The sequence below is a fragment of the Cryptomeria japonica genome, chromosome 3 (assembly GCF_030272615.1).
Source record: "Cryptomeria japonica chromosome 3, Sugi_1.0, whole genome shotgun sequence".
Taxonomy (NCBI): Eukaryota; Viridiplantae; Streptophyta; class Pinopsida; order Cupressales; family Cupressaceae; genus Cryptomeria; species Cryptomeria japonica.
The window spans coordinates 165352216-165496394 of record NC_081407.1 but is presented as its reverse complement, the minus strand read 5'-3'; positions in this window follow the sequence as shown (position 1 = coordinate 165496394).

Here is a 144179-nt window from a genome sequence, read left to right as displayed (position 1 = left end):
ATCTTTAACATCATTTCAATAGAAAATGATGGAGGAAAATATGAATATTCATGATATTTTTTGAGCCAATCTCTTGTGTTTGAAGAGGAAATAGCATGAGGTAGGATAAAGCAATAAAAGAAGCATAGAATATTCCAAATCTTATATCTAATTAATTATTAACATTGTACCTTAAAGGTAAAGGGATATTTCAATGTCTACATCAAGAACATCCTTTAACATCATCTCAATAGATGAGTATACTCATCCTCCTTCCTAAATTAATATCAAATTCTAAATCGTTTACTTTCATAACTAAAAAATAATTAATCTTGGATAGTTGTGGGACATGTAGGTGATAATTTAACTATTAGGCATTGCAAATATAGAAGCCTAGGTAGGGGATATGAGTCATTTTAAAAAAAATATCTTAGAGAAATGTGACCTCATGGAATCCCATGGATGTAGAATATTTGAATAAGGTTTTTAGAAATATATTTATAAAATTTTAATTAAATTCTAGACAATAGATCCTACTTACCTATCTTCAAATAATGATCTTCACAATAGGGATTAAATGACCAAAAATGTATGAATGAAAAGACTTTTTGTCAGATGTTGAAAATGGCAAAAGCCACACCCTATCACCACAACCTTTACAAAAGTTATACATAAAATTCAAAATTATCTACTTAATTTTATTTAAAACATTAGCCTTAGAATATTTGGGAAAAAAAATGTAGAATCAACTAATATTTAGTAATGATAAAAAGGAAAGAGTTATCAATATTTCCTCAAAGCCAATAAGTACCTGATGAGACAGGTCATGATTACAATCATAGGGCATTTTTTATATTTAATTCCCTCCAATTACAATAAGGACAACATTGTTATGACCCATCAAAGTAATAATTACTTGAAAAGTATTAAGAGAAGATCTTCACATATATGCCTCACATGAGAAAGGTCACCATGGTGGCCAATAATGATAGATGTACTTACTTCATGCTCTTGGATACTATTAACTTCAAAAGTTCTTGTGTGGTGGATTATCATCATAATAGGGACAACTAGAATCTAACTATTAAGTGCATGAAAGCCACAAGGAGGTGTGTCATTTTTGTGCATATAAATCCAAAAAACTAAATATCTTATCAAGAGCAAAAAAGGCTTTTCCATAACTACTAGAGGGGTCACAATGGTGTTTGAAGGCTTCAATAGTAAGGAATTTAATAATACTAGAGGATATATGAGCGAAACTAAAAAATAAAATAGCCCGATCCTTATAATTTTTTGAAATTATCTATGACCAATGAGTAACACTATTTGGTGCAGGCTAGAAGGAGCTTGGGAAGGATGTTGCGGAGGTGAAGGATCCAACTGAGCATGGGGTTCAAGGTTTTGTGCATATGTCAAATTCAAAGGACTATCATGTGGACCGTCACTTCTTGTTTCTTGAGATTCTTGTGGGAGGGTACTCCTATGATGGGATGAGACCTTCTCAGGTTCTTTTATCCTTTGAAAAAAGGATGTCGATGAGGTTTCAAATGGAAATGGGTCCTCTCCTTTCTCAATGGAAACAATTGGTAATAATTTCAAGAGTTGGAAGAAACTTTTTAATAGTGGCCAATTCATGCCCACAAACATGGCATCTATTGAGTACTCTGAGAATGAAATATGAATTAATATAAGAGACACCTCTCTAAAGAAAACCCTCACTAAAATGGAGAATTGCATGGTGGGAAAGTTTGTGGGTAGACATCCAAAGATAGCCTCAATCTGGGAGTGAACAGTCGCCATTAAGGGTAGTGTGTCAGTCTTTGCACTAGCTAAAAGAATGTTCTACTTCTAATAACAAATAGTTTTACTTATATAGCTAAGTTATATATGGACCACAACTTTTCCAATTGGAAGGGTCTACTAAATGTATGTTTTATACTTTGGGTCTAATTGCCCAAAAAAATAAAAAATAAAAAAACTTGATGTTTCAACAAATCCTACTCTTATAAATAATATTATTTTGAAATGTAAAAATACCCTTTTATAGAACTATAAGTGAATTTTCCAAAATATATATCTTTTAATATTTTAATTAGTTTTAATATTTTTTATTTTATTTTTATTGAAAGTAGGTCATCAACACTAAAATATAAGGTTCATTATCTTGTCAAGGAAAAATACTAAAATTTTGAAAAAAATATGATGCAGTAGAGAAAGGAATCTATGTCAAGGTGATATAATTATTTTCTAATTTGGATAAATAAATAAGAAAAAAGTTGGTTGGAATTGGAAAGAGTTATATTTTAGCACACACAACTTTTCAAATTTATTGAAAAATATATAATTATTAAAAATAGTAAAAAAAATATCAATGCACTAAAGTTTCAAGTTATCAATATACAAAAAAAAATTAATGAAAAAAAAAGTAAAATTTACTAAATAAAGTGTGGTGGCTTGTGTAACTTCAATTTCACCATTTCATCAGCAATTAAATTATAGTGTTTACTTTATAAAAAACTACATTCAAATAATTTTTTAAAATTTTGTTAAAATTACAAACATAAAATAGACAAAAGGATATAAATTTTATTCGTTTACATCATTTCCAAATTCAAAACAAATATTTCAATTTCTATTGATTTACTTTAAAAATTTGAATCAACATTGACCATTTCTTTTATAAAAGTGTGACATGGCTTTTTACTTTTATCCCTTTTTCAAAATCTATTACTATGAGTGTTGTAGGTACTTCAAGGGGCTTAGCCATTACGTGGAAACCCCATAAGATTTCTAGAACCCTACTATTTTAGGACAAAAACTATCAATGTGTGGACTTCAAGGATGGAATTTCTAAGGAGGAATGAAACTTTACAAAATTTTCTGCTCCTAATAATGTAGTGTTAAGGAGGGATTTATGGAACACTCTTCTCTCCTTCCAGTCATTCTTCTAGAACTGTAATACTTTATCTCTGGGGGACTTCAACACCCCATGTTCCCTTTGATGAAATTTGGGAGGGTGTTCTTGAATTTTTTGATAGTATGCAGGACCTCCATGAATTTTTGGCTAAAGGTAATTTATTTGATATAGAGTTGGAGGATAGGAATTACACTTGCTCCAATATTTGATTAGGTGCTAGCCATATTCAAGTGCACTTTTATTACTATGTAATCTCCTTCTTCTGGAATAATATTGACCATTGTCACCTTAATTCTCAGATTTGTTTTGGCTTGATGTATAAATTTTTTTAAAATATAAAATTTTGTAAATTTATTCTTTAAAAATTAATCCCAAACCTTTTGAGTGCAATAACCAATGATTGCTATGAAATATTGAGAAATTTCCTATAAAAATTATCTTCATAGGTCCACAAAGATTATAATGAACCAATTCCAACTTATTAGAGGCTCTCCAAGATTTTCTAAAATAAAAAATTTCTATACGTTGTTTCCTCATGACACAAGCTTCACAAAAAATACTTCTCTATAGTGATTGGTGGACTTGACCATATACTATATTTTGATCAAACATAATTTCCTTTAATGATTGAAGGTTAATATTGCTGATCCTTTCATGACATAGCTAATTTAGTGAGGCAATACTTTAAACTAAATCTTGAGAGGATTTTTTACAACCTAAGCTGGCCTAATGGTGAAGAACTTGTGCACTTGAAAGAGACATCACAAGTTCAAATCCCACAAGGGGGTAAGGTACGTACACCTCATCGTCTTTGGCCCATTACTGATCAAAAAAAAAATATCTTGAGAGGATTTTTTCCTTGAATAAAATAGGCCTCCTTTCATATATCCATCACATACTAATATTTCCTCATTATTTTGTACTTCACACATTCCTTTTTCAAAAATAACTTTCATATTATTCGCAATAATTTGACGAATAGAAACAAGGTTTTTCTTTTATCTTGAAACAAATAAAACATTATCAATACTTTCTTTACCTTGGGTGGGAACATCTAGAGAATCTTTTCCAACTCCTCCAACATTTAATTGTGAATTATCTCCCAATGCAATCATGTTTCTTGATTTCTTTACTATATTTGTCAAGTTATCGATACAACTAGTCATGTGGTGAGTAGATTGTGAATCAATAATCCAAACATCATTATTTTCAATATATTTAGACCCATCTATTGTAAATAATTTATGACTACCATCATCTTCAATTATTTGCATCAACTATCATACTCGTTTTCTTAATGTACTTCATATCTCTTCTTTTTTTTAAGAATTTCTCTTGAAAATGACTTGGACTATTGCAATAATAAAAAAACATTCCTTTCATTTGTTTATTATTATTCATAACAAAATGTCTTTGTTGAGACTTTTTCCCTTTGAACTTAGAGCTAAAAGCATTTGTTGATTCAACTTCATTATCTTTATTAAACATTTCCTTATGCTACAATAATAGACCTTCTAGATCATTGAATTATATGTTTGCCAATTTTCCACTTAATATAAGTGTAGTTTTTAAATTCTCAAATGAATTTGGAAAGCTATTAAGTAATACAGAGATAATATCTTTATCAGCTATAGTCTCCCTTGCATTAATAAAATGATTTAGAATACCCTTAATTTTTGTTAGATGCTCAGTTATCGATCCATCCATTCTTAGATTATATAATTGAGTTCTAAGCATGTGTTTTATACCATTATTCTGTTAAAAAATTGTAGTGATGTCTTCCCAAGCTTCTTTTGGTATAGTTGCATTCCACACATTTTCTATCAATGTAATCCCCCGCCAGGAACCCTAAAGGAAAACAACACAACTAGGCAACTAAAGGGTGAAATAAAATTTTTTTCTTGTAAAGACTAAGTGCACTAACTAAAACCATTGCACGTTTAATAACATAGTGGAAGTCTAACATATGTTTTCCTAAGGGTTACCAATGAAGATTAATTTGTAGATTATATTAACACCATAGTTAATCCATTTAATTAGATACATTGAAAACTTAAGTTTAAAACTACACATACATCCAAATTTCATAATAAAGAAATAAAAGTATTCTGATGTATTCACTTTCCATAAACCATTTAAACATAAGATCAAATAATAACATTCATTTCACTAACATAATATTACAATATCCATAAATACATGGCTTCCAATAATACCACTGATTACAAAGGTACAATATCAAGGTTACATAAAAGTCTGATACAATGACCACAAGGTCTCAACTGAACAATGATTTTGAACAAGAGTTGATACGTAAACCACGAACCAAGAAACACCAGTGAAGCCTTTCCTCACCTGAAGATACAATCCAGAACATCCGATGGGAAGTGTCAATACCACCTGACCATGTGATCCCAAAATGGAACCACCCCACCGTGCTAGGAGATAGTAGAAAACCCTCAAGCAAGAAAATTAATACACGTACAAAAGGACTACAAGACTTTGCAAACATCCACGTAACTCAACTCACAAAACACAAGTGACTCTAAGAAGAGAGTGTCATCACATAGCTTGATGGTTACCATGGTATAGCCTCCATAAGTCTCGGCCCCCATCCTGGGTTTCTCCTGGTAACCTCTCCTAAGCCTCCAGTTCCAACTAAGTCTCATGCAGACCCTACCAATCCTTTTGTGAAGACAAGGTGGTAAGTTTGCCATTCTAGGCCTTCTCTTAACATTATGAGCCATGTACAAGCACTCACCTATGCACGAGGTACACTTATCTTAATTAATATTTATCTCACTTCCCCTAATATATTATTATGTTATCACTTTTTAACTAACTTTCGACAGGTTATCCTGTCATCCACTTTGGGCACGGCTCCCGCTCGATAGCCACTCTCTCTCATCGAACACTAACAGGAAATGTCTCTCTCTATGAGAACTCTATCGCGAAATAAACAACCATAAACAATCTTGACAAAGCACAGGTGAAGGATACACAATCACTAAACAAAGATTGACCATTTCGATAACAACACACAATGGCTCATATCAAAAAGGTTATACAACAACACCTGGTCTAGGAGATATAGCAACATAAGACACAATGACAACAACACAACCAATTTTGCAATGAAATTTATCTTGACCGAGAATACCATTTACATAAGATCCTATTACAAACAATCTTTTCTCAACATAGCCAAAGCATGAATTACTTGCAAATAAAGATTTCCCAGAAAATAAGAAATACAACTATATTTAAATAAATCAATTTTGTCATTTGTCTAATAAAGTTAAATATATTCACATATGAATTAATCTCCTAATGTGTTTACAAACATAAATATGGGATCTTAATTTATAAGCTTTTTTCTGAAATAGCTAACTTTGAATTAATTATATATATAAACTAAAATCTTCAATTATAAATTTCTCACATTTATTTTTTTACCAAAACCTTATTTAAAATCCCAAAGCATAAAGAAATTATTTTAATAAAAAGTAATATAAAGTAAAGACAACTATATATATATATATATATATATATATATATATATATATATATATATATATATATATATATATATATATATATATATATATATATATATATATATATATATATATATATATATATATATATATATATAATATATACATATATATTAAAACAAATATATTATTATTTTATTTTATTAAACTTCTTTAAAAAGAAAATTATAAAAGAAAATTAAAATAAAATAAAATTAAAAAAAAAAATTCACTACCTAATTTGGCTACCCTAAGGTAGTGGTGCTACTATAGGCAGCCAACGCTACCCTTGGGTAGTGCTACTGCCCTATGGCAGCTGTCCTAAGGCAGCAACCACTACCTTTGGGTAATGTTGCTGTCCTATGGCAGTAGCCACTACCGAAAGTAGTGCGTTGTGGGTCGAGGCATTGCCTCCCCACATTTTAATAATTGATTTTATTTTCTTTTTAAATTAGAATTTTTTTTTAAAACATAAAATTACAGTTTTATTAAAACCATTACAGCAGCATAAAAAAAACTAAATACCCAATTCAATAAAATTCTTTTAGAATTTTATTTCAATTTTTTTAAAAATTAGATACTCCCATAAATTTAATTCAAAATTAAATTTATTCCTAAAGTGATCAACAATTTCCATAGAGATACCTTTATTGAAAAAAATAACTATTAGAACAAATCAAACAAGAGAGGATAATTTCTTGGGTAAATACCTTTTCTCATAAATCTTGCAATTTCCATGCATCATAAAATCTTGACAAATTTTCTATAATAATTTTTCCTAATTTTCCCAAAATTACATACTTCCCATAAATTAGAAATACACATCAGGCATGGATTTTAAAACAAAACTCAAATTCACCAGAAGAGGGTTTGTATTTGACAATAATTTTACACACACACATCAATCAGAGAAATTAGAAATATTTACTAAAGACCCACAACTAAGAATTCATCCAACCTTGTATAGCTTTCCCTAAAGAAATCTGTAGAAGAGCCCTAATCCTTTCAATAAACTTCCAATAAATTTCTTCACCTAAAATTCTTGACCTGTTCCTGTGTAACTAAAATAAAAACCTATTCCCCTATTTAAACTAAAATTCTAGGTTCAATAGTTTTTTCACAAAAAAACCTAAATTTAGAATAATAGTAATTTTATTTTCTTTTCTAAATTTATCACAAAAGATAAGCTAACATGCGATAATTAAAAATCATTTTTTTTTCTTTTCTTTTCTCATGCACATTAATTAATTTTCTAAATAAAGAATTAAAACAATATTTTAATTATAATTAATCCTTTTATTCATTTGTTTATTTAAAATTCCAAGAAATAATAAATACAATTAATCTAATTTATTTTTTCATTTAATTAAAAATATTTTTCTAATATCATACAGCTTGCAAATTAATTTAATAATTTCTTTTAATTAACTAAATTTATAATCTCAAAGCATAAATAATACAACTATGAGATAAATCCATAAACTTAATTAATTAATTATTTAAATCCACTAAAACACTCAAATTAAACAAAATTCAAGCAAATACTCATAAAAAGATCAAACGACAAAATACGAAGGCCGAACTAACTAGCAAGATGACCAATTGACGACACTCATACGAGTGTAACTGAGTAAAATTGGGTCAACTACTATCTCCTCCACTTCCATCAGAAAATATAAGGCACGCTTAGACCTGTGAAGCCAGGTGGAGACGATACCCCGTACCTACCCGGTACTTGTACCTGCATCACCGAACCACACATGCATATATATACAATATAGAAAACATGACATACACACCGATGAAGGAGGATCATGATCTTCCCTATCTCACATAAATGAGTGAAGGAAAATCATCCCCTTGCATCCAATACACTCGCAAACACACAACATATAATTACACATTGCAAAGATAAAGTAAAATGTCAGTTCATAGCAATAATCCATAAAATGCCATAAATCACAAGTATTGAAATACTACAAATAAATTATACATCTCATCTCCAGATAAAGCATAATGTCATAGAAATATGAATAATATATCATGGTAATGTATCCACTAAAAACAACCAATAATAAAATGTGAGTCTAATGAGTTCAAGCAAGTAGGGGTACTACATTCTCCACCCCAAAACTAGGCTTATTCCTAGAAGCCTAAAATAAATAAGAATACAACTCTCTCATCTTCGCTGCATCCTCCCAAGTCACCGAGGTCTCATCATTTGGGTCCCATAGGACCCTTACCTAGTCGATGGTACGACCCCTGAGGATCAAATCCCAACGCTGAAGAATGCGCATGGGCTTCATGGAAAGCTGCCCGTCCTTGACCTGCAAAGAGTTCCAATCAAGAACATGTGTCACATCAGGATGATAAGGTCGAAGAACTGAAACATGAAAGACATCATGGATGCGGGATAGACTCGGTGGCAAGGCAAGATGGTAGGCAATAGGTCCTATCCTCTCAAGGATCTCAAAAGGTCCAACAAACCAAGGTGCCAACTTAGAACCCTTTCCATAACAAATCAGACTCTTCCGTGGATGCACTCTCAAGAACACACGATCACTAATAGAAAACTGACGATCTACCCTATGAGCATCTGCATACTTCTTCTGTCTATCTTGTGTTGCTACTAAGTGCTCATGGATCTGATCTGGCTGATGCTCCATCTCCCGAAGAATATCCGGTCCTATAAGTACCCTGTCCTCTAGCCGATCCCAACTCAGAGGAATGCGGCAAGGATGACCATACAATTCCTAAAAGGGGGACATACCTATGGAGCTATGATATCCATTGTTATAAGAAAACTCCACTAGAGAGATATAATCCTCCCAGCGTGACTGTTGGTCCATCACATACATGCAAAGCATGTCCTCTAATACCTGATTCACTCTCTCTGTCTGATTGTCTATCTCTGGATGATAAGTTGAACTAAAGTTCAACTAAGTCCCCAAAGCATGTTGAAGTGAGGTTCACAATGCTGAATTAAAGACAAGATCTGTATCAGATATGATGTGGCTCGAAATTCCATGCAATCTCACTACTTCTTCTAATAAGACTCATGCCACCACTACTGCCGTATAGGAAGCTCGAATAGGAACAAAATGAGTAACCTTAGTCATTCTGTCAACTATGACCATGATGGCATCATGACGACATGAAGAAATAGGCAAACCAACAATGAAATCCATTGAAATGATATCCCATTTCCAATCTAGTACTAGATTAGGTTGTAAAAGCCCTGCTGGGTGTTGATGCTCTGCCTTCACTCACTGACACTCTAGACACTTCGACACAAAATCAGAAATGTCTCATTTCATACCCGCCCAATGATAAATTTTTCTAAGATCTGCGTGCATCTTCTTGACACCTGGATGTGCCGAATAAGGTGCACTATGGGCCTTAGTCATGATCAAAACACGAAGACCCTCCAAAGGAGGTACATAGATTTGTCCATGGTGACGAAGAAGTCCATCTGCCTCAAGGTTATACCCAAAAAATCTACCCTCTAAAGGCCTTTCGGACTATAGCACAGCTCCAACATCCTGATACCAAGTATCCTGAGGAAGAACTCCAAGAATTCTCTCCCTCAAGTCTACTCCAAGGGATAATGCTAAAACTTCATGCCACCTATGACTCAAAGCATCTACTACCATATTCTCTTTCCCCTGAATATAATGAACCTCAAAATCATATTCGCAGAAGAATTCCATCCATCTTCACTATCGAGCATTCAAGTTTGGCTGTGTGAATATATACTACAAACTGTGGTGATCACTATGCAGCTCAAACCGATGCCCTAATAGGAAATGCCGCCATCTAACCAAAGCATGAACTATAGCTGCCAACTCTAAATCATGAAATGGATAGTTCAACTCGTGGTTCTTGAGTTTGCGAGACTCATAAGCAACCACACATCCATCCTGCATAAGTACTGCACCTATACCTTCCAAAGAGGCATCTATGCATACCATAAAATCTCCAGATGGATCAGGAACTGCCAAAATTGGAGCACTGACAAGGAGTTCCTTTAAGGTCTTAAAAGTTTCTTCACACTGTTATGACCAAACAAACTTCTTCCCTTTTCTTTGAAGAGAAGTAATCGGGTGTCCTATCTGGGAAAAGCCTTCAATAAAGCGATGGCAATACCTGGCCAAACCCATAAAACTCCTAACTTCTGAAATGTTGGTCGATGCTAGCCAATCAAGAATGGCTTGGATCTTTGAAGGATCTACAGATATACCTTCTCCCAAAACCACATGACCAAGATAGTTCACCTCAGTCTGGAAGAAGTCACACTTTGCTAAATTGGCATAGAGTTGATTTTCCCTTAAGCATTACAGTACTTGACGTAAGTGTCCCTCATGCTCCTCCATAGATCTAGAATAAATAAAAATTTCATCCAAGAATACAATGATGAAACGATCAAGGTGGGTGCGAAAAACCCCATTCATTAAGCTCATAAAAACTGAAGGTGCATTCGTTAACCCCAATGGCACCACTATGAAATCATAGTGACCATATCGAGTACGAAACGCTGTCTTATGAATGTTTACATCCTGAATGCGTAACTGATGGTATCCAAACTTCAAATCAATCTTAGAGAACACCTTGGCTCCCTTAACCAGATCAAAAAGGTCATCTATATGAGGCAATGGATATCTATTCCGAATGGTTACCTTATTTAGCTGTCGATAATCAATGCATAACCGAAGAGAACCATCTTTCTTCTTAACGAAGATAATAGGCACACCCGAAGGGGAAACACTAGGATGAATGAATCCCTTGGCCAATAATTCTTCTATCTAAAATTTTAACTCACTTAACTCCTGAGTAGTCATCCGATATGTAGCTCTCGAAATAGGTTCTACACCAGGAACCAAATCGACATGAAAGTCTATGTCTCGCTTCGGAGGCATACCAAGAATATCTAATGGAAACACATCCACATACTCTCTAAGAATAGGATGACTATCAAAAGTGACTTCTTGACTCTCTAACTCATCCAATTCCTCAAGAGAAATTGCAAAAAGCTGACATCCTCTATGCATACACCGCTTAAGTTGCATAGCGGAGATCATACGCAAGGATATCAACATCTGTACTCCAACAATCTCCACTTCTTTTCCTAGGTCATCTAAACCCTCCATTGTCTTCTTCCGACAATCTACATGTGCACTATGAGATGATAGCCAATCCATCCCCAATACAACTCCATAAGAGCCCAAAGGAATAACACGAAGGTCAACTAAAGTAACTATGGTTCCTAATTTCAACTCACAACTAGGAATAAATGCATCTATAGAAACACAGACACCTATAGCCAACTCTACTTGCCACCTATCCGCCTTCTTAGCAGACGTAAGTCCGCACCACTCCACAATGGATGAAGAAATAAAAGAATCAGAAGCTCTAGAATCGAAAAGTATAGAGATAGGAGTTCCATGCAAAATACCTACTGCCTCAATGACTATACCATGATGATCAGCTTGGCGGTCATCTACTACTGCAAATACTCTATGGGATCTCCCTGCATCTCCTACTGTAGGTTCAGATGCTAGTGGCCTCTAACTACCTGTGTTGTGGACATTTTGAGGGCACTATGAAACTTTGTGACCAAACTGCCCACAAGAGAAGCAAGTTCCTCTATTACCTATCGGTCCACTAGATTGCTGGAAACTTCCCTGGCTAGGGGCATGAGATGCACTCTGTGAAGCCTACCCTGTAGGGCCCTATTTTCCCCTCTGCTAGTTCCTGCCCTTCTTATACTGAGAATTGCCACCTTGTTGGCCCTGGAACTATTTTGGTTTTGACTGTTGCTGCTATTGTTGCCCACTCTTAGTGGGTGCTTGAGGAGTTCTAAATGGTGCAACTGACTGGGACTGATTTCCCCTAGCTTTATTTCCACTGGTAGGTGCACTTCCTATCTACACACCTGTCTAACCACCAAGTGTACGACTAAGGTTCAACTCAACTAATCTGGCCTTTGCCATGGCTATCTCCATTGAAGCTAGCTTGAATACCCTCACACCTCCACTGATACGGTCATTCAAACCTCTCAGGAAATGTTGGACAAGAATAGCCTCGTCATTACCAATTCTAGCGTATTGTTTGAGCTCATAAAAACTATGCTCATACTGGTCTACTGTCATCCCATATTGACGCAAGGCATAAAACTCATCTGCTCTTGTCTGCCTCCACCAGGGTGAGAGAAATCGTGCCTTGAATCTCTCCAGAAATAGTTCCCATGTGATGGTGTTAATGCATAAACCAATCTTCTCCTCCTCTAATCTCCACCAGATTGAAGCAAATTTATTGAGACGCATAATAGCACATCTCGCCTTGGTGTTGCTGCTGTATGGAAACATAGCGAAACACTAGTCCAAGCCAATAAGCCAGGTCTCTCCCTCAAGACCAGTACCCATACCATCAAAGTAAGGAGGATTGGACCTCATCAAGTCCTTTATGTGACCCAAGGAAGGTGGATCTTGGACAGCTAGAATCTCCCCTCTCCTTGGTGATCTCTCTCTCTCTCTCTCTTTCTCTCTCCTTTGGAACCTGTTGAAACGGCTCCTCAACTGGAGCATGAATAGGCTATTCAAACTCAGGCCTTTGGCCTAACCTATCCAGAACCTCCTGAAACATCTGTCTCAGCTCTTCCCTTTCAAGAGCATGTTCTCCTGCATGTTGAGAGTTTTGATGAACAGATTGTTCCTACTCCTGATGAACTGACTGTTCTGGCTCAACACTCACATGAGTGGGTGGTGGTGAAGGACTATGATGGTCAGAACCATGACCCCATCCTCCACCTCTGCCTCCTTTGTGACCACCCATACGGCCACCTCCTCTAGCTTTCCTAGCCATGACCTAGTACCACAAAAGAGAAAATGATTCAGATCTATAGCAAGGATAAGACAAGAGAGATACAAACATTATGAACTAAGCAAGATGGTCAATGAAAGACACACTACAAACCCAGAGTATCCAGTGTTGAAACCTGGCTCTGATACCAAATGTAATCCCCCGCCAGGAACCCTAAAGGAAAACAACACAACTAGGCAACTAAAGGGTGAAATAATTTTTTTTTCTTTTAAAGACTAAGTGCACTAACTAAAACCATTGCATGTTTAATAACACAGTGGAAGTCTAACATATGTTTTCCTAAGGGTTACCAATGAAGATTAATTCGTAGGTTATATTAACACCATAATTAATCCATTTAATTAGATAAATTGAAAACTTAAGTTTAAAACAACACATACATCCAAATTTCATAATAAAGAAATAAAAGTATTCCAATTTATCCAATTTCCATAAACCATTTAAACATAAGATCAAAATAATAACATTCATTTCACTAACCCTTTATATCATACAATACCATTATACTTGTTGTTCTCAATGTATGAGTCTCTTGAAGCTCAGTCTATTTCAATAGACAACTATTTGCATAGGCTTCACATGAGAGGGGGTTTGTTCAAAATGGTTTTCATTTAATATACAAACTAGAACCAATATTAGACCATAATAAATGAAGTCTTGGATAGGCAAGCAATTATCTTCTCAATAAAAATCTCAAAAATGAACTTGCATGCATCTAAACTATCACATTTGAACTCAAAGTCCTAGTTCTAGTATGTGTGTGTATCCAAAGGATAAATTTGAAACACAACGGTAAGTCTTAAAGGAATAATGGGTTCTTAATAATTTTTCAAACATCTTCTTAGTTAATGGTTGGTGGAGCGAGGTGGAGCAATTCTCTCAAGTAATATTTCAGGATACCAAGAAATTTAAAGGCCCAATTTTTGCTAGGTGAGCAATGAAGATATCTATGGAAAAAGGAGACAAATGGAAATTCATGGAGGTTTAGAAGAAGCATTCAATATCATAAAACCTTATTCACTAGAAAGGCTCCTATGGCGTTTCCAAACAATGTTCCTATTTTTCCACTCTGACCCTTTGGGATTCAAGTGAATCCTCCTTTATTGAAGAAAATTTGGCCTCTAAACTTTTGGACAATCTCTAAAGAAAGAAATGATGTTTTAAATTTTCAATAGGAAATTTAGACATGGGATTTAAGGGAGAAAGTATTATTTACCTCCTCCTAGGATAAACAAGTCCTGGGGATTAGGAGAATACAAATTTCCAGTCACTTTTCCAAACAGCATGCACGTAACCCACAAGGAAGTTTAGGAGCTAGGAGAAGACTTTTAGGGAGTTGATCTAATATGGGTTTCCCTAGAAGAAAACAACCCTAGATTCCTTCAAGAAAGATTATGTGAGTTTGGAAGGCCCAAATTTCCAAATCAGGGGAAGCCTCTCTAACTTTTAGAAAATCCAACTGGTAGAAGTATCATCCTTGGATAGATGATAGGGGAAGGAAAATAGCTTAGAAGGTTAAGTTTTGAGTTCTCATCTGGATGTTGATCTGACATTGGAGAAATTTGCATGGGCTTTCACAGTAATAAGGAATTAAGAATAACTTTTCCATAAGAAGTCTTATCAATAGAGATTTTGGATTTTTAGAAGCGAACTTTAATATGTAAGTTCTAGAACATTTCTATTGATAAAAAAGACTATTTAATTGGGTATAAGAACATTGGTCTGAAGTAACAAATGTTTTCATTATTGTAATATTTGATTTGGAAGAATGGAGAGACTATTTTTTTTTAACAAAGTAATGTTTTGCAATAGTTCAGGTTTATATATAAAATATTGGCATCTAAATTTAATCCTAGTTCTACCACCATTAAATTTATCCCTATGTGGATCCAACTACATAACCTACCTCTATAATATAGGGAGATTGATATCCTTGAACCTATTGGAAATCGAGTGGGTATTTTCATTAAAAATGATTTTATCTTTCATGAAAATCTGAATCTCCTAGTTTATTTATGTTTGCTCATGGATACAACTAAGGATTTTCCTTCACCTTTGCCAATTCAATCCAAAAATAGGTGATGGAATAAAACAAATATAAGCCTAAATTGGTCTACTTCCCCATCTTTCCCTAACCTAGCACTAGTAGTTTGGCTCATCTAGATCTCGATCCTTTTATTCCCCATTTTCCTAAACAAGTTTTTTCATTTTTTGAAAGGATTGAAGTGATATATCTCTTTTAAAAAATTAAGATAAAAATCTTTATTCCAACATGTTCAGTGATGATCAAGAAGATGATTCCAAAGAGGGCATCCATTCAAAAGATGCTCTCACCCTCCAAGGCATTAAGAATTGGCAACTAGAATCACATATCATCAATGGTCAAGAGAGAGACTAATTTGACAAAGGGTATGAGTGAGTCTCAGATGGGTCAAATGGAGAGAAGTGCCTCAATGAAAGATATGGATTCATTTGTTAAAACCTTCTATGAGGAAGCCAAAGAGAGCCTCATCAAGGAATTGGTAGATCAAGTTTTAGGAAAAGACAAGGAAAATGAAGACTTTTCCAACACTTTCAAAATGGGAAATCTCTTTTAGAACAAAGAACAAATCTAATTTTTATTTCTCTTTCCTACCCAAGATAATAGATCCCAAATAGTAAAAGAAATATATCTAGGAATTCTATCTGAGGCTCCATTTTCCTTGGCTAAAAAAAAAGGTTGGGACAAGAAGGAAACTCTCTTTATTATTAATGTCTTAGATATATTAAGAGATGTCAAATTGTCAAGTTCGTACAATTTTAGAATGTGGAAAGATATATGGGCAAAAAATGGAGATGGTATCAAGAAGTGCTTATTAAGAAATTACATTGACATATCTATAAGTAATTAGAACTCAATTGATAGCTAGGGAGGAGTAAGTATGGTCCAAGGTCAGTTTGAGAATTTGATAATAAAATATATGATCAAAGACAAATGTAGGAATTTGGAGAAAAGAGGACAAATAACTTCAAGCTTTGAGGTGGTTTCATAGATTTCATCCATGTCAAAAGGAGTTCTTACCCTACAAGCCTCTAAGAATTGGAGATCAATATTATGTTTTCTTAGTGGTTAGGATAGAGAGTTAAATTTGACAAAGGAAATATGTGAACTTTGGATATGTGAGCTATGGATAGGTCCAATAGAGATCAGTGTCTCATTTAAATTCATGGAATCATTTGTCCAAACATGTTATGAGGAAGCCCAAGCTAGTCTCATAGAGGATTTGGCAGATCGAGATTTAGGAGAGGGAAAGGAAAATGAAATTCCTTCCATCTCTTTCAAATTTATAAAAAATGGAGACATGTTTTCAATTCCAACAAGGGAAAAGAAAGGTAGATTATTGGAGTTTAAATAGGCCAAATGAGAAGAAATTTGCTACAACAAATTGTCAAACAATAGCAATTCAAAGTCTCAAAATAGATAGGCAAAGATGTCTTAACCTCTTGGAAAAGAATAACTTGAAAGGCTCATATTTTGTACCAGTTAGGAAGCTTGACTCATTAACTTCACCTTATGATTTGATGGGAAAGAAAAAAAATAGTCAACAACTACTAATTTGAAGTTGGATGATATATGTCAAAATATTGGATGCAGGGAACACCTCTGTTCTCACATTGCATACCCTTCATACCATAGGAGGACTAGAAGTACAGGGGAAAATAAACCCTTTCATTGGAATTGGAAGCAATTTTTGCTTCTTGGGTATTTCAAATCCTCAACTTGAAGAGAATGAGAATTCTTGAAAGGAGGACCAAAAGATAATTTAAAAAATTCTAGATATAGATCAAATATATAAGGAGGAACTTGGAGTCATATGTTCAGAATCAATGAATGTAGAGGAAATTGAGAAAATTAAGGTAAGGGAGGTCTTGGGCCTCTGCGAAAATCACCCTAACAAGGAAGAACCAAATTGTGGGCAATCACTAGGAAAAAAGAGAGGTTGGAAATCTCTATCAGGTCTTATGAAATTGGATGGAAGAGCTAATGATCAAATTAAAATTATAACTTTGTGGAATTTTGGAAGGGGAAGGTCCTTCCCTTGGACAAATGAAGCTATTATCTTGGAAAGTTAGTGGAATGAATGCCCCTAACAAATAGTGTTTGGTTAAATATTGTATTAGATCTTCAAAAGTTGAAGTAGTCATGCTTCAAGGGACAAAAATATATTCAAAACAAATAGTAACATTCAAAAAGAAATTTGGCTTGTGGGAGGTTGAGCTAGTAGAAGTTGTGGGAGCTTCAGGGGGTCTAGCCATCTTCTAGAATCTAGGTTGAGTGACTTTTCATAAGTTCGCAAGAAAGAGTCAATTGCATGGGGGTTCTTTAAGAAATATTAATAGAGATATTAAATTTATAATACTGAATGTATATGGGTTGATTACCAATAATTAAAAATTGAAATTGTGGAGAGAGCTAGAGAATTTCCTTTAAAAGTTCCCTAACAAAAATATTTTTTTAAGAAGAGACTTCTATGCTATCCTATACCTATCAAAAACTAGTGTGGCATCCAAAAGGAATCTCAATCTCAAATGGATTTTAGGAATTGGGTAGTAAGGAACAATAAAATGGATATAGAAACCAACAATGGTATTTTTAGATAGAATAATCAAAGACTGGGTTTCAACTACATAGTGGAAAAATTAGACAGATTTTTCTTTAAAGAAGATCTCACCAAATTTCCCTTTGATTTTAAATCTTTTATCAAGCCTACTTCAGGGTCATATCATTTTCTGATTCATTTAGAAATCTTGGGGAGAAAAAACCTTTGAATTATCCTTTTTAAGTTTGAAAATGTTTGGATGAAGCATCAAAATTTTTTTGAGTTGATAGAAAGATGGTGGAAGGAAGAAAAATTTGAGGGCTCTAAACTATTTTGTTTTGTGTCCAAATTGAAATCAATAAAACAAAAATTATTAAAGTGGAATAGAGAAGATTTTTCCAACATTTTCTCAGCTAAGACTAAAGTAGAGGAGGAGTTGGATATTTTGAATGAAAAAGTAATAAGGTATGGAATGGATTAGAATAGATTTCTTATAAAAGGCCTTAATAATTATGAAGAAGTGTTGGCCAAGGAAGATATTTTTTGGAGACAGAAATCAAGAGAAGTATGGTTAGTAGAGGGAGATAAGAATTCAAATCTTTTTTCACAATAGCACCAATCAGAGAAGGACTCTCAATGGGATCTATAAACTAAAAGATGAATTTGGGAATATGAAGGAAGATCCTGACGAAATAGCTAGAGAATCAGTTTCTTTTTTAAACTGAGGACATAAACAACTAGGAAGGGTCTAATTGTCAGGATCATAATACATTTTTGAACAACATTCCAAGGTTGGTCACAAATGAACAAAATAAGATGTTGATAGATAAGTTATCAACTTTACAAATTGAAATAGCTCTCAAGAAGTTGCATCTAGACAAAGCATTACATTTGGATGGTTTTCTACCATCTTAGGAGAGGAAATGATAGATTCTCTAGAAGCAACACAGAATTTAGAAAGGTTTTTTAAGGGAGATTAACAATACCTTCATAGCTTTAATCCCAAAGAAAGAGAAATCTTTGAGTCTAGATGAATTTAGACCTACATCTCTATGTAATAGCATCTACAAAGTCCTAGCCAAAGCTTTAGCTAATAGGCTGAATAATATTCTTCCATTCATTATCTCAAAAGAGAAAACTGGATTTGTGCCAAGGAGATCAATATTTGATGGAGTAATAATAGCTCAAGAATCAATCCACTCTATATAGATTAACAAAAAAATAAGCATGATAATTAAGTTAGATATTAAGAAATCATATTATAAAGTTGATTGGAGGTTTTTATGTAAATGTTTAGAAGCTTTTGGGTTTTCAAGAGAACGGGTAAATCTGATTTTTTACAATGTCTCTAGTCCAAAGTTTTTAGTTTTAGTTAATAGATCTCTAGAAGGAGTTTTTGAAATTTCTAGAGGTATTTTACAAGGGGATTATATCTCTCCATTTATCTTTATTATAATAGCAGAGTCTTTAGGAGGGTCTTTGAGTAGACCCCAACAAGATGGAAATTTGAGAGGCATTCAGATTTCTAACGTGATTGAGACAGTTTCTCATCAACAATTTGTAGATGACACTATGCTCTTTGGATATGTTGATAGAAAGGAGGTGAAAAAAATTAGGAAAATTCTCAAAAAAAATTCAATAGCATTAGGACAACATGTAAATTAGTCCAAATCAGAGATATTTTTCTTCAATGTCAAGTATAGGATAGAGAGGGAGATATCAGCACTTTTGGGCTTTAATGAAGGGAAGCTACCTTGCTCATATTTAGGATTACCCTTAGATAAAGGATTGAGGACCACCAAAGTGTGGGATCCAATTGATGAAAAAATGGATATAAAAATGGAATCTTGGAAAATAAAAAGGCTTTCATGGGTAGGGGGAATTACTATGTTGAAGGTTGTTTAATCCATTCTTCCTATTTATTTAGTGGCATTCTTATCTTTGTCAATAGGAGAAAATTCAAAGTTCGTGAAGAAAATGAGAACCTTTTACTGATAGGAAATGGCCGAGAAGAAAAAGTTGGTGCTAATTTCCTAGGATAAGATTTGTATAAGGACTCTCACTTAAAATGGGTTATAATTATTAAAAGAAAATACTTAGAAGACGTTAGCTTGGAAGGTTTCTTTAGGACTCCAAATCCCCTGAAAGGATCAAGAGTTTGAAACTTTATGTTAAATTCTAGAGAACTAATTATAAAACAAATCTCTTTGGATTTGGGAGATGGTCAAAGGGCCCTTTTTTGGACAAAAATATGGGGAGGTTATCCTTCTATAGATAAAATGATTAATGCCAACAATATAAGAGCAGTATGTGAAATATATTGGGGAATGCATGTTAGGGATTACATTGAGTTTCATTGAAGGAATCCCTCTTTCGGATGAAAATGAAGAAAGTTTGAGGAACTTCCCATCAAAAGAGAAGATCTAACCCAACTTAAGGAGATATTGAAGAATAGATCACTCTCTTTTTAGAATGGAAAGGATATTCAAATTTGGAAAGGAACAAAATCAGGTATTTATAATTCCAAAGATGGATATAGATCAATAGTTGAGAAGAAATGCATTCAAAAGAGTAAGATTCTATTTCAATTATGCTAGGATAAAAAATGTTTTCCTAAAGAAAGAATTTTTACTTGGGAAACCCTTAAAGGAAGAAATTTAACTGCAAAATGGCTTAGGAAGATTGGATTTGTTGACCCATCCATTTGTGCTCTATGTGAATAGAGGAATAGATAGTTAACCATATTATATTAAGTTTCCTCTTTGCCTATAGATGTTGTCAATGTCTATGTGCAAGATTGGGATGGATAACAACTCTTCCTGATGATATTATGAGCATGTGTCAAGGTTGGCCCAAATTATTCTCTTCCTGTTTGTATGGTATTATTTAGATTTGCACCCCTTCTTTATTGATACATGGAAAGTATGGAAGCAAAGAAATTGAAGGATATTCCAAGATAAAAAGATGACTTGGGAGGCTCTACCTATTAATATTGAAGTTGCTATTGTGGAGATAGTTAATAGTAGATTATCAACCTATGAGTCAAAAGTTATCAAGTTCTCTAGCTAGGATCATAAGATGAGGGTTAGATGGTATTGGTTCAAGATTCATCGCTATGTTGGTAAGGGAGGTAAAACATCCAATCAAAAGAGAAGTCAATTTGTGTTTGGGTTGCTCCGAAAGAAGGTTGGTATAAGATGAACTTTGATGGATCATCTTAACATAACCCTGGAGCTTTAGGAGTAGGGTGTGCAGTTCACCCTTGGGAGGTAATTTTAGTTGCCAAACAAGCTAAGTCGTTAGAAATAGACACATACAATATAGCAGAACTCAAGGTTGTAGTAGAAGGGCTTTTAATTTGTAGAGAATTAGGTATCAAGAAGGTGGAATTTAAAGGGGATTATGCAAATTTAATTAACACTCTTAGAATAAAACCAACCCCAAATTGAAGGATGAATTCAATCCTAGGTAGGGCATTGGAGCTTCTAATTTTTTTTTAAGTTGTTACAATTAATCACATCTACAGAGAATCCAATCACCTTGTTGATCATTTGGCTAATTTAGAAGCTAATGGAATAGACAATTAAGAGATCAAAGGGTTTCAAAATAATCAAATCTAACTAGAAGATAAACATTATTTTTAGACTCCATGGCAAAGGATAGTAGATCATATTCTTTGAATGGGATTTAAGGTCAAATAAAATAATTATATCAGACTGAATTCAATAAATAAATTTTATTTGACATCGAGTTTAGATTTCAAAGAAAATAATAATAATATTAGTGTTGTTGGAATGTGTTTTTATCATTGATGTCAACATATTCCCGTGTTGTAGAGAATTGGCTTGTTGAAAACATTTATTTTAGGTGACTTGTTGTAGATGTACTAATGTGGATTATTGGGTTTTGAGATACTTACCTCTAGTTGATTCGATATGAGTTTCATTATTCCAAGAGGAGATTTGGTTGAGTTATGTGATCCGGTGTAGTGGCTAGTTTCTCTGTTGGTTTGATATTACAGAGCTGTGATTTTTTGATTGTATTACTCTGAAATGATATTATCTTGAGTTGTGGATTTTGGAGAGTGTTTGGGATGTTCATGTGTGGCTTCAGATCAGATGGTTCATGATTTGGAACTTCACAAGCGTATCTTTCAATTTGTTAGATGGTGTTCTTGATCTCTAGTTATGAAATAATGATGATTCTTATTATATGAGTTGTTGTGGTGATTGTGGTAGAATTTATGTTGCTTGTTGATGATGTTCTATGATTGTGATTGGTTTGTTGGTATTCTTCATGTTATACAATATATATGGTGGTTTAGTATGTTGCGGATGATATTGGCGAATAATTTGGTGGTGTTGCATATTTGAGTATTTGATTTGGGTCCATTCTATGTCCTTGCCGATATTTTATTGGTTTGGTTATTAAGTTATGTATCATATGGATTAATTTATTAAATAGGTCTTATGTGTTGATCCAACCTTCAGGTCAAGGTTGATGATTTGTATAAATAAGTGTTGTAATCATGTAGGTTGTGTGTCTACTATTATGTTTATGATCTTTCAATATATTGTATGTGTGAAAAAGCAAATTTATCTTTTGGTAATGTGGAAGAGCATAGAAGTGTTGTTGTGCAGACAATGTGCTTAATCGGAACTATAATTAGGCATTTGGAGATGCTATTCTTTTAGTTCATGTAATCCGGATTGTTATCAGATATTTGTAAGGCAATGACCTCTAGACAGTGTTCCTGGATGCATGTGCATTCCTCATTGTAATATTTACACATACTACTACAAAGCATCATCTTAGTATGGGTAGGTTCCCACCGTGATTTTCTGCTTAACTAGGTTTTCTACGTCAAAAATCTATGTGTTATATGAATTGTTGATGTGGTGATTATTTTTGTTATTGTTTTTCATGATCAAATATGAAGTTAAGGTTAACTAGTTTAAGTTTGGTGAAAATTGATTCACACCCCCCTCTCAGTTTTCCTGCATTGTTTCCCCAATAATTGGTATCAGAGCTAGATCCTCTAAGAGGATCTTGACTGCTTGGGGAGATCTGGGCTGGTAGTTGTTATTTTCAAGAAGGAGCGTCTGATATTTGATGGAAATAATTACTCTATATGGAAGAACTAGATGGAAGTCCACTTGAACTGTCTTGGAGAAGATTATTGGAAGATTAAAAAGAATGCATGCATTTCTCCTCTGAATAGTCTTTTTATTGCAGCTGAGATCAAGGATGTTGAATGTAACATAAGAGCTAAAGAAGCATTGATGAGTATCCTAGTTGATGCAAAGATGACTAATGTGATGGGATTCTAGGCTGTACATAAAATTTCAAAGAAACTTGAAACCCTGTATGAAGGAGACAAACATGTGAAAGTTGCTAAATTGCAGAACTTGAAAGGAAAGTATGAATTATTGAGAATGAGAGAAGATGAGAATATTACATCTTTTATGGATAAAGTGAATGATCTTGTGTTGAACATCAGATGTGTCGGTGGAGTTCTTGAAGAAGATGAGATTGTGGCTAAAGTGTTGAGATCTTTGCCTCCTACTTATAAACATAAAGTTGTTGCTATTGATGAGATCCAAACTGTGACAACTGTGACAAGAGATATGCTAGTTGGTAAGCTTGTTGCTTTATAATTAAGCTAACTTGGTGAATCACATGGTAAAACTAAGACTGCATTTTAAGCTACTATATTCGGGAAGCAAAAGTATGATATGGAGAGAGTTCAACTAGGGTGTCCAGATATGAAGGAGAAATGAGAGAGATGTAAGAATAGGAAAGAGAATTTGAAGAGATTGAAGCACTTATTTCCAGAAGATTGCCTAAGGGAGTTGGTAAGTATCAAGGGAAGTTACCTTTGAAATGTTTTTCTTCCAATAAGATTGGTCATTTTCCTTCTAGGTGTCCTGAAAGAGCACAAAAGGTGTCAAAGTATGATAAGCCTTACAAGCCTAACCAGAAGTTTAGATATAAGAAGAAATTCTATTATGTTGTCAATGAAGGTGTAACACATGAGGAGTCTGAGAAAGAGAACATCGAAGATGAATTTGTGTACATTGCTATCAAGGAATATCATCTAGTACTTGTTGATTCTACAAGTTGTATTGTTGAAGAGAAAGCTTTGGCTACTAAGGTTGATGAGAAAGATGAATGGGTTATTGACAGTGGTTGTTCACATCACATGGCAGGGGATAAAGGTAAATTTATGAATATGGAGAAGTATGATGGTGGTGCAGTGAGATTTGGAGACAATAAAGCTTGCGTAATCCATGGTAGAGGTTTTATTTGTCTTGATGGTAAGCATAATACTAATGATGTCTTATGTGTTGAAGGTTTGAAGCATAATATTTTGATTGTTGGACAAATGGTTGATAAGGGATATGATTTACAATTCAATAATGGGAAATGTAAGATTTTGAATAGCTATGGTATAGAGATTGCATTAGGTACTAAAACTAAAGGTAATATCTTTCATTTGAATACTGGTGAGAAATGTTATTTGATTGCTGAGATTGATGAGAGTTTGTTGTGGCATAGGAGAATATGTCATGTTAACTTTGATTGCATGATTAAGAATAGTTCTACTCAAGTTGTTAGAGATCTTCCTAAGATAGTGGAGATAAGTTGTTAGCACTGCTATATACACATTCAACCGGGTGCATATAAAATGTGATTCCAGTAAGACCCCTTATGAGCTATGGTTTGGTCATTTTCCTACAGTTAGATATTTTAGAATCTTTGGAAGCAAATATTATATCAAAAGAGACGAGGATATATGAGAATTTGATGCAAGATGCGATGAAGGAATTTTTTGGGTTATTCTACTAAGAGAAAATCCTACTGGTGTTACAACAAGAGACTGAGAAAGATAGTTGAAAGTGTGAATGTGAAGGTTGATGAGAATCATGAGAAACGAATTAGAGCATGTGGATATGAGTCTGATGATCAAGATGTTAATTCAAAGAAAGTGCAGAGTCTGAGTATGAAGTAGAATGATCTAGTAGATATAGTGAATGTAGATGTTGTTGTCAGTGAATAAATATTTTTAAGTTTGATAATGTCTCTAATGATGTTGGGTGGGGGAATTTGTCATATATATATATATCTGTGTGTGTGTGTGTAGGTATACATATGTGTATGCTTGTAACTTTAAGTGAACATAACATTTACGATTTACTAATACATATAGCAATTTGATTGAATTTTTTGAATTAAAACAGTGAATGGGTTTTTGCACGTATGTGTTAAGGCTTTTAATTAGGGTTGGATGGAAATTTTGAGGCTTGTGAGCTTCATTTTCCTCCTTTAACATGTGTTTTCTTCAAATCTGGTTTCTCAACTTTCTCATCATCAGATTTACATGTTGTCAAGTGCGTATTTTTAAAACTTTCACCATAATTTCACATGTTTGTTAAGCTTTCTAACCATATAAATATTTTTTAGATTTCAACAACATTAATATATTTTTGTTATTTATTTTACTTGTGTCCAAAGTTCTCAGAGACATATGTGTACCATTCTTTTAGTAACTTTTGAACTACTAGTCCAAATTTGAAATAAATTAGATATTATTGTTCTACACATGATTCTTTACACTTTTAAAAAATATTAAATTTTTAATTATTTTGGCATAAGATGTGCAATGTACACAAATAGACCAAATTTTTAGGATGCATCCACTTCAAAAAATAAAAACAATACTCAACAAAAAACTACAAAAAAATAGACAACTTCTATTACCGAAGGGTTTTTCAATATACTAAATACAACTATAACTTTATTGACATGTACACCTGATAGTATGTTATGTTTTGACGAAAAAAATAAGAACACTTTTGTGTCTGTAGAATATTTGACCCCTTAATCTTATCCATTTTAAAAAAAAATTAGTAGTTTTGATACTAGATTTAGAGTACTACAATTCTTGTTCTTTTGGTATCTTCAAATTTTGAGTGGATGAGTCTCAGATTGCTCCTCCAAATTCATGTTTAGCTACTTTTTAAAAAAATTGACCACTTATACCTCCCTTTTTGTTCACCATCTTGGTGAACTCACCCATATATTATCATTCATGTGGTTTACCTATTTTATTGCTGATTTATTATATTATTTTCATTTGTTTTATATCATTGATTAAAGAATTCATAAGCATTGCCATGCAATCATTTAAACTATATTTTAACCTATATTATAAACACATTTAAAGCATCACACTTTTTGTTTGCAAGATTTTTTTTTAACTAAAGTTCAAAGTCAAATCTATTTTGTAGTAATTTAGTGAGAAAGTAAATAATAAGTGATTTTGTAACTAACTAGATCAAGATGATAGTCTTTCAATATTAGGCCATAAATTTTCAACTAAATTTAATTTGTAATTTTTTTTATTAATTTTGTGAGAAGTTAATCTCTTCTCTTGCTTATCTTCTCCATGATGAATCATGTAGTGTGATTTAAAGTATTGGTAAAGAAAAATTGTCTACACAATATTATTAAAAAAAATTAAGATTAGAGAAATTAAGACAAAAATATTATATTTATGAAAATCTATGAACTTAGAAATTTGAAGAAAAAACAACCCTACATTTAATAATTCTATAAAATAAGATCAATGTATATCCTATGTGTTGAAATTATTATTTTTATATATCTATTATTATTTTATTTAGTAAAATACATTTCTATTTACTAAATTTTAATTATTAATATTATTTCATTTGAATAATTTTATACACTAAAATAAATAAATAAAATGTAGACATATTTTGTGAAGTTAGTATGTTATTTCTCCTAAATTTTTTTAAGATATTCACTCCATTTCTTACTATTATACTTTTCATTGTATTCAAAATAAAATTCATATGACAAAATTTACTATTATTTTTATAATATTAAAATATACATAATTATACATATTTTACTACTTGAAATGCAACGTGATATAAATTAAAATATTAAAAATTATTCTAACTCTAATTCCTATATATTATTCATTTTTAAAAAAATTAACATATTTGCTTCAATGTATTTAAAATAAATTTCATATGGCAAAATTTACTATTTTTTTAATAATATTAATATATATATAAATACAAATTTTACTACTTGAAATATAATGTAATATAAATTAAAATATAAAAAATATTCTAACTCAAATTCTTATCCATTATCCATTATTCATTGTAATTAATATATAAATAGATGTACACTTTTTAAAACTTAAAGTGATGCAATGAATATTTCAATTTTATTTTGAATACATTATTCATTGCAATTAATATATAAATAGATGTACACTTTTTAAAACTTAAAGTGATCAATGAATATTTCAATTTTATTTTGAATACATTGATTAGAGTTAATAATACAAGTAACTCAACGTGTAAAACCTTCTCCTTTTTTGGAAACTATAAATTCACTGGTTTTCTTTTACCTATGAATTCCCTCTCTTTTTTCTCTATCTTCAAAGGAGTCTTGAAACCTGGCTCTGATACCAAATGTAATCCCCTGCCAGGAACCCTAAAGGAAAACAACACAACTAGGCAACTTAAGGGTGAAATAATTTTTTTTTCTTTTAAAGACTAAGTGCACTAACTAAAACCATTGCACGTTTAATAACATAGTGGAAGTCTAACATATGTTTTCCTAAGGGTTACCATTGAAGATTAATTCGTAGGTTATATTAACACCATGATTTATCCATTTAATTAGATAAATTGAAAACTTAAGTTTAAAACAACACATACATCCAAATTTCATAATAAAGAAATAAAAGTATTCCAATGTATCCAATTTCCATAAACCATTTAAACATAAGATCAAAATAATAACATTCATTTCACTGACATAATATTACAATATCCATAAATACATGGCTTCCAATAATACCACTAATTACAAAGTTACAATAGCAAGGTTACATAAAAGTCTGATACACTGACAACAAGGTCTCAACTGAACAATGATCTTGAACAAGAGCTAGTACATAAACCATGAACCAAGAAACACAAGTGAAGCCTTTCCTCGCCTGAAGATACAATCCAAAACATCCGATGGGAAGTGGCACTACCACCTGACCATGTGATCCTGAAATGGAACCACGCCATCGTACTAGGATATAGTAGAAAACCCTCAAGCAAGCAAAGTAAGACAAGTACAGAAGGACTACAAGACTCTGCAAACATCCATGTAACTCAACTCACAAAACACAAGTGACTCTAAGAAGAGAGTGTCATTGCATAGCTTGATGGTTACCATGGTACAGCCTCCATAGGTCCTGTCCCCCATCCTAGGTTTCTCCTGGTAACCTCTCTCGAGCCTCTGATTCCAACTAAGTCTCATGCGGACCCTACCAATCCTTTCGTGAAGACAAGGTGGTAAGTTTGCCATTCTAGGCCTTCTCGTAACATTATGAGCCCTGTAGAAGCACTCACCTATGCATGAGGTACACTTATCTTAATTAATATTTATCTCACTTCCCCCCAATATATTATTATGTTATCACTTTTTAACTAACTTTCGACGGGTTATCTTGTCATCCACTTCAGGCATGGCCCCCGCTCAAAAGCCACTCTCCTCATAGAACACTAACAGGAAATGTCTCTCTCTACGAGAACTCTATGGAGAAATAGACAACCATAAACAATCTTGACAAAGAACAGGTGAAGGATACACAATCACTAACCAAAGATTGACCATTTGGATAACAACACACAATGGCTCATATCAAAAAGGTTATACAACAGCACCTAGTCTAGGAGATATAGCAACATAAGACACAATGACAACAACACAACCAATTTTGCAATGAAATTAGGCTTGATTAAGAATACCATTTATAGAAGATCGTATTACAAATGATCTTTTCTCAACACACCCGAAGCATGAATTACTTGCAAATAAAGATTTCCCAGAAAATAAGAAATACAACTATATTTAAGTAAATCAGTTTGATCATTTATCTAATAAAGTTAAATATATTTATATATGAATCAATCTCCTAATGTGTTTACAAACATAAGTATGGGATATTAATTTATAAACTTTTTTCTGAAATAACTAACTTTGAATTAATTATATATTTAACTAAAATCTCCAATTATAAATTTCTCACATTTATTTTACCAAAACCTTATTTAAAATCCCAAAGCATAAAGAAATTATTTTAATTAAAAGTAATATAAAGTAAAGACAACTATATATATATATATATATATATAGATTAAAACAAATATATATATATATATAGATTAAAACAAATATATATATATATTAAAACAAATATATATATATATTAAAACAAATATATTATTATTTTATTTTTTAAATTTCTTTAAAAACAAAATTTAAAAAGAAAATTAAAATAAAATAAAATTTTTAAAAAATAAATTCACTACCTAATTTGGCTACCCTAAGGTAGTGGTGCTACCATAGGCAGCCAACGCTATGCTTGGGTAGCGCTGCTGTCCTAAGGCAGCAGCCGCTACCTTTGGGTAGTGTTGTTGTCCTATGGTAGCAGCCACTACTGAAAGTAGTGTGGCGTGGGTTGAGGCATTGCCTCCCCACATTTCTATGATTAATTTTTTTTTTTTTAATTTTTTTTTTTAAAACATAAAATTACAGTTTTATTAAAACCATTACAGCATCGTAAAAAAAACTAAATACCCAATTCAATAAAATTCTTTTTAGAATTTTATTCCAATTTTTTTAAAAATTAGATACTCTCATAAATTTAATTCAAAATTAAATTTATTCCTAAAGTGATCAACAATTTCCACAGAGATACCTTTATTGAAAAAAAGAACTATTAGAACAAATCAAACAAGAGAGGATAATTTCTTAGGTAAATACCCTTTCTCATTAATCTTGCGATTTCCATGCATCATAAAATCTTGACAAATTTTCTATAATAGATTTTCCTAATTTTCCCAAAATTACATACTTCCCATAAATTAGAAATACACATCAGGCATGGATTTTAAAACAAAACTCAAATTCACTAGAAGAGGGTTTGTATTTGACAATGACTTTACACACACACATCAATCAGAGAAAAATAGAAATATTCACTAAAAACCCACAACTAAGAATTCATCCAACTTGGTATAGCTTTCCTGGAAGAAATCTATAGAAGAGCCCTAATCCTTTCAATAAACTTCTAATAAATTTCTTCACCTAAAATTCTTGACCTGTTCCTGTGTAACTAAAATAAAAACCTATTCCCCTATTTAAACTAAAATTCTAGGTTCAATAGCTTTTTCACAAAAAACCTAAATTTAGAATAATAGTAATTTTCTTTTCTTTTCTAAATTTATCACAAAAGATAAGCTAACATGCAATAATTAAAAATCATTTTTCTTTCTTTCTTTTCTCATGCACATTAATTAATTTTCTAAATAAAGAATTAAAACAATATTTTAATTCTAATTAATCCTTTTATTCATTTATTTATTATAATTCCAGGAAATAATAAATACAATTAATCTAATTTATTTTTCCATTTAAATAAAAATATATTTCTAATATCATGCAGCTTGCAAATTAATTTAATAATTTCTTTTAATTAACTAAATTTATAATCTCAAAGCATAAATAATACAACTATGAGATAAATCCATAAACTTAATTAATTAATTATTTAAATCCACTAAAACACTCAAATTAAACAAAATTCAAGCAAATACTCATAAAAAGATCAAACGATAAAATACGAAGGCTGAACTAACTAGCAAGATGACCAACTGACGACACTCATACTAGTGTAACTAAGTAAAATTGGGTCAACTACTATCTCCTCCACTTCCATCAGAAAATATAAGGCACGCTCAGACCTGTGAAGCCAGGTGGAGACGATACCCCATACCTACCCGGTACTTGTACTTGCATCACCAAACCACACATGCATATATATACAATATACAAAACACGGCATACACACCGATGAAGGAGAATCATGACGTTCCCTATCTCACCAAAATGAGTGAAGGAAAAGCATCCCCTTGCATCCAATACACTCACAAACACACAACATATAATTACACATTGCATAGATAAAGTAAAATACATAGCAATAATCCATAAGATGCCATAAATCACAAGTATTGAAATACTGCAAATAAATTATACATCTCATCTCCAGATAAAGCATAATGTCATAAAAATTGAATAATATATCATGGTAATGTATCCACTAAAAACAACCAATTATTAAATGTGAGTCTAATGAGTTCAAACAAGTAAGGGTACTACAATCAACCTACTCATAATAGACAAGTTTATCAAAGCCAATACTTAGTTTGATTTCTATTAAAATCTTCCTGTAGATGGACATTTGTGGGATGTCTTGTTTTAGTTCTATTTACAAATGGAGTGAGATCTACCAAAAGAAAAATATTTTTCATTTGTTGATGCCATTCTCCATAATTGTCAGCACTAATCAACATAATAGAAATGATACTCAAAAAGTTATTTGCCATTTTTAGTGATCTTTGTGATCAAAATATTTTTTTAAAATTTGTAATGATCTTTGAGATCAATGACGTTGTTTAACCTCTAAAAAATAAGCAATTATTTTTGTAATAATGCTGCAATGTCTTCCTTGAAAATAAAAGAAAATAAAATAAAATCAGAGTGACTTCTGCAATTTACATCGCAATTATTTTCTCTAAAATTCAGCAATGACTTTTGCAATCATGCTCTAACCTTCTTTGATACCAATTCTTAAAATTGGAGATTGAATAAATTCACTCTACATACAATAAGTGGATCATAAAGATCTTTAAATACATATAACTCATGAAAATATGCGTGTCTTGAATGAGACATGACTATAATTTAGTGTCATTAAATATAGTTATCTATGAAAATTAAGACAATATATTTCTTTTTTTCCAAAAGGGGTAAAAATTTATTAACCATAGAGAGACTTACAAAACTAGAAAGACCCACAACCTAGAAGAATTATATATTTTTATCCTCTATGTATTTTTATCCTCCACAACTAATTGTTCCAATATGTGAGCTAAATCGAATGACAAATCTTTCCTATCTACAATATACCAGTCATGTCCTCGATCTAATGCCCAAATCAAACATTTGTTAAAAATAATACAACTCAATTACGTTTGATTTTAATCCATTTGATGTTACATCTATAACAACTCATTTCAAACCACTATAAACCCAGAGTTTTGTGGTAAATAAAAAATGAGAAATTAACAAAATGGGTTCATGGAGAGACCTTCAAAAATGTAACAAGAACTAGTAGCATTAACAACACTAGACATAACTTGTTTCATTGATTAATCTTTTGAGGTTATTGTTAGAGATTTATTGGATTCTCATAGTCACACCAAAAAGTGTTTGGTTGAGAAGGATCAACATTCCCCCATGAAAATAGAAAAATGAACAATTAATAAAATGGGTTTGTGAAGAGACCTTGAAAAATGTAACACGAACCAACAACTTTAGCAACACTAGACAACTTGTTTTATTGATTCATCTTTTAAGGGTATTGTTCAGAATTTATTGGACTCTAATAGTCACACAAAAAAGTGTCTGGTTGAGAAGGATCAATGTCCCCCCACACCCCCTTAAAATAAAAAAAATGAACAATTAGTAAAATGGGTTTGTGAAGAAACCTTGAAAAATGTAACAAGAACCAGTAGCTTAGACATAAATTGTTTCATTGATTCATGTTTTGAGGGTATTGTTCGAGATCTCCTTTAAAAAAAATAGAACAACTAATAAAATGGGTTTGTGAAGAGACCTTGAAGAATGTAACAAGAACCAGTAGCATTAGCAACACTAGACATAACTTGATTCATTGATTCATCTTTTGAGGGCATTGTTCAAAATTTATTGGATTCTCATAGTCACACAAAAAAATGATTGGTTGAGAAGGATTAGTGAAAATAAAAAAAAAAGAATAATTAATAAAATAGTAGCATTAGCAACACTAGACATAACATGTTTCATTGATTAATCTTTTGAGGTTATTGTTCAAGATTTGTTGTATTCTCATAGTTACACAAAAAAGTGTTTGGTTGAGAAGGATCAGGGTTTCCCCTCTATCATAGAAGAGTAGATAATGAATAATCATATGATAAATATTACGTGTAAGGATGTTTCAATGGATTCTCCTTCTTTCAAGAAAAACAATGTTAAGGAGAAGAACCAAGGTACTAAATGTTAACCAAAAAATAAATGGCCACCCACTTTAAAATTGGTACACATTTATTTTTGAAATGTAAATCCTTTTTGTTTTAGAATGAGTATCCATTTTAATATGGGTATGTGATTTAGAAAGATTGAAATTCACAACCCATATTTTTCATTTGATTTTAGGCTTGAGAAAAAATGGAAACCCAACACACAACCATATTAACATCTATAGAAAACAAAGTTTAGTAAAAAGCTTATTATGTTTTTAAGTAAATTCTAATAAAATCAAACTCATTATAGATTACAATTTATAGTTTTGAAATATGTAAATTTTTGGATTATTGAGCATTTATTTATTTGTCAATAAATATATAAGGAAATGGTTCATAAATCTAAAATGCTAGGTATTAGTATTTTTTATTAAGTTTTAATTTTTGAAAAATTAAAAACAATATGTGACCAATCTACACATCATCATATATACAATGAGTAAAGAATCATTTTAGAATCAATTGAATATTAGAATATATTATATATTTGAAAAATAAACATAAAAACCCACATTTCATACTATTGAACTTTATTAAAATTTTATGTGTTAGTGCTTCAAATTAATTCAAAACAATATTCCAAGTATATTAAACTTTGATTTTAAGAAAAGACACTTCTACATTTTAAAGATATATATGACACTTACCAAAAAACTATTACAAATCAAAATCAAATGTTGCAAGAACATCATGAAATATGTAATGTTTGGATTATTGAGCATTTATTTATTTATCAATAAATATATAAGGAAATGGTTCATAAATCTAAAATGCTAGGCATTAGTATTTTTTAATAAGTTTTAATTTTTGAAAAATTAAAAACAATATGTGACCAATCTATACATCATCATATATACAATGAGTAATAAATCATTTTAGAATCAATTGAATATTAGAATAGATTATATATTTGAAAACTAAACATAAAAACTCATATTTCATACTATTGAATTTTATTAAAAATTTATGTATAATTGCTTCAAAATAATTCAAAATAATATTCCAAATATATTAAACTTTAATTTTAAAGATATACGACACTAACCAAAAAACTATTACAAATCAAAATCAAATGTTGCAAGAACATCATGAACAGTACAGAAGAACAACAATTTTGAAATATCATATAACTCACAAATTTGTTCTCGCACTTCACTTATTACACTACACAGCGTGATGTAATAATAGAATAACTCTTGACTAAAACTGTAGAAAATTCAATGAAACTACATCAACTATTAAAAATGACTTTTCCTGGATGTTTATAAATTAAAGAAAAAAAAGATGTACTAAAATGAAAACCAAAGGATATTCAAAACCTAAAATCAAGAAAATGATAAATACAGATACAACGATATTATTGAAGAACACATAACTTGTAGTCGTTGAGATTTGAGTTCAGATTTCAAGGACCAATCCATCGTCGATTGAATCTGACTTATTCCCAACAGATATATCTCAGAGAACAACAAAACAGAATACAACCATGTATCTCACAAAACAGTAAAAGATATCTCAAATAACAAACAGTAAAACATAAAGTAGCCAATCCTCAAGTATGTCCCTGCTTTGCAAGCAAGTTAACAACAGCTAGAGCATCATCAGTTACCATTGTAAGATGATCTGTCCTAGACTTAAAGGATGAAATCACAGTTATAGGAGCATGAGTTCGGTTCAACCCAGCCACACAATCATCTTGAAAAGCTATTGCAGCTTTAAGCCCTACCTGCACAAATTGTATATTGTCATAGAAATTGGAATCAGATAATTCACTTAAATCTATCCCCGTGTTATTATACCAAAGCCTTGTCTCAAATAAGAACAGCACGCAGTCTCCAAGGGCAGAAGAAAATTTGGGATGTCTTTTTTGAACACGCACTAAGAAATCATAAACTGGTTTCCCCTCTTCAATACACAAACCGTTTGCAATAACAGAAAGTTGGGTTAAATTTGCCTGCAAAGCCCCGGGAGCTTTGGACAAAGATGAAATGCAAAAGTCTCTATCTGAGGAATCATTACACGCCTTAATGATGATATCAGAAGTAGAGGTGGCAGCCCAGACTCCATTAATTGCAAAACACACTATCACCAAAAACCGACAATTTCTGAAGATCGCCATGGTTGGATTCAAGAATTTTATTGCTTTCATTCAGCATCAGCATCAGCATCAGCATCAACTATATATAGAAGAAACAATTTTCCACCGCCACATTTTTTCCGGTGGTGTAAGAGTGTGCTGACTGCTTAGGGATCAACTTAACTTCCAGTTTCCTTCACCGCAGTTTCCATTTTGACTCGCTGTTTCCCTTCCTTTTTATCTATGTAAGATATCCATTCTAGATTATATTAGTGAGAATCTATGAACTTAGACATTTAGTTAAAAAATAAGAAAAAATATCCTATATTTAGTATTTCTATTAATGTATGTCATATGTGTTGAAATTAATAGATCTAATTATAATTTTATGTTAAATTTTTTTTAAAAAAAAATCCAAGAAGAAATTCAATAAAAAGAGTTAACTTTAAAATTAATATTATATTTAACCACCATAAAAAAAAATCAAACAATTAATACATTTCAATCTCTTCTAAATAATTAACTTAAACATTCTTTATGTAAATACACAATTAAAAAATACAATAACTAGTATATTTATTTTTCAAAAAAATATAAAATATTAAAAAATATCATTCTCAAATACCCACCTTACTTAAGTACAAGTTGAAATCCCAAATACATATGTTGATAATTAAATTTCTCAAAAATATTCTCATAATAGATATATTAGCATACCTATATTTTATAAAACGTTCAAGATATCAAATTTAAAATTAAAAAAAAACAATAAATAATAATAAGAATAGGAAGTTTCTTTTTAATTTATATTTTTTTCTTTTAACTCTAATTTTAAATATATATTTTTTGTATTTAATAAATAATAATAATAGAAAGTTTCTTTTTAATATAACTTTTAATCATTTAATTTATTTTTAAATTATCCACTATCTAGTCATAATAAATAATAAATAATAATAATAGAAAGTTTCTTTTTAATTAAGATTTTAGTGTTTAATTTATTTTTAAATTATGCACTATCTAGTCATTAAAATTACATTGATAAAATAAGCAGGTAGGAGCCATTGTAGTTGTGTAATTAGTTGAATTAAATTTATTTCATAACAAAAATTAATCAAAATCCATTATCATAATTTATTAAAAATTATTTATTTAAAATTTGGTTTAGTATTAAAAATCATATTATTTTATTTAAATTATTTGCTTCAAAACAATATGTTTTAAGTATTTTTAAAATTTTATCTAATTATGTATTAAGAAATGTACTCAAACTACATACTTATTTTAATAATTTATTTAATTAGTATTTAATCGATGCCCTTCATGGATGAAATCTAAGCAGCTTGAACTCACTATTTTTCATCTCCTTGGAATTTTTCATCTTGATGATAAATTATGGAGTGGAAACGTTGATGATAAAAAATGCATACACAATCGAATCCAAAAAATATGAAGAGAATACAACATGGATTATGGAAATCTCATCATAGCATTAATTGATGCCTTTCATGGGAGGGAATTATCTATGAAATCTAAGAAACTTGAATTCCTAACCATTAAAATAGCAAAGAGGGCTCTAGATTTGTCTTTTCTCTCTCAGATCTGCAACTCACTATTTTTCATCTCCTTTTTTCATCCTATTGATGAATCATAGAGTGTGATTTGAAACATTGATGATAAAAAATACATACACAATCGAAAAAAAGTCAAGAGAATATTTATACATAATTTATTATTTTATTGATGAAATAAATATAAATTTTTTAAATGCCTATAATTTTAGATATTATTAAATATATATGAAAATATAAAATTTTACTTTCTATTTTGTTTAATATATACTTCATTTTTTCAAGTAAAATTTAGTATTTATTTTTTATAATATTTTTTTGATTGATAATATTGGATTTTATTTAAGGAAAAGGAAATTTACAATCTTAAAAAAGAAATAATTTTCTTTCATGAAACCACCCACCAACCACCCAAAACATCCAATAAAGACAAAACTACCCACCCAAAACCACTATACATACCAACCCAAAATGCCTACAGTAGCGCTTCACTCATTACAGTAAATTGATAAAGATCATGAAAACCAAAATTTAAAAGTTTGAGTAACAAAGAGATGGGAATGAACTCCCTAACAACAACCAACAACATAGATAATTCAGACACTACTCAGAAGGATTGCCAAGGTTTGTATTTTGCCCGCTAATGCTACCTTCGTGTGTCTAGACCACATAATCAACCTCCAGCCTATCTCTTTCTTGTCCCTTGCTTCTGCCTGACTGCGCAAAATTCTCTTCCCATTCCATAATCTGTATACACCTAAAAATTGGCTATGAGCAATTAAATAAATATTTTATATTTATTTAATAATTATTCTCTATTAAATAGTTCATTTGAAAAGATTAATTTATTTAATTCATTTTCATGTCTTTCTATTAATTAATATTTTATTAATTAATTCATTATCCTATTCTTCCAAGTTAATTAAGTATCTAATATTTAATTATCTTATTCCTCTAATTAATTAAATATCTAATATTTAATAATTGTTCTCCTATCCTATAGTCTCAAATATTAAATAATTCTTAAATTATTTAATATCTCTTTTCCAACTCACCCTCCATCTCCACTTCATCTTCCCTTTGCCAACTCATCAAACATGTGGCTAAAGAAATTAATATTCCTTAAATATTAATTCATGATTTATCTTTAACCTCCAAACTTAATGAAAGTTATGTACGTACACATATTTCATAACCATTTCCTATATTCTCTCCAACACCCCCTACATCTTAAGAAGGACTTGATTCCACTTGTCCTACCATGTCTAAATTTCCTCCAACCATCCCTAGATTCCCTCAGTCAGCAACCCAGTCAAGGTGAGATGAGTGACACTTGTCTTCTTCTTCTCCCTTTCTCTCAACCTTCACCTTTGCTCACGACCATTCAAATCTATAGATCTGATCAAGACCATTGATCTAAGCCACATCATCTGATCCTCTCAAAGTCAATAAAATCAAGAGCTTTAGTTGAGAGAGAGTGAGACTTCAAGAGACTTCAAGTGCATTTTGCAAGCTAATCACATGCATCTATGAGTTTTTGAAGCAAATAGAAAATATCATTTTAGCAATATAATCATATAAGTATCATTTAGCATAATCATGTAGCTTTGCATATCATACTATCAGTTAACTAAAAGTTATCAGTCCATTCTTCATATGCCATCTTGGAAGCCAACAGTGCATTGTTTGAGAGCACACCATCTGTAACTAGGAACAGTGGAATCAGGACACAATGAGACATAAGCCATGAAGGTAAAATAATGTTTTATTTTATTATGTATTTCATGTAGTTTCATTGGTGGATTTTGGATTTCCTATATGCATTTCCATTGTATTTTGTGAAACTAACTTATTGCAGGTAACATTCTAAGGATGAAATTCAATCTCACACATAATCTATGTGAGCATTTTCAATGCCTCCTATCCTCTCCTCATCGCCTCTCTATACCTAGCCTTTACCTCCTCCCGTCACTTGAGAAAGGGGATATACCTACCCCTCAAATCTTCATGGTCCTCCAACCTTTCAAAGACATCAAAGCCTTCATCTAGAATGGCCCACTCCAACAGCTGCTCCATGTTTATCAAATGCTCCTCTGGTATAATTACCTTCATGACCTTTCAGACCTATTCGCAGGAAGAGTCCAACTGAAGACCCCATACCATGATAAGGGAATATAAGTCTATGTGGGTCCAATAATGTTTACCAATTACACCCAAATCTTCCCCTAGGACCAGTTGCGCACTCCTAATCAACAAAGGGTCCTTCGAACAAAACATGTTCTTCAACCTCTGCCCCAAAACCTACGGACCCCAAAAGACACTAAGAAGTTTGGATGTCTTCAGTTTAAAATTGGCCCCCATTGCAATAAAAAAAACTAGGTTGCCAAACTCAAAACTCGCCGATGAAAATCCCTGCTCCCAAACTAAAAAACTTCTTGACTATGCAAAGATTGACACCCACTTCCCCACTCTCTCCATAAATGCATTTCTTTCAAGCATAGATGCCATTGTAGAAATTATCGACAATAATTGCCAAATTCAAATGAGCCAGCTTAAGCTCAGGAGGCGAACTATGCATCCACATCATACACATTTCATTAACCAACAAGTACAAAATCGTACAGGTCGATTAAGGCTACCATTCGATAATACCTTCATCACCCCACACCATCTCGTCATACATCTATCCAATTAACATACCACATTGGATAAAGCATCCACCACCATATTATTCCCCTCCTAATACAAGAGATAAGAAAAATCCTAAAAAACACTTAATTTTGAGTAGATAATTGAAATAAATTTATTTATTCCCCAACTCAGAGATACACCTTTCACAATTGCATCCACCACCGCTTGAGAGTTACCATCAAGATGCACTCTTAGAATTTTCATATTATTGGCCAATTCCACTACTAATAAAGTGACATGTGCTTCAACCTTATTGTTTGTCCCATCTTGTAACTTATGTGCACCTTTGAAAAGGATCTTGCCCTCCTCATCACAAGCAACACACCCAACACTTGAAATGCTTGGGCTTCCTTTTGACACCCCATCAAAAAATGATCTTAATCCATCGATGCTCCAACCTAGCGCACACCTTTTCGCCTCTCCTGACCACCTTACTCGAAGGATGAACCCTAGAGAACCCATGAACGGGTCTATTTTTTATAATATTAAAATATAAATAAATATACATATTTTACAACTTCAAATGAAATGTAATATAAATTAAAATATAAAAATTATGTTGAAAATATATTGTAATTTTTTCATAAGTAGTTTGTATTTTTAAAGACTTTGGTACTTGGATAGCTCTGTTGGCCATACTGGGACATCAGAATCTTAAGACATGACTAGTTGTAGGTTTTATTTTATATTCCAAATTCTATATATGTTTTTATCCTTTAATATAATATAAAACATATATGAACCCTTCATTGATAAAAAATAAAAATAAAAATATTCTAACTCAAATCCTTATCAATACATGTTTCCAAATTAACAAATAGATTTACACTTTTTAAAACTTAAATTAGTGGAATGAATATTTCAACTTTATTTTGAATCAATGTTTTGAATAAATGGAATGAAAATTTCAAGTTTATTTCAACTTAAAGTCTCAATTTGGGTTGAGTTCCCTTGTCTTTGCTTTGTTGGCCTTTCATGCAAACTATTGCTTAGACTATTGGAAAAGTTGTTTGTCTTGAACCAAACCATTTTTTTAACACTCACCTGAAAAGAGGGTCTGTGTTGAGGTTGACCTTTCCCATGACCTGAAAGAAATTGTTGATATTCTAGTGGGTGGCAATACCTTCACCCAAAAGGTGCATTATTTTAACCTTCCCAACACTTGCTATCGGTGCCAGTCAATGAAACACAAAATCAGGGATTGCCCTTTGGCTATATTGAAAATAAAACCCCATGTTAAAGAGACCAGCTCTCAACTGGTAGAGGGAGCTAAGAAGGAAGAATGGGCCACTGTGGTTAGTAAAGGCAAAAACTCTATGGCTTCAGCCCAAAAGTCACCCATCGGATCAAATTCTTAGCCGATGGTGGAGCCTCCTACGTAGATAGTGTCTTCCCAGGTGGTCTCTACGCCGTCTGCTTCAGTTTCAAACCCTAGTTAGCTGGGGAAGGATTCTTCTAAGGGTTTCATTCGACCCTCTTGGGTTCACAATCCTTAAGCTCTATTTTCGATTTCTACTCCACACTCTCTGCATCACTCTCACAAGTCTTTTGGTTGTGCTGAGATTGCAAATGGTGGTTTAGAAAAAAGCATGAGTTATTTCCAGTGGGGACTCTCTTCCTGGTCTCAGTTCAGATTTTTTGCACAATAAATTCTCCTCTCTTGGGGACGAGGATAACATAAAATATTTTTTATGAATTGCATCTCATGGAATGTTTGAGGTCTCACAGACCTCACTAGAAAGTATTCTATTAGAGATGTTCATCAACATGTTTTAGGCCTGGATGTTCTCTGCCTTCATAAAGTTAAAATTGTTGGTTTCATTCTTACTACTACATGCCATGTTGTTTGGCCAGATAGCCTTATTTTTTATTATCAACATGAAGTTGGTCGAGGTGGAGTTGCTACTCTCATTTCACCTCATTGACTTTGTGTAGTTATTTCTCATGGTTTTGATCCCATGCAGCGCACTATATGGGTTTTGTTGTCAATTGATAATCATTCCATTGGGATTGTTAATGTTTATGCTCCCAATGATGTGGTTGATAGATCACACTTATGGTGCTAGATTCATGCTGGCAATCTGCAACCTACAACTTGGATCATGTGTGGTGAATTCAATATGGTTGAGGTGGTGACCGATAAGGACAAAATTTTTCCTTTTCGCTGGACAGTTGGCGAGAGGGAAGCCTTGTACTATATGCATAATAAGTTGGGTATTTTCAACCCCAACACCAACCATTGCTTCCTAAGTGGGTTCTGGCACACTTAGTCTAATTTCAGAGTTGGCTAAGACAGAATATTTAAAAGGCTTCACCATGCTATGATAACAGCGCAATCTTTTGTTACTTTTTTCTGAAGATCAAGATCTATCCGTCACTCCTCTCATTGATGTGATGTTGTCTGGTCACTTCCCCATAAAGTAGCATTGAATGGTACCCAGCTAGGTCGCATCCTTCCAAGACACATTTTTACCTCAACATGTCTCTCCTGTATCATCAGGCCACGATGGCCCACATTCACAGGGTTTGGAATTTGGAACCAAGGCCTCATCATCACATTGGTTGGATCACATGGTGGAATGATGTCATTACTCACTCTATGAGGTTTTTGCACATTTATGGCATATAGCTTTCCATGTACCACAGGCGCTTGTATGACATGACCACCAAAGATCTTTGTGCTGCCACAAAAGCTTTGGCCTCAAATCCTTTTTATTCTAACCTACAACTTTGATTAGCTCAGCTCCGTCATCAGAAATAAGTTGCAGATAACTACTCTGCCAAAGGAGCTCAAATCAAATCTAGGTTACATTGGCTCAAAGTGGGTGACAGGACCTCCAAATAATTTTTCTAGGCTTTGCATGCCTGTCATACCCCTATTGGGATTAAGAAAATCAAAGAAGGGAATGTTGTTCTCACCGAGCTGCCTGATATTCTACAAACCTTTGTCTGTCATTATGAGAAGGTGTTCATAGCACAGGAAAACTCTCTGGCTAGAGCCCAAGCTTTGCAAGATTGCTTAGTTTTTGTTCTGAAAAGGCTTTTCGAGTCTCAACAGACCTTTTGTGATCTCTTACTGACCATTGATGATCTCAAGGAAGCCATTTTTTCTATGGCGAATGATACAGCCCCTGGGTGTGATGGTTTCCCTTGCAAGTCCTACAAATCCCTTTGGCCTTGTGTTGGTCCTTACCTTCACAAGCTCTACCTTGAAGCTTTTCACTCCTAGTCCCTAGGAAAGATGCTTAACCGGGGTAACATCAAATTTATACCTAACGTTGGGGATCCAGAGGAAATTTGCAATTGGAGGCTTGTTACCTTGCTCAAAGTCTCATATAAGATCATTGCCAAAGCCTTGGCTCTCAAGATTCATCATCTCCTACCCTTGATTGTTCGTCTAGAACATACTGGATTTATCAAGTCCAGGTTTATTCTAGATAATATTATTGTTGTTTGGGAAGGGATGGACTAGCCCTGGTGCTCCAAACAATGGGGAATCTTCCTTAAGATTGACTTCGCTAAAGTGTATGATCATATTGAGTGGCCATTTATTTTGGCTATTCTCAAAGCTCTTTGCTTTGGCACTAGATTCATTTCATCTATTCAAATGTTATTCAGAGACGCCTCAACCTGCATCACCATCAATGGCTGTCAGTCTGAGGCTTTTGGTATTTTCAGATCCATCTGCTAGGGGTGTCCTCTGGCTCTTGCTTTATATGTTCTTGCGGTGAAAGGTTTTGGGTACTTACTTGCTAACACTATCTCTGTTGGGTGTGTCCGTGGAATCTCCCTACCTGAGTCACCTTCTCAACTTGTCAATGGCCATTTTGCAGATGACTTCTTTCTCTCTCATTGAGGAAGAACATAATGTTCAGGTTGCTCTTCAATATCTGGACACTTTTTGCTTGGCTTCCGACTTGACCATTCAGTGGCACAAGACACAATGTTATAGGAAATCTTTTCTTCTCGCCCAGCTTGGGATTATTCACTATGGCTGGAAATGGCTTCATCATGGCAATTTCTTTTATTTTTGGGCATTACTTTTTCCTTTCAAGCTTCGCCTGTGGATCTTTGGAATGTTGTTTTAGCCAAGATTGAGAAAACGTTAGCCTATCGGATAACCAAACCTCTCTCTCTGGTTGATAAATTTCAAATTTGTTTGAAGGTTTTGGCTGCCACTCATGTCTATTACTCTTCATGTTGGGATCCTTCTAAGGAGTCTTACATGAAGTTGGAAAGATTTCTGAAGGCTTTTCTTTGGGCCTCTGATTTCGACCATCAAGGTTTTCATAGAGTTGCTTGGGAGTATTGTTTCCTTCCCAAGGAGTCGTGAGGGCTCAGACTTATTTCTACCAAGAAACAAGGGATTACCTTATGTGCTAAATGGATCATGAAAGCCTTATCTGGTGATGAGTATTAGAAAATCCTTCTTCGGCATTGCATTTCTTTGGGATTTCCTACCAATAGGCCATGTTGGAAGGGGTTTGGCTTTCAAACCTTGCTCATTATGGAAGACCCAATTTAGATCCAGGGTACTTTTGTTGTTAAAAGAATTTGGTGTGCTTGGGAAGCTATTAACCCTTGGCTTCGATGGGTGGGAGATGTCTTTTGTGATGGGCTCTCCATAAATCAACACAAGCTCTGGTGGTCTCCTCTTTTTCAAGTGCAAGGGGTACCACTGGCCAAAATCCAGGGTGTTAGTGCTCTGCATTTTCACAAACGTAGAATTCACACACCTAAGGATTTGTTTTCCAGAGTTTTTATGAGTCTTCGATCATGGGATGACCTCTAGGTCCAGTTTTGTCTATAGACTTATGACCTTTTGGTTTCGGCCTTACCCTCACATTTGTTACATAATCTTAGTATTCAATTTGTCAGACCTTGGTGAAAGGATTGGAAGTGGTATCCTTGGATTCCTTTCACCAGCTACAAACCCAAAATAAGTTATCTCTAGTTGGTACCTCATTTGCCTATGGTCCATATTCTTAATCAGCGGTGGCATTAGCAGTCTTCTCATAAATACTAGAGACTCAAGTTTCTTGTTGTCTGGTTTTCCACTAGTGAACCCAAGTTTGTGCATTTTTCTTGGTGTGTGATTTTTCAAGGGTTTCCTTTAGGTTGTGGACTTAAGCATTTGGGGGTACCTGATCCACGGTGCCCTTTTTGTGGTCACCCATAAAGTTTTATGCACATTTTTGGTTTTGTAGAAGAGCTCAACGGTATTGGAGCTGGATTCATGATTTCTTTCGGCCTTTTTGGCTTGAGCCATTTTCTTTGCACATGGCTCTTCTAGGATATTCGCCTAGAATCCCCTTCAAGTTTTCCTAGATATGGCATGCTTTCAGAATGGAGATCCTATTTACTCTTTGGAAAGATAGAAATGCAGTTCTTTTTACTCACAACTTTTTAGATATTAATGTCTCACTTTATGCTAAAGCTTGTATTTGTAATAATGTATTAATGCAGATTTAGGTTCAAGCAGATAAAGTGGCTCTTGAGGTGGGCCACTTACAGGAGCTCCTACACCATTCGGGCAATGCCCCTTGTTCTCTTGCTAGAGTACCGATGGATTTTGTTTTTGTCCACTGCACTCCACCCCATGGCCACCGTTGTGGCCGAAGTTCCTCTACCCGCCGCTCTTAGACCCCGTGGTCCGTGGCTCCTCACCGCTCCTCTTGTGGGAGAGATGACACATGGAGACACCACTCAGCTTCTCCTCCACGTCATGGCTCTAACTTGGGGTGGCCTTCTATTGCTCTTGTTACTTTGGCTCCTACTGCTAGTGATGGCTCTGTGTGGCCTTCTACCACCATCTCCAAGTTTCCTCGCCTAGCTCTAGCTATTTTGCCTCCCAGGCGGGAGGAAGGAGAAGAAGAAAAAGACCCTGAAGATGGTTGGTCTGTGTTGAACCCGACTCCTTGCCCCACTGATGTATGGGGCAAGAAAGATGATCCAGATCCTCTCCCCTCGGCTGCCTCTGCTTTGGCTGCTTGAGGAAGTTTTTTGATGAATAGCTTTGTTTTTTGACTACGGCTTCTTGCCGTGTGACTCTCATGGGGTGATCTTGTATCCCCCAACCTTTTTTTTTGTGAATATGTACTTTAATATTTTCATCTTATAGAGAAGGGCTATTCATAAAAAAAATAAAAATTTAATCCAACATGTAAAATGATCTCCCTTGTTTGGAAACTATAAATTCTCCAACTTCCTTTTACTTATAAATTCTTCTCATTTTCCCCATTTTCCCCTTTTCTTTAAAGGAGTCACTTGCATTATTTTTTCTGTTGTAGATTTATTTTTGTATGAAGTTGTATATTATTTTTTATTCTAGTGTGCTGGTACAACAATATATATTATTGTTGTTATTTGTATTATTGGTTGTTTATGTTTTATCTCTTACTCCAATAAAAACAAAATTGAATCATGGTCAGCAATAGAACTTCTTATTTTATTGTTCTCTTGAATAGCTTGTTACTTCCTACCAAGAAACTATAGGGGATGGAAAAACATTAACTTATGATTAATCTTTAATAGATGCAAACAAAAAGAGATCAGATTTTTGTTTTTCCTTTTTTTGTGCTATGTTCAATCTAAGAAACATGCAAATTTTTTAGAAGATTAAAATTTAAGAAAACTATTTTTCTGAGATTTGATTTGACTAAATTTAGTGATAATCGATAGTTATAAGGAAAATGCATATTTGACTTGACAAAAGAAACATGTTTCTCAAGGTCTTTGGCAAACTGTTACAAATTGTAGATTTAGCAAAATAAACTCAAAAGAAAAGACCAAAGGCTTTGGAAGGTGGAAATTAACTGGTGTACGTAGCACCTTGTAAGGTGATTCGCATAGCCAAACCATTACATGAGTTCATTGTTGCATACCAGTTTGAAAGGTATCTCAACTTCTTCCTTTGATTATTCTACATTTCTTATTCATAGACCATTATAGACATTTTCTGAGCGATGAAGTATATTAGTCATACAACCATTCTTTACTGTTCCTTCTAAATGTGAGAAAGATTAATCTCAGTTTTAAGGGTTTGACATTAGAAGAACACACATAACGCATGCTTACTACCACTATGATTTCAATGGTAGACAAATACCTTAATGAAGAATTAGTTTTCTAGTTTATTTTCTATAGATGTGATTTGGATAGCTTTGCATTGTATACTAGTGTACTTAAATAATGTTCATCTTCTCTCATGAATGTAGAATTATTTTCACATAAGTTTTTAAGGCATTTGTATATCATATTCATTCAAGTGTGGATTTAGGTTGGGAGCAGTACAAAAATTATGGCCTATTTAGACACAATTGTTAAAGACTAAAAAAAATTGACAAAATGAGATGATTAAGGGCTTCGAATCTCTGAATCCAAACAATAGAAAACCTTAATTGAAAAGCCATTCAAAAGTTTGTTGGAGCAATCTATCCTAAGAGGCACAACATGTTTAAGAAGAAAACCCAATTTATAGGTGTTTTCTATGTAAAGGCATTTGAAGGTAGGCAAGAGAAAATAATTTATTTGTGTTGCATCTTTCTATGTTGTGGTAGGTGAGGGTTTCTTTCCTGAGGCCTTTCTAGTTATTTTCCTTTTAACAGGAACATGTAATTTTAATTTGAGTCTTTTCCTTGTAACAAGGACATGTAATTATTTTGTAGGTTGTGGGAAGCTATTTTACAAGTACAAGATGTTCTCACTTACACCTGGTGAACTCATTTTATCCATTGTACATGGAAAGCAAGGCATGGAACTTTGACCATTGTGTCATTGTAAGGTGTGGTTGTCTTTTGTCCTTTCTATGTCTCAACAATTTACCTCTCCATGTTTTTTGTCCTCTACATCACTTGTTGCATCTTAACCTACACAAATTGACATAAAATTTTGTAAGGCCCTAGGTTAGTAAGTGCATTATAAGTTTCTCAGCACCCTTTGCTTGGTTATTGGAATATGACCTCTTTCCTTTCAGCTTACTTGCATTGAGTTAAAAACAAAAATATATTGTTTACAACATTTTCAAGGACATTCTTGCTATCTACTACCCGCATACAGTACCAATGAATCCTAACCATTAAAGTAGGATCCAAAAAAGGGAACCTCTTACAAATAATAGCATTCTAGCTTCAATCAATAAGACCAAAAGATATCTCATCTAGCTATTTAGTAGTATGAGGTTAACCACAACATAGGGTTTAAAGAGCATATATTAAGTTAAATTTTTTAAATCATTAACATAACATATTCAAGTAAGTGCTTGCAATCTAGTGCGTACACACTCTACCAATGTACCCTAACCCTTAAACTAAGTTCTAAGAAAGGATACCTCTTATAAATGATTGTATTTTAGCTTCACTCAGTTATATTACTAGGTCTTTTTTCTTACTAATTTAATTTTGACTGTGACTGTCTATAGCGTGTAAAGACCATTTAGAATATAAAGCAATTAATCAAAACCCTTGAACTAGAGCTAACTATAATATTCTTCTCAAATGCATACTCATGCAACAAGATACTCTATAATCAAAAAATGGCTCATAATATGGAAGTTTTGAATATAGTGTATGTATTGGTGCATGATTCTTTGACCTGTGATCTTCACTTTGAACAAGTGAATCCCTTCCATCTCCTTGCATGACACATTTTTCCATTATTTTAGAATGGTATCCTTCTTTTCACTACATATAATATCAATGGGTTTTCATTTCACACAATTAAAATTAATTATAATAGATTCCTCAATTATGAAGGCTTCATCTTTAAACTTTGAATTCAACTCTTCCTTATCTTGGACTTACACTCATTTTGGTTCCACCTTCTCATTTATATATGCGTCTCCTTTTACTTCTTCATTACCCCCACATATATGCCTTGGTTCGCAAGTTTCCTTGCATGTAAAACAAAGCCTTCTTTTTATGAGATCATTTTTGGTGTCTTCTTCCATCTTTGTAAAAATTAGAATTCTATTCTTTTGTGCAAGTACAATTTCATGATATGGCTTCTTTTGGGATTCTTCCTCAATTCTGTTTTATATCTCTCCATTACCTTGATTCTTGTAATGTCTTTGACCTCTTTTTCAAGGTTCACTCTTCCTTGAATGCTCTACATATTCTCTACATGACATTTCATATTTGATCTCTTCAATTAGGGAGTTGTAATCTATATGCGTTCTATAAATCTTATCAAAATCAAGGCCTTCATAGCTCCCATAGCATCCCATGATGCACTCATTATTTGGAGAAGTTTTCCCCCTCTGACTATTGGGATTTGGATTTCCACATACCAATTTCTCTACCAATGTTTTCAATATATATCTTGTCTCTTGTAGTGTTGTCAGTATGTCTCTTAAACCTCTTGTAACGTCATGAATTTATGTTATTGTTCTTTTCAATATTTCTTCTTCATTAGACATCTTGCCTTTTTATTGGATGTGACGTTGCTTCAACCACTTTTCTTTGCTCTCATTTTTGGTATCTTAATTCTCTATCAGTAGGAATCATTCAAGGACCCACTTTAGGTTGGCAAGATCATGGTCTGATACTTTTGTAATATCCTCAACACTATTTATAATAAATTTAGATCTATAAATAAACTTACAATATATTCAACAAATAACACCAATAACTATCAAAACTAGCTAGCTAGTCTTGAACAAAGAGGCCAATTCAAATCAAACCTTACAGAATATTATTGAGACTTTTTTTTTTATATGAGCATCATATAATCAGGTCTGAAATTGATTACTAATAGAATCAATTCAAAATCCCCCAGAACTAAAAAATAATAAATCAAAGCCATAAAACTATCACTCCCACAATCCACCTGAATCACTAAAAACACCACCAATGTCATTGTTTCACTTCAAGTTTTCATTCACAAGTTTGATTTTCTTGCCAATTTTAAAGATTTAGAGGTTAGTTTCACTAAAACCCTAATTTTTAAAATTCAAAATTGAGCTTGTGAATTACATAATTTGGGTTAATTATTTCTGATTTGTGTACTTCTTCAATTTCAAAATTCAAATTTTCATCTACAAGTGAAATTTCACAATTAAATTTTAAAACTGAGTGTTTACTTTCAAAACCCCTATTTTTTTTGAATTTTTTAAACAAATTGAGCTTGTAGATTGTTTAATTTTTGAATTTCCCTCTTCAAGTTTGGCAGTTAATTTCAAAATTGCAATTATTTGGTCAAATTTCAAATTTAATTTTAAAAATTAAGAGGTTATTCAACAAAACCCTAATTTAAAATTTTAATTTTTATTGGGTAAATTAAAAACTTGTAGTGTGCAATTTTAAATTTAAATTTAGAGGTTATTTTCAAAATCCCTAATTATAAATTTAAATTTCCTAGGACAATGCATAAATTTAGAAAAAAAAATTACATTCAAATTTTCAAAATTCAAATCTTAAAAATAAAAGAAATCAATCAAATTTGAATATATTAAGAGATTTTATCTATAAAATCCTAATTTATTTTCATCATGGAAATTAATGGATTGGACTTATTTGCTATTTCAAATATGATTACATTGCATTTTATGTACATTTATTACAATCATGTGTTGGAGAATGGCTTTTTCCACTTCATGTTACTTCTTCTCATTCATAGCACTTGGACATATTCCATTTTTAGGGTTTCCAAGTTGCTTCCTTTTCCTCAATTACATATCAAAGCTTGCATTTATCATATATGTTATGTTATGGTGATGTTTTGGGGCAAATGCATTTCATATGTAGATCACGTAAAAGCTTTTGTAGATACTAATGCCAGAGATGACAATGAGAAATCTAACACTTGTATCTCTCCTAGGGTATCTAATGGGAATGAAGAAAGAGATAATTCTACTATCAATGATCTCTCTGATGGAGAGCAAGAATTTAAGAGAAACATGGCCCCATCTTCTTCTCATACACATACCCTTCACAAGGGGGCAAGGTAAAAATATTGGTGTTTCCATCTCTCTATATCCTTGTTGTTCTCCTAGAGCCTATCTTAAACATCAAGACATTTGTAGAGAAGGTGACATTATGTGTTTCATTTGTGATCTCTCTCCTCATATAACACTAAGGAAAGATGAGGCCTTAGATGATGAGGACCTTTCTTCCCAATCTACTAAAGAGAATATGCATGATAAAAGAAAATGAAAGTCTTCCTTTACAAGATATTCCTTCTTCATCTACTAATCCTTTCATTCCTTCTAAACATTCTTACACCACAAAATTCAAATAATTTTTTTATAATTTCCCCCCACCCTCTCAATTAAAAGATTTTTATAGGAGTGGCTTTAACATAAAATCAAAACAAGGTTTTAGAGGACATGGACTTGGAAAATTTGAACAAGGAATTCGAGTCCCTATAAACCCTCCTACACAAATTATAATAGAAGGCCTATGAAATGATTATAAATTTCCTATGAATGACCCCCTTAGGATTCAAGAATTCAAAAGTCATCTTGCAAGACAACAAGACATTCTAGCCCATAAAAGAGCTTTTCTTAAAAACCTCCTTTTTTCTCTCATTTAATCAAACTCATGATCAACATGCTGATGATTGTCTTGATTTTCAAAATTCAATAAAAGAACTTATCGATAGTTGAAAAGTTAGAATAATTTATGAAAATCCTTCTAAAAATAACTCTTGTTCTCAATCTCTAAAGAATAAACCTACATCTATTGATGATGAAGAAATATTGGCAAATACAATCTTTTGGAAATTGAAGTATGACAAGGTTGTTTTTCCTTTTGTGAAGTTTAGCAATTAACATCAAGAAGGAAATGGATATTGTCTTTTTCATCAGGGTGGTTCTCATTTTCTTGGAAAGTGTAAATCATTTAAGGATTTTGTTCAAAAAGAATACTATCATGCTTGAAGATGTCTTTCAACATATATTTCTCTCTTTATAGGTGGAAAGATAGTTCCTTAGGACTCCTTTCACCCTCATGTTGCTCCTCATCCTATGACACAAGTAGTTAACTTAATTGGGGGCTCTTTTTCATTAGAGGTGCTTCTTTTTCAACTTAAAACATCTTGGTGTAGCAAAATGATTCTCCTCATATCTTTTTGTCATTTCTTTTTATGGATTGCATTATTCATAAATTAATGTTCTTTCTTGCATGGAATTATCCTTCATGCGAGAACATGTTTGTTCCTTGCTTGGGACGTATTCCTTGTTTGAAATGGTACATCTTTTATGATTGATCTCTCCTTGGAGTCTTTCATGTGAGCACATGATTGAACTCCTTTCTTAGGATTTATTCCTTATTTGAAATGACACATCTCTTATGTAGTTATTCTCCTTGTTCTCTTGATTGCGGGGGAAATGATGGATTTTTCTATATCTCTTTTCTTATCTAGTGTGTCACTATTCCCTTTAGGGGTTGCATTTTTCATGTATTGATATCCTTTCTTGCAATGGTATGTCTCTTATAATTAATCCCTTCATAGGGGAGTATGTGATCTTTCTTTCTCTTTCTCTTTCTCTTTCTCTTTCTCTTTCTCTTTCTCTTTCTTTCTTTGAAGATTACCTCTTCTTTGGAGTTGCATTTTATATATACTAATGTCTTTTCTTGAATTGGATATTTATTCATATGAGTATATTGTGCATTTTATTATGTTTTATTTCTCCTTAGAAAATTATGTAATTCTTCTCATTGTCCTTACACTTGGGGGCAATGTTTCTCCTTCTCTCTTCTCTCTAAGGATCTAGTTTTCCTTTATTGAGTGGTATTTGTTCATGCTTTGATGTTATTCCTTGTGTGAAGCTATTTTTTTCTCAAGGATTCTCCCTTATACAAGAGGTGTAAGTCCTTGGCTACAACCTCTTCTTCACTTGGTAATGTACATCTATCATAAAGTTATCCCTCGCATGGGGCTAGAAGTGCATCATTCTTCATCAAGAATCCCTTTCACCTAGCTATAGGAGGAAGTTATGAATTCATGTTCTCCTTCCTTTCTTTTCGTAGAAGATGTTATGTTTGTTCAAGATATCTCCTCCTAGAGGTAGGTGTCCTTTGATAAAAGATCTCTTCTCCTCCAAGAATATCCTTTACACTTGTTGATATCTCTTTTTCAACTATCTTATCCTTGCTCAAAGAGTATTCCTTCTCTAGCTTGGATATATGACATTATTGCATAAAGGATATCTCCTTGGTGTTGAAGGTTGGTATCTTTGTTTCTAACTTCCCTAAGACATCAACATAGGCCTATGTTGACATCTTAAGGAAGTGGCAACCATATCGCTTCCTTTGTACCATATTGTATTATACCCTTTTTTATATCACTCTTGCATGTCTTAAACAGAGTATTCATTCTTGAAACCAGAGCAAAACTCTTATATGAGATGCTTCATGCCCAAAACTAGATGCAACATTTGATATATGTCTTAGATGGGGAAAAAAATCACCAAAACCAAAGAAAAACTCTTACATGGGATGCCATCAAAACCAAGCATGTATTAATTTTAATTGGGGTTACATATTCTCAAAACCAGAGCAAAACTCTTAAATGAGTTGTTCATGAGTTTGCACATTCGCCCCTTGGCATCAACACACATTTCCACACACAATTGCCCCTTGGAATTTACATTTTCATTACATGTCTTAAACAAGTTGAAGCACACTCAAAACCAAAGGAAACAAACTCTTAAATGGGGTGCTATACACTTGAAACTAGGCATCACTTGCACACACACACAAGGATGAGTGGAACTAGCAAAATAGGGCTAAACTATTCCTACTCTCCTTCCCAACATAGATCACCTAGATGCAAACATATAGAGACAATACGTCTATGCTCTACTCCTTTTCATCATTCTTCTCATGGATTGCCTGGATAAACACATCTTGTGTGTATTTATGCTTTCTTCTTCTTGTCATGAACTCATAGTTTTGCTATTGATAGTTCATGGATGATGATTTCTTTGCTCTCTTTTGTGATCGCATGTGTTCGTGAGATGGCATTTTTTTTAAGAATGGTATTATTTGTTGATACATTTTGATATTGAAGTCTCTTTGGCTAAGTTGACTTGAGGTCTTATTTTTGGTCTTTAGCTCTTGAGTCTTATGTGTCTTTGTATCTTTGCCTTTGTTTGACTTTTTATCTTTGTTTGTCTTTTTTGTTTTTGTCTTGTTTTTGTCTACCCTTGCATATGTTTGAGTGAGTTGAGATCCTAATATTAGGGGCTTGGTTCCTCGAGAATTGTGATGTCTTGTTCTCTTTCTTATCTTACTTCACATCCCTTATCTTTTTCATCTCTCTTTTTCTTCTACTTTATTATGAGTATTTGTGTAAGCTCATACTTTGACTAAAGTGGGGGCTAAATGTAGCATCCCAAAATTATACCCTTTGTAATTTTAATCACATTTTGGGAACTCACCTTATTTTTCTCATCCTCACACTTGATCTGGACCTATTTACTCTCTCACCATGCAATAAACATGACATTTTCACTTTGTGCCTTGCTGGGACTCCTTACCCTAACCCAACTTAGGGTAGGACTAGGCTGTGGTGCATTGTTCCTCAACTGGTACCATGGCACCATGGTATGGTCCTCCCTAATTGGGGTCTAATTTGGACCCTTGTCCTTATCTCCAAATTGAGTGGAAAAACTTGCTCTATGTTGGCCTATGTCTGAAAATTAATATGTTTAACGACACACAAGTATATAAGGAGGTCATTCTTTCTCATTTGGAGGACATGGATGATAGGTGGAAAATTTGGGAGAAATATAATCAAACAATCAAGCATCCAAGCATTGAAGCATTCATCGTCAAGCATCTCTAGAGGTCTTCAAGGCTGCATATTCTTCATTTATTCATTGTGAGCCAACATTGCATCAATCATTTGCAAGAATGTGTGCATTAGGGTTTTATCATGTTCATGCCACATCTCACACAACATATGTGATTACATTCAAGAAATAAAGCATCATCATCATTCATTGTAGATCTTAAGGTATGCATTTCCATTATTTATTTTAATCATTTACAATATTTTATTCAAGGTTGATTCCTCAATTGGATTTTGACTTAGGCAAACCCCTATTCCCAACCCTTTTACCCTTTTTTTTGTATGCAGGAAACAAGTGTGTAGCTGTACTTCTAGAAATAAGCTTCAAACACAGATACAAAAAAACCCTTTTCGACGTCTGGAAAATTCAGACGACCAAGAGGCAGCACCACGGTCCCTTCTTTTTTAGGGCATTTTCGTAGGGCACATCCATATCAGTTCATATTTTTTAGATCGAGGTGCACGACTGAATTCTAAACCTATAGCTCAATATTTCCTTAGTTTTGTCCTCAATTTCAACAATTTACCCTAAATCAACATTTCAACTTACAAAAGAGGGAAAAACACGTCATAATGAACCGATCCACTTAGTATTCAGTCCTTATCAGATTTTTGATTGAATCTAGTGGATTCTTCCCCTCTTTTGAATGTAAAGGAAATCTCCTTGAAAGAAAAAAATGATTTAGTGATTTCTCCTCCTAAGTTGCAAATTGCCAAATAAAATTTTCCCCTATACAGAATCTTTGCCATCATAAACTCACAATTACCTTGTTTAATATCAACAATAGTATGTTGCAATATTTTTCTCATCTCACTAAAAACTCTTCTATTTCTTTCCTTTCATATCTTCCACACCACCATGTATGGGCCTACCAACCAAATATCTCCCCAAAATCTACTGCATAAATGATTCTGAAAATCAAAAATAGAAAAGGGTCACCCCAAAGAAAATGATTCAAGGTCTCTTCATATTTCCTCGACATGGGAGAAATACTTAGGCCTACAATGCCAAAGACTTTCAACCATTCTGTTGTTAATATTCTCTATTGTAATGCAACCCACTTTAAGGCCCCCATCCGAGGGGCTATGGATTTGTGCCAACAAAGGACGATTGGCCATATAGTGTTACCTAAGTTTCTCCTAGGCAATGCATATCCCAATTTAATAATATAAGTTCTTGAGGAGGCAATGCACCAAATAGTTTTGTACTTTTCCCATGATAAAGAAATTCTCCTTTTTAGCAACTCCAATTGTAACAAGTTTTAGCATAGTAGTCCCCACCACAAATATAAAATCCATCTCAAGGTCCCTTTGGTTTTTCAGACTTATTTTGCTTAGGTTCATTCTTGTTGTTGTTATCATAGGAGGTCCTCTTATTGCTTCCATGTTGTTTCCTTCTAATTCTATCTCCAAATGTAATGACTCGAATTTTCATTTAATAATAAAATACTAGATTTTTCTCATTAATTCCAAGAAATTCATACATCAAAGTCAAAATTAACAAAAAACATTCTCTCAATTATGAAATACGAATCAACGTGAGACCATACGGGTCGAAGAACAAACACAATTACAAGTGATGATTATCATGGATACAACAAACTATCTCCAGTAAGCCACAGACTACCCTACATATTCACTTGTGAGATGAACATGTGGCCCAAGCACATTGACCACCCAACCATGAAGCAACCACTCCCAACACTTGCATGGAGCCCCTAGCAAACTAGAACTAGTTGGTCGGATGGGATTTGATGCATCATGAATACATCTAACTATGTATCACCTATGACTTGTAGTTCATATATTCATGATATGGCAATAGGTAAAAAGAAAACAATAATGGTATTTATTGTAATTACTTTGGCCAAATATTTTTCCGACTATCAACAGATAAACTAGGCGTTGAGGTTTACCATCCCTAGTAATAATATGATCCTTATGACTTAAGTGACATTTATCACTTGAAATAAAATAAAAATAATAAAAACCCAATTAAGAACTAATCATATATTAATAAATAAATAAATATCCATAGTTAAGACTATAACGAAAGAGTATACCACTAATTTTAAATGACATAATTTCTTAATCTACAAAATAATTCAATAAATCATATACAATATTTTTAATGAAAAATAATAAAGATTAATATCATCTTCCATTAATTCTTTAATACGTTGATATCATAAACAAATTAGATTAATTACAATCTACATTACAATTTAATAGATTATTTTATTCTTAATTCCTTTTTATATTTATTAATCTTAATAATAAAACTCCCTTTAATTAATGCTTTAAACAATCTATTCTATAAAAACATTTGTAAATAAAAAAATAAAATAAAAATTAATAAAAAATAAGCTATGAGAAATGATCAAATTACATTTACATGAAAAACTGTCTGATTTGATGCAACATGAATACATCTAACTACGTATAGATGAATATATCACTAATTTTTAATGATATAGTAGAATTAAATTAATTACCGATATAAGACCATTAGTGGGATTTGAACTCACAATCTATAGAAACAAAACAAATAACAATCAAATATAAACAGAACTGCGGCCTATTAGAGTATTCAAACTCAAACTTGTTACCTTAAAGTCACTGCCTTAACCAAAAACCCAGCCCTACGTTTGATAAGTATGCAGGTTTATTTGTTTCTAAATCACTGAAGCCAACTCTCCTGGCATTATGTCATTTGATGTTTGTAATAGGGCTATACAAAAATGAATCCATACAGGCAAGATATAAGCACACATTCGTTTCCAGAATTTAATTGATATCGAAGTAAACTTTATTTCAGCCATAAATAAAAATCAGAACGAAAATGTATAAAGCCGCCGTGTTTTGGCTATTGTAATGAAGTTAATATTATTATAATTTTTTTTATATATACACAAAGAGTATAAGGGTTTTGGCGACATGTAAAAGAGACAGCTCTTGGCGATCTCAACTATAACGACCAATAACATATCAATTAGAGGGCAAAGACAAAAGTTCGTTTCAGAATTCATATACAGAATTTGAAATCCACAACATGCAGTGGCGTTCAACATTCTAGACAAATAAAATTGAAAGCATTTTCTGTAAAAATCACTGCCAGTATTATCGATGAGTACCAGAGTTCTAAGCCAACTAAGGTTACGGTCATCCATCCAAGCATACAGTAAAGGTGATTTTGGCACAAAAGGAGAAAAGGGGTTATCACCGATTGCAAAATGGGAGAAAAACCTAAGTTTTAAATTACCAACCACAACGAGGGCTGCAGCCATGAGATGTTAACCATGATCTGTGAGAGATTTTCTTAAGCCATTCATACATGTAAAAACAGGCCTTAAATTTCTCTTTTATAGCTATGCACCAGAAATCGAGATAAATATGTAGATCAACACAAAGATTGTTGGCTCACTCTAGCTACTGTAAGACAAGTCATCGATGAAAATAGGTTCGAGCTCTGATATCTTGTGGCGGGTAGGAATAAAATAAGAAAGAGTCGCAGCATTAAAAGAGCCAAATTTGAATCATAGGATTTTAGGTCTGATAAACCTTCTCAAACAGAAATGAGAATTGTATTGTGCGATAGTATTGGGCTATTTCAGCTATTTGACTAAAACACAACATGAAATATAGGTACATACCCGGTTTTGTAATTGATGAAGTATTTCCAGCAGAAGTTGCTCAGAGGGTGGAGCTTAGATGATAATCACAGTGCTGCCCAACAATTGTCCTCCGTTTGCCCTCTCTGCGCAGATCTTCTCCTCCCTTTTTTTTTTTTGTCAAGAGTTTCCCCCTTTCATTATGCATCTGTTTTGCATGTGGTTGCATGGTGGTGTTAACAGAACTCAACGTATTGTTAAAATGGTAGTTACTCATTTATAACCCGAACATTCTCAATCGGTTTTACCCCAACTATAGTGGACAGTTAACATGCCATCTAAAACTTTGTTTAATTTCTAATATGAGCACATGTACATAGCTCGTTATCTAGTTAATTCATCAAAATTTAAAAGTTTCCAAAGATTTGCAAGTAAGATATCTTATGATCATAATTGGTAATAGAAACGTTGGATCTTTTATTTCCTTGGCTAATTTCCTCTAAAGTATCAACTTATATTGTTCAAATAGATTCATGTATGATTTAATAATTTATGATTTAGATTCATGTATGATTTAATAATTTATGATTTAGATTCATGTATGATTTAATAATTTATGATTTGCAAAGTAAATCAAAGATAAATTAGCCATTCATATGATGTAATGCATCGCTATTAATTTAAGTATGTGTGTGCAAATCCCATCCTAATTGCCGCTGCCATTAAGTTAGGAGGCCTATACCTCAGCCACATGTTCGTCTTGACAATCTGCACAAACTCATGACTTAAAAAAACACCAGATAGTCAGTGAATGTAAATAACAATACATCACTAATTACATATATGCATCATAATTAGTTTCTAAAAAATCAATTGTAAGAATTATTACATTTAAATCTCAATTTGAAACATACTATGTGTATCATCCAGTGGTATAATTCAAAACATTGAGGAGTATATCAAGTTCTTCTAGCTAAATCAAAAGTCTAATTAAATAATTTTATTCTAAATATTAAACCATGTCTAATTATTCAATAATAATAAAGTTTATAAAAAGCTGGGTTGTCACATCCTTCCCCACTAGGAAGAGACACCATCCTGATGTCTTAGTACACATGTTGAAACGATAATATATTTCTCTAATGAAACCATAAAAATCACAATGTGCAACCAATAGTTATATATGCACCAATAGTTTGAGTCAGATAGACATTTTTGCAAAGTGAGTCATATTTGCCTTAGAGAATAATTGACAGAGAATCAGTGTCATATAATACTTCTAACACATATCTATAACATTCCTACATCCAATTAGATTTTATTTATCAATTCAAGTAGTTGATAGGTATATGTAAATATTGATAGACATATGTCTTAAAAGGCTATCCTTGTTTACAATTTAATGGATTCACAATTGCCAACTATATAAGGATATGCACAAGTTGGATGAAAGAACTCGATATTGTCTTTTCCAATGATAACTTGAAGGCTAGATGGTGCTCATGAACTTTTCACACATTAATCACAAAAATAACAGCCTAAGGCTACCATTGCCTACTTACAAGAAGCATAGCTCAACACCCAAATTCTGATAATAAGAGTTAATAATTATAAGGAATTAGAATAGGTTGCAATTCAATATATGGAATAATTCAAGTTAGAGATCTCACCCATGCAACTAACTCATGTTCAACCTAGTCCTCATCCTCATCTCACCACCCTTTAATTATGCGACCTAGAGATTATGCACATCCCATCAAATCTAATTATACTACCTATCACATTAAATTATGAGACTTAGGCATTATGCCCATCCCGTCACATTTTAATTATTAATTGTTAATTTCATGTGCATGAGTTTCTAATATATCCCAGAAATTTCATCACACTAAACCAAGACATGAGCCTATTTCATCCAATATCATTCACGTAAGCAGACATATCTCTATACAACTATTTATGCATTGAATATCATGTCACTACATTCATAGATAAATACATGCTACCAATTTTCACAACATCAAACATGCCAAGCTATACCAAGGACTTCTTAAGTTATCAGGCTTATTTTCAATCTTATCATTGCTATAATTCTTAGGATCAGTATATTTTCTATAATCTACTCTCCTTAACAAGATCAAGACAAAATATAACAATTTAAGTATCATTACTTGCAACTATGCATTCTCTTATCATGCCCATGTCTTCACATTTCATTATACAAGAAATATATGTGAGGAAAATTCTACCACATCTACATGACATGTATTTTTTTGCATTGGTTACACCCTCTTAGAATAGTACATGCACAAAGATTATTGTGATCACAAAGCATAATACACATGATTAATTCTATTAAATGCTCACATAACAGGTGCAAGAAAGTAGACCATGATACAAGGTCATTAAATACTTTGACTTATTGGGAATGATAACCTTTTAGCTAAGATTTCAACACAAAGGACCTTTATATCATAATGACAAGTTATATTATAGTGGCATTCACATTCTTACGAGAATGATCATAACGAATTGACTACGCCACATCACATAATACTCTATGATAAAAGATTTATAATATGAACTTTATTTTACCTAGTATGTAGAGTAGGAAAAACACCACCATGTTTTACAAATTCATGTTAGACATGAAGAGTTAGCTTTCCCATAATGTCATAAGGTAATAAATCTCACAGGCTCTAGGTTACAAGGAACAAAATAATTTAGGGATATAAGTTGTCAACCTACTAATCTAATATGACAACCTTATGTATCTTTTACATATGAATACTTCCATTCATACAAACAATATTTAATTCTTATAAGAAAACAATGTGCAACACTCATCCAAAGAATACAACAATTTAAAATTTTCAATAATCTAATGCACAAAACCATTTTGATTTATTTCTCATTCTAGTGCAACTCTTATGTAATGCAATTTATAATACTTAATTAAAAGCCATGCAATAGTATGACTAGTCAAATCCAGCATAGAACTTAATCATCTAATCAAGAAGCATATGAGGGCATACAAGTCCACTCATTTAAGTTTGTTACCATCTATACTAACCAAGGTTCAAACATTAGGGAGACCATATTCCTAGAGGCACTCCCCAACAAATGGAAATCTTAGTAATCCCTTATCTACTTTATTTAATTAAGGGGCTCTTCTTGTTCCTCTGAGATGATCATTGGGAACAATTTTTAGCATAGTGCTCCCCACCACAAGTATAAAATCTGTCTCGAGGTCCCTTTGGTTTGTTAGACTTATTCCGCTTAGGTTCATTCTTGTTGTTGTTATCATTGTGGGTCCTCTTATTGCTTCCATGTCGTTTCCTTCTAACTCTATCTCGAATATGGTTGTTTCTATTCATGTTCTTGGTTTGTTGATTATTGTTTCCTTGTTATTGAATCATCCTATTAAAAAAATCTCCCATGGCAAAAAAATATAGCCAATGGGACTTAGATCATGCTTCCTTCCTAGTTTTGGTTCCTATTCAGATCTTTCTTTCTCTGGATCTCTTGCTCCAGGAGTTGTAACTTGTCCCTTAGTTGAATTAGTGAGTTAAGAATCTGGTCCAACTTCTCATCCTGAGTGTGGTTTATGCCATCTAATCTCTCATCGTAATTGGCATTTTTTTGTGACCATTTTAGCTAATTAAGGTTGATCTATGCCAAAATTTGCATCTTTTGGTGAGGTAGACAGCAAAGTTCTAGTATTAAACTTAGAGCTTAATTTATAGACATCTTTAGTGCATCATGATAATATTATTATGCAAAAAGCAATCATCATTGGTCATGCAACATAAGCCTTAATATGCCTATCAACTTCCATTACAAACTTGCACAATTCCAAGAAACATGCAAAATGAAACATGCAACTAGTTTATAATTTTATCAACAAGTTTTCATTTCTTATATATGATATAATAAGTTCCTTTTAGAGAAACTAATGTAGATTGAGATTCAGAATCTTTTCTTAAATGATCTATCACTAGTAAGAACATACTCTTTCTTGCATCACAAATGTATTCACATTAATTTTAATACAAGTATAAATCAAACATCTTATTTTATGTATCATACAGAGTAAAATCACCATTCTCTACTTCAAATGCATCACTCACTCAACACGATTCATATTTTCTGAACATCATCTATGGATATGATTTGTAAGCAAGTGTTTCACAATCAGAACAACCATTAGAGTGCACAAGCATAACTAGACATCTCAAATTTCTTTCTAATGTTTTCAAATAAAAGACAAACAAGGGAAATCAAATAATCACACATAATACACATATGCACAAAGTCTCACCTAGAACTTATATGTAAAAAGGCTATTGTCCTATGAAAATAATTATTTCCAATTTTATATAATGTTTCAAGTCAAGGGAACTTTCCCTTCTTTTCATATATATAAACATGTAGGAGGCTACCTTCCTCACTGTTCAAATTTGATCCTTATTAATTCAACAATTACTATGTACTTATGCACTCATGCACTAAGAACTACCTAAATGGAGTTTCATGCGATCAAGAATCACAACTTAATGTAGCGAACTTAAGGCCCTAGTGTGAAACCTAGAGCTCTAATACCAAATGTAATGACTCACAAAAACACCAGATAGTGAGTGAACACAAATAACAATACATCACTAATTACATATATATATCATAATTTGTTTCTAAAAATTCAATTGTAAGAATTATTACTTTTGCATCTCAATTTGAAACATACTATTTCTATTCATCCATTGGTAAAATTCAAAATATTGAAGAGTATATCAAGTTCTTCTAGAAAAATCAAAAGTCTAATTAAAGAATTTTATTTTAAATATTAAACCATGTCTAATTATTCAATAATAATAAAGTTTATAAAAAGTCAGTTCATGATACATTTTCACCATTCCATGAATTGTTCCAAACTTTGGATTTTTTTCTTTTAGCAATCCTCCTAGAAATATGGTTGTTGATTCAACATCTTTGCTTTCCCTAATTAATTTCTAAATAGAAGAACCACTTCCTGAGTTTGCTATTGTAAAAATTCTAGTCAGTTCATTGTCGTCTAAATACTTACAACACATCAACTTACACCAAAGTTTATTGGGCCATTTTCATATTTTCCATGATAATTCATCCCCCCAAGGCCAAGTTTTGAAGGACCAATCTTCTCAATCCAACCCCACCATAGAACTTGGATAAACAAGCCACATCCGAATTCACAAGAAAAAATTTTCTCTCTTCCTTAGATCTAGACCACAAGAATTGCTTCAGTACACTTTCAATTTTAGAAGAAACATTGTGAGTCATTTTGAAACATGACATCACATAAATATGAGTGGTTGACAATATTACTTTTATCATGATGATTCTCCCTGCATGTGAAAGCCACTTGTTCTTCCATGAGGTTGCCTTAACCTAACATTTGTTAAGAATTTCCTCCCAACAATAGTTTTTTTCTGGTCCTACAAATAATAGAGTCCCTGAACATTTTGAAGAGAACCAAAATATGGAATCCCAAAAGCGATGTGATTCTCCTTTGCAGATTTCTATTGGCGTTGAAGGAAAAAATCACTGATTTTTCTTTGTTCATTCTCTAACCAAATGCCACTGAATAAGTCTCCAAAGTGGAGTTTATTACTTCTACCTCAATCATCAATGTCTCCCCAAATAGAATAATATCATCGGCAAACTAGGAATGGGTTATTGGCTACACTTCTTCATTAATAGCAATGCCTTTATAGATTTTGGCATCTCTTTTGGCCTTGGTTTGCCAGCTTAATGCTTTTTTCATGATAACAAAAATAAAAGGTAAATTGGGTCTCCCTGTCAGAGACCATTAGTGTTGACCTATTTATCATTTTTGTCATTTATTTCTTGGTTATTGTTATTATTCGGCATGTATGTATGTGATCCGATCCAAAAAGTTTTCTTTATTTTCTTATCATGTTTGCATAGTTTTGAGGTATGGTATTTTGCGTTATTGAAAGCTAATTTTGAGTATAGTCATATCTAGATATGATTATTGCACACGTTTCAAGATTCGGTCCCATCCAGATATATTGTGATACACACTTTTCAAGTTTGTAGCTGAAAGTTGACACCACATAGAGCCACTTGGATTGTTGTAGTATGTGGTTAAGTCCAGTCTCATCCACTCTAGCTAAGTCAACTTAACAATCAAATGATGTGGATATATATCATCAAAATTATATCATATGCTTATGGTATGGTTGTTAAGAAAAACTATTTTGATGTACTATATATTAGAAAGAGTTATGGTTATGTTTTGTGTACAAGTTCGGTACAACAAATTTATTTGACAACTTATGTAATTCAAGGGAAGTATATTTCATGCAAATGTTAGATGCACTTATAACAATTCAATTTTTTTTATACTCTATAAATTTGGCTATAATCACTCTTTTTGTAATTTGGACAACAAGTCCAAACTAGCAGTGAGCCACCTATTTGTACCATGTAACCAGTTGCATACTACACTATTCCTAAGAGTATCATCTCTCTGTGGTTTTTCCCATATTGGGTTTTCGATGTACAAATCAGGTATTATGTGTTATGTCTCCATTTTTATTTACTACATTTGAATCATGTTATGTGATTGGTTAATCAAAATTTTGAGTAAATTTAAGGGAATACTAAGTCACCCCTCCCCTCTCAGTATTCTGATGGTCCAACAATTGGTATTAGATCCAAGTCCTACAAAAGAGTCTAACTACTCAAAGGAGATATGAAAAGTTGAAATTATGGATTTAAACAATGACTTGAGAAAATCTCTTCAAGAAATCAAGGCAACTAAAACTAAAAACAAAGACCTAAAGGAGAATGTTCAACTAGAAAATGAATGCATCAAAAAGCTAAGAGAGCAAATCCAAAAATTTAAGATTAGACGTAGAAGTTAATGATGAGCTCAAGAAAGAAAACAACACCATTTTAGATCTAAAAATCAAAGATGAAAATGATGAAAAGACTAAAAGATATCTAAACCAAATTGTTAAGTGTAAATCTAAAGAATATGAGAAGCTAAAGAAAGAAGTAACATTCCTCGAAGTAGATCTTGAGAAAACCAAGGATCAACAATGCAACACTGAATCTGACATGCCCAATACTACAACTAATGCTAAGGATGATCCAAAAGCTAAGAAGGAAACAATGTTCGGTGAAGAAGAACCCTCTCTTGTAAATGCAATAGTCTCCAAGGAGAAAAAAGGTATGTCTTTGATCAAGAAGGAGGTAAGTATGAAAAACATCCTTTTCTATTTTTTTCTATAAATGTAATAAAGTAGGACACAAGGCAGTAGAATGTAGGAATAGTTTAAATCAGCCATTTAATTCATTCCTTGGTAGATGTCGCACATGCAACATGTATGGTCATAAATCTAATCAGTGTAGGAATCTGGTTCTAAATCATAATAGATATAACTATTTTAGAGGTATATGCTATACAAGAAATGTTATTGGACACAAAGCTAACTAGTGCAGGTCAAGACAAAGTTCAACAAATATCAAATGTCACAACTGCAATAATTCTAGTCACATAGCAAGGTAGTGCAAAAGCAATAAAGTTCAAAATCAAACCAAACTAATAAAGAAGATCAATGCAGAGGATTCCAAAGCTGAAATGAAGAAAATATAGAGATAGAAGAAAACCACAGAAACACAACCATCCCACTCTGGTCCAAGCACTTCATTTGGAAATTGAGTAACTTTTGGCTTTGGCCAAGGGGGAGCAACCAGAAGATTATAATCTTATCCCTAGCCAAAGTTGTATGAGGCTATACACTGGCAAAAGAAGTGACCCGACACTCATTATTATAAGCCATCACAAGATCTGGGGTGAGTTCAAAATAATAATTCCCACTTTCACCCACAAAAGAAAAATGTGATGGTGGGAAAAAAGTTTGGAAGTTGTTCACTCGAATTAGGGGTGTTCGAACGAACTAATCTTTGGGGTTTACTCGAACCCCCCACTTCACTCGAACACCCTCTTTTGAGAAAACCCCCTTTAACAATTTTTTTTGTCAATTTTTAATTATATTGGGGGAATTCATTCAAACCCCCCTTCGTTCGAAGGTATTTAGAGGGGTTCATTCAAACCCCCCTTCATTCAAACACCACTTTTTACATTTCTTTGGAACTTTCTACAAATCTTTGGCCTTTAAACCTTGGTTGAAGACTCAAATGGAACGATCTTGACAACCCAAAATGTAGTATGGTAGTCCTTGAAGTAAGCTTTCCAATGACTAATTTTATTACATTGTAATTTTATTATGATCTTGTTTTTTAAATTTTATGAAATATTTTTTTTCAATGAACATGAACTTCTCTCTTCAATACATTGGGAAAAATAATAAACTAATTCAATAAAATTATGAAAAATATTTATGCCCTACATATTGATGTCTTCTTTATAAAATAAAAAATTGAATTTCAATATATATAGAAGAATTTTATGTGTTTAAACATACACCTATGTCTAAATTATAATTAGTCAGACTTCAAAACTTAATAAACTGAAAAAAAATCAACATATCACTATCAAACTAGCTCCATGCAATGGATATTGATGTTACAAACCAAAATTTGAAAGAATTGAGTTTTTATCATTTATACAAAAAAATTATGTGTTTCGGGAGGCACATCTCTCTTAAAAAATGTTGTTTGCTATAAAAAACTACTTTCGAGGGAGATGGAAAAATAAAAGCAATTTTCTTCAAAAAAAAAATTGAAAAAAATATATTTAGAATCTACAGACAAGATGTTACAAATAACTAATTTATATCATCTTACAATCCTTCTTGGTTTAAAAGTTATAGGTGTCAAAAAGTGAAGATTATTTTAAAAATATTCATCTCAGTGTCAAAGTTGGAAAAAAAATGAGAACCATTATTGTGAGTTCACCCTCCGACAAGTTGTTGCAAAAATCAAGAATCTGGAAGATAGTTAAAAAGTTCATGTGTATTTAATATGAAACCCTTAATGGAAGGATATAAGGATAGTTCCAAGATTCATCATTCATACCACGAATTAAAAGAACTCAAGAGTTGTGAATGTGATTAAGGTGATCAAGCAATCTCAAGGTTTCTCCCACAAGATTCAGGCTAGCAATATGCAGAATCAGCAATCATGGTTGCCTCCATAGTTGTCGATATTGCTGACAAGCCTCGGTCAGTATTCACAAAGACACCCTATGTGACAAGTCAGACAAATCATAGTGGAGCTTTTTCAAAAATTCTGATTGGAGTTGTTTTGGCAGAAGATGTCAAGGTTTACATCCACATCAAGAAGGAATAATTCATTCATCACAAAAAGATGCTAGATATTTGGACCGGACAGATAGCTGATAAGTAAGGCAAAATCAAACCAGAATTCACCAGTTTAGTTTAAAAGAAACTAATCATATGGAATAACTTTCCAAATTTCTATTATGATGAGAAATGGGTCAAAATGGCAATAAGAAGGTTTCACGATGGGTTTCTTTGGCTGGAACAAACCCATAAGATAACCAAGGAAGTGATGAAGACTATCACAAGTCTGAGTGACTGTGGTGAAATTCTCAGATTGAATTCGACCAAAAATAATATCATCATAGAGATAATTGGTGACACATTTTACAAGCTTTCTCTAGCCATCACCAACGTCACTAATCCAATATTTAAGTACCTTTCTCTAGAATGGTTGGGAACAAAATTTATTTTACAAATAAAGAAAATTCTATTTTTTCTACCACGATGCACATGGCTTATGAGATGGTAGAGTTAAACAAATATTTCAACCTCTGCAAAATCATGTGACTACAATTCTGGAAAAATCTCGTTTAGTGCAGCGAAAATAAGCACTCATTCAAATTTTGTATTCTAGCACTATGCATTCTGTTCTACATCATGGAAGCATTACCTCATCATAGTAGGGTTTTGTGGTCTCAAGATAGACTAATAGCCCATCAGATTGCAAATAGGCTCAAATGGTTTATTAATGATAAGGCTAGAGAAGAAGAGTTTGCAACATTATTTGCTATCTTTAAAACGAACATGCAAAGACAAGACAAAATACCAAAGAAGATTGTTGAGAAGTACAAAAAGGATATTACATTTGTAATTACTACTAACAAATGCTTCATAGAAGCTATTGTTCCTAGAAACATTTGGGTCCCTCTATTTGGATATGAAATTCCATTTGAAATTCCTTGGACATTCGGGATGATATAATAAAAAAGAAGTATGAGAAGGACTTAGCTGATGACAGAGAAAGGATCTTATAGGAAATAAAGTCCAAACTAGAAATGAGCCAAATGAGTAGTGAGCCAAACCGATAGTGAGCCACCCCTTTGTACTATGTAACCAGTTGCATACTACACTATTCCTAAGAGTTTCATCTCTCAATGGTTTTTCCCATATTAGGTTTTCCACATAAAAATTTGGTGTTATGTGTTATATCTCCATTTTGCTTAGTGGATTTCAATTATGTTATGTGACTGGTTAATCAAAATTTTGGATAAGATCAAGGGAATACTGATCCACCCCTCCCCTCTTAGTATTCTGGTGGTTCGACAATCAGCTGCCTCAAAAATGCCAAACATAGAGCCTTTCATCACAATAGATAATCTTGGAGATAAAATGTAAGATTATATTATATCAACCAAAAATTGGAGAAACCAAATCTACTAAGAACAAAAAATAAGAAAATCCTAGGAAACTTTGAAATACACCTTAATAACATCCAACTTAATTGTTATACCTTTGCTCAAATGTGATAATGTAATAATTTGTCAAAAATAGCCAAGATAAAGAGCTCAATGAGTATAAAAATAAGAGAGAAAAATATTGATGAGAAAAAACTATAAATTCTGATCAAGATGCAAAAATACCATCAACTGGATCAACTAGATTAACCAGTACAATGAAGATGGGTTTGCTTATAAAAGAAAGGCTATATGGATATGTGAGCATACAATCATGAAATTTGGCCTAATGAGAAATAATGGTAGGTGAGGGTAGGTATGAGAAATAATAAAGTATTCCACAAGAGGTGATACAAGCAACTTCCCTATGTGCACACTACCCTAAGTGTCTCATATGAAAATTAATATGAAATGAATTACCCTAAGTCAACTTCATTAAAGTCTAACTATGAGACATAATTTACACCAACAAATAGAATGAATGATTTCATAGGCTAGAATAATACTATCCGCTATATCCATACTGGGGGTGAAATCATTTTGCTCCTCTGAGATAAGCTTATGCAATAATTTTTTCAATCTATTCTCCAAGGCCTTTGATATAATTTTATAAATTGAGTTTGAAAGACAAATAGGTCTATAACCGACCATTGTTTCAAAAGACCCTTTCTTCAGAATCAACACTACTACCATGTTGTTCATGGCCTATACAAATATTCTACCTTTCCTAAAATCCTCTACCAAACATAGCACATCCTTTCCTATGAAATTCCAACACAAATGATAAAATATTACTAGCATTTTGTCTAGCCCTAGGGAATTATCTTCCAACTTTCCTAATTTTATCCAATCCAAAGGGTTTTCTTAGCTTTTTATTGTTCTCTTTTGACACCAAATTTGGAATTTCAGTCAACATCTCATCCCACTTATTCCTATCTGGAATCTGAGAGTAGCAAAGAATGGACTTGAAGAAGCGAACCACCTCCTCCTTAATCTTCTCCCCCTCCAAGCACCTCTCCCCATCCTCTAGCATAATCCTATCAATTATGTTTGTGCGTAAGTGCACCAAGATGGTGAACAAAAGAATGGACACCATAAAAAAAGAAACAAAATATGAACCTAACATGTACGAGTTATTTGAAAAATAAAATAACGTGCACAGGTTATGACTAGAACAATCTAAACCGTAACCCATGTATGTTACAAATATTATTAGTAACACATACACATTACTAATAATATTATTAATGTGTTTCTAGTATTTTTAGTTTTAATAACCTTTACGCTTTTTTTTATTATAATTTTTTTTTAGAAAACTGATTGGGACCATTCTACTCATGACCTCTACCTAAAAGTGATGACGAAAAATTTATAGTGCTCAAAACATAATCATGATTTTATCTCTATGAGCAAAAACAAAAAAAAAATACCACATTGTCGAAGAGGTTAATTTATAATTTATTTATGCATTTTAATTGTTCTCTATGTCAAATTTCACTATAGAATTTTGGTTTTTGATTAATTTTATTTTATTTAGTAAATTTGATATCAGATGCTCAACAAAACAACCCCCTGCAAGGAAATATTCCTCCTTAAAAAAATATACCCTATAATCCTTTGATAAATCCTTCCTAAGCCACAAGCAAGAATTTACTAGGTCAACTAGCACAAAATAGGGTAACCATTTCTAATCTAGTAGCTAGATTGAAAGCATCTGAGCACCAACACCATGTAGACCTTGCCCAATCCCTAGAAAAAATGGTGGATAGTGTTGACAAAGTTTTAAAAGAAGTCATTGAATGAGATGCATATAGAAACTCATGTCGTATCTCTTATGCACAAGGTTTCTTAGATGATGTAAAAAATAAAGAAATAAGAAAAACACAAATATGTTATCTTTTCACCAATCTCTAGACCTAGGAGATCTTACCTCTTAATCCAAAGATATTTCCTATAAATTGGTGCAATCATGTTGCCATGAAAACACAATTTTGAGATAGGTGGTGGATGGTCTTTGATTAATCTCCTTGCAATAACTTTGAGGTGCCTTTATATTTTTTGAGAAACTATACTATGAGTTCATCCTAAATGAAATCCCTAATTATTTTCATATGAGGGAGTTCCAAGGTAAAGGTAGAGGCTCTACCCAAGATAGACCAGGGTCTTGATAGGTACAAAATACCCAGAATTGGGTTCCACTAGTTGTGAAACCCTTGGTGCATGTGATGGTCCTTGTAGACTTGAAGGAGTCTATCGATATGGAGACTCTTCAAGTAGCTTCCACACTAATTGACACCATCATCCAGCATGGGATGTGGTTATCACATCCTCTTTGTCTAGATGATTTTGTAGGAGCACATGATGGTACAACAACAAATGATGGTGCTACAACTATATTATCTACTTCTAGCATGCCTAGCAGTCACCAATGCATCACCTACTATGTGGTATGTTGCAGGGTAGATAAATTTTCATGTGCAAATGGCTCAAGCTACCATGAGTGCATATGTTGTGGGGCTAGTTGTGAACTTGGTGGACCAGATGACATGGCTCATAGATTACCTGATGCAAGAGGTCTTTGGTAGTTAGGTATGTTGATTGGAATTTATAATATTTTATTTGTTAAATACTCTAAATTTCTAAATGTAAATAGATTTTTAATTATAGTTAAGATTAAACTAATGCAAGGGTCAGTTCACAATAATGGTTCCCACTTTCATCGATGAAGGAAAAACATGATGGTAGGAAAAAAAATTTAGAGGGGGTTCGAGTGAAGTGGGGGTGTTTGAATGAACTACCCTTTGGGGTTCGATCAAAACCCCCACTTCGCTCTAACCCCCTCTTTTGAGCAAATCACCTTTAATGCTTGTTTATGTCAATTTTTAATTATATTGAGGGTGTTCACTCAAACCCCCCTTCATTTGAAACCCCCCTTTTTAGGGGGCTTCGCTTGAACCCCCCCTTCATTCGAACCCCTTTTTTATACTTCTCTCAAACTTTCTACAATTTTTTGAATATTTTTGGCCTTCAAACCTCTGGTTGAAGGCTCAAATGGAATGACCTTGACAACCCAAATTGTAGTATGGTAGTCCTCAAAGTAAGCTTTCCAATGACTATAATTTTATTACATATTGAGTTTATTATGAACTTGATTTTTTTTATTTTACCCAACATAGGTTTTTCACTGAACATGAATTTCTATGTTCAATGCATTGGGAAAAATAGTAAACTAATTCAAAAAAAATCTGAAAAATATTGATGTCTTCTTTCTAACAAAAAGAAAAAAATTGAATTTCGATATATACAGAACAAGTTATGTGTTCAAACGTACACCTATGTTTAAAATATAATTAGTCAGACTTCAAAACTTAATAAAATGAAAAATATTCAACATATTACTATCAAACCAACTGCAAGCCTTGGATATTGATGTTACAAACCAAAATTCGAAAGAATTGAGTTTTTATCATTTATAGGAAAAAAAATTATGTTTCGGGAGGCATATCACTCTTAAACAATGTAGTTTTCTGTAAAAAACTACTTTCCGAGGGAGATGGAAAAATTATTAAAAAATTGAAAAAAATATATATAGAATCTATAGACAAAATTCTACAAATCATTAATTTACATCATCTTCAAATTCTTAATAGTTAAAAAGTTATAGTTGTCTAAAGTTGAATATTATTCTTTGTATTAATTATCATAGAATCACAAAACTCATTTTTTGCTCATTCGAGCATCCACGAGCAAACTTATTACAAATACTAGCTCCTTTAGAGCACCAAACTAGAAATAACAATAGGAAGACCAAGGGTCACAACTTAGAAATCCACTTTAAACAATGAGACAAATACAACCAATGGAAGACCAAGAGTCACAATTTAGAATTCTACACAAAGGTGTCCCTCATGGGAGTTGAACTTGGATCTCCACATTGACAACTCAATGCTTTAACCAACTAAGCTTAACCCCTTGGACAACTGAATATTGTTTTAAAAATGTTCATCTTAGTGTCAAAAGTGGCAAAAAAGTGGGAATCATTATTTTGAGTTCACCTGCAAATATTATGCATTTCAAGATGTAGAAAATTTTGGTACTTCATCCACCACTCCTACCATATTTCTTGCAACTGTATCTTCATCAGAGGTAAAAAAATTACAATTCATGTAAAAATAGAATAAGACATTGAACTCAAATTAATTTTTTATAATGTATATTAACTTTCTAATGTATCTTTGTGTGGGGTTTGACAAGTGTTGACCATAGACCAACTTTCATAGGTTCATGATGCCACTGCCACAGTCATTTCATTTAGCCTAGAGAGTTATACAATAATCTTCTTTGTACACATCTCACTTATATTTTGTATTGAATATGCATCTCATTAGACTTTTGATTAGCTAACTTTATGCTAACATTATATGTTTGTGTATACTAAAAATATTACTATTTTAGGGTATTGTCACATGTGGCTAAGATTTCTCCTTTGCAAAGATCATTCTTGAGGGTTTCTAATCGAAAAAAGGTAATTAGGAACAATTTTTATCAAGATCTAATTGTTATGAGAGACTACACAAGTTATTGTAGCATGATTTAGATTTTATTTTTTCAAATTATTATGATTATACACGTTCATCTTGTTTGATCTAGTCTAACATATTTTGTCTTATACATGTATAAAAATAGCTAGGATTATTTACAATAATGATGAATGCAATCGAAAGAAGAGATGCAAGAGGTATATGTTTTTTAAATTTTCTCAATTTCAATAGTTATCAAAAGTAGTCAATAGTTGTCAATAGTTGTCAAAAATTATCAAAAGTGAATAATAATTATATATTATTATTAATAGATGTCAAAAATTGATCGATTCTAACATATTTAGTTATCAAAAGTTGTCAATAGTTGTCAAAAGTTGTCAATAGTTGTGAAAAGTTGTCAATAGTTGTGAAAAGTAGTCAAAAGTTTTCAAAAGTTGTCAATAGTTACAATGCAAAGTTGCAAGATGGGGTAAATATCATTCTATTTTTCGTATCCATGAATTGTAAGAGAGAGTGTGTTTGGGTGGGAATTTTTATGCTAGGCATGGTCTTGGTTAGGTCCTTAGGTCGCCCAAACATTCAATGCCCTACCCGTCGTGGTGCCATCTTTTGAGCGTCCTAAGTTCAAAAAAATGTTGAACTTTGACTGGTTGTTTCTCAAAATCCATGGTACATACAAATGATCCATTTGCATATGAGGATCACATGATGCCTCTCTACAATAACCTAGATCTCATATTGTGAAGAAACAAAGCCATTTTCTTAGGGAAACAATTTTTCTATTGATGCAAATATCATCAGTTGCACATAATGCAAAGTTGCAAGGTAGGGTAAATCTCATTTTGTTTGTTGTATCCATGAACTATCAATGTGAGCATATCCAAGTGGGTATTTTTATGCTTGACATGGCCTTGGTTGGGTCCTCGGGTCACTCGAATGTTTCAACACCCTACCATCATGCCACCATCTCTTGAGTGTCTTCAGTTCAAAAAATTGTTGAACTTTGACTAGTTATTTCTGAGAATCCATGGCACATACAAATGATATGTTTGAACACACATGGTCATGCATGAGGCCCCTTTATATTAACCTATCTCATATTGTGATGTAACAAAGACAATTTATTAGGGAAGCATTTTTTTGTTGATGCAAATATTGTTAGTCATGCACAATGCAAAGTTACAAGGTAGCATAAATCTCATTTTTTCGTATCCACGAACCATTAGTGCAAGTATGTTTGGGTGGGTATTTTTATGCTAGGCATGATCCTAGTTGGGTCTCAGGTCACCTAAACATTCAACACATTACCATCATGATGCTATCTCTTGAGTGCCCTAAGTTCAAAAAAATCTCAAACTTTGACTAGTTGTTTCTCAGAATTCAAAGCACTTTAAATTGATTTACTTGAACACACAGAGTGATGTGAGGTCCCTCTACAAATACCTATCTCTAATTGTGAAGAAACAAAGCCATTTTCTTAGGGTAGCGATTTTTCTATTGATGAAAATATCATTAGTCGCGTGCAATGAAAAGTTTCAAGATAGGGTAAAACTTGTTTTGTTTGTCGTATCCAAAAACCATCATTGTGAGAATGTCCAAGTGGTTATTGTTATGCTAGGCATGGTAATTGTCAATTCCTTAGGTCGCTCAAATGTTCAACACCCTACCATCATGATGTTATCTTTTACACAATGATAGAACAATAATGCATGAATTACACATTTGCAACATAACAATGCATGAATTACACATTCAAAAAATAATAATGGATGAATTACACATTAACAAAAGTATAGTGCTTAAATTTCAAGTAGAACCATAGATACAAAATTACCACAAAATTGCATTGATGCATTTATAATCATTTGATCATTTATATATACATAATTTGTTGGGAAATTAATTTTTAAGTGTTCACATAAGTCAATAATGTTAGTTGTTATCATAACTAACATAACTATTACGAATATATCGAGCTATTAAAACAACTCAATATATTTCCATAAATTGTTATGGGAGTTTCCTATAATCTAGGAGACTAAACTCAGGATGTACTTGATTAAAAAAAGAAGTGAAATTTATTATGCGAATAATATTTTCATCTTCTATAATTCTGCCCTAAATCTCTAATATGGTATCAAAGAAAACGAGATTCTGAGCCTACTAGTTAGTGCTAATAAAGTGAAATACCATATATCGTGCCTTTAGACCAAGAAAGGATTTTGGGGGCGTCAATCAGAAAATTGTGCATATTCTGAAAGTTGAAGAAGGATCAATGGAGATAATTTCATAGCACCAAATGAATAATGTGAAACTCGATTGCTTGATTTGCAACAAATCTTGTGAAGTCTGTGTACGTAGACTGAGGTAATGGGTATGCTGCGCAACTTTGGAACATGAGTGTGATCACGCACCTCAACATTGAGTACGTGGAAAAGAGTTACCTTTTGATATTTGTGACCTCTATGCATGTTCACTATGATTACAGTGAAAATAAAGGATGCATGGAAGGCAATCCAAGGGTAGTTTGATCCCTGCGCAAACTTGGGAAAAATATAGGAGTCATACAAAATTTCCAAATTGTGGCATGCAAATCAGCTATCGCTAAGGACTATGTCCCATCCTAGAGGTTTCCAATGATCTCTTGTTTCTATAGTGAGAGATTACCAATAAGGATCGATTGTAATTTCTCCATTATCAATTCATTTCCTATGTTAGACAGCGGCCCTATGTGCTAGCGCCCGCATTTATGCTAAATAATAGGCCTTCTTTTGGTGCCCGCGATGCTTTAAGCATTGCTTGAGTTTCGTTTTACAAATCTAGAGGCCATCTATCATTGATCAAGAATTATTGCCAGGTGTTTTGGATTATCGTCATTGAACCAGATCGACAGCCTTCTCCGTGTTCTCTCTTATAGACGAATCGATTCATTGAGGCTCATTGTGTATTTTGTTCAAGGGAGCCCAAAGATCCTCTTTAGCTGAGTTTATTTACTAGTAAAACTATGGCGATGGTGTGAGCTCACAGTATACGTAGCAGCTCGTGATATTTGTTCTTGTCCACAACTCCATTTCTAAGCCCGCATTGACCGGTGATTCGGCTACAAGGCAATCATCTATTTTTTGAGGGGTGAATTTTAATATTGGTTTCATGCTCTTACATTCAATTGCATGCAGTTTCACATGACCTGCACCCTAATTTCAGCTAAGGAGATGATTTAGAATTTAGGCTTCTAATTTTTTAACCTTTGTTTTAACGCATAGTCTGTTGACTATATTATTTGTTTGTACGTTTATAAACTTTGAGTCATTTCATATTATTTATAAAAATTATCATAATTATTGTGTCATTAAAATTCAAAAGATAAAAATAACAATTAAACTGTCTTACGAATGCATTTTCGGCAGTGACCAATGTTTGATTAAGGTTTGTATATATGAACATCATAGTCAAATTCAACTGAGCTAGCAATAGATAAGTAGAGGTTGGAAGCATAGGAGTCTGGAGGACAATCAGTGACCTCTTGTTGGTCAACAATGATGGAGCCACGTATCAGGCATGGTGACATTTTTTCAGTTGCAAATGGTGTGATGAGTGTTTTGTTTTTCGAGTTTTCTACTTTACATAGTGTGTTGGATGCTGGAAGGGTAGTTGTATAAGAAAGTAGCTAGTGTTTGTGATCCTCTAACTGTGGAGATCTTCTGAGTGTCGTACTTCGTTGGAAGATGGTCGGATAGTGAATATGTTCAGTGGTAATAATTATTGGGAAAATGGTGTATCAACCTTGCATTTACATGAGGTTACTATTTATACTAAGTTTTTTTTAGCACGAAATGGTGCAAAATTCTCCCTAAAGCTTCTCATTGGCTATATGAGCATGTTGGTAAATTTTCATCGCAAGATCATAGCTAGTTTTAAAGATATTAAAGTTTCTATTTTTTGAGGGTGTGATGAAAGATTTAAAATTAATTTTGAGGACTTTAGAAGCCCTAAAATACCTTAAAAAGTGGGCATAAATGGTGTAGCTATTTACGAGGCAATAGAGAATTTCACAATCTTTCTGTCACTTCAAACAATTTGTCAATTGAACACACAATTCACAAGTTATGGCCTCCAGAAGTTTGGACTCTTGAAATAGGAAACATAAATTGCATCAGACACATAAATGAGTTGTAAAAGGGAGGAACATGTATTGATATGTGTTTTGACATGTCATAAGGTATCTAGAATGGCGATAAAGTTTTCTCTACTTTATTGGGTAGTTTTAGCCCATGGTTTTGTTATACCGTTTGACGGTTTCTTGTATCATATCTCCTATATATGAGGTGCATGATATAGAGGTTGTGTGTAAAAGTCTTATGGCTATTGAGCTGCCTCTAAGTCTCTGATTATTGGTACTCCTATGAAGAGCTTTCTCTATAAGTATTATAATTTGTTATTGATTACTGAATAATATATTGAGTTGCTTTTCAAGTGTGGGGTATTTCTCCCAAAAAGGCTTTCCCACGCTATGTTGTTGTGTTGTGGTATGCATGATGTTTTGTTTATTTATGTTAAGTTTTTATACTACTATAATGATCTATAAAAAAAATTGCATTACCCTCCTCTCAAGGTTAGTGTAGGAAGTTGTTCTGATACTTAACTTCCTTACAAATGGTATCAGAGCCTTATCACTTTTGGTTTTAGTTGTGGGTTGTTAGGTTTTTTGAACTAATCCCGATTTGAGTGAGAGTTTCTGTAGAAGATACCTTTCAATCTTGTTGTAGGAATTTTTAGACGGCAAGTTTATCAAGGATAATAGAAGTGGAGAAATCTAATGGTAGTAATTTTGAGATATGGAAGCTAAAGATGGAAAATATTCTAATAGATTGAGATCTGTAGGATGTTCTTTGAGTAATTGTCTCAAGACCTACAAATCCTACTACAGTTGTGATGTTATGGACCAAAAAACCAAGGGTCTAATCAGATTGTGCCTAGCAGACTCTATTCTAATCAATGTCTAGGAAGAGAACATTGCAAAGAAGTTATGGACTAGGCTTGGTGAGATGTATCAAGCCAAACCTTACTAAATCAAATTTTCTTGAGGAAGTAATTATATTCATTGACTATGGAAGAGGGTGGATGAATTTAAGATTACTTAGAAGCATTTAATATGTTTGTCACTCAATTTGTATCCGTTGGTGTTAAGATGGACGAAGAGGAGAAATGCTAGATCTTTCTTTATTCTTTTCGTGACTTGTGGGATTTCGTTGTTATGCCTATCAGTAGTACTTCTATTGTTTTGAAGTCTAAAGATGTGGTGGGTGCCCTACTTAGTGAAGAGATGCAGAGGAAGGTATCCATCAGTTTGAAGGAAGCCCTAATTGTTCATGGAAGACCTAAGTAAAAGGCAAGAATAATGAGAAGCACAATAAGTCCAAATCCAAAGGGAGATCGAAATATCCTAGAAAGTCGAGAGTAATTTTCTCGAATTGCAATAATTCAGGTCACATCCATAAGGACTACAAAGAAGAAAAAGAAGAAGAAAAAGAAGAAGTTTGATTATGATTCTAAGTCCAAGAAGGAATATGGTGATGCATTCATTGCAACTTTGGCTACTTGTGCAAGTAATGATGTATGGTTAATTGACTTAGGTGCATCTTTTCATTTAACTTACAATAAATTTGGTTTTCTAAATATGAAAAATTTAATGGAGGAAAGGTGTACCTGGGTGATGATTCAAATTTAGACATTGTTGGTCGAGGTAAAGTTAGAATCAAGTTTGTTGATGGTAGAATAAAAAGGGTTACTGGTGTGCTACATATCTTTGATTTAAAATAAAATTTATTATTTGTAAGAAAATTGATAAATGCAGGTGTGAAGGTAGCATTTTCTGATGCACGATGTAAGATGATTAAGGGTGATATGGTTATTTCTAGAGGTATCGGGTTCGACACTTTTTATAAGATAGAGGTATACATTGTTGAGTGTAATGTCACCTCTATAAAAAATAAATCTGTGGATACTTCATTGGAAGATTTGAGGGTTTCACCTTCAGTGGATGGACATGGCTTTTTGGTATCTAAGGCTGCTCTTTCTTTTGAAGAAAATTTACCTACAGAGAAGACTATGTTATGGAAACAAAGACTTGGCCACATTGGAGAAAAGAGTCTAAGGACCTTGAACATTGTTGAAGGTTTGAATGATTATAATCTTGACTTTGATTTCAATGAGCATTGCATTTAAGAAAAATAAAAAATTGTTTAGTTTTACTTGAGTTCGTATAAACCTTTTGGTGTTTTGGATCTCATTCATTCTTATGTGTTTGGTCTTGTAGATGTCCCTTCAATTGGAAAATCCACATATTATGTTTCATTTATTGATGATTTTAGTAGAACATGGGTATAATTTCTAAAGAGTAAATCTAAAGTTTTTAGTTGTTTTAAGGAATTTAAAGCAATGGTTGAGTTACAAACTAGAAAAAAAATTTAATGTTTGAAGTCTGATAATGGCAGTGAATTTTTCTCTAATGATTTTGATAGATTTTGTAAAGACTATGGCATTAAAAGATAGAAGAAAACTCTATATTCTTCATAACTAAAACGGAGTTGCAAAAATAATGAACATGAAACTAATGGAGAAGGCTAGGAGTATGCTGAGTGAGGTTGGTCTAGAACAAAAATTTTGGGTTGAATATTTTTCCACTGCTTGCTACTTGATTAACATGTCTCCTACATTAGCTCTTGTTGATACAACACCTATAAAAGCATGGTCAGGTCACAAGCCTTCTTTGGGACATCTTATATTTTTTGGTTGCAAGGCAGATACACATGTGCAAAAGGAGAAGTGAACAAAGTTGGAGAACAAGGCTGTAAAATGTATCTTCATCAGTTATAGTTATGGTGTGAATAGATACAAGCTCTGGGACCGTGTTGCACAAAAGGTAATTCATACTAGAAGTGCTATTTTTAGAGATATTAAGTCTCCTTTTATTACACTGCATCCAGAAAAGACTAAACAGGAAGATGTGATTCAATTCCCTTCTATTCCTGAAAGAGTTGAATCAGACCACTTGATAGGAAATAAGTTGAGGAGAGCTAATTTAGCTTTGAATCTTCAAAAGAGGAGGAATAACCTCCAACTGAGCTTATTCAAAGGTCTATAAGACAAACAACCACCTAAAAGATATTCACTTAATGATTGGAGATATTATTTTTATTTGAATGCTAATGTAGATGAACCTAGATCTGTAGAAGAGGCATTAGGTATGAATGATGTAGAGTCCTGAAAGAAGAAATGACAGCTTTGAAAAAGAATGATACATGGGATCTTGTACCATTGCCTAAAGGACGGAATCCTATTGGTTGCAAATGGGTGTTCAAGAAAAAAATTTGTTCAGATAGAAGCATTAAGAAGTATAAAGTAAGCTTGGTTGAAAAAGACTACTCTTAGGTTGAGGGTGTTGATTATGGTGAGATATTTTCTCCTATTGCAAAAATGGCATTCATTAGAATTTTGATTTCTATTGTTGTTGCTTATGATTTAGAGGTTGAGAAAATTGATGTGAAAACTTTTTTCCTTTATATTTATTTGGAGATGGATATCTATATGACACATCCTGAGTACTATGTGGTGAAAGGTAAAAGTAATTTGGCCTTTAAATTGAAGAAATATTTGTATGGCCTCAAATAGAGTCCTAAGATGTGGTACCAAAAATTTGATACTTATATGTTGAGTTTTGGATTTGAGAATTCTAAATTAGATCATTGTGTTTATTATAAATTTGATGGTGATCATTTCTTGTACATGGCATTATATGTTGATGATACGTTATTCATTGGTAAAGGGAAAGGTATGATTTCAAAACCAAATTCTTAGCTTCCTACTAAATTTAAAATGAATGATCTTGGTGTAGTGAAACACATTCTTGGGATGGAAATCAGAAGAGATCTAGAGTGAGCAGAAAGTTATGGCTAGACCAAAGTAACTATGTGAATTCAGTATTACAGAGGTTTCACATGTAGGATTGTAGACCATTATGTGTTCCCTTTACTATTGGATGAAACTATATGTTTCATATTGTCCTACATCTCCATCAGAGATGAATACATGAGAAGATATCCTTACCAAAAGTGCAATTGGAAGTATGATGTATGCTATGGTCTATACTAGAGAAGACATTGCTCAAGTAGTGGGAGTTCTTTCTAGATATTTGTCTAATCCTAGTAGAGTTCATTAGGATGTAGTCAAAAGAGTCTTCAAACATTTGAAGGGTACCTCTTAGTATTCTTTGTGTTATCATGGAAATTTGGTTGAAAACATGATTTCCCTTGATATTCATAGTTATGTGGATTCAGGCAGGTGGTATTGATAAAAGAAGATCCACTAGTGCTTGTGTGTATTTTATTTGGTGGTACAATTAGTTGGATGAATAAGCGATAGGTTCTGGTTGCTTTGTCCACTACTGAAGTAGAGTATGTGGTAGCTACTCATTCTTGTAAAGAAGCCATTTGTCTTAAAATATTGTGTTTAGATATTCGACTAAAACAAGGTGTAGTAATAGTTTATTGTGATAGTCAGAGTGTGATCTGCCTAGCTAAGAACTTGACATTTCATGCACAGACCAAACACATTGACGTTCAATATCATTTTGTCAGAGATATGGTCGAAGGTGTTAGGGTGAAGCTAGTTAATCAACTGAATATTAATTGCAACAAGGATAGATTAATGAATAACATGCCTATGTGCGTTGATATCCTCAAACAACCAAACATTATATTGTTCATAGAGTACCTTCTAAGACATGTTCCTATTACAACAATAGATCCTATTGGGTACTCAATACCCTCTCCATTGATAATTGTGGTTGTCAAATTTTTTTTGCCTCAATACAACAACACAAAAAATAATCCATACCTCTTCATTGTTTTCATCAACAATAAATACATACACATGACCTACATTTTATTGAATGATAAGTTAGTACCAAAAATAGTTTAAAATGAAATAAAATGAGTTAAAATTTTCTAATAACTAACTTACAAGTCACAATACCTGGTTGCACTATGTCAAATACATGGCCAAAATCCATAGAAACTTCTATCTCGTTCAACTATAGTGGTTTGGCAAATTCATATGTATCAGTGGGAACTAAAGTTTTATAATACCATCCATCAACCCACTCATGTAATTTACACATCCCACAAAAAATCCATAGATTATGAGAAAAAAAATAAAATCTCTAGTAAAAATAATTGGTGAGATTGCATCTAAACTTCTAAATAAGTCCAAGTCATTGGATCCTATAACTATACAACAATTTACATAGCCTGCAACATCTGATTCATGTATCAACCAAAAATATCTAGAAATAGTAGAATTGCCTTGATTACCTAGACCCATTGTTGAGTTATGCCATTGCACAATGGTTGTTGCATCTGTTAACTTAGCACTACCTTCATACTTTAGTTCTTCTCTAGTAAGGGTTCGATTTACAATTGTACTTGCACCATCATGCTCTCCCTTTCCATGTCCAACCTCACTAAAATTACAAAAATCTTGTATACTAGTCCTCATATGAATCCTAATCAACTAATAGAACATCCTTGCATTCTTGAATTGTGATGTGAAGTTATTTGACCATATGATGTGTAGGTTGTATCTGATATTCCTTTCCATTAAATTCTTGTAGTAGAGTTGAAATTATCCTTGCATAAACTCTATTGAATGGTCCTACGATTATCTCTTACTATCTTTCTATCTTGCTCCCCGTTATAATGTACATACATAAATGCTATGTGTACAAAATTAGTTACTTGTTGAGAGTGGTAATATTGGGATTTCACTTCATTTTGAGGTTTAAGCATATAATTCTCTACAAAATTTACAATAGAGATGGTGGTACCAAGAGGTAATGTATCATTACACATCTTGAATTTCTCGTCCAATTTCTTGTCCCTTTAAAAAAACTTCCAAAAATAGTAATCCCAACCATCCGAAAATAGTAAATAATGATCATGTGATAATTTGGGAAATATGATTAATTGAGTACTTTTTTGTTGTTGCAAATTCATATTACTTAAATAAACAATGCTAAATTAGTAACTTCTTATTTTGGTGTTTGATTTTAGAAGCAACTTATTGTCTTTGGAAAGTTGGCTAGTAGTGCATGTTTTCGAAAAGTTTCCTTGACATCTTTGGGCAATTTGAAAACTAATGTCTTTGTAATGGATTGTTATGTAAGTTACCAAAAATTATTATTTCAATTTCATGCAAGTTTCCTCCATTTCAAGAGGTGCCTTTGGGCACCAAATTTGAGTTCTGAAAGTGGTTTCATATATGCATGGATTTAGCTCCGTTTGGAACGATTCTTGTTGTAGTTTTAGCTAAGCTTTTCTTCTTTATTTAGTGGCTGATAAACCAATTGAGAAGGAGAATTTTGGATAGAATTTTAATTGTTTCCAAGGTTATCTAAGGAAAGGAGTTAGAGGATTACTAGGTGTTCTAAGGAAGGGAGTCAAGGAATACCATTGAATAATCTCATATTAGAGGTTATCACTATGTTGAATAGTGGAGGTTTCCTTAGTTTTAAGTTCAAGCATGTGTTGAAAAATTTAATGGAAGCCTTGAGGCCATGGTTTTCATAAAATGTCATGCACTTTGGTATTATTTATCATACTGAACTCATCTATGGAGTTATTTAAAGTTATTAGGGAGATAGTGCACTTTGTAGTGAGATTTGGGTTCTATATTTGAGCATCATTTTGTATGTCACACTTTGGATTGTATGAATTTTATTAGCATAAATTTATGATAGAAATAATATGTTATTTATTGAGAATAATTTGAAATTTAACTTGCATGTGAAGTTTGTGAATTGCTGGATTGATTATACAGTCCGATTTATAATTCAAGTGTATAGATTGTGAGATTGCTTGCTAAATCTTTGTGGGTATTTCAATTTATTTGGAAGGATTAATTATATGAGCATTTGGAATAAGAAGTAAATTATAATTTCCTATCCCTTGATGCAAATTTAATTTACTTTCACAAATTTATTAGTCTAGGACATTACATCCAACCACCGAGCTCTATGTGTATACTTATGTAGTCATAAGCTAGTTTCTCAAGAAAACTCATAAACTATGCTACAGGTATATCTTGACTCACCAACTCACATCTCTTCAACTCTTTTTCAAATTTAAACCCATATGTGATTGACTTGTATTTTCCATTAGAGACCAGTGCCTTTCCAATTTCATGTGTAATCTCTAAATGTAGACAACTTTCCAACTTTTGAAAACCATCACTAGTAGTGCTCAAATGAACCTTTCAAATACATTATCTTATAAAAAGGTACAACCATCATCTCTTTGACATAATAAACTTGATATAAAATCCCTTGAATTGACTTTGGAGGTGCTTGTATACTACATTATTTAAAAACATTCTTAGTGTGCAAAGTGCAACATATATGATGATATATATATTATAGAGCATGGAAAATTCAATATGCATTCTACAACAACATGTAGTGCTTGTATGATTTATCTTAACATAAAGGGGTTTTTTCATTTCAAAAAATATTCAACTAATTCTTGTTTGAGGATATCATTGAATGAGTTTCTCATAAAATTGTGCTTGAGTCATATCCAAAAAGTGTTTCAAATGTGGCTCATGATTTTTGGATCCAATTCATCTTGTAACGACATATCTTTGATTAGGTGAAACTATTGTGTTGTCATGCCAAAATGTTAAAATTAATTATCTTAATGCATAAACAACAACCTTGTCTTTTTATGGAAGTCTACCCAAAAAATACCAAAGAGAATTATTGTTAGGATCCTTAATTTTGTCATGCCTCCCTAAGGCATGGTGTGGTGTGTTCTACTTATATTTAATGACTTAATTGTTTTTCTTATTAAATGAGACATTTTAGCTTGTTTTCTCATTATAGTTGATGGAAGAACACGTCAAGTAACATTTGCATCTTTAGAGTGTGATTTTGACCAAAAGCTTAATACACATCAAATATATTTATTATTATATTTTTTAAACTATTATTTTTAGATGATCTTAGGGCAATAATTTTCTCATATTTCCTATCATTTCAACAATTAGTAGGCATCTTGTAGTTTGATTTAATATCTCAAAATAATTTTTTCATACTTAATTAGCTACTCTTTGACAAGTGTGTTGACAATTTTAGTGGGCACTGTCTTAAAAATAATTTCATCAATGTCAATTATATACTTTGGTTTTATATAAATAATTCTAGGAGGTGTTAATATCGGTTCATGTTCTTGGATTGCATTAAGTACATTTTTTTTATCATTGATTATAACTTGTTCTTGGTTTGCATCCAATTCATTCAATCCATGTAATTGAGTTGGTGTAGATGGCATACCTTCTCCTCCCAATTTTCTCATTTCATGTACTCTTTTCATGTGCTCCCTCTTCCTTTCTTTTGCTGACTTTTGCGATTCAATGGTTTCTTGCTTGTTCCTTCCCATCATGGATACAAATTTTTCCAAATAAAAAATCATATATGTTAGTAGATTTTTTACAAATTAAACAAATAAAACATTTCATAGATGAATGAAAATCATTGAATTTGACAATCAAAGCATAAAAGAAACAAAAAGATATTGAAAAGTCAAATTAATTAAGCATTACAAACATTTGAAAACATATAAAACAAAATGCATCATACACTATTCGAGAACACCATAGGTGAAGACACAATTACAGTGCTTCCTTCACCAGAAATTATGTTTTTTTGGCCAATATGAAACCACCTATAGTAACAAAAACCCATTTGTGTTTTTATCATTAAAAGCTTGTATGGGGTATTGACACTATAGATAGAGGGAGAGGGATTTTCGTAACGTCTATAGTGACAGTAACTCGATCATTGTTTTGACACTATAGACATTCAAGTCTATAGCGATAAAAACCTATACAATGTATTGACACTATAAATGAAGGGAGAGCTTTCCAACATCTATAGTCACAAAAACCTATACAAGGTGTTGGCACTATAGACAAGGAGAGAAAGGGAGAGTCTATAGTGACCAAAACCCAATTATGGTTTTCACACTATAGAGAGAGGGGGGGGACAAAAGGAATGGAGGGATATAGAAAGGGAGATCTCAATAGAGAGGGGTTGAGGAGAAAAAGAGGGAGAGAGAGATAGAGGGAGAGAGGAACAAGGAGGGGGAGAGAGAGAGAGACTAAAGTTGAGAGAGAGAGAGAGAGGTCAAGATATAGGGGGTTGAGAGATAGAGGGGTCGAGAGAGCTTGAGATAGAGGGAGAGAGGGATAGGTAGAGAGAGGTTAAGGAGAGAAAGAGGGATAGAGTGAGAGGGAGTGAGAAAGAGAGAGATTGGGAAAGGGAGGTAGAGAGAGACCAAGGTTGTGTGTGTGTGTAAGAGAGACAGAAAGAGATCTCAAGATAGAGGGTTAAGGAGGGGAGAGAGAGGAAAATGTGTTTAGGAGAGAAAGAGGGAGATAGATAGAGAGAGAGGGGGAGAATTAGAGAGAGAAAGAGGGAGTGAGAAAGAGAGAGGTTGAGAAAGGGAGGTTGAGAGATAGACTAAGGTTGAGATAGAGAAAGAGGTTAGGATATAGGGATAGGGAAGGGGAAGAGAGAGAGAGGTTCAGGGGAGAAAGAGGGAGATAGATAGAGAAAGAGGGAAAGAGGGAGAGAGGAAGAGAGATACAGAGAGACATATCGGGAAAATGGTGTCTCAAACTTGCATTAACATGAGCTTACTATTTATAGTAAGTTTTTGTTTCAATATGAAATTGTGCGAAATTCTCCTCAAAGATTCTAGTTGGTGAGATTAGCATGTCGATAAATTTTTTGTCATGAGATCATAGCTAGTTTTGAAGATATTAAAGTTTTCATTTTTTGAGGGTGAGATGAAAGGTTTAATATTAATTTTCAATAATTTAGAGGCTCCAAAATACCCTGAAAATTGGCTGTAAATGGCATAGAGGTTTATGAGGTGATAGAAAACTTCATGATCTTTCTGGCACTTCAAACAGATCGTCAATCAGACACACGACTCACAAGTTATGGCCTCTAAAAGTTTGGAATCTTGAAATAGGAAATATAAATTGCATTGGACACATAAATAAGTTGTAAAAAGGAGGAAAATGCATTGATATGTGTTTTGATATGTCATAGGGCATCTAGAATGGAGATAAGGTTAGTTGTACTTTGTTGGGTGGTTTTAGCCCATGGTTTTTTAATAGTGTTTGACAGTTTCTTTAATTACATCTCCTATAAATGATGTGTATGAGATAGAGGTTGTTGTAGCGTCCTAAAATTGCGACACTTGCAATTTCGACTGCATTTCGGTCTTCACGATGGTGACGCAACATGCAACCTGAATGGAGACCCTGAAACTTGCTCACGACACTGAAAACTGCATTTTTCAAGCACCCTGGCCTGAACCTCCTTGCACCCTGCTGTCCCGGGAGGTGGGACCAGAGCGCCCAGTGCCCTGGTCCCTCAGGACTAGGGCGCCCAGCGCCCTGGTCCCTGGGTCCTATTTTGGGCCCGGTCTCCTAAGGGGCTCGGGTCTTTTTGTTTGCAATTTGGAAATTACATTTCCTGGTCGGCGTAAGGTCAGGAAAATCAGTCTATCAGCCCTAAATGACAAGTATATAAACTACACTTTTCTCTCTCATTTGCATATGAGGAGGATATGTGTACAAAGCATGGAAACTATACTCAAACATTCAAGCATTCAAGCATTCAAGCATTCCTTCAAGCAATTGATCATCTCAAGTCTCCATTCAAGGCTAAGTGTTGCATTCAAGTCAAGGATTCAACCATTGAAGAGGAGATCACATACTACATGCTACAACATACAACATACAACATACAACATCTAAACCTTCGCACATAAGGATACAAACATCCTTAGAACAAGGTATTAGTACTTGTTTTACAGTCATTTACATTTACAGCTCTTGCTCATTTCTTGGTTAATTCCAAAACTGGGGTTTGACCTAAAGGTAAACCCCTAATCCCTAACCCCCCAATCGTCTTCACTTTTCTGTGTGTAGGTTGCAGGTACGCGGCTGAAATTGAAGATCTGGAATCCTTGTGCAGAGACGAACAGATCCCCCTTCGTTTCGCGGATTTTTCGGAGGACCGTGGCGTCGGGTGCCATCGTCCCAACAACTTTTGCTCAAATTTGCAGGACAGTGCCGTATCGACATTCTACTGCTAATTCCAGGTCCGCAGCTTCATCCTATAACCCGAACTCAGTTTATAAGCGAATCTTTATCACTTTCTATGCATGCTTAGCTTAATTCTTCTATCAACATTCTTTACAAAAGAGGGTAGCCTTGCTTTCCTAACCCTTGAAATTCATTTAGCATCCAATCTTACATTGTGTGGGATTGGATCTTATGAGTTTCAACCGCTCTTTTGAATGTAAAGTCTCTCCCCTAAGTGAAAACCATCGAATCCTAGCAAACCTCCCTTCTCTCTCCTCGGAGTTGGAAGAGGGGAGAACAACTAGGGTTCGATCACGATTTTCCGCTTTACAGTTGTGTGTAAGAGTTTTATGTCTATTGAGTTACCTCTGAGTCTCTAATTAGTTGTACTCCTGTGAAGAGATTTCTTTGCAAGTGTATTGTAATGTGTTATTGATTGTTAAATAATATATTGAGCTTCTTTTGAAGTGTGGGGTTTTTCTCCCGAAAGGATTTTTCCCATGTAAATCATTGTGTTACTGATTTGTGGTATGCATGATATTTTGTTCATTTCTATTAAGTTTTTGTAACTGCTATAACAATTTGTAAAAATATTTCCATTACCCTCCTCTCAAGGTTAGTCTCGGAAGTTGTTCTGGCACTTAACTTCCTTACAAGATTGTGAGAGAGAGAGAGATAGAGAGATAGAGAGAGAAATAGGGAAAGAAGGAGAGTGAAGCATAAAGGAGAGGGGGATATAGAGTGAGATATTGTGTGTGTGTGATAGAGAGAGAGAGGGAAGATAAGATATATATATATATATGTCAACATATATGACTATATGTATGTCTACTTATATGAAACTATATATGAATATATCTATGTTAACATATATGAATATTAAAGAACATAATATATATGTGTTGTTTTAATAGTAAAACCCTATATGTGTTATGTAAACAATAAAACCCCATATTTGTTTTGTCTTGTACATAGGCTTGGATAGTAAGGATGAGGCTTGGGAGCGCTATTTCACTCCTTTTTACGTGTTTTCTTCTTCCGATCTAGTTTCTCAACTTCATTGTCATTTGGTTTACAAATTATCAAGTTGGGAATTTATAAAATTTCACCATAATTTCACCTATCTTCTGAGCTTTCTAACCATATAGTTTATTTAAAATTTGAACAACATTAACATTATTCTTTAATTTCTTTTATCAATTCCTCTAGAGTTCTTAGATAAAGACATGTACAATGTTTTAATAACTTTTGAACTACTTGTCCAAATTTTAAAAAAATATATATATTATTGTTCAAAAATTCATTATTTACACTTTAAAGAAAATAATTTTTGATTATTTTGGTGCAAGTTATGTGATGTGCACAAACATGTGCCTGATTTTTTAGGATGTGTCCACTTTGAAAAATCATAGAAAACAAAATACTTTACAAACAATCACAAAAAAATACATAAATTATAGTGCTCACTCTTAACTATATTTCCCCCAACTAGTTTTTCAAAATACTAAATGAAACTATAATTTTTTTAATGCACATGTCAGACACTATGCTATGTTTTGCTGAAAAAGATAAGAACACTTTTGTATGTGTCAAAGACTTGACCCTCTTAATATTATCTAATTTTGAAAAACTTTAGTAATTTGGAAACTAGATTTAGAGTACTACAATCTTTGTTCTTTGGGTATCTTCAAATTTTGAGTGGACAAGTCTCAAATTGATCCTCAAAGTTCAAGTTTAGTTGATTTTAGAAGAAAAAAAAGTGTCCTCTTATTCCCCCCTTTTCTTTCACCATCTTGGTGCACTTACCCTTATCATTCTTTTGGTCTTTATAGACACATGAGAAAAATTAGAATTGGTTTTTCCATCCACTTCTAAATCTCTCTCAACTTATCTTTCTAGTAAAGTTGTTCTTTGGCCAATAATTCAGATAGAAACTCTTTTAATTATTTCTCTTTTATAAAATCTTATAGCATCACCCATCATTTATAATATTTTCACTCAAAGTATTAAGTTTTGACTCCACCATAAATTTCTATTCAAATATGTTTTTAGAGCATTCATTATTCCACACCTTCAAATTATTTTTCATAAAATTAAGTCTATGCACAAAGAAAAAGATCACCGATCCTCCAAAAAAGTTACTCTATGTCCAATATGACTCCAATTTACTTATAAAAGAGGAATCCCTCCACCACATGTGTTGGGATTTAAAATATCCTATATTCGATTTCTCTAGAGACCCATTTTGCAAAAGGATAGGATAGTTATCTGAAATAGAGATAGGGAGAATCAAAGGAGAAAATTAAAAGGCATTAATCATCCAAAATGTCCCTAAAAAAATATGTTGAGTCTTTCAATAATGTTAGTGAAGCCCATTCGCCTATTCATCCATGTAAACAAACCATTATTTAGGATAATATCTAGAAGCCCACAAAAATCCACAAAGTCTCCAAAATGAGACATGATCCTATATGCCTTATGGGTATGTGCAGGATCATGGTGTGCCAAAACAAGCCCTTAAGTGGCAATGAAATTTCAGAAAATCAGAGTTATGCAACTTGACATGAAAATTTGAATAAGTTGTGAACATTATTTTTAAAATATGTAAGAAGAGAATATATAGAAAATTTATTGTAGTTTCTAAGCTACTAGTTGTTTTTTGGAAAAAAAAAAATCCTACTTGATTAAAATTTCAAATTTCAATGTAGTGGTACTAAAATTTCAAGAAAAAAATAAGAAATAGACGTATGTCTAACCACCCTAATCACAATAAAATCATAATATTTTTTTATAATGTTTATAATATAAGTATTAGACTCATGTCCGGATGTGACACATTTTTTTTTAATTTTTATATATTAAATAATTATTTATGAATTTTTTACTATAGCTTTTTGAGAAATTTAGAAACTCCTACATCTGACCACCTTAACTTGGTCAAAACTTTATGAAATTTAGTTTTTTTTAATTTTTCCCTGTAGTAGACAAAGCATAGGATGTGACACATGTTTCGGATTCAAAAAGTGTTATACCGTTTGAAAGTTATGAGTGTTTTTCAATCAGTATATCAATCAGGACTATTGTAAAAATTCAATTAGAAAAAAAATAATAATTATTTATTAAAGTCGAAATAAGACAAGCCTTATATTGTTAGAAAGCTAGGAACGTCCTTAAAAAACCCTTTTTCATTTTATCAATTTTGGCTACAAAAAAAGTTGTCAGCCACTAGTGTAAAGTCTGGAAAATCAAAGAATACTGAAAAACATGTTTTTTCAGTTGACTTTCTAGGTTTGTCACTTCCAAGCCAAATACCAAAGCATTCCCAAGCCAAAATTTGAAATTTGAAAATTTGACTAAAAAAATCAGATATCTGATTATATCAAATATTCAATATAATCGGATATCCGATTATATCCGATTTTAAAATATAAATTTGTGGTCCCCAAAATTTTTCTTGTTGCCGCCTTTTATTTACTAAACTACCACATTAATGTGGATGGCAAAAATCTGATATCCGATAAAATTTGATATCGGATTTTATTAGTCATATTTTAGAGAGAGAGAGAAAGAAGGAGAGGGAGAGAGGGAGAGAGAGAGGGGGGGAGAGGGAGAGAGAGAAAGAGAGATTAAGGGAGAGAGAGAGAGAGAGAGGGAAAGAGAGAGAGAGAGAGAGAGAGAGGGAAAGAGAGAGAGAGAGAGAGGGGGGAAGGGAGAGAGAGAGAGAGAGAGGGGGGAAGGGAGAGAGAGATGGAGAGAGAGGGAGAGGGAGGGGAAGGAAGGTAGAGAGAGATAAAGAGATTAGTGGAGAGAGAGAGAGATGGAGAGATTAGGGGAGAGGGATAGAGAGAGATTAGGGGAGAGAGAGAGAGAAGGAGAGAAGGAGAGGGAGAGGGGGAGAGATTATGGGAGAGAGAGAGAGAAGGAGAGAATGAGAGGGAGAGGGAGAGCGAGATTAGGGGAGAGAGAGATTAGGGGAGAGGGGGAGAGAGAGAGAATAAAACATCATAGGACATCATGAACCCTTATGAGATTAGGGGAGAGAGAGAGAGATTAAGACATCATGAACCCTTATGACCTCTTAGGACACCATATGACCCCTAATGACACCATATTGGATCGCTTTGGGTCATATTGTGTCCTAAGGGGTCATATTGTGTCCTAAGGGGTCCTATAGTTTCTCAAGACACCATATGACCCCTAACGACTCCATCGGACCCCTTAAGACACCAAATCATGTTGTTGGGGGTCATACTATGTATTATGACCCCTTAGGACACAATATCACCCCTAACGACACAATTTGGTGTCTTAAGGGGTCCTATGGTGTCCCAAGACACCATATGACCCCTATGGACACCATATGACCCCTAATGACACCATAGGACCCCTTAAGACACCAAATCATGTCGTTAGGGGTCATATTGTGTCTTACGACCCCTTAGGACACAATATGACCCCTAACGACACAATTTGGTGTCTTAAGGGGTCCTATGGTGTCCCAAGACACCATATGACCCCTATGGACACCATATGACCCCTAACAACACCATAGGACCCCTTAAGACACCAAATCATGTTGTTAGGGGTCACATGGTGTCCTAAAGGGTTGTAGGACACAATATGACCCCTAACGACATGATTTAGTGTCTTAAGGGGTCTTATGGTGTCGTTAGGGATCATATTGTGTCCATAGGGGTCATATGGTGTCTTCGGACACCATAGGACCCCTTAGGACATCATATGACCCCTTAGGACACCATATGACCCCTAATGACATGATTTGGTGTCTTAAGGGGTCCTATGTTGTCCATAGGGGTCATATGGTTTCTTGGGACACCATATGACCCGTTATGACACTGTTATGGACACCATATGACCCCTAAAGACACCATAGGACCCCTTATGACACCAAATCATGTCGTCAGGGGTAATATGGTGTCCTAAGGGGTCGTACACCACAATATGACCCCTTAGGACATAATATGACCCAAAACGACCCAATATGGTGTCATTAGGGGTCATATGGTGTCCTAAGAGGTCAAAAAGGTTCATGGGACACCATATGACCCCTTAAGACATCATATGACCCCTAATGGCATGATTTGGTCTCTTAAGGGGTCCTATGGTGTCCATAGGGGTCATATGGTGTCTTGGGACACCATACAACCCATTATGACATCGTTATGGACACCATATGACACCTAACGACACCATAGAACCCCTTAAGACACCAAATCATGTCATTAGGGGTCATATGGTATCCTAAGGGGTCGTAGGACACAATATGACCCAAAGCGACCCAATATGGTGTCATTAGGGGTCATATCATGTCCTAAGAGGTCATAAGGGTTTATGGGATACCATATGACCCCTTATGACACCATATGACCCCTAACGACATGCTTTCGTGTCTTAAGGGGTCTTATGATGTCCATAGGGGTCATATGGTGTCTTGGGACACCATACGACCCATTATGATACTGTTATAAACACCATATGACCCCTAACGACACCATAGGACCCCTTAAGACACCAAATCATGTCGTTAGGGGTCATATGGTGTCCTAAGGGGTCGTAGGCCACAATATGACCCCTTAGGACACAATATGACCCAAAGAGACCTAGTATGGTGTCATTAGGGGTCATATGGTATACTAAGAGGTCACAAGGGTTCATGGGACACCATATGACCCCTAATGACATGATTTGGTGTCTTAAGGGGTCCTATGTTGTCCATAAGGGTCATATGGTGTCTTGGGACACCATACGACCCGTTATGACACCGCTATGGACACCATATGATCACTAACGACACCATAGGACCCCTTAAGACACCAAATCATGTCCTTAGGGGTCATATGGTGTCCTAAGGGGTCGTAGGCCACAATATGACCCAAAGCGACCCAATATGGTGTCATTAGGTGTCATATGGTGTCCTAAGAGGTCATAAGGGTTTATGGGACACTATATGACCTCTTACGACACCATATGACCCCTAAGGACATGATTTGGTGTCTTAATGGGTCCTATGGTGTCCAGAGCTATCATATGGTGTCTTGGGACACTATACGACCCATTATGACACTATTATGGACACCATATGACCCCTAATGACACCATAGGACCCCTTAAGACACCCAATCATGTCGTTAGGGGTCATATGGTGTCCTAAGGGGTCATAGGCCACAATATGACCCCTTAGGACATAATATGACCCAAAGCAACCCAATATGGTGTCATTAGGGGTCATATGGTGTCCTAAGAGGTCATAAGGGTTCACGGGACACCATATGACCCCTTAGGACACCATATGACCCCTAATGACATGATTTGGTGTCTAAAGGGGTCCTATGGTGTCCATAGGGGTCATATGGTGTCTTGGGACACCATACGACCTGTTATGACATCGTTATGGATACCATATGACACCTAACGACACCATAGGACCCCTTAAGAAATCAAATCATGTTGTTAGGGGTCATATGGTGTCCTAGGGGGTCATAGGCCACAATATGACCCCTTAAGACATAATATGACCCAAAGCAACCAAATATGGTTTCATTAGGGGTCATATGGTGTCCTAAGAGGTCGTAAGGGTTCATGGGACACCATATGACCCCTTAGGACACCATATGACCCCTAACGACATGATTTGGTGTCTTAAGGGGTCCTATGGTGTACATAGGGGTCATATGGTGTCTTGGGACACCATACGACCCATTATGACACTGTTATGGACACCATATGAGCCCTAACGACACCATAGGACCCCTTAAGACACCAAATCATGTCGTTACAAGTCATATGGTGTCCTTAGGGGTCGTAAGCCGCAATATGACCCCTTAGGAGACAATATGACCCAAAGTGACCCAAAATGGTGTCATTAGGGGTCATCTGGTGTCCTAAGAGGTCATAAGGGTTCATGGGACACCATATGACACCTTAGGACACCATATGACCCCTAAGATTTCTGCTATATGGCAGTTTACTAAATAAATGGCAGCAACAGGAAAAATTTTGGGGATCTAAATTTTTTGTACTAAAATCGGATATCTGATAAAATTGTATATCCGTACAAAAAAAAAGGAAAAAAATAGTTTGTGGGCCATTTTGTAGATTCCAACGGCCCACAGTCAACATATTCTATTTTCTGTCGAGGATCACGGGTTTTTCAAACAGCTAGAGACAAATTTGTGCTTTTGAGAGATTCTTAAAGTGAAAACTTACATTATCAATCCTGAAGGAGCATGTGTGGAGGGAAATGGGGAGTAGTAGTCGTCAGTAGTCTAAACACAAAAGAAAACTTTAAAATGACCAAATTGAAGTGTATAGAGAAAGAGATAGAGAATGTCATAGGAGGAGAAGACGAGGTATGTTAAATATTACTAATGTTACTTCAACTAAAGAGGAAATTGAATTTGAAAATGTGCCACAAGTTTTTGAAAATGTAGATTTTCAAAGTGAAAATATTGAAAATTTTGAAAATGATAATGAAAATGCTCAACATGTGGAAAATTTTGACATAGGAGGTGAAAATGTGGAAAACTTTAACATTGAAGGTGGAATTCCTCAACCAAGTGAATCATATGTAACACCTAATTACTTTAGAAATGAAGACCCTCTCATGGATGAAAGACAAATTCCAAATCCAAGACCTTCAAGAACCCCAAAATGGTTATTTGAAATCGATGAGAACATTATTGTGAATCTTGAAGGCAAGAGGTCAACAAGAACTGTTCAGTTGTGGGCTACACAACTTTTCAACCAAAATTTTAGCAATAAGACATTGACCGAGCAATGCCAACTCTTTGTTCAATTGCTAAAGATGACAAAGATGAGACCATTGCTAAACAAATTGAAGATTCGTATGAACAAGAAGATGGAGAGAAATTCTATTATTGCAAAAAATCTATTTGATGCTCTCAATTCTATTGGAAAGAATACGAAAGAAAGAGATAAGAGAGCCACTCAAAGAGTGATTACAACCTCCTTATTAAGTCATCAATTGAGGAAGGCTCGTCAAATGAGACAAACTTGTGTTGATTTTAACATAAACTGTAAAACTTTGGATAGAGCACTTGCATGAAGACAAAGACTTGACGATCCACTTCAACAAGATACATGGGCATTTGGTGGGAGGCTTCCACGTTTTGATAGAAAGTTGACTGACAATGTGAAGGAAGAGATTCAACAATTTTGGCACTCTAATTCTAGAGTGTCACCCAATGTAAAGGATGTTTTGAAATTAAGAATTGGCAACTGAGACTGCACGCCACATCCCAAACATTTCTTGGAATCAAGCCAAACAATGTTGTACAAAATTTTTTGTGAGTTACATCCAACTTTGCAAAAATCACAAAGGACCTTTGAATCTTTGAAACCATTTTATTGTGTTCCTCTTAAGATTCGCAATACTTGTTGTTGCAAGTACCATGTGGAGTTTTCAATGTACCATGAACTTTTATGTCATATTCATTCTATGATGCATACTAATTAGATGTTGCAGGAGTGTGGTGCAATGCTATTTCTGAGATCATCAAGAGACTTGCAAGATCTATTTTTATACCCTAGAGATGATGGTTTCTATTTCTATAGAAATGATTGTTTGAATCAGAAGTGCTCAGAATGTGGTGGGTTGTCAAAGTTTGTTTCATGTTTTCATGAGGGCAGGGAACACGAGTTTGGAAATAATTGTGTTGAGAAAAAAAGATACGAGATAGTGAAATATACTTTGAAGAGTGGAGGTGAAGGTTCTAGATGCGAATTAGTCTCAAGAGAAGTGAGTATTGCTGAATTTATTTTGGATTTTAAGGAAAATATTTTCTACAAGTATGTGAGGCATACCCATAGGTCTCAGTGGTTGGATCAATAGTTCAGGATGTGTAAGAACTCTTTCCTGATTAGCACTATTGAATCGGTGGTTGATTTTGCAAAGAACTATACATTGCAACCACAGAATGAGGTATAGTCTTAGTACTACAATTCAGTCCAGATTGCTATTTTTGTTCACATTACATATAGACATGCTCCTGATAGTACAGAAGAGGACAAGAAGATAATCAAGGAGTATCATTTTTATATGAGTGATGATAGATCACACTCCTCCAAGTATGTGCAACATTCTTTCGAGATTTTTTTTGAGTTTTGCATGAGAAAGATATTGCAATTAACTGACATATAATATGGTCAGATAACTATATGGGTCAATTCAAGAATGCCCATATGTTTTATTGGTATAGTGGAATGCATGTGGAGAGGCGTATACCTCATATTTGGTGTTTTTTTGAGGTAGGGCATGGGAAGGGAGAGCATGATGGAACAGGTGCATGTTTGAAGAGAGCTCTAGTTAAGGAGAAATTGAGGATTTTAGGTGCAAGTTTCTCTGATGCACGTTATATCGTTGATTGGTGTAGTTCATCATTGTCACATGGACGTACTCTTGATTCAATAGTGAGCACATTCTTTTGGTTGGTTGAGGAGGGAACAATGGGAGATAGATTGGATTGTCAAACAATTAAATATTCTTCAAAGATGCATTCATTTTTCAGCTTGAATGCAAGTACATGGACCATTTGGACACGAGCGTTGGCTTGTTTTTGTCAGAGTTGTGTTCAGTGTGATTGGGATCAGTGCGAGTTAGGTGAGTGGGTTGATATGTGGGTTCCCCACTATCTAACTCCTTTATCTCAAACAATATCCTTGTTAAAGGATGACATGGAAAGTTCACTTGAGTATGATCATCTATCAGGTTTTTTTGCCAACAGAAAAATTGCTGGCCAAATAAAAAAGTTGGGCAACTTGAAAAACCGAGATAGGATTTTGTAGGGACCCCTCTCGTGGCCCCATAAGTTCAAATGAATCATTTGCAAGTGCCATAGATTCTGAGTTAGGGCCCATCAAAGTTTAACAATTTTGAGCACTTAGGGCGCTCAAGGGACGATGTCAATAGGGTATGACCCCTAGCATTGGATCGAGTGGGGGGGAAATAGGAGCATGCATAGGGTAATAATGCCTAACTAGACATGTCAGACCCAACAGTTCATCGTCACGATGAGCAAAACGAGAAATCGACCATGCAACAACATTCGATTGAGTGAGACTGACGATTTTTTTGCCAACAGAAAAATTGCTGCCCTAATAAAACTATAGGGAAAATTGAAAAACCGAGATAGGCTTTTGTAGGGACCCATCTTATGGCCCCATAGGTTCAAATGGATCATTTGTAGGTGCCACAAATTTTGAGTTAGGGCCCGTCAAACTTTGACAATTTTGAGCACTTAGGGCACTCAAGGGATGACACTGGTAGGGTATGACCCTGAGCATCGGATCGAGTGGGGGGGGGGGGGGAATAGGAGCATGCATTGGGTAATAATTCCTAACTCAACATGTCAGAGCTGATGGTTCATCATTGCGATGAGCAAAATGAAAAATCAGCCATGCGACAACATTCGATTGAGTGAGACTGACAATTTTTTTGCCAATAGAAAAATTGCGGCCCTAATAAAACCATAGGGAAAATTGACAAACTGAGATAGGCTTTTGTAGGGACCCCTCTCATGGCCCCGTAGGTTCAAATGGATCACTCGCAGGTGCCATGGATTCCGAGTTAGGGCCTGTCAACTTTTGACAATTTTAAGCACTTAGGGCACTCAAGGGACAACACCGATAGGGTATGACCCCAAGCGTCGAATCGAGTGGGGGGAAAAAATAGGAGCATATGTAGGGTAATAATGCCTAACTAGACATGTCAGAGCCAACGGTTCATCATCACGATGAGCAGAACAAGAAATCGGCCACGCGAAACATTCGATTGAGTGAGACTGATGATTTTTTCACCAACAGAAAAATTGTTGTCCTAATAAAACCATAGCACAAATTGAAAACCCGAGATAGGATTTTGTAGAGACCCCTCTCATTTCCCCGTAGGTTCAAATGGATCATTCGCAAGTGCCGCGGATTCCAGGTTAGGGCCCATCAAAGTTTGACAATTTTGAGCACTTAGGGTACTTAAGGGACGACGCTGGTAGGGTATGACCCCGAGCATTGGATCAAGTTGGGGGGGAAAATAGGAGCACGTGTAGGGTAATAATGCCTAACTAGACATGTCGGAGCTTACAGCTCATCATCGCGACGAGCAGAACGAGAAATCAGCCATGTGACAACATTCGATTGAGTGAGACTGACGATTTTTTCGCCAACAGAAAAATTTCTGCCCTAATAAAACCACAGGGCAACTTGAAAAACTGATATAGGTTTTTGTAGGGACCCCTCTCGTGGCCCCATAGGTTCAAATAGATCATTCACAGGTGCCACAAATTCTAAGTTAGGGCCTGTCAACATTTGACAATTTTGAGCACTTAGGGCACTCAAGGGACGACACCGGAAGGGTATGACCCCGAGTGTCAGATCGAGTGGGGGGGGGGGGAAATAGGAGCATGCGTAGGGTAATAATGCCTAACTGGACATTTTGGAGCTGATGGTTCGTCATCGCGATGAGCATAACGAGAAATCGGCCACACGACAACATTCGATTGAGTGAGACTAACGATAATGAATTGTATCAAGTATTGTTCATTAAATGAATTGTATTGTATTGTTCATTAAATAAATTGTATTGTATTGTTCATTAAATGAATTATATTGTTCATTATAAAAACAACACTTATGATGAAATGAAATGAATTGTATTGTTCATTAAATAGCCATTATTAACCATTGTTAATTATTGGAATGAAGATTAAAGATTTCCATGATAACACCACGCATAGATGAGCAACAATTTATATGATTGAATATCAACTTCTATATATATAAAAATGTCAAATGATTACAAATGTATGTCCATACACAAATATGGCATAAATGCCAACTGAAACAAAATGTATGTCTAAATACGTGAATGTATGTCCATATACAAAATATACATGCCAAATAGACATGTAAGCATCCCAAAACTATCTATAACATCCTAAGCTGCTAATGGATCATCAAAATCGATCCTCTTCGCCGCACTGCTCGACTCTGAAGGATCCTGCACAAGAAAAACAAACCATGATTAATATTAGTTATATTATATAATTCACATTTGAAAAGTTAACATAAAAATGAACTCTAATTGAACTATTCATGTTTACCTCATCTCCACGTTTTCTCTTCAACTTCGCAGGACATATGTTCAGAAACATGCATTGATACAAGTTAGCATATAATTGTCACTGATAATAACAAATTATATCTACTAATCAAAAAATAAAATAAACACACATCTAATTGAGGCATCTCTTCTTCTTCTTTAGGTATACTGGGTGTAGTCATCAAGGATGTGAAGCAAAGAATTCTCTGTATATATACACAACAAGTATATGAAACTATCAATCTATGTCTAGACATGTATAATCACTATAAGTTATTTAAACTATTCATTCAATCATATTTGCATTCAATTACCTTTCCCTTGTCTCCAATTGCACTACCAGATCCTAAATCACACTGCCCCGCACTCGTGTTGCTTGTGCCCTAAAAGAGTAAAATAAGATATACATGCAAGTTACTACATAATCTAATTAATACCAATATAAATGATGAGCATGTATGTACAATAAAATACAAACGACTAGGTGCAATAATATATGTACCATCAAGCTATCAAGGCCAAATGAAATGGCCAACAAGGTGCCCTCCTAAATCTGTCTCAACTCATCCTCAGTCATCAACTATTAAATAGACCATGTAAATAAAAATTAGTACTTAATATTATCTAATTTATAAATATTTAATTAAAATATGACATGAACTGTGAAAATGCAAATCTTACCACTACATCATAAATGTATGATGACAGTGCCTCCTTGCCTCTAGCATATGAGGATTCCCCAGGGTATCCTCCAATTTGTGTAATAACATCTGGTGCATCATGCATCTCATGCACCTCATAATCTGCACTGTCCATAGGAGCATCAATGGGCTCTCCAACTAGACCCAAGCATATGTGCCCACACATGACACAACTATAGGGCACACATATGTGTGGAGTCAAGAATGGCATGTCAGCGACACCGGATGCACCGTTACCATCAAGAGTAGGCTGAGCTACTGACGCAACCTGAGAAACCAAAAGGCTACTCAAAGAGTGAATAGCCGATATGGTCTATGAAGCCGCCTCATAAATGATATCAAGATGCTCCACTGCAGGTGGGGGATCAACAGGAGGAGGGGGGACATATGGATCCTGGACTACTTTAACTGCCCCAGGTCTATTTTGAGGCATACCTAAACCTACATCCTAGAAAGGTTGGATGTCAAAGTAGTTCACATGTTTGTATAAAACAAACTCTAACATACAATTTTTTTTTGAACTAGAAGGGGATATCAAGATTATTGTTGGGTGGTTTGTCAAAAACCATCCACCAATGATCCCAAAAGTTTTTCACAATCCCATCATTTGTGCACCATTTAATAGAAAGTTTTGTTTTTTGGGGATCTACGAGCTGACCAGTACGGGGATTGACAAACAATGAGGCGATTTCGGCTTTTGATATCTCGAGATCCTTGATATCCTTATAAGACAAGCCATCTGCATATTTTTCCCTCATAGAATCTTGCCACAAAAGGGCGCCATTGTGCTCCTCAGTCATGGTTTCCATACTTTTTATGATCGATGTGAGAGGATCAAACATTGGGTTTAGACGAGGGATCCTACGATATACTTCTGCAATCCCCCTCAATTCATTCAAATTTTGTGCAATCAAATCCTGAATTGAGGGGAGGTTTGGCAAATGAGGGTTTGGTTTTTGTAATTGTGGTTGGTCAAGGTTTTTATTGTTATCCCCCATTTTTAACCTAGTTAACAAATTTAAACAATTAAATTTAGTTAACAAATTTAAACAATTAGGTATTTGATTTGAAAAAACCTAGTTTTCATATGAAAAAACCATATTTTCAATGAAAATCAAATAAATATTAACAAAAATATGAAAAATGAATGAAAATGATTGAAAATGATAAAATTATTACCTCTCAATCTATTTTTTAGCAATTTTTTGCCAAAATACCGGATATCGGGTGCACCGGATATCGGATTTTGATGAAATCGGATATCCGATTTCTATACTTAAATTATTTTTAAATAACATATATAATATAATAATGTATTATATAATATAATAATATATTATAATATATATAATATAATATAATATAATATTATATATAATATAATATAATATTATATATAATATAATATAATATAATATTGTATTATATAATATAATATAATAATATATTATATAATACGTATTATATAATATGTAACATATAATATATTTTTAAATTAAAATTACAAATAAAAATCAGATATCCTATTTGCATAGGTAATTACCAGGCTAAGGTGTACTGACACCCAGGCCAAGCAAAAAGTCAACATGGATTTTCGCATTTTTAGGCGAGTGAGGAAGGCTATTTTTTTCACATCGCCACTTTTTGGCCCCCCTTGATCCTGCACTAACCCTTATGCATACCACCACTTTTCTCGTTTAGTTAAGAATGGCATTGAAGTCCCCTCCAACAATAATTTTGCTTTTGTAAATTGTCTCAAACTTTTATTTGAGAGTGCTCCAAACTATAGTTTTCTCCTTAGTTTTTTTAGGCCCCTACATGTTGAAAATATGAAATATCAATCCAGAAGTGAACAAAATCACCTTACACATCATCCAATACTTTTTTGAATCAACCAAAGAAAGATGAAATATATTTTAATTCCACAACACATCCATACCGCTTGATTGTCCAATTGCATCCTAAAATATATGCTCCCATATTTTGCAATATTTAACAAAGAAATCTCCTACCTCTTGATTAAGCTTAAAGTTTCTTGTAGGAGAATAAGATCCTATCCTTCTTTGATCATATAATTCTTGATCAAGAACTTCTTGTTAGGGGATGAGAGACCCCTAACATTCCAAGTAAGGAGCTGGATCTCCCTACAAGAGAGGCCCTGGCTCCCTTAGATAATTTCAAGAATTCTGAGTTACTCGTCATACCTTTCTTTGCTACTTCATCCTACTTTTTTTGTCTATTGTATTTTCTCTCTCTTCTCTTTTTGGACATCCCTAACTTCTTGGCCATTGATTGGCTCAGACATCTTGGTTCCACATTTTCTAAAATGTCCTCTCCAAACCACTTCTCATCTGAAAGCCATATCTCCTTAAAAAAATTATCATCCAAGTATGAGCCTCTCAATTCATCCCCAACCTACAACTTACCTTCGACACCCAAACAAAATATTTCATTTGATATGTGTGGGGATCCCAAAGGCAAAGTCTTTGTTCAATTTTTTTAGAAGGATCCTCTTGAGTGTTTATTTTCTTTCTGCCACAAAGGGTAGTTTTTAAACCATTCTAAATGCCATTGATTCCTTTAGAAGGATCCAAATTATTACCATCAATACCATCATGTCATTGTGAAGGCACAATAGTCTCTATCACTTTGGAACATTCTCCTCTCTGCATAGTTTCATCTAGGATTGTCCTTTTCTTTTCCTTTTTCTATAACTATTTTAACTATTTTTTGATTTTTTGCAGGCTTGCGTCTTGGGAGTCCATTTTACATTGTTTCGCATCCCCTATCTATAATTACTCTCTCTATAATCCCTTTTGCAATACATTAAATAGAATAAATTTTCATCTTCTATTTCCACATTTTGTGTCAAGTGCTTCTTCATCGCACATAGATGGATTTATTTTTAGATGCTTCTCACCACCACAATCTTCATTATTGCATAGACATATAAACCTCCACTTGCCAAATCAACATCTATTTCATTTAGAGTACACAAATATCTACTTCTCTTTTCTAAACACTCTTATGAGCAATATTCTATTAGCAAGTTATGTAGACAAATCCATATTGGTTGTTCATATGGTTGGCACTCCAAAGGATTGAAATTTGGAGACCATTGTTGCACAAAAGGATTTCTCCATTCTACTTCCATATCCCACCCAGTAGGATTCTCTTTTTCTCTTCCTTGACCACAAAAATTAATATGAATTTTTTTTCCAATAAAAACAATGCATTCTATTTTCCACTCTTTGTCAATCCATCATTTTATGGTTTCTGTGTCCTTTCGTACCCCAATGAACATACAAATAATGGCTATATCCTTAATAAGTTCTCTATCAATAACCACTTTATCTTAAAGATTATTTGTTTATTGCCCCCATGATCCACAATGCCACATACAACCTATTATCCCAATTTGAAATCCACATAGTCTACATCATCTTTGTCCTCAGTTTTCATTCTTCATCATCCCTCCCTTGTCACCTAATGTACATTATGTATCTTCTAGATCTTGATATTTTTTACATGATTAAGTTAAGCATTTCCTTTTTAATCATTCATGAAAGTTCCTTTTATCCCTTTCCCTTGTTGGATGTCAGTTCTAGGTTTGGTGGTAGTTCTACTATGGCTAGTGGTAGTTATGTAGTTTGTACCCCTATGAAGACGGGCTCTTCTGTAGGTTCTTTCTTTGGTTTCATTTCTTTCTTTGGTTTCATTCCTATATAGGTTGATGGTGCTCTAGAAGGTTTGGTGAAGTTCTTTTTGGGGTATCTTTGGACTTCATGTTGTTGGATGGAGCTTTTGTGGTATTCTACCCTAGTTTTCCTTCTTAGCCTCCTTTTGAGGTGGAGATTATTCTTCTACCTACTTTCTCTCCTATGTCTTCCAATGAGGTAAAGATTGTTCCTTTGGGTTTTTTGGGGGCGTCCACATTCTTCTAGTTCTCAAGAGTATGATGCTTGTTTGATGGAGGATTTGGCTAGTTTTGAGCATATACAGGTGATCTTAGAAATATATTGTGAATTGTATTGGTCCACTTCACATGGTACCCAAAATACACCATGTTTTATATCCTATAATGTCTATAAGTTATCTAGTTAACCATGGATAATTTATTTTCTTTCCAATGTGTCTTTACTTTGGTTTAGGATCCATTTAAAATATAAATTATTTTGTAGATTTTATTTAGGGTTGTGTCACTTGAGTCCTACTAGTTGGTGCTCCAGTTCTTACCAATGTTTAGGTTTTGATTGGCTCACTACTTGTGAGTTTCCCCTTTGTACTGCCTTGTAAGCTATTATGTGAAAGGGTTCAGGCCCAATATCTCAATTTACTTAACCGTAACATTTGCATTCATGTTATCTATGCTAATATCTTGAATGTTCTCTTAAATAACCATCAAAACAAATGCTTTACTATTTCTAGATTTCTCAAATATTTTCTCTTCTATCTCTTTGTCATTTTTTCTTCTCTCTATATGCTTGAATTTTTGTAGGTGTCACAAACGTCTTTTTTTCTTGACATTCTATTATTCCATAATTATTTAACCATCTTGATAAAAATAATTAATGATATTTAATATTTTTTAGATTGATATTTCCTTAAAAACTTTGAAGTACAAGTAGATATGATTTTTTTACCAATCCTCTTACTTAATTTTTCTTGAAAGTAGAGCTATTACTTGATGTCGTTTGAAAATTATTCCTATAATTGAATCATTTAAAAAATTGAGTATAACATTATTTACATTAAGGGACTATAAAAGACATAAAAAAACATGTAAAAATTATTATTATCAAGTCTTACATATAAAATAGAAAGTTAATAGGGTCAGTGCAAGAAGATGAGTCCACTTTTTGGCCAAAAAGTGGAAGTGTTTTCCCTGTTTTTCAGATTTTGTCTCATTTGAGCTTAAATTTTGAAACACCTAGAGATTGAATCTTGGAAAAAGTAAGTAATGTGAAAGATATCCCTTTGAGTGTACTTTCTAAATATATAATTTATTTTAATACCCACATAATAAAAAATAACTTTCTTAATGGAGTTCTAAAAACTATGTTTCAAAAATGCCTGTTTCAGGACCATACCATGCATGTGTACAACCCACACTTTTGGACACAATTAAAATAATTTTCTCAAACCATTTTTGGAAATGGTTTGTAACACACTGAATATTCATGAGCATATTTTTCTGTATTTTTTTTTTAATTAATTTTTTAATGGCTCTAATTATCTTTTTAAAAATTTGACGTGTACGACCCACATAATTTGACATAAACTTAACATTTTTTGAATTCTTTTTTTTAAAATAGAAAATAATTTTGTGTAGATTGATGACATATAATTTTTTTTTCAGAATTCATTAAAATAAAAAAGTTATTAAACTAACAAAACTAGTTAATATTTCAAATTTATGGACCTGATTTAGTATAAATTAAATGAAAAATAGTTAAAATAATCAATTTTTAAATAAATTTACATATTTAGAATCTAGACAGTACAATCTGAAATGGGTTTTAATTTCATATAAAAATTCTCTGATTAGAGGCACATAAACTATTTCAGAAGTTCATATGTGTGCTTTCATTCATGGAGATTTGAATTTGCATGTTCATGTCTTAGGTGTGCCCATCCCAGGCCTATCCTGGGCCTAATCTCGAGGCAAGTGGTGGGTTGTGGATTCAAATTATACTGAACGGGGGCCCATTCCATTTTTTTGCCTGTTGGATTTAATAACGGGCCCCCATTTCTAAATAACCGTTACTGTATAAAAAAATGACAGATTGCATCGATTTACCACACTATCATTGAAATCCGTACTAACAAAGATTTTTTAGATCATTTGACAGTACTTTTTAATATTTTTTACATGATTTTTTGAAGAACTCAATAAAAGGGTATTATTTTTTGGAGAGGAGTTTGTAAAGGTGGGTTCTAAGCAACGTCAAAAGAAAAAAAAGAGGACAATGACAACAGACGAAATTCAAGCACAAAGAGAGGAGGCAAAAAGCCAAAGAGATCAAAGATCGCAACAACGACAATTGAATAATATTTCTAAAGCATCTAGTTCAGTGTTTGTTGTAGATGAGACCATTGAAGACATCATGATGGATGCAAGAAATGTAGAACCAAATAGGGTATGACTGTTGATGCAAATGTTCATGTGGATGCGAATCCTGGTATGTTTTTAAATCCCTATGACTATGATGCCAATCAAATTGCTGATTTAAATGAAGCTAGATATAAATTTCATACACCAATCCGAAAAGAAATAAAAATTGAAAATATTACACCACCCTCTCTGAAAGAAAATGAATGTAATTTGTTTACTATTGATAGCAATGTGCTAGATAATCTTAATGTGTTAGTTTCTTGTAGACAAATCAGAACACATGCGAACAAATTATATAAACATTTTTTCTATAATAAAAAGTTAGGATTCTAATGTTAATTAGTGCTACAATTAATAAAAATGATAAAAATGCGTAAAGTCATGAAAAAAATAGGTATTTATGCAAAACCAAAAAGAAAAGATGAATCATATAAGCAAGTTGTATCTACTGTTGCCAATGCCATCGATTCTATTGGAAAAAGAAGTCGGTCTAAAGATAACAATGCAGCACGTAGAGTTATAACGACTGCTATAGTTGACAAAATGATTATTAGTAAAAGAATGTTAAGTGATATAAGTGGCTATTTGAACTTACATCGTAGAACCTTGTCAAGAGCGGCCAAAAGAAGAGACATTATTGAAATTGATCCACTAAACCATTGTTGGAGTTTTAGTGGTAGACTTCAAAGCTTGAACATGAAATTAAATGATGAAACTAAACAATTAATTGCAAAATTTTGGCATGATAACACTAGAGTTTCATCAAATGCTAGAGATGTTTTAAAGTTAAGGGTGGGATCAAAAAATCGTGATCCTCATCCAAAACATCTTCTTGACATGACTCAAACTGAATTCTTTAAAAAATTTAGTGATGAATCTATGTTAATGAATTTATGAATTAGTCATAGATCATTTGAAAAATGAAAACCCTAGTATGTTAAAATCAATAAACAAAGAATATCTTGTTGTTGTAAAACTCATGTTCAGTTTCATTACTATTATGATGTTTTTCAATATCAATGTTGTATGTTGCATGGTAATGATCTTGTGCAGGATTGTGGTGTTTATGTTCCACCTGAAACTATAAAAGATTTTATTGGAAGTTTATTTTGTAAACCACCTAATGAACAATTATTTATTTCCAATTCATGCATTTATGGCCTTTGCAATTTATGTGGGAACTATTCTTTGATAGGTGAATGTTTGCATGAACATGTTTCATCTGATTTTGGACAAAAAATGGTTGATGTTAGGAAATTTAAAAATATAGAATATCCTCTGAAGGATGGAAAGATGAGGAAACGTTTAGAATTGATTATAGAATAGAATAGTGTGAATGCATTTATTAGTGATTTTAAAACTCATATTGCTCCAAAATATGCGAAACATGCCCGATGGCTTGATGGACAGTTTCGCATATGCAGGAACACATTTCTAGTTGGAACAATAGTATCAGTTGTGGATTTTGCAGAAAATTATACTCTAAAACCACAAGAGGAAACTCAATCACAATACTACAACTCAGTGCAAGTGGCCATATTTGTGCACATTATATATAGACATGACCATGACAGTATAGAAGATAACAGAAATTTTTTGAGGGAGTATCATTTCTATGTTAGTGATAATCAATTACACTCTTTAGAGTTTGTTCAGCATTGCTTCGAGGTATTTTATGATAATCTTAAGGAAAGAGAAATTGATATGAAACAACATATGATATGGTAAGATAACTGCACTGGACAATTAAAAAATGCAAGAATGTTTTATTGGCTATGCAAAGTTCACAAGATAACCAATGTCCAAAATTTATGGAGTTTTTTTGAAGTGGGACATGGTAAGGGGGAACACGATGGAGTTGGTGCCTATCTAAAAAGAGCTCTTGCTAGAGGACAATTGAAATTTGAGGATGTAGCAAAATTCAGAGATGCTTGTGCAGTTGTAGATTGGTGCAATTCCAAGTTGTCAAAAGGATCAACTGAAAACTCTGCTATTCAACATTTCTTCTAGTTGATAGAGGAAGATAGTATTCCTATTCGGAATGATTGTAATACCATCATTGGATCAGCTAAATGGCATTCATTTAAGAGTTCTAATTCAAACATATGGACTATATTCACAAGGCAACTTGCTTACTTTTGTCAGTTTTGTGTTTCCGGAGATTGGGAATTTTGTGAGAATAAAGAATGGGTTGAAGAATGGCAACAAAGATCATTGACACCCATAGATGCAAATGATCCGCATGAAAGAATTGATGAAGATATTGATCATATGTTTGCATCAAATGAATATGATCGCATTTCAGATCTTATACAACAAGGTAAAATTGTTTTTGAAATTTGTTTTGATTTATTAAATAGTACATATTTATGAAATCTTACAGTGTATATTTTTGTTTTTATTTCTCATTAAATATTAAAATAAAATTGTTTTGTGCATAGGACATGTCTATGTTGTTGTTGCGCCAGAGGACAATGAAGAGGGGATAGAATATTGGTTGGCTCGATGTGTAGAGCCAAAACATAAGATAACCACTCCTCGAGTAGATGATGATGGTTATGACTATCCAATAGGATTTGTGGTTATTGTTGGCAAATATCTAACAAGGAAGAATGGATTTCCTGCATTTAAAGAATATGAATTAGAGAAGAAGATTATACATTACTCGCATATATAAAGATATACATGAATTATATACAACTCTATGTCAAAGAAGAATCTATTTTAGTTTTAAAAAAACATTTATAAATAGTAACATTTCTATGTTGTTGAATGAGATACACATGAAATATAATATAATATTGAACTTAAAAAAAAATACATGTACATACTATTGAATCTTTAAATATAAAATTTGCACACAAAACTTAGTAAAAACTTTCAATGAAACTTCATAAATCTATTATATATTCAATTTAATCCATTGATTTCTTGTAAAATGCAACTATTAAAATTAATATAAAATATTTCATACATAAGATCAATAAAGAAGTGGGAAATAAGATGATCCTCATTCTAGTGTAAGAATATATAAGGATTGATGATAAGTGCTTAAAATGAGGTATTGAAATGTAAGGTCATTACACTCTATAAACCAAGATATGATCATAAGATCATCATGTGAGGCACAATCATATGATACTAAGATGCAAAAATGCATGATCAAATAGTGATAATCTGTTATATTCTCTAAAATAATAGGCCAATGTATGAATATAAGGTATAATTATATATAAATGGAAGGATATACAAAAATGATCTAAAGTGATAAATTTCCCAATGTATGAACATAAGATAATATTCTAAGAAGATATATTAACCAATATACAAACATAAGATAATGCTTTAATAAGATTAAAAAAAATACTATATGAACATACATGTGAAGCAAATAGTCTTGAAGATCATAAGATAGAACAAAGATTAAATTATAAGACATAAATTATTATGGGAAATTAGTAGTTACTAATAAAGATTAGATAATGTAAAAATAGGAGATAAAACACATGAAGTAAAAGTAGGATTAAAAAGGGAAATCAAGTGAGAAAATATTAAATATGCCCTACAAGTGGGGTAATAGAATATGAAGTAAACATAAAAGATTAAATTATGTGATATCTAGTGGTTTCTCTTTTATGTTATGTGTCACCTCAATGTGTACATTCACTTTGTTGGTGCATCATTATTTTCTTGCATTTAGCTAACTATTGTATTGCATATTTGAACCTAGAGGATAGGATAAGATTACTTGGGTAGATATCTACCTAGGTAGGCATCACATGTTCAACTCATACTCCCCACTTTGGTAGAGATGTGGATATATGTTACTCATCTTCTCAAGTTTTTTGTAAGAGTTCTCTGTAAATAAGATTTTATATATTAGAATTTTCCTAAAACATGTCTCAAAATGATTAAAACACTTGAATCAAGGTCAAAAACTAGGAATGTGAGATACATGATATGGATGATGACAAGGATGGTTGAAAATAAAGAGAATTTGAATGGATTATGGTAGACTCCTAAGTGTAAGGTACTTTAAAAAAAAAATTATACATGATGCCATGGTACTTGTCCAAGGTGTCATAAGAATGGTTTTCACCCATGAATAAAAAAAATATGTTTACTTTTCTCTCTTTTTTAATTTTTATGCAAGACCAAATCCTCTAGGTGTGGATATGTTAAATGATACACGAGATATTTATAAGTTTTTAAAAATCCAATAATAGGACCAACTATGGACCTATTATGCAATGTCATGGCATAATAGGACCTATTATGCCATCATGGCATAATAGGTCCATAATTGGTCCTATAATACTAAGTAAACATGTTGAATTAGCATACTTTAAGTGTTTGAGATGAATTAGATGATGAAGTTGGCAATTTAAGAAAATCATGTCAGGTTGTGGCTTAATAGGTCCTATTATGGACCTTTTATGCCATGATGGCATAATAGGTGGACTATTATGCAATGGCATGGCATAATAGGACCTATTATGCCATGATGGCATAATAGGTCCTATTATGCCATGATGGCATAATAGGTCCTATTATGCCATGATGGCATAATAGATCCTATTACGGCATGACATGATATAATAGGACCAACTATGGACCCATTATGCAATGTCATGGCATAATAGGACATATTATGCCATCATGGCATAATAGGTCCATAATTGGTCCTATAATTATAAGTAAACATGTCCAATTAGCATAGTTTTAGTGTTGGAGATGAATTAGATGATGAAGTTGGCAATTTTCAAGAAAATCATGTCATGTTGTGGCTTAATAGGTCCTATTATGGACCTGTTATGCCATGATGGCATAATAGGTGGATTATTATGCGATGTCATGGCATAATAGGACCTATTATGCCATGACATGATATAATAGGACCAACTATGGACCCATTATGCAATGTCATGGTGTAATAGGACATATTATACCATCATGGCATAATAGGTCCATAATTGGTCCTATCATACTAAGTAAACATGTCGAATTAGCATAGTTTCAGTGTTGGGGATGAATTAGATGATGAAGTTGGCAATTTTCAAGAAAATCATGTCATGTTGTGGCTTAATAGGTCCTATCATGGACATGTTATGCCATGATGGCATAATAGGTGGACTATTATGAAATGTCATGGCATAATAGGACCTATTATGCCATGACATGATATAATAGGTCCTATTATGCCATGACATGATATAATAGGACCAACTATGGACCCATTATGCAATGTCATGGCATAATAGGACATATATTATGTCATCATGGCGTAATGTGTCCTATTATGCCATGACATGACATAATGTGTCCATAATTGGTCGTTTTATACCATCACATGACATAATAGGACCATAATAGGACCTTAATGCTATGACATGACATAAACCAAATCCTAAACTTTGATATCTAAAATTTCAAGAGTAATGTTAATTACTTTTAAGGTTATAATAATAGTGGTAACTTTTGTATTGCCTAATGAGGATTAACAACAATTTTCATACATATGTTTGGTTTTGTATCGATTTCCTTTTCGTTTTTGTTTTTGTTTCGATTTCATTTTTCATTTTTTTTTGTTTTGATTTCATTTTCATTTTTGTTTTTGTTTTGATTTTGTTTTCGTTTTTATTTTTGTTTCGATTTCATTTTCATTTTTGTTTTTGTTTCGATTTCATTTTTGTTTTTGTTTTTATTTTGATTTCATTTTTCATTTTGATGTTGAGATATCTAATTTGATATTTTGTTTTGTTAACTATCTAGGTTTGGTTTTGATTTGTAAATTTGTTGATTAGGGTTTAGGGTTAACCGTTGAAGAATATTTCAGATCAAAATCAAGAATTTACAAATATAAAAACTAATTTATTTATAGGCTACTTTAAGAATACATAAAAAACTAAATAATACACAAAAAATAGGAAAAATATACAAGAAAATTATGAAATGTGAAAATAGATGACTAAATGCGTACTTGGGATAGTGGTGGAGGCTTGAAATGGAATCCACAACACGGGGGGCCATTTTTTATCTCCTCTTCTCAATTTACTGTCATGGTGAAAATGAAAAAATTTGCCCAAAAAAATGGTAAAAATACAATTTAAAAACACAGGCCCAATTACTTTAGCTTCGAGGCCCTATCACCCTTCAGCTCGAGAGCCTGAATCATTAACAGGCCCCCATTTTTTTGAAATGGGGGCCCCTTTTGAGGAGCACATTTTCCAACGCACAAACTTCCACGAATTTGTGACTCATTAGCTTGCACTTGCCCATTATAGAGATGCAATGATAGTATATTTTACTAAAAATAGGTAAATAATAGTTATATTATAAATGGATACGCATGTTAAAATTGGTACACATTCATTTTTAAAATGTGTGTCCATTTTGTTCTCAAATGAGTACCCATTTTAATGTGAGTGTGTGTTTTGCAAAGATTAAAATTCACATTCCATTTTTTTCATTTCATTTTAGGCTTAGAATATAAATGGAAACCCAACCCTTAGTCTTGGACTTACAAGTACACAACCATAAAAAAAAACAAATAGAAAATTAAGTTTAGCAATATGATTGATGACCATTTTAAGTAATTTTTGGTAAAATCAAAACCCACTATAGATTACAATTTTTAATTTTCAAATATGCAGTGCTAAAATTATGGAACATTATTTATTAATTAATTCATTTATAGGGAAAGTGGTTCATAAATTTAAAATTCTATGTGTTTTTTTTTGGATAAAAGTGGCAATGCCACTGAAATTTTGTATTAATATAAAAGAAGTGTTACAGAGACCTCATTCAAAGGATGGCATACTGGCAGGAAAGAACTAGGAAAAGAAAACCACTATTTGTATCCCTTGGAAAGAAAAGAAAAACCTACTACTATCCAACAAGAGACCCAAAATACAGACCCTTTGTCAACCCAAAAACCCCCATTACAAGGCAATACATCCTTACAACGAAGAACCCATGTACCATTGACTAGAACTTTCAATCGGAGGCTCCGACAAAGGAGGAATGATTTGCAAGGGAGGAACCACCAAGGAGAAACTACCATTTTCTCATGAAGCTCAATGAATAAATGGCCACCATCAAACACCTCTTTTTCAAAAGCCACAATGCTTTCTGCTAAAGCTCGAATCATAGGATAACCCAGAAGCACATCCATGCACATAGTAAGAAAGTGAGAAGCCATCTCACATAAAGAAGAATGTGCATTTTCCAAGAGTCATCTTCTATCCACCATCTTATGAACCACATTAGACAATTCATAAGTAAACACATTAAACAACTCCCCCAATTTTCCATCCATAAAGGCATAGTCATCCCCAAAAAAATGGAGGTACCACAACACAATAATATTCTACTACAGTAAACAATGACATCAACCCAGCATGCACCAAAAAACCAAACAGTAAATTGCTAGAAATGGCAAAGAATATCCAAATAAATAGCCACCAGGCACAATCCAGAATGATCATAGCACAAGACATAATTCACTGTCCTTTCAAAGAACAATAGTAGTTGAGCACATAATCACCCAACCCAACGCAAACCACCAAAAATCATGAATACCATAACATGGAGCGAGAGGGAAGCACAAAGTGAGTTCCAATAATAGTTACCAATATCATATCAATAAGAATCCTAATCAATGCAAATAAATCCAACAAACACAAGTAAACCATGAAATACAACCATCTTTTTTATCATAGCCGCCACATTGAACTCGCACGAACCCAACTAACAAGAGTACTGAATGAAATACCAAGGGAGTACGCAACAATAATGCTAAGTCATGGAAAACCAAAAACACATCACATCGCATGAAAGGAATGTGGTGAACAAAACCAAGCATCACCCCCCCCCACCCAACCTAGAGATGTCCAAATAAAGCTAAACAAATCCAAAGTAGAAAACCTCTCCAAAATAGGACAATCGTAGTATAACCAAAACGTCCAATGATCAGTAGAGAGATAACATCATGAAGTAAACCATTATCTCCTCAATATATGATCCAAATATAACATCTGACCAGCAATACATAAAAATAGATCCTTGCACATGACATATTACATATGGGCAATATAAAGAGGAGCCAGAACACATCATTATCAGATCAAAAAATACAAAAGAAACAATCTCAATACAAAGATATCCATCACCAAGAAAATAAGATTTCCTCAATATTTCATCCACATGTAAACTATATCATGTGATATATATAAACAGACAACCCTGCACATGAGACATTATATATGGGCAATATATAGAGGGGCCAAAGATACGTTATCATTAGATCAAGATATGCCATTTACAAATAAGAGACCACTCACGATGAAACAGGAATCCTACCATCCACCAATAAAGGAATATCAGAGGCAGAGACATCCAAATGAACTGCAGTAACATCAATTGCCTTGTTCGCCAAAAAATATGCCACTGTATTAATTTATCTAAAACAATGAGAGATAGTATAGGAATCAAAGTGAGTAAGCTTCAACAAGATGTTGTCAAAGATATATTGGAGATGTCAAGAAAATGTTTTTCTGTTACTCACACATTGGAACGTGATTATTGAATCTCCTTCAATCAAAATGTTCTTAATTCCAAGAGAGAGCTAAATCAAGCCCAAAAGATAAAGCATAAAACTCAACTTGATTATTGCTCATAACACCAAGATAATGACATCTAGTTACCAGTAAACAAGAGAAAGGGTCAAAGATTATGATTCCAATACCTGCTTGACCAGGGTTACCCCTAGCAGCACCATCATAATTTAGCTTAAAGGATGCAGAAAGGGGAGGACACCATCTAGCATTCTTTTTGTTATTTAAGGCAACTGAAGTTTTAAGAACAGAACCATGAGATTCTGTTATTTAAAATTCTATGTGTTACTATTTTTTAATAACTTTTAATTTTTGTAAAATTGAAAATAATATATATACCCTTTTGTATACTTTTTATTATTTATTTTTCCTTTGTTGTTTTCCTTTATATTGTTATTGATAGTTTATTCTTTGTAATTCCCCTCTTTGTCTTTTTATCCTCTCTCTTTTTTGAATAAAAGGGTAAAAACTTTATTGAAAATCGGAATCAAGAATTACAAAGAGACCCAAAGCCCTAAGGCCCCAGGAAAGAAACACCAAACCAGCCCCAGATTATCCAACTTCATAACCATCCATGTCCTCAGTAAATATCTTCTGCAAGTCCTGACAGTAATCCATAGAGAGATGCACCCAGCCTTCAACTTTCCAATCCCTACCATGTTCTGAGGCCCACTTGGCCAAACAATCAATTGCTCTATTCCATTCATGAGGGATATGGACAAAAGACACGTGCTTCATTAAAGAGCTAATTTGGAGAATCTGCTGAACAATCCCTGCCAATTGCCACTGAATCCCACTCACCTTCTGCTCAGTCAATAAGTTAACAACAATTTGTGAGTCCGATTCACAAATCACCTTCTTTTGACCCTACTCCCAAGCATGCTCAAGGGCATAGAGAATCACAGATCCCTCCATAAAGTTGTTAGACTACCACCCTTTATGCATCGAAAAGAGGAAAACAACCTCCCCCCTGCTATTCCTGCCAACACCACCAACTCTAGCAGGGTCTGGGTTACCCCTAATTGAGCCATCAATGTTAATCTTTATAAACTCATCCTGTAGGGGTCTCCACCTTCCCACCCTTTACACCTTCTTCATGGCCCGTCTACCTCTCTTGACACAAGCTGAGGCCAAAGACAACTCTTGCAGACCAATCCTATTCACAATATCAGCCTCATCTCTACCCAAAGGAAAATTCACCTCACATTTTGCTTCTACAATCCTATTCCAAACTTGTTGAACAAACAATCTGACCTCACGGAAGATCCTCTTGTTGCCATATCTGCCATAGAATGAAGATGGGCCCAATATACCAGACAATCTGAAGGAAGGAGGATAGGATAGGAGGTCTATCCAAACTGCTCTAGAACTCCACCAGAGAATCTGAGTGGATACAAGGATGCTTCCATACCCCACACCAATAATGCCAAATAAGAAGAGAGAAGGGGCATATAAAGAACAGGTGTGAGGCATGTTCCTCCCCATTACCACACAAAACATAGATAGAGGGCCCCAGAAATCCCCACTTGCGGATATTTTCCCAGGTAAGACATCTAGTCAAAGCCAAAGTCCAAGCAAAGCAATTACACTTCGGCCAAGACACATTACTCCACACCTCCTTCCACAAGTTCACCTCTCTTCCCTCCTTCCACCATGAACACTCCCTTAGGATTTGGAGACCAAGTCAGCCCATCCCTACCCTTTAGGGAGCTACAGTGTCTACTCGCCAAAATGCCCTACAACTCCGCACACTCTTCCTTCATCCCAACAACTAGCCACTCATCAGGAGTCTTCCATCTCTCCAAATCCAGCCATCCACACCTATAAATAGCCTTGAAGTCACTCACCCTTGACCATCCAGCCTCCAAAAACCTTTGGCACAGGTTCCCAAGGTTAGGGAACTCATCAAGAATGGGAGGATATCCATCCCAAGAGTCATTCCAAAAAATGACCTCTTCCCCCCTCCTGCAAATCCAAAAGAGTCTTGCCTTAATCAGAGAAGCCCCCCTCTTGAGAGTATACCAAATTGAAGAGCCCTTTCCCTCAAGCAGATATCTAGGGATTTCCCCCATCAGGACCCTCTGCATATATTTGTTGGCCAAAATCCTAGCCCAACTCTGATCCTACTTCACACACCACCTCCAATACAATTTAGTCGCCAACATCTCCCCAAAAAGAACAGACTGTCTTAAACCAAGCTGCCCTGACTGCTTCGGGCTACATACCAAGTCGTAATTGACAAGGCTCCATTTTGAAGAGGAGAGATTGCTTACCCATAAGAATTGCCTAGCCAGAGAATTCAGAGCCTTCAAGAACCACTTAGGAGCCACCTAAAGCATACAATGATAGATCGGAAGAGCCTGAACCACCAACTAAATCAACTGAGCCCTCCCAGCAAAGGATAGCCATCTATGAGTCCAGTGTTCAACCTTTTTGCGGAATTTATCCAAGATACCTTGCCAAGAATCCCTAGGAGGGTTACCAGGAGAGATAGGAATACCCAAATAAATCAAGGGCAGGGAGCCAACTTGGAATCTTAGGATAAGAGAAATCCTCCTTTGAATAGTTTCAGGAGTGTTGAAAAAGAGGATAGAAGATTTGTCCTCATTGATTAGTTGGCCCAAAGCCGCAAGATAAACATCCAAGACCATATGTAGATTATTAGCTCCTTTGATCTGAGCAAGCCCCATAAGAGTCGTGTCATTACCCCATCTCCAACCCTGAATAATACCAAGGCCCGCATTATGTTTAATCAGCCTCCCTAGACCCTCAACCATAAGAATGAATAAATAAGGGGAGAGGGGGTCCCCCTAATGGAGACCCCTAGATGCACCAAACAGCTCAATATGATCTCCATTGATAAGCACAAAGAAAGAAGTACTCATAACATAGCTCATAACCCACATGATCCACTCTTCTGCAAAACCAAATGCCTTAAGGATCTTCTGAAGGAAGGACCACTAGACTCTATCATACGCCTTAGCCATATCCAGCTTGATAAACATATCTTTTTCCTTGGAAGTTGCCATAGAGTGAATTGTCTCCATAGCAATTGCCACCCCATCCAAAATTTGATGCCCTTCCACAAACCCACTCTGCTCCTCAGAGATAACATTCCCCAAGCACTTCTTCAATCTATCCGCTATCAACTTAGAGATGATTTAATAAATCACATTGCAGAGAGAGATGGGGCGGAACTGGCCTAACCAGTCAGCCCCCTCACACTTAGAGCAATTAAAGTCGCATTCAATTCCCTAAGCATATGCTTGTTCCTCTGGGATTCCTTTACAACCTCCAGTAAATCCAGCTTGATAATATCCTAGAATTCTTGAAAGAATTCAACTAGGAACCCATCCGGTCCAGGAGCTTTTCCTTTTCTCATGTGAAAGACAATCCTCTCAAGTTCTTCCAACAAAATAGGACACATAAGATACTCATTCATCTCCCCCGAGACAAGAGAAGGAATGCAAGCGAGAACCTGGTTCTCCTCCCCTATTTCCCCCTGGGAGTCTTCCCTGAGATGCCTCCCTAGATATCTCCTGCAAGGATAAGCACTACTCTCCTCTATCATTAACTAGAACAGGGATGGAATTTCCATGCCTTCTAGCTTTCACTGAGTTGAAAAAGAAAGTAGTGTTCTTGTCCCCCTCCTTTAGTCAATCAATACAAGCTCTCTACTTCCCGTAAATTTCTTCCCTAAGCTCCCATTCCTCGACCACCTTGACCGCCCTGTCTTCCTCCTTGAGAAAGTCCTCAGACAAACCTTTCTCTCTCATTACGCTGGTGATCCTATTCAACACAATGTGAGCAGATTTTTTGGCATGAAAAATGTTCCTGAAACCCTCTCGGTTCCACTGTTTGAGTTGAAACTTAACAAATTGTAGCTGCTTGGCAAAAGAGTACATGGCAGTGCCAAAGTCCGGCCTCCTTTTCCTCCACCACTCCACTACAAGAGCCTACAAAGTAGGATCCCAAAGCCACATAAGTTGGTATTTGAATGAAGGTGATCAAGCAACCCGAGATGAAGAAGAAACCAGCTTGATGGGTCAGTGATCCGACCCTCTCCAGTCAAGAATTTCCAAACTATTGGACCACCCCCCACCGATCCAAAAACTAGAAACCAGGAAACGATCCAACCTCTCTGCAATCCAATACTCTCCCACCCTCTTATTATTCCAGGTGAACAAACCATTACCAGGCTTAATGTCAACAAGTTGCAACAAGGAAATATTATCCTGAAAGAGGAAAGAAGAAGGTTCCAACCTCATCACCCCCCCTTCTCACTCAGCTCAAGGATGGCATTGAAGTCTCCTGCCATAATCCAAGGATGAAAAGGGGCCAGCCTTCGCATGCAGTAAATATAAGACCATAAGTTTTGCTTACCCTGAAGATTAGTGGGGGCATAGCTATTATTAAACAAAATGAATTCCCCAGCCTCAAGACTGGAGATCACCCCGGATAATGACGATCAGGAGGCAACCCACTAGAAAGGGTGAAACCTTAAGGGGTTCCAAAGACAAGCCACCCCTCCAGAGGAATCGGCTGCCCCAACACACTAACATTCTCCTCGATTCCACAGCTCTGGCACCAGGCCCATCATACTCTCCACTATAAGTTTAGTTTCTTGCAAAAATATGACATCAAGCGAATGATTCCTAATCAAATCCTGAACATCTTTTTGTCTAGGGCCACTGTTCAATCCTCTCACATTTCATGAGATAACAATCATTTTGGAGAATTGAAAAAGTGAGAATCCAAAGTCTTTATTGACCCTGACTCAACCAAATTCTCCCCCATCAATTTAATCTTGTCCAAATTCTTCTTTTTGCCCACCTTTGAGCTCTTCTCTGATGCACTTTTCTTAATAACTTTCTGATGCAAACCCAGATGAGCGAAAGACTTATTGCTTTTGACCCCAGCCAGTTCCAATTTCAAAGCTATCGGAGAGCCCTCCCCTTCAACCAAATTCACCTCAAACCCAGGAGTGAGTTCCAACTGAACCCCTACTGGCTGATCCATCTCCATTTGTTGGCTTCCAACCACTAGCAGGGCCTGGATAGGGTTCTCAATTACTCTTTCTTGAGCCCCTCCTGACACACCTTGATCTAAAGTGGTTAGCCCCGGATTAACTTCCTAATGGCCAAGGTCATCCAAGACTTCAAATCTGTTGAAGGTGTCATCCTCCTGTCTCTCCTACAAAGGCCTCTTTTGTCCTCAGTTCCTATTCTTTGTCTTAGCTAGGACAAAACCATCAGTGCCCCCAGCCTCGACAGACATAGCAGCTTTCCCTTTTTCAGCCCTATCTTGGCTCGATTTCAACTACTGAGGTTGGCGCATCACCGGTTTATACCTAGGGCACTTACACTGTAAATTACCATACTCATGACACAACCGACAGCGGAAAGGTAAAGTCTCATAATCTAATTGTTGAACCTAAGAATAAAATCCTGCGCACATATCTATAGCATCTGGCAAGGGTTTACTAAGATCAATTTCAACACAGATACGTGCAGAGGTCATTACCTTTCTTATGAGGGTTTGTGTAGAGGATCCCATTGGCTTCCCAAGCAGAGCGAAAAGCATCTAGAGCACATCTTTTCAACATCATTCCAGAGGAAAACATGGTAAATGAACCCACATAAGAACCCTATTTTGGAGCTCCTATAAAGGGTTAAAACTCACATGTCAAGGTTTGATGAACAACCCCACCTGGTTGTAAAAATATGGACCCCCTTCAAAGACCCTATTGTGATCCTCTATGCAGTTGAAGGTAACCATGAAGTAGTTGTTTGTCAGTAGCATAATCTCCATTTCCCCCTCTGGGGCCCATGTCCTTTGCACCCAATTTTCCAAAAACTGCAAAGAAACCCTCATTCCCAAAAATTTGCAATATAGCAAGTGTTTTGAAAAATATTCGACGTCCTCTGCTATCATCTCAGGAGGAATAACCAACTTTGGCCTCTCGCTGCATCTCTCCAAGCAACCATTAATCTTCAAAAAGTGAGAGCTACCTACACTACCAGATCCCACGTCTAAGGAGCAAAGGTTATTATTGAATGTCTTCATGCTCTGTGATGGGTGTTTTGATCCCATCGCAACACAAAAATATAAGGCTAGCTGATCCTTTGAAGCATCCCCACCAATACTCATCATAACACACAAGGAGGACAAAACCCTAAACCCCAATGGGGCCCGAAATACAAAAACACCCCCAAAACTCCACCCCTCCCCAACACACCCGGGATGGAGGTCCACTCGTGGCCCCCAACCCCACAGGAACTCGTTGCTTGTTAAGAAAGGCGGTCGAGCCGCACAGCCTGCACCCACTCGCAAACCGACGCACTTCTCCCCTCCACCCTTCATTGCTCCCCGCACTACCTAGACCCCCGCGCACTGCACACCCTTCACCGCTCACCTTGGACACCCTACAAAAACCCCCGATCATGAGCTAGGGCCTCGGAACCCTAGCTCAGCCCTCTGCAGAACTCGCTCGTTCGACATCCTTCCACCCAATTTCAAAAAGAATCTCTCCTCTCTCTTTATTTATTTATATATTATTAATTTATTGTATCTCTTTCTTGTCTTTATTCTCTTCTATTTAATTTTTTAATTTTGTGTTTGTTCCTCGTTGGTAATTCTTTCTTTCCATTTTATAATCTTCTTTTCTTTTTTATTTTATTTTATTATTATCATTTTTTCCCTTTCCCCTACTTGGGCTTTGTGCCCCCTACCCTCTTCACCTCCCTCATTCCTATATATCATATGGCCAAGGTTTGCAATCTATCTTCCATCTTTATGTAGCTCTCTCATCTTGATGATGGATCATTGAGTGTGATTTGAAACATTGATGCCAAAAAAGTTCACACAGATGAATCCAGAAGTGCAACAACTACTATCATTATGGACTATGAAAATCTAATATCTCAAATATATGACCAATCTATACATCATCATTTATACAATCTGAAAACAATTTTTTTATAATTATTTTAGATTTAATGGTGTTGAATATGGTCAGAAATAACAATTAGGAATTTTAGAGAGAGAGGGGGCCTAAACTTAACTATAATTCACATATTTCCTAAAAATAATTAGAAAATTTTTTTTATTTAAATTAAATTATTTTGATTATACATAGATATGCTTTGTTTCAAAATATAACACACACAAAAAAGTGTTTTTTATACATAAAATAAAACTTCATCTTTAAGAACTAAGCAACCAATTAATCCACTACCAAAAACATTGAGGCGGCTATTCTTCCGGAGTGATCGACCCAGAACAGGAATGGAATTCTTAAAGAATATCCAGCCAGAGAAGAGGAGATTTAGATTCATTTAATATGGGATCATCTGAAAGACTAGACCCTTCACTACTCAAGTCTGTGGTTCACCCAAATTACTATTTTATTTATCATTCCTTAATCTAAAGCCAGGAGAATAGAAACAGAAATTACACCACAAAAATTAGAAGGCGGCTTGCTTTTATGAATTTCTTAAATGAAACAGTTATATAAGGTGAAATTTTAAAACAAACTAAACTTTAGTAATATGCCTTCGGAATCATGTTTCTAAGAACCATGCAAAATAAAATAGTGCCTGGTCAAAAATGATAAATACAAGATAAACGATATTATTGAAGAAAATATACAATGTAGTCATTAGGATTTTAAAGAACAATCCATCGTCGATTGACTATGCCTTATTTCCTACGGATATATCTCAGAGAACAACAACAAAAAATACAACTATGTATCTCAAAAAATAATGAAAACATTCTTTTATTTAAGAAAGATGTGATATCTCAAATAACAAACAGTAAAACATAAAGTACCCAATACTCAAAAATGTTCCTGCTTTGCAATCATGTTAACGAGAACTAGAGCGTCATCAATCAACTTTGCAAGATGATCTGTTTTAGCCTTAACAACGGAAATCAAGGTTTCAGAAGCATGGGTTTCTTGCAACTCAGTCACACAATTATAATGATTAGTCTCACCAGCACTTAGCGATGTCTGCACATCTGCTATACAGTCCTTGAAATTAGCATCAGATAATTGCCTTAATTCTGACTCCGACTCAAAAAAAAATGGGCGACGCTGGACCTCTGAGAAACTAGGGCTGGACCCCCCGTGGTCTTCGACCTCTGAGAAACCAGGGTACTTCTCGCGGAATAGGACCTCTGAGAAATCAGGGTTGGTCCACACATGGACTCATTCCCCTCCAACAGCACCAAAGATCGGGGTATCGAAATCAACCGCGGTCTCAGAGCCTGGCCAACCACTGTCATAGGTTTCCTCGGCAAAATGCCACTGAGGAGTACCAGAACCTAGACTCCTGGGCAAAAAAAGTTGCAACAGGATCAAACTGTATTCCTATTGCAACCCATCAGAAGAGATTTATTTCTTCTAATCAATCTCTGTATTCCAAGAAGCAGCCTAGGCAACAAAGACAACAAAACTACCCCCCTTCAACAACAAGATGGCCTTTCAAGGTTTGGAACACATTAGGTCCACCTAACAGAGGTCTGCGAGTCAAGGATAATAGAAAGGCCTTCCCCTCAAGGTCCGACCAACAGGGGTCTGTAAGCAAGGAACATAAATAGCTCAGGAAATCAATGGGAAGCAAACTCTTTGTGCTCCCTTCGAAATCTCTAAACCCTTCACTTGTCCGCTTCAAGGAGAATGCTTTCTTTGCGAAATGGTGTGGCACTGGTGGGACAAGCAAAGATATTGTGGATTGGTGGAAATCATGCTTTCCAGACCTTATAGCAATGAGACAAATGCAGAATAATTTCTTGTTCCTAGAATGTGCGGATGCGACACTAAAGAAAACAATCACAAAGGGTAGTCCCTTGTTTTGTCAAGGCCCCACATTCCATTTCCTGGATTGGAAACCAGGGTTCGATCCAGCACCGCACAGATTCCAGAAAACTCCCATCTGGTTATCCCTAGTAGACCTTCCTTCTAAATTCTGGTGCTCGGAATCACTCCTGAAGATAGGGGATGCTCTTGGTTCTCTAGTAGGAATTGAAGCAGACTTTTTTGAAGGTCAGAAAGGGGATACAGCAAACATTTATGTTGAGATTGACCTGTCCAAAGGCTTCTACAGTGAGCTTGAGATCATCTCAGAGTTGGGCAGATGGAAGCAAAAAGTGATTAGATTGGGTAAAGTAGTTCCTGGCAAATGCTATTTGAGAAAACAAATAGTCAATAATAGCTCTTTGGCAACGTCTTTTGGAGTCATCAATATCCCTCTTCAGCACTCAGAACAATTTGTGAGCTCAAATCCTCAAAAGAGAACCTTGGAGCGAGATGCTGCCCTAGAATCAGATGCCGTGATACCAGTTCAAGCCCTTTCAAAGCCAATGCGCCAGTCTCTTGGTAATGTCTCTTCTTCTCCCTAGATTTTATCTGCGGCTCCAAATCCCCTTATTCTTCTTTCCCCCTCCTCTTGCCCGAGTTTGAGTAACAAACTTGCAGGCCTGGCTTCCCCGCCCCCTAGCCATGATCCTCTGGCCTCCTTTCCCTCCCCGGGTCCTTACCCTCATCTCATTTTATCCCCGATTGCGAAACCTCATTCTCAAAATGCAATTAGGAGTTTGTTTGGGCAAAAAAACCTCCAGCTTTGAGCAAAGGAACTTTTAACATCTTTTCCCAACCTCCATCCAAAGCCTTTAGGAAGAAAAGCAGCCTCAGGCCTAAGAAGTTAAAGGGAAATTTTTGCACAACCAAATTCACAAAATCCAATAATAGTCACCTCGTGAAAATATTGCAAGAGGAGGAGGTTATTGAAAAGGACATTAAAGAAGACTTCAAGGACAAAGAGGATACCTCCCTTCCAGAGGGAGAAACTTCCCCCTTCTTGAACAGCCTTCTCCATAAGCCCCTTCTCAACCTATCTTCGGAAATATCCTTCCCTTCCCTGATATCCCCACTGTTGGAACCAAGCGACCTGGATTTGCCTTTGAATCAGGATGCTCAAAATCTTCTACAAAATACCATGATAGGAGAGGAGGATTAGGATGCAATATTAGATACCCCCTTGGCAATGCTTTACTCATAGATTAAGGAGAAAAGAAAGCTAGGGATTCACCATAACCTAGAGGGCTTGGAGAAGCTAGATTTTGGCTCATCCCCACCCAATAAGGGTCGAAAGTCTTTCATAAAGGTCAGAACCCAGGATGGAAAGGCAGAAAATCAATCCAAACTATTGGATCTTTGGAAAGTAGGGAAGGGAAATCTCCTTCCTGAACAACAATGAAAATCTTATGTTGGAATGTTAGGGGACTCAACGCCCCTAACAAACAAAAGGTGATCAAAAGACAGATTTTTTTGGTCAGTGCAGATATAATCCTCTTACAAGAAACTAAACTGGAAGAGAAGTTAGCAGTGGCCTTTGGGAATGGGATAAGCTCCTCATTTCAAGCTTCTTTGGATACTACAGTAGCATCAAAAGGTTCCTCGGGGGGACTAATGATAATTTAGAAGCCTTCTCATATTAAAGCTGAAGGTATCGCATCTAATAAGGATTGGATGCTTGTTAAAATCACTTTCCCTAGCAGTCGAACATTTCTTTCTTCATAATCAATGTATATGGTCCAGTAGCCCCTTCCTAAAAGAGACAGACATGGTCTTCTCTGGATGGAATTTTGACCACCTTATCTGAAGAACAAGTCTTCATTGGGGGTGATTTTAATGCTATCAGGAGCGCATCAGATAAGAGGGGGGATATCACTCGCTTAGGGAGTGCTTAGTAAGATTTTAATAGTTGGATTGATAGGAATGGCCTCTTCGAAATAGACTCACAAGACACCTTTACATGGACCAATAGGAGAAAAGGCTTTAGCAATATTGCAGAAAAAATAGATAGATTCTTCTGGCAAGGGGATCTTACTCTTTTTCCGTTCACTCCTCTCTGCAATGTTCTCTCTTCCTTAGGCTCGGACCACTATCCCATCCTACTCTCTTTACAAGGCACTCAGGGATCAACCAAGGTCCCTTTCAGATTTGAAAATATGTGGATGGAAGAGCCAAGTTTTCTTATAATGATAGAGAAATGGTGGAGGGAAGAATCCTTTGAGGGCTCATAACTCTTTTGTTTCATTGCAAAGCTAAAATTAGTCAAACAGAAACTGCTTCAATGGAACTCCCAACACTTCAAAAACATATTGTCATCAAAAAGACTCATAGAAGAACAATTAGCAGCCCTAAATGACAGGATCATCAAGATGGGCGTGGATCAAGAATATTTTCAATAGGAAAGATCCCTCCTACTGGAGTACGAGGATATCCTCTCCAAAAAAGAAATCTTTTGGAAGCAAAAATCAAGAGAGAATTGGCTAAGAATGGGGGACAAAAACACTAAGTTTTTTCACAATGTAACAAAAGTCAGAAGAAGCAAAAATTGGATATCTAAACTACAAGTCAGAAACAACCAAACTTCAGAGGACCCAGAGGTTATAAAAGAAAAGATTATCTCCTACTACTCCAATCTCCTGAATAACACTGAAGTATCCCATCTTCGGGATCAAAATAATCTGTTGTCCGAGATCCCCAGGATTATATCAATGGAATAGAACCAGATCCTAAATGGGAAAATAAAAATGGAAAAAGTTCTCCAAGCTCTAAACCAGCTTCCCTCTGGTAAGGCACCAGGGCCAGATGGCTTCCCTGCAGATTTCTATAAGATATGCTGGCATATCTTAGGGCGGGAGCTCTCAGAAGCCTTAGAGTGCTCAAGAAGGGCAAGGAAAATTCTTAAGGAGGTAAACAATACTTTTAGAGCACTCATTCCAAAGAAGGAGAAAGCAGAAAACCTTAGAGATTACAGGCCTATTTCTCTATGCAACACAGTTTATAAAATTCTCTCAAAAATCATGACTAACAAAATGAAGCCTCTCATGAACAACATCATCTCAGAAGAACAAACAGGGTTTGTACCGGGCCGATCAATTCTTGATGGAGTGATAGTAGCACAAGAAGCAATACATACCCTCCAAAGCACAAATAGGCCAGGTATGATAATAAAGCTAAATATTACAAAAGCATATGATAGTGTAGATTGGTGTTTCCTTTGTAAAATCATGCAAGCCTTTGGATTTGATAAGCAATGGATAAATTGGATATTTGAGTGCATCTCAACGCCCAAATTTTCAATACTGATTAATGGGAAGCCAGTGGGTTTCTTCTCCTCCTCAAGGGGTATTAGGCAAGGGGATCCCTTTTCTCCCTTTTTGTACATAATAATGGGGGAGGCTCTAGGAAGAGCCATCAAAGCTAGTCATGTCAATCAAAAGATAGAGGGAATCAAAATAACCACATACTTCATAGCCACCCATTAGTAGTTCGCAGATGATAATCTCTTATTGGGGTCAGCAAATGTTAAGGAAGCCAATCACCTAAATCAAAGTCTAGATCTATATGATAGGGCTTCAGGCCAGTTAAGAAACAAGGACAAAACTAAAGTTTTCTTCTTCACAACATCAATCTCACTTCAGACTAGAATTCTTAGAATTTTAAACTGCAAAGAAGGAAGCCTTTCATGCACCTATTTGGGCATCCTAATAGACAGAGGCGTAAGGAACACCAAACTCTAGGATCCACTAAAAATCAAAGTTGAAAGAAGTGCAAATGCCTGGAAGGGCAAATGGTTGTCTTGGGCAGGAAGATTAGTCATGATTCAAGCAGTGATCTTGGCCTTACCAACTTATCTTTTATCTATTTTATCCTTAACATCTAGTGCCAATTCCTACATCATCAAAAAGATGAGAGATTTTTTTTGGCAAAACAATGAAGAGAAGCAAAAGATCACGCTAATTGCCTGGGACAAAATTATTAAGCCCAAACCAATGGGTGGCTTAGGCATCAAGGATTTTAAATTACAAAATATAGTCTTGGTGGCGAAACTAGTATGGAAATTCATCAAAAACCCAAATGCCTCTTGGGTCATAATGCTAGCAACAAAGTATCTCCCAGACCAGAACCATCTTAACATCCTCAGAACAGGGACATTTCCTAAAGGATCAAGGATATGGAACTTCATCACCTCTTGTAGAAATCTGATTTCAAACTCAGTCTCTTGGGATATTCATGATGGACAGCAAGTCTATTCTGGGAAGACTCTTGGGGCGGTTATCCACCATTGGCAAACATCATTCATATCCCTGCCACAGAAAATTGGTTCAAACAGAATTGGGGAGTCAGAGTTAGAGACTATCTGGAAATGGTAGATGCATCGAACTCACATAGTTGGAAGTGGAAATCAATGCAGGGCTTGCCGATTCCAAGGAAGGACCTGGAAGGACTTTTAGGAAACTTACAGGCGAGAAATATCAGCCCAAGAAGAGGGGAAAATTCTCTCATTTGGGAGCCTTCTAAAATAGGATAGTATAATTCAAAGGATGGATATAGAATTTTGGTTAGCCCTGCAGAGTACAACAACCTCAATATCCCTCTGAAGATGTTTTGGAGCTCCAAAATCATACCGAAAGCGGGCATCTTTGCATGGTTGACAATTCAAAAAAAAATTCTAACAGTAGACAAGTTCACAAGAATGGGTTATGAAGGACCTTCTAGATGCATACTTTGCAAAGCCCAATCGAAGTCTGTGGATCATCTCCTCCTGAATTCCCCCTTTGCTTCCAAATGTTGGAGATTTCTCTGTGCAAAATTGGAACTAACCTTAACCTTGCCGAATGAAATTAAATCTCTATTTTAGAGCTGGCCCCTACATATAAAAGAGAGCTCATTGAGCCAAATTATGGAAATTGCTCCATCATGCTTAATCTGGGAAATATGGAAAGAAAGGAATAGCAGGCTATTTGAAGGCAAAGCTAGAAATTAGGTATCAATCCTAAATTCAATAGAATCGGCAATAGTGGATTCAATCAATAGAAAAACAGCCTTCGCTTTGAATCGGTCTAAAGTTTTCTCTTCATGGGATAAGAAAATTAGTCAAAATTGGCAAGGAATCATTATCCCATCACTTTCCTACCATAAAACCAATAAAAGGAAAGATGCAATCTGGTCTCCCTCAAAGCCAGATTGGGTGAAACTAAATTTTGATGGGGCTTCCAAAGGCAACCTTGGCCCCTCCGGAATAGGCTATGTTATCATAGATCAAACAGGGGCAATCATTGGGAAAATGGCAAAACCAATCCCTCCAAACACCAACAACATAGCAGAGTTTACCCCTCTACTATTAGGCTTGCAAGACTGCATCAACCATGGCATCAAAAATGTTTCAGTGGAAGGAGATTCAGAGATAGCAATTAATGCTATAAGGAAGAAGATAACCCCCAATTGGAGGCTCCAAGCTCTATTGGAAAGAATACTAGAAAACTTGGACATGCTTGAATAGTTCGAGGCAAAACATATTTACAGAGAAGCAAATGCAGAGGCGGATGCCTTATCAAAAATTGTAGCTCAAGGCACCTTTGTTCACTGGTGGCTTTAGGGATTTTAGCCAGCATATAATTTAGATTGAGCAAGGCATTAAGACTTGACCAAAAACTGTTTGAGATGTTACTTGCCATCGGACTGCAAAAATAAAATCTAAATATTCTTTCCCGCCCTCCTTTTGGCGGTTAATCCCAACGGTCACTTTCTTTTTCAAATAAACCATTCAGCCAACATTGGATTGCAAGGTGGGCCCAACTTAGCCTAAGACAAATCGGCAACATAAAATTGGGACACACTCAGCTCCAGTTGGTGAACACCACCGTCTAGTCCTTTTCATGAGTTGTCCGCAAGTTAATCTTTCCCTCCGCACTTGAGTAGATTTGGTCTGATTTGGGCATTTAATTTCTGCCACCTTCGAGCGAGTTTTTATTGCTCTCTAATTCCCATTATTTCTTGTCGAATTGTGTGCTCATCCTCCTGTAGAAGCATCCCTTTCTCACTTCCTTTTCTCTCTCAACATTCTCTGGTTTCTTCCCTAGTTTTTCTTCTTGCATATCCTTGCTCTCAGATACCATGTCTTCTGAGCCCCCGTTCGGCTTCATTATGAGTGTTTATCCTAGGCCTGAATCGTGCTTCAGTGCAAACACCCCCATTTCTCTTAGGACTTCTACTTGTCAGGTTTCTTTTAGGAAGATTACGGATTTGAGACTCAAACATCTCCTAACCAATTCAGACCCTCCAATTCTTCTAGCCGTCAAATTGATTCTGGGTAGCACTCATTTGAGTAGAGATGAATACCCAAGAGATAACACCAACATCTCTTCCAGATTCGTGGCGTCTTTGCTGGACCAGAAGCTACCCAAGCAAATGGTCTGGAATCTTACTAGGGAACTCTTCCTAGTGGAAATTCTTCAAGAACTTCAACAAGTTTTGAACAAGGCCCTTCATGACTCTGGTGCACCCAGACCGAGCGACCGAATCCTCTTTAATACCCAAGAAGCACTTATCAACTATTACCCTTTCTTACTGGACCTAAAGGGAAAAGAATTGAATAGGCACAGAGCTTTCGCTAGTGCAGGGCTAAGCTATCTCAAATGGCATTTCTTAGGAGAAGACCTAGAGGCTCAAGGGAAAGAGGAGATTTTGTTCCAATTTGCAAGGTGGAATGGATTCCTGCCTTTGATTGCTACAGAAGCTGAGACAAAACTTGATCAGATTTGTAGAGGTGGCCCGAGCAATGGTTGTGGGAGTAAGGGTCGTGACCGGGGCTCTTCAGCAAGCAGAAGCCGAGGCCGTCCAAGGAAGTAGCTTCAACAACCTAACATTTCATCCTCAAGCTAGGCTTTCTGTGGATATCTCATTTTGATTACTGGTTATGCAATTATATATGTATATTTTTATTAGATATCAATTTTGCGTTCAAAAACTCTGTTTCTAGGTTGTTGAAAATCGGACATACATGTTTATAGTGTGTTTTCTTTTTCTGGATTTTTAAACCTTCTATGGTTTAGAAAAATGGCTAAATCATAAGATTAAAGGTTTTCAGATTTTGGAGGGACTTTTGTGCTCTCTAAGTGCAGGGGCTTTCTTTTTTGATTGGCTTGGAATTCAGTGACAAACCTATGTATTTAAAACTAATTAATACAAATCTGACTCTGCCTTTACCAATCAAAAAAAAAAAATTTGACTCCAAGTCATGAAGCCTATTCCTTGTATCTTGTAAGAACAACGTGCACTCTTCAAGGGCATAAATGGTAGGATTTCTTTCTCGGAGATTTACTATGAAATCATAAACTGGTTTTGCCTCTTCAACACACTTCTCGACTGCAACAACAGCAAACTCGGTTAAATGAAATGCAAAAGCCCCGGGAGCTTTGGACAAAGATGAAATGCAAAAGCCTCTATCTAAGGAATCAGTACAGGCCTTAATGATCGTATCAGAAGAGTCGGACCAGACTCCATTGATTGCAAAAAAACATGAATACCCACAACATGCCACTTCTGAGGAACACCATGGTTGGATACAAGAATTTTGTTGATTTTATTGAGGATCAACTAGGTATATATAAAAGAAAGAATTTTCCACCTCCACGTTTTTTTTTATCTCATGAAGGACTGTGCTGACTATTTACGCGGCTATGACATGGGTCCTTGTTCAACTTGAGCGTAGTGATTTGTGAGTTTCCATTCTGGTTCACTGTTTCCCTTTCCTCTCTTCAATTCAAATCCCACCCACTCCAATTCGATATCATCTGTCAAACTTTCCTGGAGTGGAAGTGTCGATAGGTCGCTTCTAACAAGAATATTCAGTTTTGTATTTTAAGATCCACCAATAATATATTCAGTGTTCCCCATACAGAAGACTTCAAATTGCGATGATATTGTCACAGTCAAAACCTTCCCAGAACAATATACTCAATTTAATGGTTAAAGATAAACGAACACTCTCAAACAGCACATAATTTCCCACTACGGACATTAACAGCGCGGGATTTTGAATTCAAAGTTTACGTGGATTTTGAATTCACCAAATATTGGGCGGGATTTTAATTAAAAACATGAAATGGCAGAAGGAAAGGGAAACAACAGACCAAAAAGCGGCATGTATGAGGAAGAAAAGGCAGAGGTGGAACATTCTTTTTCTGTATATAGTTGATGATGTTGCTGAATGAAATGTTGATGAATGAAATGTTGATAATTGATGCTGCTCTAGCATGCAACTAGATTAATTTAGTTAATAGTTTTTTGTTTATTCATGTACTCCAACATGCATTAATCCTTAAGACTATTTTTAGTTTTGTTTTTTGCATGAGTTTGTTTTCTTAATTTAGGGAGTAGTTTGTTTTTTTAGTTTGAGAGCCTTAGTAGCTTTCCATGCAATGCTAGGAATATATTTAGAACTGCAGTTATTATTAATTCTTCTAGGCTGCAAATTCTTTATATATACAGCCTCTATGTAATTTTTTAATTAAACTTCAATAAAAAAATTGGTGTGTGCAATTCCAAAAAATAGGGCACTATGTTTTTTATTCTGAATTTTGATTTTTTTTTGCAATTTATTCTTTTTGCTGTTATTGTTTGCTAATTAGCTGGTTTAGAGAGGATAGGTCAAGTTCAAAATTCTACAAGTGGTATCAGAGTAGGTAAAATTGTTTTGGGTTAAAGTTTTATTGTTGGAATTTCGTCAAAGTTAATCATATTGAATTCTAACCATATGCCCGTTCCATAATTTGATGGGAATGATTATGATTATTGGTGCATTAAGATGCTGACCTTTTTTATTGGAAAAGATTTGTGGGAGATTATTGAATCAGGTTATGAAGAGCCAGTTGATTGGAATGCCCTTACAGCCAATGACAGAATAGCAAGAAAGGAAGCAAAGAAAAAGAATGCTCAAGCTTTGTTTCACATTTGGATAGCTCTTGATAAGAGCTTATTTCCAAGAATATTAGGAGTAACAACTGCCAAAGATGCTGGAAAGACTCTACAAGAAGCTTACCAGGGTAGTGATCAAGTTAAAGTGGTCAAGCTTCAGACATTGAAGCGAGAATTCGAGAATTCAAAAATTTGAAGATGCAAGAAGCTGAAAGTATAAGTGATTATTGTGTTAGAGTCAAAGACGTGGTCAATAAAATGGCTACACTTTGGGAAATTGTAAGCAATGAAGTTTTGATTAAAAAGGTGTTAAGATCTTTGACACCCAGATAGAATCATGTAGCAATAATCATAGAAGAAAGCAAGGATTTGATAAAACTACAATTTGATCAACTGGTTGGATCCCTGATGTCTCATGGAGAAAGATTGAAAGATTCTTTTGAAGGTGTAGAGAAAGCATTTTCCTCTACATTCCTAATCACAAAATATGAAGATGCAAGTAGCAGTAGTGCCAAAATCAATCAAGGCCAAGGTAAAGGGCAAAGCCAAAAATTTTCAAGAGGTAGAGGAAGAGGTGGCTCAAGAGGAAGTGGTTTCAGGGGAAGAGGTAGAGGCAGATTTGATAAAAGAAATGTTCAATGTTACCATTGTAATAGGTATGGCCACTTTTAAAGAGAATGCAGATTGAAAGAAGGTAAAAGTGCTAACTATGCTCAAGAAAGTAGTGAGAATCCTCCTGATCACTTATTTTTGTCTTATGCAAAGGGTGAAAATACTAGTAAAGATGTTTGGTACCTAGATTCTGGATGCTCTAACCATATGACAAGGAATGAGAAGTTGTTCTCAACAAAGGATGGAAGTTTCAAATTCAAGATCCAGCTTGGTGATGATAAATCATTGGAGGTTGCTGCCAAAGGAGTTATGGAGGTCCCAAAAAAAGAAGGTATAAAGAGTATTCATGATATTTATTATACTCCACAATTGAACCACAATTTGTTAAGTGTTGGGCAACTATGTGAGAAAAATTATAAAGTAGTCTTTGAGAATAAGACTTGTACTATCTATGACAAGAATAAGGATAATAAGGTGATCACTGTACTATCTATGACACTTGGGAGTTAACAGAACTTCCACATGACAAAAAAAAAGATTGGTACCAAATGGGTCTACAAGAACAAGTTTAACAGTGATGAAAGTGTTGAAAGACACAAGGCGAGATTAGTTGCTAAAGGCTTCACACAGAAGTATGGAATTGACTATGAAGAGACATTTGCACTAGTAGCAAGACAAGAGACCATAAGAATGTTGATTTCATTAGCATCTCAGAAGAAGTGGAGCATACATCATATGGACATGAAAAATGCCTTCTTGAATGGGTACGTAGAAGAGGAAGTATATGTGGAGCGGCCATAAGGTGTTGAAGTGGAAGGAAAAGAGCATCTTGTTTACAAGTTGAAGAAGGCTTTGCATGGCCTCAAGCAAACACCAAGAGCGTGGTATGCCAGGATTGATGGATACTTTCAGGAGAATGGCTTCCAGAGAAGTAAGAGTGATCCTACCCTATACTACAAATAAGAAGGTACTGATATTCTCATCATAAGTTTGTATGTTGATGATCTTTTGTATATGGATAGTAGTTCTAAGATGAAAGATGAATTCAAAGCTACTATGATGAAAGAATTTGAGATGAAAGATCTTGGTCTGATGAAATATTTTCTAGAAATGGAGGTTTATCAAAGTAAGGATGAGATTTTCATTTGTCAAACAAAGTATGCACAAGATATGCTAAATAAATTTAATATGACTGATTGTAACCTTGCCTGCACTCCAAGTGCTCATGGAGTTTTTTTATGTAGAGATGATGGTGCTGATTTAGTTGATGAGACAACTTACAGAAGTATTGTGGGGAGCTTGATGTTTATAATCCACACAAGGCCTAATATTGTCTATTCGGTTTCACTTGTTTCAAGGTATATGACAAATCCATCTGAAATACATATGAAGGCAGCCAAGAGGATTTTGAGGTATGTGAAAGGGAATTTAATTTTTGGTATTCATTACTATTCTTCTGAAAAGTTCAATCTTGTAGGCTTTAGTGATTCAGATTGGGGAGTTAGTATGGATGACTGTAAATCTACATCTGAAAATTATTTTTCTTTTGGTTCTAGTTTAATTACTTGGAGCTAAAAAAACCAAAGTATTGTTGCCATCTCATCTACAGAAGCAAAGTATGTTGCAATTACCTCAACCGGTACACAAGCTCTTTGGCTCAAAAAAATTTTGGAAGAAATTAGAGAAAAACAAATTCAGCCTACAGTAATTTATTGTGACAATGTGAGTGCCATCTGTATGTGGGAAAAGTGCGCTAATAGAATTCAATATGTGAAAATATTTCAAAATACTAGTCCACACACACACACAGGACTTCTTGATGCAATCTATGGAGTAATAACGTATTACTCAGCTTCCCAAGGAGGGTCCCATGGTTCTCTATCTCACAATGTCCGTCTACACCATCAAGTTAGCTAAGAATCCAATTCATCACAGTAGAACAAAGCATTTTGATTTGAAATATCACTTTATACAAGATTTGGTGCAGAAGAAGGATGTCGAATTGAAGCACATCAACACCCAGGATCAGCTAGCAGATATATTCACCAAAGCGGTTGCGAAAGCTCAGTTTATAACACTATGAGATAAGATTGTCAACTCCCTCAGCATCAAGGGGGAGTATGTTGATAACTAATGCTGCTCTAGCATGCATTTAGATTAATTTAGTTAATAGTTTTTTGTTTATTCGTGCACATAAAGCATGTACTCCAACATGCATTAATCCTTAGGACTTTTTTTAGTTTTGTTTTTTGCATGAGTCTGTTTTTAGTAAATAAAGCATGATGTGCATGCACTTATTGTATTCTTAATTTAGGGAGTAGTTTGTTTTTTCTAGTTTGAGAGTCTTAGTAGCTTTCCATGCAATGCTAGGAATATATTTAGAACTGCAGTTATTATTAATTCTTCTAGGCTGCAAATTTTTTATATATACAGCCTCTATGTAATTTTTTAATTAAGCTTCAATAAAGAAATTGGTGTGTAATTCCAAAAAATAGGACATTATGTTTTTTATTCTGAATTGTGATTTCTTTTTGCAATTTATTCTTTTTGCTGTTATTGTTTGCTAATTAGCTGGTTGAGAGAGGATAGGTCAGTTCAAAATTCTACATGAAAGCCATAAAATTATTGAATCCAAGCATGGCACTCTTCAGAAATAGCCTGTTTTTGGTGATAATGTTTTTCGCAATTAACGGAGTCTGGGCTGCTACTTCTACTTCTGATACCATCATTAAGGCCTGTAATTGTTCCATACATACAGACTTTTGCATTTCATCATTGTCCAAAGCTCCCGTGGCTTTTCAGGCAGGCAGATTTAGCAGAACTTTCTGTTATTGCAGTCAATTTGTGCATTGAAGAGGCGAAAGCAGTTTATGATTTCATAGTAGCTGATCTCCGAGAAAGAAATCCGAGTATTTCTGCGCTTAAGGAGTGCACGAAGCTCTTGGAAGATGCAAGGGATGGACTTCATAAGTCACAGTCAGAATTAAGGCGCATATCTAGTGCCAATTTCAATGATTCTATATTTGATGTGCAGTTATCGCTGGGTGATGCAAGAAACCCATGCTTCTGAAACCTTGCTTTCCGCCGTTAAGGCTAAGACAGATTATCTTACATTATTGATCAGCGATGCTCTACGTGTTCTTATCAAGCCTGGAGAGCAGGGACATATTTGAGTTTTACTGTATGCTAACCCACAATATTAATTATGTTAAATTCCAGATAATCCCATATTAATTATACTTGAGTAGTGAAATTCCAGATAATCCCATATTAATTTTGTTCTTTACCATAGGAGTTCAATAAGTCAGAATATTTAAGTATTTTGAAATTAAATCTCTTTCTTCTCTCTGGCTGAAAATTCTTAATGGATTCTTTTGGTTCTGAGTTCATCACTTGGGAAGGATAGCCACCTATGGAGATCTTCAGTTTCGACAACCCTTGGGATGTTAGATATGTTGCCTTTTAGCAGTTCTAATTTGTTATTCTTTTCTCTTGTAAGTGGGCTGTTGCTGGTTTTCTGTTGTATTCCTGATGTTTTACTAATCATATTATTTTTCTTTCTAAATTAGCTAGGAATCTCCTCTTTTCTTGAATGAAATTTTAAAATATATATATATATTTTTCTATAATTTTCAAAACATATAACCTAGGGACCTTATAAATACTTCAAAGACAATATTATTGCATTCACTAATTTTCTAAGGAGTTATCTATGTTCATTTTGGGAGATTCCTTTTCTTTTTCTTTTTCTAATACTAAGTTATTTTTAAAATAAATTATGTAACACTGGTAAATTTATTTCGCTGCTTATTTTCAATTTTTTTCCTTGTAATGTGAAAAGCGCAGTTCACGACTTAAAAAATGAAAAAAAAAAATGGTCACTAATCAGTGCCCTCTCCATTTTCTTGAAGTTTTCGTTGTTTTGTTTTTATTTTGTTGAGATTCATTTTGGTGGCTCTCAAGTTCAAAAATTCTGCAAAGAAGTCCATTTTGTTTTTGTAGATGAAAATCTAATGCATTATCAATGGCTCCATCTTCTTCCCAATGGAATATTTAATTTCTCCCACATCGCATAGGAACAATAACAGTTTTTTAGAGTTAAAGATAGGTTTTCTAAATATAATCTTTGCATCTTAATTTTGTAATCTGCATGTTAAGTTTTTCTATTTTGTTGACATTCAATTTGATAGATCTCAAGTTCGAAAATTCTGCTGAGAAGTTGTCCATTTTGTTTGGGTAATAAAGTAATGCATTATCAATGCCTCCATGTTCTTCGTCCACTTTTGATATTTGCATCTCTGTTCTTTTTCAGCATTATCAGAAATTATTGGCATTTCTTCCATAATGTCTCCGATTTGTGCGCATGCTAGCTTTTAGCTTCATGGTTTTCAATAAGACAACCTAGTAGTTCAAGGTTTCTTGTTTCCAAAATTTCAAGTTTTACTTCCCAATGTTTCTTAGATGCATCTGCAAATGGACTCTGTAAACTCATTATCAGTATGATAGCTTTTTAGAAAGTCATTGCATGGAGAATATTTTGAAACAAAGGTGGGTTTTATAAAAGTTCACTATGGACGAGGCTAGTTTAAACATTTCTATAATCAATATACTTGAGATTGAGTAAATTTGACGTTACCTAACATTGATTCTTGATATGCTGAAAGTTACTATCATAGATGAAATTTTCATAATTCTTGCTGAGAAATAAATAGTTTCAAAATTACAAGAACATTTTGAGGTTGGCTATGATATGATTTCTGAACAAGGCTATAGTGGACAAGGTATTAGAAAGATAGAACAAGGAATCAAAGTCTTTATAGAACCTCCTTCACAATACACTAAATAAGGTGTAGGATTTCTAAACTTTTTATCACAACAAAAGAATATTTTCTTTAACCTTCTGAAAGCTAACTTGATTACTATTTATTTTTAAAAATGAAGAAATAATCACAAAAAAAATCAAGACAATCCTTCTTTTTGTACATATCAAAAAATCCATGACCATTATACCATTAAATAACCATGATTTAGAATTTAAACTTCAACAACTTATTGCTATTGGTATTATTCAAATTGTAGATGAAAATGGGTTACCCTTTCTCCTTAACTCTTCTAATAAACTCCTAAGGACCAATTATGTTGCTCCTGACTATGTGACACAAGTAAATTTCCTTTCAGGGGTCTTTGTCAATCATGGTGGTACAATTCCATGAGCACCCATACCTGGCTAGAAACATAATAGCCTTGTTATTCTTGTCTCTATGCTTGGGGGGAAGAATAGTTTTTGATCTTTTCTCTCTCTTTTCTAAGGATTCACTTTTCCTTTGTTGAGTTGCAACTTTTATTAGGATGACCTTTCTTGCATAGAATTTTTCGTCTAGGGGATTGTTGAGGTGTGTATCCTTTATTAGGACCTCTTCCCTTCTTGAAAGTGTTTATTTTTATAAATGATCTCTCCTTACTGTTGAAAGTGTGTTATAATTCATCAAGAATCGCCTTTCTTAGAAATAGGGAAGGTCATTCTTGATCTCCTTCCCCCCCCATTTGGTTAAAGATGTTATTTTTGTTAAAGATCTCCTCTTGGAGGTATGTATATTTGGACAAATATCTCTTCATTATTTTATCATGCATACCTCAAAAGAATTCCTTTACACTTGGTGCAAGAGATCACTTTTACAACTATCCCTTCCTTGCTTAAAAGAGTCATGCCCTCTTTCGAGATTGGAATGCATGTACATTGTTCCTTAAAGGATATGTCCTTATGATGAAGGTGTTTATCCTTGTTGTCTTTTCTTTCTACCTTAAGATATCAACATGGAGCTATGTTGACATCTTAAGGGGGTAGGGATATGTGCGACCTCCTTATTGCTTGTGTTGGTGTTGTACTACAATACCCATTTTATAGTTCCGTCTGAGGATTTTCTTACAAATAATGGGATTTCTCTAGTTATCCTTGTCCAATTTGTAGATTTTCTTAATACCAGTGGGCTTTGTTTGGTTATCCTTATTCAATTTGTGGACCCTTGTCCTAGTGTCATTGCAACAACCGTTTTGCACTTGCATTTGCAGATTTCCTTACAAATAGCAAGTTTTTTTGGTTATCATTATTCAATTTAGAAATTTCCTTAGAAACAATAGTTTTTTTGGGTTATCTTTGTTCAATTTGTGGATTCCTTACAAACGATGAAATTTGTTTGGTTATCCTTGCTAAATTTATGGACCCTTGTCTTGGTATTACTATAGCACCCATTTCACAGTAGATTTCCTTGCAAACAATGAGTTTTTTTTGGTAATGATTATTTTTTAGGACAGGTAAACTAGCATAACACACTTTTCTAGACTTTTTGACTCTCCTCACCTTTCTCACATGGATCACAAAACACGACACAACTTGTTGTCTAGTAAAATTCATGCTTTCATGGATCACATAGCATAACACAACTTGCTAGCCTATGTTTCTCTCCCTCTCCCATGGAACCATAGAATAACACACCTTGCTAGTTGTTTGATAATGGGATTTTGTATCATTAATTGATTTATTCTCTTTCTCTTTCCATTACACTTCTTTTGTTCTTCCAATAGCACTCTAATAATTATATTAGCGGTTGAGACATTTTGATTATTCAAGTCTCTTCAACTAGTTGACTTGGAGTTTTTGTTTTCAGTACTAATCCCTTTTTGTGTGACTTTTATTTTGTCTTTGTTTTTTCTTTGTTGTGAGTGTCATTGTATGTAATCGTGTGAGCTAATATCTTCAACTTAGGGGATTGTTCCCTTGAATATAGTGATATATTATCTCTTTGTTATCTTTCTCTTGATTTATCATGTCTCTTTCTCGAGCTGTTTCTTCTTGTTTATCATGAGTATGACCATAAGTTAATACTCCTACTAAAGTAGGGGATAAATGTAGTATCATAAATTGTAACCCCTTACAATTTTACATTCCTTTTTGTGCCTTTTTCTTAGGGTATCTCCTCCTAGCTCTTTTCCAAATTTATTTCTAGCCTTTATACTATAGAAATTATGTCCTATGATCATATCATGGTATGGGTCTCTATCCTAAGCTTGTGTAACCTAAGCCACCTTTGTTTCACCCCATTATGAGTGGAATAGGACACTAGGCACCCTTGTCCTCCCACAATGGACCCATTTTTAAATATGTTAGTGTACCAATTCTCACTATTGATTCTCAATCCCAGTATTTTAATATGATCATTGGGGGTCGATATAATTTATGAAATAAGTTGGGATCTCTATATAAGAGAATATTTCTAATTCATTTCCACATCATAGCATATCAAGGATACATCATTTTATCCTACCTTATGCTACACCGTTCAAGAGAAAAAAGATTTTTGATATGAGTATTATGGAGCAACAAGTTGCAACAATCTTCATGCAATAATTTTTTCATGATTGATTTATTTTATGCCTTATCATGTCATATTATTACATCAATATTTATGGGTCTTATTAAAAAGAGAATTGCATCATCGTCATTATCAACAACATTAACCTTCACGTATAATCCAACATATTACTTCAAAACTTTTCCTTCATTCATATCTATTTCATTAAGGGTTAATTCCAAACTCGAGGTTCGACCTAGGAAAACCCTTATCAATCGAACACCACTTTCCCTATCTTGTGTGTGCAAGTGATAGATTCTGGGGAGAGTTAATACAAATTTAGAAAGTATAGAATGAGACACATAGGACAGATTTTGAAGAAGAGATAAAAGCTAGGACAAAATGCTCAGACCTATTGTTTGATACTCTTTTGATGAAATTTCAAGGAGATACTGAGAGTGACATCCTAATTGTGAGATTAAATTTGATATATGCATCTAGTAACTTTAGGAAAATGTCACTTAGTCCTATTGTCCCAAATTTTGAGCTCAAATTTTATGTATAGGTTCCTCTCTACTTCCCACTTCTAGATTTGAGCTTGACGTTTGCATATCTATTCTAAAACTATTTATTTATGTTGATCATTTATCAATACATCATTAGCCCTAATTCATACCCTTTCCATTATCAATTCAATTTCACCTCAAACAAGGTGTCAAGGAGAGTAGAGAACCCAATTTGTGCTCAGCTTTTTTCCACAGGTTTTGAGGTTGACCCTATCAATTTTTATTCCCCTTAATGTAATAGGATTGATAATGGTCTTTGTTCCTAGTTCATATAAATAGACTAATGAACCCTCATTTTTCCACCATTATAGGTGCCTAGTTTATAGATTTAAGGGATTCAGTATTTTGTGAGGCTTGATTTGGATAGTAGATCCAAATAATTATTCTCACCATGATTTTTCCCTTTTGGGTTTCCATGTAAATATGGTGTTCATATGTATGAATGTGTATTTATATTATGTATTTTATATTCTACTAGTATGTATTTTTAATGGAGAATTTGGATATGATGTTTGGATAAGTTATAAATGGTAATTAATGTTTAGTTATGTTTCAATTAGCATATATAGATTCACCCCTCTTCTTAGTATACTATGTGAAATATAGGTGGAGACTAGAAGAATATGATAATGGAGGAAAGGTTGGTTGAGAGAGTTGTATTTTGTTTTGGAGGAGGGATGGAGATTAAGATGATACACTATAAAAATGAGAATTAATATTGAAGATGATGGATGGAACTCGATTTAGGATTGAAAGTGGAAGAAGAGAATGATGGATAAATGCTTGGTTAAGATAGTGAAATTTTGATTTGGAGGAGGGAATGGAGATTAATATGATTCATTGGAAATTAACTTGGGATTTAGAAGGATGGAGGAAAGGTTGCGTGTGAAATTTTTTTATTAGAGGATAAGTAGGTTTTAAGGGGACTAGAAACCCCCTGGATGAATCAGCATCCAAACTCGAACAAGAAACAGCTGATCAAAAGATTTATAATGAATCCATACAGCCACCCTTTAGTGAAACGCCAGCCACAGGACAACAAAGAAAACTACATATCAAGCAGGTCCTCAGCAATGAAACAAGAATCTGAGGGTTTTGAATGGTACCCACAACTAGCGAAGAGGGTTTTAAATTGGCTCCCATAACCTCAAAGAAACTGAGGGTTTTGAATGGAACCTACAACCATACAAGAAGGTTTTAACTAGGATCCCACAACCTAAAAATGGGCTCCCAAGCCCAGCACACCTTAACCAAAAACCAAAACCATAACAAACCAAGGTGTGCCCTATAAAAATGATAGCTAACACCCGATTAGTCATAAAAATAACTAATGGAGGAGGGTATATACTGTCCCCCTCACCCAAGAGGAACAAGAACATGATTGGAAGCCGAAATCTCTCCACAATCACCACCTCAATATAGATTAGAGGAGGAAGAACAATACAATGCACAAACTTGGCCATAAAAAATCTGAGGTTCTCAAAAATGGATCTTGATAGGCTCCCATAACCTACAGAGCTAGGAGAAAGATCTCCTCTAGAGCCTAAGTAGTCCAAAAGAAGGACATCACCAGCCATATGCTAGCACCAACCAAATTCCATAGCAGCACTCAACTCCACCTCTATAGGAGAGAAGTTGTCTCCAGCACCAACCGTCACCATCACCAAGGAAGGAAGGGCCACCTCAATAAGGCAAGCTGGAGAAAACCCAATCTACATAGAGAAGACATACGAAAAGATTTTGCAAGCAAAGGCATGACTAGACATAATAGAACAACCCATCAATAAATCTTCATCAAATATCGAGGGTGCAGAAAACAAATAGATTATACCCACCCTTAGGACCTTGAGCCATGGCCCTAGAAAGAACACCTCCTCCTTAAGAGAGAAAAGAGTAGTAGCGGGCATGAAACCCCTAAAAACCGTAACGACGGAAGCCATTACCTCATCCAAGGAGCAGACAGGGGTCATCACTACATCAAGACTAGCC